This window comes from Lepisosteus platostomus, chromosome 3 (genome assembly GCF_059453375.1).
Source record: "Lepisosteus platostomus isolate fLepPlt1 chromosome 3, fLepPlt1.hap1, whole genome shotgun sequence".
In the NCBI taxonomy this organism is placed as follows: Eukaryota; Metazoa; Chordata; class Actinopteri; order Semionotiformes; family Lepisosteidae; genus Lepisosteus; species Lepisosteus platostomus.
Genome location: NC_142613.1, coordinates 43096784 through 43240962, shown reverse-complemented (window position 1 = coordinate 43240962; position 144179 = coordinate 43096784). Strand labels below are relative to the sequence as shown.

The following is a 144179-nucleotide window of genomic DNA, read 5'->3' as shown; positions in this document are numbered from 1 at the left end:
GTAATTATTATTTTCTTGACAGATTTTGTCTATTTGTTGCATTATATACAGTACATATACAATACATTGATGTAATTGAAAATCTTCTGGATGCAGTTCTTAAAACTATACAGTTCACTTAAAGTGTACAGTTCTTTGTATTTAAGAATAATTTTCTGCTTTACGTTATATAATAAAAGCTCTTGTAATTCCAGTATACAGTATGTACAGTATGTGATATAAATGTATTAGTACATAGAAGCTGGAGTGGTATTTCCATTTTCAATAATTGTATTAGTTTTATTGACTTGATAAAGTGGTACTGTAACTATTACCAGGTTGCTGATGTTGCATCATGGAGGAAAATTCTAACAAGCTGCCCAGTGGGACAAGGCACATAGCACTCAAAATGATCTCTCCTTTCCTGGGTTCAATCCTGTAACTCAAGGAGTGATATTATTGTGTTCATTGGATGAAAACAGAAACTGAATATGTACAGTACTGATACAGAAAGGTCTTATCTATTTTTAATCTCCACACTGCTTGTATGGGAGTTGGGTGAAGTGTTAGAAAATCACAGGATGAAATAGAAAATTTTAAATGAAAATGAATGAACAAATAGTAAGGTATTTTTTTTATAAAACATGGAATATACAGAATGCAGGGTGTGATTTGTCTTTTATGCTTTCCATACAAGGGCAGCATGGTGGTGCAGTGGTTAGCATAGCTGGCTCGCACAACTGGGGCACTGGATTCAATTCTGGACATGGGGAGTTTTTTGCATGGAGTTTGTATGTACAGATGCAGGCATTCAAAGTGCGTGGCACAGACACGTACCGGAGGTAATTGGCTACGGCCTCGCGCATCGTGACGAGCGATGACGCAAAATACCGTGGTACATGATTGGTTGACCGACAGGGGCACTCGTTGGTCGGTCGTAGAAAGATTTAAATGTTTTTACTGTGCCCGTTTTAGTATTGAATATTTATATGGAATTTTACCACTGAAGGGAAATCTTAATAGCTGAGCATAAAAAGAATAGGAGCATACTGTAATGTGTGTAAAGGCCATAAACAATATTAATTTTGGAACATAAACATACAGTATATGGCTGGTCTCGGTACTTTAAAGAAAACATACACACCAGTATTCCATTTCTCCCTAAACATTTTAAGCATCGAAGTCTTTAACTAACGTGATACCGGAGTCAACAAGCATACTTTTAGAATTTGATTAAAAGGGAATACAATATGGAATCGCGTATCTAAAGAAATTAATAACTATATAATTATATTCATGTACCGCAACACAAAAATTGTACACACTGTACGATGTCTGTTGATAATGTTTGCAGGGCTTTTTCAACACTCCTCATGTGACCTTGCCGGTGGTGCTGTGGGCTAGGTTCCTGACTCCCCCATCACATGTTGGGTGTTCGAATCCTGCTGGAGCCGTGACTTTTTTTTTAACAAACATTTCTTTGAAAAAATAAAACGTTTCCCTGGATCAGAGATTAAATAAAACTTCACTCGCACCAAACAAATTTATATTTCTAAATATCACAACATGATCGAATTTAAGTCATTTTAATAACAATGAATAGTCACCTATGCATTACAATATAAACATTTATATTGATTTAAATCACATTTAAATCGCCTTTATTTAAAACCCATAAATAAAGCTGATACTGTTTAGACTTTTAATTATTTAAAACTGTATTACAGCAGCACAATGCACAATGCAACGTAAATCACTATCTTTGTCTTCTGCGTAATAATGTTCACCTCTCTGTCCAGCAAATTTTCTACTTTGAAAATACCTGTGAAACCGGTTTAATTCGTCACAGCCAGCACTCCCGCAGAAAGGGGGGTTGTACTTGCAGTGCATCGGTATAGATGGGAAAACCAGAGCCGACCTCTACGCCGCCCCCGTGTTATGCTCTTCGTTAATGTCTAAGCTGGAACACATCATTATATCTCATTTTGTATTTCTTAAAAAAAAAATTGTTTGCCCGGCCTAACAGGATTGTTGTTATTGTTTTTATCCTGTAAAGCGCTTTGAGGAGCCACCTTTAAAGGCGCCATATACAATAAAGTTCATTATTATTACTATTGTTAATTTGCTGGACAGAGAGGTGAACATTATTACGCAGAAGACAAAGATAGCGATTTACGTTGCATTGTGCATTGTGCTGCTGTAATACAGTTTTAAATAATTAAAAGTCTAAATAGTATCAGCTTTATTTATGGGTTTTAAATAAAGGCGATTTAAATGCGATTTAAATCAATACAAATGTTTATATTGTAACGCATAGGTGACTATTCACTGTTATTAAAATGACTTTAATTCAATCACGTTGTGATATTTAGAAATATAAATTTGTTTGGTGCGAGTGAATATTTATTTAATCTCTGACCCATGGAAACGTTTTATTTTGTCAAAGAAATGTTTGTTAAAAAAAAGTCATGGCTCCAGCTGGATTCAAACACCCAATGTGTGATATGGGAGTCAGGAACCTAACCCACAGCGCCACCGGCAAGGTCACATGTTGAAAGAGCCCTACAAAAATTATCAACATACATCGTACAGCGTGTACAATTCTTGTGTTGCGGTACATGAATATAATTATATCATTATTAATTTCTTTAGATACGCGATTCCATATTGTATTCCCTTTTAATCAAATTCTAAAAGTATGCTTGTTGACTCCAGTATCACGTTAGTTAAAGACTTCGATGCTTAAAATGTTTAGGGAGAAATGGAATACTGGTGTGTATGTTTTCTTTAAAGTACTGAGACCAGCCATATACTGTATGTTTATGTTCCAAAATTAATATAGTTTATGGCCTTCACACCCGTTACAGTATGGTCCTATTCTTTTTATGCCCAGCTACTAAGATTTCCCTTCAGTGGTAAAATTCCATATAAATATTCAATACTTAAACGGGAACAGTAAAGACATTAAATATACATATAAATACTGTATACAGTACAGTTTGCATACAGTAATATGTTTATGTTCCTAAATCAATCTCTTTTACGAGCATGTGAAAGGCATGGTGAATCGGAGATTCTCAAAAATTACTGTACTTTGCATGATTGGAAACAAATGCGTGATTGCGAAATGCTGTGGTGTTACTTTTACAAAGACGGTCAATGAAAAAAAGAATGTGGACCAGGGCAATACTTTGAGTTTACAGTATGTCCAAGGTCATTCATTATTAATACTATTAGTAATATCTTCGTTAAAGACTTTGATGGCGACAGCTCAAACATGAGAGGTTGAGCTTTATTAGCTCCACCTTGCGGAAATTCCGGATACTATTATTTTACTTGAGGTACTATACGAGAATTTACTGTAACTCGCGGTAGACTGCATAAAGCGCACCGCAAAATAATGCGGTATCGCCTGCTCGTTTTGAATGGCTGCATCTGTAGTCCCTTTGTTTGTGTGTGCTCCGGTTTCTTCCCACAGTCTAAAGACTGGTAGGTTAATTGTGTTTTGGGAAAATTTTCCTGGTGTATGGTTCTTTGTGTCTGTGTTTGCCCTGCGATGGACTGGCATCCTGTCCAGAGTATATCCTGCCTTGTGCTTGTTGCTTGCCGAAAGGTTTCAGCTTCCCCGTGACACTGATTTGGATTAGTCAGTTAGGAAATGGATGAATGGATTTACATATGATTCACATTCTGAGACATTATTATAGTCTATTTGTTTTTTTGTGTGATTCAAAGGAAACAAAAGTAATATAATGCATATTGACTTCACAGCACATTGTGTTCTTCAACATATTATGGTCAGAGCCCCATCTGAAAAAAAGTTGTCCCTTTGTTTTTTAGGATGGAAGGATCTCTTTCATCGGTCACCAGCTGGGAGGGGTGACACTTGTTCCAAACAGCAGAGATCACCAGGTGAAGTTTGCCAGAGCTGTTCAAATAACATACTACCTCCACAACTATGGCTCTGCATCCCAGGATGTCATCGCTGAGAAGTGGGAAAGTGAATTTTGTAAACTTACACACAGGCTGTCTCTTGTCAGTGAAGATCTTTATATCCAATCCCTTACCTCTTTCAGTCTCTGGAGAGATTTTCACAAGACAGGCATGTTGGCCAAGAGTCAGGTGTTAGTCAGTTTGGTGTTGGTTCTCCTGGCTGCCACCATCTCTAGCTCTATGAGGGACTGTCTGCGAGGAAAGCCCTTTCTTGGGCTACTGGGAGTTCTCACTATCTGCATCGCCAATGTTACTGCAGCAGGGATATTTTTCATATCGGATGGGAAGTACAATTCCACACTGCTTGGAATCCCCTTCTTTGCCATGGGTAATTATTTTTTATTCTATATGTATAATCTATGGTAATAATAATTCAAAATATTTTCTGAGGACCACTATTGCATTACTGAGAATTTGATGTCAATCACTGTACAGATACAACCATCTAGAATGTGCGAGGTGTCAATCAGTATATCGCAGTAGGCACCACTCATGATAAATGTAAAACTGCCAGGTGACGCAGTGAATCCTTAAGATACTACAGCTGTGTGTTGTTGTCAGACTGATCAGTACTGTATTAAATGCTCATTAACCTGTTAGTGCTTTCCTGTGATAATCATACTGTATGCATACTCTACTAGCAACAATTTCATTAAATAATTCATTATATTGTTGAGGCAGGATGTTGTTACCTCATTGCTACCACAGCTCCAAATTAGATACAGTGCTCTGTGTCACAGTACTGTATAACATTAATACTGTCACTGGTTTGACACTCTCCTGTTTAATAGAAATAATGTTTTATATTTATAATAATAATTTCTATACATACTATGGTGAAAACAGTTTTATTTTAGATTATTATTAAATTAGATAGTGATAGTGATAGTGATAGTGATTTTAAAAACATATTGTATTTAAATCCAATAACGACAATAAAAAACAGAAAAGAGACCAGAGTTAAAGTTAGTTTTGAATAAGGATTTGAATGACTTTGTTGGTTGTGTACTATAAGTCGTAGCTGATAGAAGGATACAAATATTTACACCACTTTGGGATTTTGTGAGTGGCATTTATTGATTTTAAATTTCTCAAATACTTTTAAAGCCTTCAAAGGGTCCAATTAAAAGGAATAGGATAGTATGTACACAGCATGTGGTTTTTAAGTTTTTTAAGTCAGGGAAATGTCCTTTTCCATGAGTTTCTGTTTTTTCCATTTTTTCCATTTTTCCTAGAGAAAGGGCAATACAGCATGACTGAAAGGCTATTATGTGCGTGAAACACTGTGTAATTTCTAAACTTCAGGAAAAAAATGGCCTTGCCCCTGGCTGCTCCCTAAAACCAAACAAAATGCACCACAATCTCTGGGTTGTTTAACTGACAATTAGTTTAATTTAACATTAAATCTTAAAGTAGCATTTTAAAGACAATAGACATGGTGCAACTGCTCCAAAGCCATATGGCTGGCTTCATAGCATAAAGAGCTTTCGATTTGTGTTTCTTCACACATCAAAGACTGTAAAAGGTCTACTCCAATACCCCCTACTGTTAGAAGAGACTCCCATGTTACATCAGAAAAGTAACACTGAAATAGGTACTCCAAGACAAAGCGCTTCAACAGGTAAGGCCAAATGATTATAAAAACTAATATGAAAAAGAGATATTACAGAAAAATATAAATCTAGCAATCTTTACGTTTTTAATTATAAAAATGTTATACATAGCGGTTTTAAAAAATAGTATAATTTAAATGCAATCCTATGCATAAAAGACAAGAAAAAGGCCAGACTAAAATTAAGGTTTTGAGTGGTGACTTGAATGATTGTCACATACGTCACATATAAGTTGCACTGTAGCTGATGCAAGTCTGCACTGCACTGTTAATTGGTTTCTGTTTAAGGTCATCTTTAAATTCCATTATTCTCTCAACCTATATATTGTTGATCTTATGGTCTTGTGTCTGGTAAAGGTGGTTTTCTTTACTCCCCCTATGGCAGGATTCTCATTTTTGCTTGATCTACAATCAGGTTTGTTCTTGTAAAAAATACTTATTTTCACTGTAACAAGTTTAAACATGCTTTTTACTCTACCTGTATGTTTTATTTATTACACATGACTATGAATCAAAATATCTTAAATTAAATTAAACTGGCAAATCGTATTCAATTATTCAAACCAATTATCATTTGGATTCAAATGGTGATTCAATTTATTTACAATTTAGTTATTATTATATTTATTAATAATAATTTCATATTTAACATACTATGAGATTTAAAATTAATAAAAATGTCAATAATAGTTTACACATTATTAAATTTATTTAATTATAAGAAAGAGGATTTGTATTATTAGAAAGAAAACCTTTATAATTCCCAAAGGGAAATGTAATAAAGAAAGTACAGCTCGTACATTGGCCAGGAATTAAATCCGGGCCTACCGCATGGCAGGCAAGAATTCTTCCTCTGCCAATGTGTCACTCTGATTGGATGACTTACTGTAGTATACTGTATGGGACAGTAAGAAATGTAGTTTCTTACTTTATGTTTTTAGTGCAATGAGACAAATTAAAAACTTATAGGTGTTGCCTAGTAATGGGTTAATTTGATAGTAAGCTTCATTTTCCTTTACACTTCAAAGAAACATTATACATAATATAAACAGCAATGATATATAATCAAAATGGCTGATGTTATTATTGCTTTCAGAGGAAGTGAAACCAAACAAACCAGGAGTTTTTCAAAAATAAATCATTATGAACAAATTATTGAGAAACACATGAAAAACAGTATATTGTAAATAAAAAACACATTTTGTTTGTAAATATCGAGGTGTTGCGATGCAAGTGTGGTTACCTTAAAGAGAAACTCTGGTGGGTGCTCATTGAATCTTTTCAACACTGGTTAAAACCCAGAAAAACAGAATGCAGACATTAACTGAACAGACTTTAGTATTTTCTTAAACGGGTCTATTTTTATACATTTCTGTTCTGCATTTCTGCTGCTTGCTTAAAGCAAGCTGCTTGCTTAAAACAGCGGTGGTTTAGGGGCAGGTTGGTGGCTCTGTGGCTAAGGATCTGCACCTGTGGCTGGAAAGTTGCCGGTTTATATTCCGTGGCCAGCAGAGGAATCCTACTCCGTTGGGTCCCTGAGCAAGGGCCTTAACCCCACCTGCTCCAGAGATACCATATAAATGGCTGACCTGCGCTCTGACCCCAAGCTTCTCTCCCTGTCTGTGTGTTTCTCCCTGTCTGTCTTCTCTCCCTGTCTGTGTGTCCCTGTCTGAGCAAGTTGGGGTATGTGAAAAGAAAAATTCGTAATACAAGAAATTGTATATGGCCAATAAAGTGATTAAAGAAAAACAATAACACAACTTACAGGGGGAAATAATCATCACATATTATTATAGTTCACAAAATTGCAGCGATTCCCTCTTAATTTCCCTTGCGGAGATGGTAGCTGCAGCTCACTGACCAGTTTTCCATTGACAAAAAAGTAGCAATAGGTCAGTTTACATGACAAAGTCACCTCTCATGCAATTTAATGGATTTCTGGTGGTACTTTTCTTACAAATAACATTTAAAATTAAAATTTTCATAAATCTGAGCAAATTAAAAATATTCCTCTTTTTGTGTAATACAAACCAAAGTAGGTGTATTTTAGAAGTACTATTTAATTTAGCCAAATACATTTATGAGTACCTTAATTGGCCTGATGGTAACACAGTCGAGGTGAGAGTAACAGTTGACAAAAGTAATATATTTATTTCAAGTTAATTAAAATCAATTAATTAATAACTATAATTGAATTGAATTGAATCTAATTTAATTAATAATATAATTGAATGCTATGCTAATTAAGAAGTTAATCGATGAGAGAAGGAACAGATCATTCCAAAATAACATGAGAGAAAGACCATAAAAAAAGGCTGAGTGGGAAACTGTCCACAAAAACTACAACTCCCAGAAATCCACAGTTCTGTTTCCTTGGATTCTGCAGTTTCCAGCCAGTGTTGATGGTTTATAACTACTTATATAACATATGGTTTTTAAAGTATATGTTGTTTATTCTTTTAAATTTGAATCTTACACATGTTCATGGGAAATGTAGTTAAAACAAATACATGAAAACCTTCCCAAAAGACCACAGCAAGTCATTAAGTTAAAGAATTTGATGCAGAAAATATTTAGGAAAAGGGACGAATAGTGTTTTGTAACCTTTTTTTAGTATTTTTAGCTACCACTAACATATTTTCTAAACATTGTTGAAAACTTTCAGAAACTGTATTATATTTTGGTTATTTTTATTATTAGCTATCAAAATTGACCTTCAGTTACGTGTTTCCATGTTAATAATTAATAATATATTATTAGTGGATTTACAGAAATAGTAATATAGATTACTGTTAAGATTTACAAATTAAGATACCGTTTCAATAACATCTAACGTACCAAAAGTGTACCATAAGTTTTGACACACATCCAAGATGGCTACATCTGTAGGTGTTTTTTAGCTAAGATTATATCTTTCTAATCATTTTGTGATTGCAATATTTTCTTCAATTTTGGTACCTACCATTCTCCAAACTGGAATGAGATTTTGCTGAATTATCATTTAGTCTCTTTCACTTAAGTAAACAATTAGGAAAACTTCAAAGTTAGTTTAACAATTTTCACATTTCTTACTTTTATGCAGACCTTACTAAATGTTTATATTTCAATAATTTAACTAAATAGAAGGAATCTCCAAAAAGATCCAAATCTTACTGTTTCAACATTGTTTCTTAAATGTAAATAAGTTTGGTTAATGAATTGTGTAATTTCAAAATCTTTTAGGAAACATCATTTTTATTAAAACTAAATAATATATATATATATAATAGTTCAGGTGGGTAGCTGCGTCAGCATACGTAGGCTGCAAAGGAACAAGTTATAGGTTTATTCCATGCTGAAAAAAAGAAGAAAGAGAACACAACGTTTCGGCCGTGGAGCCTTCTTCAGGTGGGACACCTGAAGAAGGCTCCACGGCCGAAACGTTTTGTTCTCTTTCTTCTTTTTTTCAGCATGGAATAAACCTATAACTAGTTCCTATATATATATATGTTGGAATACCTGTCTGGTTTTAGGTATACAGTATACTGTATTAGTAATACTATATACTTGAAAAGTGCATATGCATATCAAATAGGAAATCACCAAAGTAAATAGCACACCTTACGGTAAAACCTACACAGGATCCGATTACAGATTGTACTCAAATTAACATACAGATGCAGCCATTCAAAGTGCGCGGTAAAGACACCGCAGTACAGATACCGCAGGTAAGATGACACGCGATACCGCGCTGCGTGATTGGTTGACCGACAGGGGCACTCGTGGTCCGTTGGTCTGTCGTAGAAAGACTTACTGTACTGTAAACGTCTTTACTGTGCCCGTTGTAGATATTGAATTTTACCACTGAAGGGAAATCTTAGTAGCTGAGCATAAAAAGAATAGGAGCATACTGTAACGCGTGTGAAGGCCATAAACGATATTAATTTTGGAACGTAAACATACAGTATATGGCTGGTCTTGGTACTTTAAAAAAAAAAATACGCACCAGTATTCTATTTCTCCCTAAACATTGTAAGCTTCGAAGTCTTTAACTAACGTGATACCGGAGTCAACAAGCATACTTTTAGAATTTGATTAAAAGGGAATATAATATGGAATCGCGTATCTCAATAATTTAATAACGGTATGATTATATCCGTGTACTGCGGCAGAGCTATGTAGGGCTGTTTCGCCTGCATGATCATGTGAGCTCTCTTGTAGCCTACTGGTCTAGGTGCGTGACCACCAGCTGGTAGGTTGGGTGTTCGAATCCAGCTGGTACTGGACTTTTCATTTTTATTTATTTATTTTTTAATCGCGTAACATAAACATATTACCGTATGCAAACTGTACTGTATACAGTATGTATATGTATATTTAATGTCTTAACTGTGCCCGTTTAATTGAATTTAAAAAAAATATTTAACACGAACATTAAGCTGCTTACATCTTCCGCCTGAGAACAGTCACCCGTTGCTACCCAACGCAGAATGGTGATTGGCTGACACCATCTGACACCCCTCTGATTGGAGAAAAAAGACGTGCTGGTGTGCTATACCAGGAAGAGGATTCTTTCCATTCAAAACGTGTATTTTAAAAGTTTAAGAAGTAAAAACCTTACAGCGTACACAGATTTCTAAACTGATCAGGATCGTTATCTTTGTCTCATGCATAATAATGTTCACCGCTCTGTCCAGCAAATTAATAATAAACTTTATTTTATATAGCTTTTTAAACGAATAAGTAATTAGATTGCTCATAAACCTAATCACTTGCTTTTTCTTTTTATTTAGGCTCAGATTTCAACTATAGATCGTATTATTAATAACCATAATAACAACCAACCAACAAAAACAACCATATAAACATAATACCAACCAAAAACATAGATAACAACCACAATACAAAATCAAATAATCAAACCATTTTACACTTGCAAAGTCATCCAATTATCATAATCCCGCCCCTTATGCAAAACCAAACCTTCCTCCCATCCCAGTTTATCCTGTTTATCATAAACAAAATCCACCTCAATTTTCAACATAAAGCATTACACAAAATCAATACCTCAACACTCCATACTCAACAACGATAATTCACAAACAGCCAGAACATGTAACTACACATTCCCAAACATACCTACTTTCCATAGCCCCGCCCCTTATGCAAAACCAACATCCCTCCCCTGTTCTCTCTCTCCCCTGGCGGTTGTAATTGTTTTTATTTTCAAATAAATTTTAGCAAAGTCATGTATTTTAAAAATCTTAAGATTTTTCTATTTATGTCTTTATTTAGTGGTTTCATTAGTGACAAAGGCTAAACTTTCTTGGAAAAATGTCTTTTATGTAAACCATGTTTGCTATTAATTCATTCAGGGCTAAAATATGTTCATTGTCTTCTAATGAAAGAAGGGTTCCTTTCGCCGTAGTCGAGAGCCTAGCCTTTAACTAGTAAGTACTGTATTTACTGGGTTTTTGAGGGGGGGGTGTCTTTCGCTGGAAATCTCGCCTCCTACTTTGAAAATACCCGTGAAACCGGTTCAATTCGTCACAGCCAGCACTCCTGCAGAGAGTTGGGTTGTACTTGCAGTGTATACAGTACACGCGTTATGCTCTTCGTTAATGTCTGTGAAGTTTTATTTAATCTCTGAGCCATACTGATTCTTCTGGAAGCACACCAGTATTCCACTTTCTCCCTAAACATTTTTAGGATCAGAGTCTTACATGTGGTTATTTCGAAAACGTTTGTACGTGCTCCTTCTTACCATGTTACTGTTTACCGTTACTGACCATATTAAGTTTAAGTGCCTGTGGGCACTTTTCCTGTCCGTGGGGGGTGGACCGTCTTTCATTAGAAGGTTAGTCTGTTCTACTCTGAGAATGTAGGGGGGGGGGTGGGAAGTGCCCGCGGTCATTTAATTAGTATTAAAATCTTAGTTATCTTTCTAGTTCACAGGTTTGCATGCATAATTTAATTTTGAAAGCCACTGAGACATCAGGTACTACTGTTGTATTTATGAAAAAGAAACAAAACAAAAAACATACTAACAACTGTGCCATCCTACTCCTTAGTTAATACATTTTATTATTCATAAACAGTTAACATTGTTAGCAAAATATTTTGAATTATATTTAACCCTATTTTTTCTTTAGTTTTGTATTTAACTTATTATATGATAGTCAGACTTAATGTATATTAATGTATATTTGAACAATGAAAATATATTTTTACAAGATTTTACATTAAGCACTTAAAATTAATATGGTTAATAATAGTAAACTGTAACATGCTGTAACAAGATCGGTTAAACTTCGAAGAAAATCCTTTCAGAGAAAATGTTTCAGGTGTGAAGAACAAACCTGTTCCCACACACCCTGCCCCCACTACCATTAGAATATACACAAACATTTTAGCGTTTCATTCTGAGCAGATGACCCTCACACCTGAAGAGTGCTGGCTGTGACGAATTAAACCGGTTTTACAGGTTTCAATCACAGATTGGGACTCAGTAAAGTAACACACAGCGCCAGTGGATTTGATAATACTGTACCTAACCAAAATCCACAATATGGAAACAGAACCTGTGTAATTGTTGATAGATGATGTACTCGTAACATTTTTTCAAGACGAACTACAACATTTAAAAAATGACTTGTATGTACTTGATATCTCTAATCAATCCACGGGTCCCAGCACAAAACGAAAGTAAAACGCATACCGTTTCGCGCTTCTTATTAGTTGCTCAAAAGTAATTTGACCGTATGAAATGCATAATATAAACCTAGAAACATATACGTGAGCAGTACTTAAGCACTGTAGTATCGGTGTTAAGACATACCTCTCAAATACTGTAAATCAAGTTAAAAATATCTCAAGAACGATTCTGGTCGTAATGAAACCATGTTTCGTGTATGTTTTCTTTTTCATCTTGAAATAACTCATTTCTAAATACCTTTTTCACTGTTAACATCTTGTAGCAACTTTGCGACAAAATATACACTCTGACAGTTCATCCTGCTACCAACATTAAATAAAACAAATCTTAAGATTTCTATATTTATGTCTTTATTTAGTGGTTTCATTCGAAGCTTACAATGTTTAGGGAGAAATGGAATACTGGTGCGTATTTTTTTCTTTAAAGTACCGAGACCAGCCATATACTGTATGTTTATGTTAAGATTTCCCTTCAGTGGTAAAATTAGATATGAATATTCAATACTTAAACGGGCACAGTTAAGACATTAAATATACATATACATATTGTATACAGTACAGTTTGCATACGGTAATATGTTTATGTTACGTGATTAAAAAATAAATAAATAAAACTGGAAGGTCCAGCACCACCATTATGTTTATATGGTTGTTTTTGTTGGTTGGTTGTTATTATGGTTATTAATAATACGATCTATAGTTGAAATCTGAGCCTAAATAAAAAGAAAAAGCAAGTGATTAGGTTTATGAGCAATCTAATTTCTTATTCGTTTAAAACGCTATATAAAATAAAGTTTATTATTAATTTGCTGGACAGAGCGGTGAACATTATTATGCATAAGACAAAGATAACGATCCTGATCAGTTTAGAAATCTGTGTACGCTGTAAGGTTTTTACTTCTTAAACTTTTAAAATACACGTTTTGAATGGAAAGAAATCCTCTTCCTGGTATAGCACACCAGCACGTCTTTTTTCTCCAATCAGAGGGGTGTCAGATGGTGTCAGCCAATCACCATTCTGCGTTGGGTAGCAACGGGTGACTGTTCTCAGGCGGAAGATGTAAGCAGCTTAATGTTCGTGTTAAATATTTTTTTTAAATTCAATTAAACGGGCACAGTTAAGACATTAAATATACATATACATACTGTATACAGTACAGTTTGCATACGGTAATATGTTAATGTTACGCGATTAAAAAATAAATAAATAAAAATGAAAAGTCCAGTACCAGCTGGATTCGAACACCCAACCTACCAGCTGGTGGTCACGCACCTAGACCAGTAGGCTACAAGAGAGCTCACATGATCAGGCAGGCGAAACAGCCCTACATAGCTCTGCCGCAGTACACGGATATAATCATACCGTTATTAAATTATTGAGATATGCGATTCCATATTATATTCCCTTTTAATCAAATTCTAAAAGTATGCTTGTTGACTCCGGTTTCACGTTAGTTAAAGACTTCGAAGCTTACAATGTTTAGGGAGAAATGGAATACCGGTGTGTATTTTTCCTTGTGATATTTTAAGCTCTAGTTGAATGATAGGTGTCGCATTTTAAATCATTTTCGTAGCTAGAAATTATGAAACGCCCTGTTAAAAGCAAGGAAGTTTTTATGCCCCGTTGAAGTAAAACAAAATGCCTGACAAAGTATGGCTTGGACAGATTCCAAGTGCTTGTACAAATGTGCTAAAGAAATTATACTTTGAGTATACAGCTTGTCCAAAGTCATCCATTATTAATACTATTAGTAATATCTTCAGTAAAGGCTTTGATGCATAAATATTTCTGATAAAGGTAGGTTGTGTACTTCTGTCCAACTGAGCAATCTTGCTTTCATAATATATACCAACATTTTAATGACTGATGATTAACATGCTGTAATACACAGTTCCAAATTAAAGGCTCAAATGCTGTACATGAGAGGTTAAGCTCCCCCTGGCGGTTTTACAAGGCGACGCCGGATAGTTAGTCACGTGACACACGTGACACACGTGACACACGTGATACCGCGTGATACTGCGTGATACTGTGACACGCCCACCGGGGTATGCCGCGAAATACCTCACCCATTTTGAATGGCTGCATCTGTAGGTTGTAGTATCTGATTGTTCTTACATTTTAACTGCTTTTCTTTTTTTACAGAGTCCTCAAACTATTGTTAAAATAAAGAAATCTACTGATGCCAGTGCATTTTAAATTTTGCACAATCCTCAGGGCAAATCCTCAATCCTTTTTGAATCGTGGTGATACAAGTTAATAGATATTTTTTTCATGCACTCTTTGTGGTATGCTAAGCAATATAGTGCTCAGCTCAGGAGACTTGTATAGCAGGAAGATGAGGCATTCTAACGTGAAAATCTATTTTATTTGATGCACAGTAAAACCCCTGTCTAAAGGTTATGTTGCAGTTTATTTTATAAATCTGAACAAGTAAGAGTTAGTGAATTGTTGCTTGTTTCTAGCATGAATGTCTTTCAGTAGAAAATTTGAGGTGGGGGTGTACAGTAATATCTGAAATTAGTCAAACCTGTAACACTATAGTGCCATGTGATCTTTCTTATTATGGCATGCTCTATGATGTGGGTTGTGTAGCTTCAGTAACCAAAGCCTGGTAAGCTCTCATAGGAACTAACCTCCTTTTTTCTATCATTTTCAATTAATTCCAATTTTCATATAACTCAGTTGACAAAGATTGCTGATTTACCTGGAGGTCTGCTCCCAGTGGAATATGTCTAAATGCACTCAAAGTATATTGAGGCACTATTTTAGTATGAAATTCGATTTAGTTTCCCTGTTTTGTGCCTTTAATAAAGTGATTAAGCTTCAGCTGCTTTTCTTCATAAAGCAAAGATATTGTATCACCTCAAGCATAATTATTATTTTGCATTTTTACAGTGTGCAATACATTTTCTTCTATGTATTTTGCATTTTAGATATCGTAGATCTGAGGTACAGCATAAAATTCACAAAATATCACACTGCGTTTTTTATCATTAGGTACAATTCAATGGAGATGTAAAAAGTAAAATTAAATAAAGCTTTCAGTTATTGGAACACTGAAGTAACATGTGAAATGTACTTAAAATAACTTTTTCTTTAAACAACTAATGTTTTTAGGGAAAATCAAATTGGTTGGACTTGATACAAAGAATCACATCAGGCAATTTCCAGTCACTTTTTCTTTTTGAAAGTACAATTATCCAATTTTCCTGACCATCAATACAAAGAGGGAGAAGAGAGGATACAAAGCAACACTCAAAATATACAAAAATACATTAAATGATTCACCAAACTTTTGAGTGCAGCTAAGCTGAAGCAGTTAAACTGTGTGATTTTGAATAAAGTAAATTTGTTAAAATGAAACCCCTCATTTTAATAAAATAATGACCTGATGTTACTGAGAATAATCATGTCTTCTGAGAAGTTTTCTAAGGTTTTCTCTCTTAAGTTAGGAATTCTGTGCATACAGATGTAGCCATTCATAATGTGCGGTACAACCCTGTACCACGGGTTTTGAGCTACAGATGGAAGTGGTACATTATTCGCTGGACAAAGATGATCGGGAGGTGGCACTACTTGCATTAGTTGTTAGTGAAATTGCTTCATTTAATCTCTCTACTGTGCATGTTTAAATCTGCTTAATATGGAATGTTAATTTGGAATTTAACAATTAAAGTGAAATTTTGGTGGCTCAGCGTAAAAATAACAGGAGCATAGCATCTCTGAACCTCATATCATCATAATTTAGGAATATAAATATATTATACATACTGTATATGGCTGGCAGTGGTAACTTAAATAAAAAGTACACAACAGTATTCCACTTTCTTGGTTAACATTTTATGCATCAAAGTCTTTAACTCAATTACTTACTGTGGTTATTTCAGAAAAGTTTTGACGTGCTAGTCCTGACTTTATTAAGTTTATATACTTTGTAAAAAGCTATAATGTTTTAACCTTCTCTATGAATACTTGCTGTCATTATTTCAGAAAAAAACATGGAATTTTTATAATCCATTTAGTAGAGAATATAATATGGAATTTCATAACCCCCGGTTTATTATTAAAATGCCTATTTATGGGACACAATGTTTCAGATGTCAGTAACTTTGCAAAAAATGACATAGAATGCCTTCAAACCACGGGTATTTTAAAGATCGCGATTTGTGAAAATTTGCACAGCTTTTATTTAAACAATATCTAGTACATGGTTGCATTTTGAGAAACCATAGCATGAAATAAGCGGATCCTATGTGTAAGTGAGTTCATAATGCAAGAACGCATTATGCTACATTTTTTGATAATCAAAAGTTCAGTTGAAGCAGTCTCTTAAAAATGTTCAAACGTATTATGTAACATAATATAGTATGGCACGATGGGAAATTTATTCTTTAAATTTTTAAAGAAAATAAAAAATAAGAAACAATAACATGTCCCTGCCTAAATTAGACATTGCATGACTTTAAAAGCTATAAAAATATGTTTAGATAGTTAAAAAAACACTTTTTATGCACGAACAACTGGTGATTTTTCTTCCTCATGATCAGCTTAGAGTCTTTGTGTATGCTATAAGTTTTTGTTTACTTTTTAATTAAATGTTTAAAAGAGTTTAATTTTGTAAGCACTTAATGTTGAAACAGATGTTTCAACATCAACTGTTCAGAGGAGGTTGCGTGCAGCTGGCCTACAAGGAAGAATTGTTTCAAAGAAAGAGTGCAAAATAAGAGGAAGAGACTTGCCTGGGCCAAAAAACACAGAAACTGGACCTTCAAGGCCAGCTTCACGCAACCTTCTCTGAACAGTTGAAACATCTGTACTTCTAGTTGTATTGAGCTCAGCTTGATTTTCAGGGGCAGTAAATCGCCGGTTTCGCACAGTTATGACTCTAATGAACGTACTCTCTGAACCTGAGGTCACCTTTGGGCTGCCTGACCTTTTTCAGTCCTCATGAGTGCCAGTTTGTTCATATCGTTTGATAGTCTTTGCCACAGCAGTTACTGACACTTGCAGAATTCTTGCAATTTGTCTTAAAGATTGACCTTCATTTCTTAAAGTAATTATAGTATCCTATAAGTATCCTATTGTCTTTTTTCCTTGCTTGCTGAGCAAATTTTGCCATATTCATTCAGGAATTACAAACTTTTACCAATGCTCCCTATATTTATGGTAATCGTTCACCCTCACCTGTTTACCAATAATTGGTGACAAAAGGCAAATGAGGTAACATGCTAGTTAACTGTGAGAACATCTAACAAAGACAATTTTAAACTTATTTTAGTGTTCTAACACTATGTTATACACATTTCTGACTTTTAAATAACCTAGGCTTCAGATTGAAATCTGCTTGCTTTGAGTGTTCATTTTATTGAAAATGAAAAAGTAACATTTTCAATGCAGTTCACTTAAGATTATAAGTACACATATTATGTACTTACATTTTAAGTGTTTATAGACAAGTTTATACAGTTTAAAGCACAGATTATCATGAAAAATCTGGTTTCAAGCAGATGTACTCAAACTTTTAACTGGTACTGTAAATTGGAACGTTTTTACAAATATAAAAAGAGGTGATACACAACGTGCTCTCGCAGAGCCACACAACATTGTCACATATTAAACAAGAGTTTCTGGCTGTCACGAGGCTGGGTTGGGTTGGTAGACAAAGATATCCAAGGAAGTCCAAAGGGAAGTCAGGAAGCAGTCCATATGTCCATAGCCGGGAGATCCATCAGGAGGCGCAGACAAACAGGAAACACAGACGAGATGACAGGAATCCAGGAAATATGGGGCTCTCTTCCAAGCCCCGGGCTCAGTGGGTTGGGGAGCATTAACAGGCCTGTTCCCTCAGGCTACGGACGTGGGGCGACCTGGTACTAGGTGGGCTATCAAGCTACCGTGTACCAAAGCTGAGCCCCGAAAGCAGGAAGGAGTAAACTTAAATAGGGAAATGAAAACAAAGCACAACAGGAAATAATGCAGGTAATTAAAAGAACTATCTTGAGGAGGTTGGAGCACCCTCTGAAGGAGAGGATGGTGACCGTGACAGTATCCCCTCCTACAAGGGCAGACTCCAGATGCTCTTAAAAATAAAAACAACAGTGACTATATAAACCAGGAACAGATTAAGCCAACTAGGTAAAGCTACCAATATATAAAATGACTATTTACAACAGGAAAGTCACCCAAAAAAAACATGAATGTATACAGAGGCAGTCCTCTTTGGGGAAAAAAAAATCCAAAACACAGACATTCCAAATCAAAACAACCAGGGTCCAGACGACAAAAAAATATCCCGATGGAGATCCAGGTAATCTGGAATGCCATCCGCAGGGTCTTAGTAGTGGCTCAGCTTTCTGTCACAGAACCTGGGTTTGTCTCCCGTGAAGGGTGGTGTTTTAGACCCTATGCGAGGTGGCGATTCCTGAAAAAGGACCATAGACTGGGTTCAGGGAAGACACATATATTATGTAAATATTTATGAAGAGGGTGGAATACTGTTGTGTACTTTTTTTATATTTAGCTACCATTACCATCTACTATGTGTACATTAGATATGTATTACTACTGTTTTTCTTTTCAGCTACCAAAATTTACCTTTTCCCTATGTGGATGTAAACCTGAAACCTGGATGTAAACATCACATTCACAAGCTACAGTATAATAATAAATGCTTTTTTTATATATCCAACTGGGTGATCAGGCTTTTATCAAATATACCTACTTTTTAATTAGTTTAATATTTAACATGCAGTATTACACAGTTTAAAATGAATTAAAGTCTAAACAGTATACAACTTCAATTCTATAATTGAAAAAAAACTGTTCCTCACCATTGACCGCAATTCAAAACCAGGTATTTTCTGGCGACAGCCCAAATGCTCCACACGCCATGCTAAGCTTTCACTGCTCCACCTGGCGATTTTACAAAGTAGTGCAGCCCCACAACTAAGTTCTAAAAAGCTTCCGTACCCCACAGACACTGAATTACAAACTACTGCAGTATCCCCCTCACATTCTAAATGGCTGGATCTATATTTAGCCAGGGTTCTGACTGCTGTGTTTGATGATAAGATATAACCAGGGGTTCATTTCTGGTGTTGTGATAATTCTGATTCTCTAGCCAAGTGAGCAAATCTGGCAAAATGCTGTAAGTTGTGCAAAACTAAATGATATGTGAAAAATGTTTTTAAAAACAAATAGATGTATTTATTTCGAGAACAAAATTAAAATGTCTCTGTCATTATGGTCATACTATCAATGAAGGAGGAGTACCCATTTATATATCTCTTTTCCCTTTTTTATGTAGCAGTTGAGCTCTCTATTGCTTAATTGAATCTTTAATTAAAGAGTTATTTATTGATTTCAGGTATCAGAGGGCTGTATATTTGATATGGAAATCTGAAATTTCTTGGGAGCTAAAAATGATTTGAAGAAGCATTTTTATTGGAACCTTTCTCTGTTTTTCATGTCTTTCTGATTTCTGGTAGACATTTCTCTGCTGTAACTTGGTCTACTGTACATTTACCAAATGATGGTGTTGCATATTAAATGACACCATTATTTCCATTTATTTCATCTTGTCTTGAAAACTCAAAACTTAAATCTAAAGTTATTTTTTAATATATGAACTGTAATGGTTAAATAATGACAGGACCCAGAAAGGAACATAATTTTTTTTTCTGTATTGCAAAAGACATGCAGTGTGTCAGACATTTGCAAAGGGAACAATTTGAATTTGATTGACTTTGGGTCTTATAAATAGATGAATGTGTTTATCTAGGGATAGGGTCTTTTTGAAAACTGTTCAATTATACTCATCCATAATCTGCAATCATAAATGTCATAATACTTAGTAATTACTCTTCTTCATGTCATTATTATAGCATTTTCTACAGAATTTTGTAAATTGAATAGTTAACATTTACAGTAAATGCACCTCAGCCTACTCTTCCTCTTGCAATAGATGAGTGGTTTTCATTCCTGGTCTTTGAGTACTTTTTGTCTACAGGGTTTTGCCCAACTGGACCCTTAATTACCAGTGCTAATTAGTACCTGTAATTGATCTACGTGTTAGGTTAGACTTTTGTCTAAATTATTTATTTTAAGAATACCCTGAGTATATAATTTTATCTGTGTCGGCACTCAGAAATGAATGCAGTCTCTCCACAAATTACTACTTAAGATTTTTTTTCTATTCTGATTACAGTATACATGAATACAGTAGATGATCCACTGGTGATGAACAGACACAGATGAAAATTACACTCTATCACACAGCTCCCACAGACTGTTGTCAGTATTTTTCCTTCTGCTCAAATCTAGTATTTATACTTCAAATTCTACATTTGAATGAAAACAGTTTTGAAACTCACTAATTAACACATGGTTGATACCACTTGTAAATCCCATTCAGCATTTTAAGAGCTTTTTAAACAGAAACCTTGAATAAAAATTGAAACAAATGAGCCTTTGATTAAAAACTTGGATGGCACAAAAAACAAAAGACACAATTGTTCTCCATGACAGACAATCACTGCAACAGAAATTCAAAGTTATAGTAAAAGTAGATATCTTAGGTGGCATCTTCTGGAGTTTGCAGAGATTCAACCTGAGTTTGCTCTGAATGTCACAATTTCCTCTCACCTACCAGAGATACATTGGTTCATTTAATTGGAACCTCTAAGTTGCCCCTATGTACTTGTGTGTACCTTGCAAAGGACAGAATTCTGTCTGATTTGTGTCCTACTTTGATCCCAATACTTCCAGAATATGTTCTTGGTTGCTCTGACCCTTACAAAAAATAACAGCTTTGATAATGGTGCATGGTTCATGGATTATTTGGAAACCTATTCCTTCACATCATTACACTGAGGAAAAATCTTGTTTCTCCTTGTTGCTAGAGGTCACTTTTTAGACTGATACTTTCCCACAGTTAAAATGGATATCACTAAAATTAATGACAGTGTTTATTAAAACTATAACAAATGTGCATAAGTATTAATTAAAAATTTCAGAAACCCACTGAAATACTCCCACAATAGCTGGTAAACAGTGTTGAAGTAAAATATGGGTGTTTCAGATTAAACATATTGCAAAGCACTGTACAGAAAGCATAGAATAAAATAAAATGAAATGTACCATTAGTTAAATCTGAATTCTAATACAACAAGAGTATTACAAAACTTTTTTTCCACAAACATTTTTAAGGCATGATTTAAAAACTTAACTATTCTGAACGCAATGAGTAGGATATTCAGAATATTACAGGATGTGGCATAACAGGATATCACCAGAATAACTAATAGACCTGTCAGGGTTTCCATGCATCCACGCACTCGCCACCACATTCCAATGTGCTCTCTTCAATAGTTAACCTATTATCCAACCACTTTTCCCCTGTTGTTATACTTAAACCTTTCTACCTCACCTCTCCATGCTCAGTATTGAGTTCTACTCACCTGAGCTATACCTTTCGCTGCCTGATTGTCTCGGTACTTTATGGATTATGGATTCTGCCTTCCCACCAACTACGGACCTGCCTTACGAATAGGACTTGGAAATCTCTCCTGACTCTTGGTTAACGGATTTTGCCTTCCCACCGACTACAGACCTGCCTCACGGATGGGACTCTGCTCTCTGGGTTACGGATCTCTGCCCTCCTTCCTGACCACAGTACTGCCTTACGATTTGGACTTTGGTAACAGACCTCTCACTCTCTGACTCAATTTTTCACTCCAGCCCTGCACAGGGTCTGAATCAGCCCTACTGGTATTTGACAAGACCATTGTCAAGGTCAGGATGTATAAATTGGGTCATACCTAGTGGAAGGTCAACTTTACTGATAGCATGTCATTGGAAGGACTATAAAAAAATTCCCTTTCCACTTAAATCTCTCTTTGTAACCCTAACGCAAAGGTAATACAGGCAATTAGTAACTTACGTGGGGGCTAGGGATAGTATGAGTATAGTTACATTTTTCCTTATAAAACCCCCCTACTAACCTCTCACAGTAATTCAAGATATTAAATATAAGTATAAACAGTAAAGTATAAAAGTAAATTAGATAACTGTATAGGCTGACTAATTAGCTCTTATAGGGGTGCTTGATAACTTTTTCAGAGAATAAAGCACTTTTTCAGTGCTTTTTTATTTTCTGGAGCTATCTGTGTGAGTTGAGGCCTCGACTTTACTTCAGTAAAGAACATCATTTGGTGAGGACCATCAGCTGAACCATTTTTTTTTTCATGAAAAAAAACAAAAGTAATGGACCAAAATTTTACTATGTAGGGGTTTTGTAAATTTAGTGGGACAATTTATTAATTGTAGCAGCAATCACGAGGTGGTTCATTATGGCTTTTAGAAAATCAATCGATCAGCGACACACACACACACGGATTCAATAAACAAAATACATTTATAAATACATAAATTGTGTATAAAACATGACAGTTTGCCTGGATATAGGTGGCAGATCTTACTGTGAGGGTTATCAAAGTGTAAGGTATATAATCACAAAGAGATACAAAAAATATGCTTCAGTATACTGTTTTCGGCTATACTATCATTAATCAGTCTACATTAGCTACTCAAAAGTAAATACATTACTCATATGAATTGAATTGATATCAACTTGTTTTGAGGTAACAATTTAATTCTCGAGATGCAATGTAGAACGTTGGGTTTACTTATCCAGATATGGATTCATATTTTCCGGCATGGACACCAAGACCAGCTAGTGGCTGCGTCCAATTGCTGCGGTGTTCAATAGGCGTCATCCCGGCGTCCTCTAGCTCCCGGCCAACCAGTCGCGGTGCAGCTTGGAGTCGGACGAATAAAGAGGAGCTATTTCTGCTGTGGCGACGCACCGACAGCGTCTGTCTCAGGGATCTACTAGTAGTCCAGCTGACTAGTAGAAAGTCTTTATGCACAGAGGGTGACCGCGGGTCCAAGCAAGTCACTCTTTAGGGGGAAGAAAATTGGTTTGCTTCCAGTATAGCACTGCTGCTGAATAAAAACGTATTCAGGTTGTGGAACGTATACTCCGGTGATCAAGCGAAGCGTCTACATTGGAGTTGGCTAGCAATTTACGTACAGGCATTCCCCGGGGCGACACTTCGCTAAAACACCGGCCGTCACATGATTGTCTCTGAGATTGTGAAAAGTGGCCGGAGAAGCAAAGTTTCTGAGCTGTGGAGTGTCTTTTAAACCAGCAACAAGACAGATGGTGATTGGTCGAAAGTTTAGTGGGCATTTCAGACCCACGTGGGGTTTCCACGCCCTGCAGGTTCCTGATTAGTTGGTCAAGATGAGAGATGAGTCACAATGACCTCTGACATCTAGAACCGCAATCCAGATGTTCCCAAGAATCTCACAGACAGATAGGCGACTGGAATGGCCATTGATCATGATAGTCAAGCATGGCTGGGCGCATCCCCATTTGGGAGCTGCTCCTTATCTGAGAGAAAACACCCTAAATCAGAACTGTATGAATAGCTTCTCTGTGGCTGCACAACAGAGATGAAAAAGAGAGATGGGGCCTCATTTAGGAAAGCACAGCAACTCTTAATTCTGTCTTATTAATAACCATTGCCGCTACAATTATATATTCAAACACATCTGTTTTATTATTGGGACCACAAAACAGAGACACTTTACTTTGAAAGTTGTAGCTCCGCCCACATTTGTAACTCTCTTTTCTCATCTCTCTACTTCCTGTTTCCAGCTTGAATATGAGTTGTTAAGCATTCTATTATCATTTAATTGGTTTCAATTGTTTCAGTTCATATTAATAACTAATAGGGGATGCAGTGATATTTTTGCGTTCAAAAGTTCTAATAAAGGAGTCTAATGTTTAGTTACCAAGCAACCATCCTTAAAACCTCAGATCCACTTAGCCCTGCTTATACTTTGGCTTTAGCTCTCTAAAACTCCCTTTGGTAATCTTCCCCTTTAGGAATTGTGAAATTGAAATCTTATCTCCAAAATTCAGGACACACTAGGGTTGGTTTATGCTCCTTCTGCACCTTCTCACTGTTAACTTGTAACTGCATCCTGGTTGTGTATTTCACCACCTTTGCCACTTTAATGAAGGCTGTGAGCTGTACAATAGGTGTGTGAGGAGGTGGAATAGTGAACATGATTTCACTTTTTGGTTTGATGTGGAGCCAGATACAGTAACTCTAGCATCTCTATTGCCATCTTAAAAGTTCTAGAGTAAGTAACATTATGATTGACTACTTTTAATGAACTAATGAAAGACTAATACAACTAATAAAAAATAACAACTGATGAACACGACAGATCATTGTGTCTCCAATTTTTAAACTTGTTGTTTTAAAGACAGGTGTAACCACTCCCATCCTATATGAAAAAAAATCATACTATTTAAAGGAACCAAAATGTTAACTTAAATAAGGTATTCTATAAATTTGGCTCAATAATTTCACTTGTCATTCCAATTTCCAACTCTTCAAAGTTCTTTTCTCCAAATGAATTTGCATGAAACTCGTCAGTTATCTGGAAACTATCATTACCAGATGTAGAAGTAGTACATGACTCTTAGTGTGCTTCTTCCTCTTTTAAAGCAGACATTCTTTTCCCAATTTTTTCAAGAAAATTGTAATTTTTTCTCCAGAAAAACACTCTGCTTTAAATTTAATTTACTAAATTGAATCTAATTTACAGAAATCCGATGCTTGCTCCTAAAGAGTGTTGCACCTCTTTTATATCCATCCGTTTTCTAACCACTTTATCCAATATAGAGTTGTTAGGGAGTTGGAGCCTATCCCGGCAAGCAATAGGCACAAGGCAGGATTCATCCTGAACAGGATGCCAGTCCGTTAGAAGACACATACAGACACAAATATACACTCACACCAGGGCCAATTTTCCTGGAAGCCTCTAAACCTGCCAGTATATTTTGGACTGTGGGAGGAAACCGGAGCGCACACAGGAAACTAATGTGAACACATGAAGAACTTACAAACTCCACTGAGATAGCACCCTAGGAATTGAACGCAGGGCCCTAGCACTGCAAAGCAGTAATGCTAACCACTTCCATTGTGCTGCCAGCCTTCAACCATTTTTTTTCAAATTATAGTTCTTATTCATTGAGTTGATTCACTACAAAGAATAACATGATTCTGATTAAACTTTCAATAGTGTCCTACTTTTTTCACTGCTCATTTAAGAATAATGCAAGCTGATAAAATACTAACTCTGTTAAGTTTTCTTTGTTAGGCACAAGCTGTTAGGTGCTGCCAGGTTGTTTTATGACATCTGTATGTGTTTGTTTATTGAATCTTCAAATGTGGAGGGTGGACAAAGAAATGGAACCACCAAGTAATATTTTAATATTTATTAACTAATATGTATTTGGGCCCATTGGCTTCAGAAGAGCATCACTGTTTTGCAATAGAATAAGGATTGAAAATCTACTTAACACTGTGCATTCCAGAACTTCCCATTGGGAGCCCATGAAAGGTATTTAAGTTCATCCTGGTGTTTAGGAAACAACTCTTGAATCCATTTACCAGTGTGTATGTTGGCTTTATTGTCTTGTAATATAGGAACATTTTGAGGAAACAATGCAACATGAGATGTATCTGGTCACCTAAAATGACTTTGTATTTCTTGGCCAAAAGTCTACTGTGCAGAGTAATAATTGGATGCAATGATTCCCTTGAGATTGCTTCCCATATCATGAGAGATCCACCACCATGTTTAACATGGGTATAGTCAAACATGGCAGTATGGGTTGAAGGCCTCTTTTGGCTTTCTCAGAACATAAACCCATCTAGATGTACAAAAAGAGTGAAAGCCATAAGGCCGTATTTCTTTCTTCCACTGATCAGATTTCCAGGTTTTGAGCTCATTATACCAAGTTATGTGTTGCTGCGCATTAGCCTTGGTTAGAAGCAGTTTAAGAATGCCAGCCATAGATGAGACTGGGTTATGAAGGTATAGATTTCAGTTCTGTGGTCAATATTAAGATGTGGTCAATATCCTGTTAAAGGGTCCATCTATCCATGTCTATTGAGATTTAATTTGCAACATTTGTTCCTCTGTCCTGTTTTTATCCCTTGGTTGGTGCATGCCTGTGTTTGACTCTGTTCCCTTTAAATAATTTAGCCCTTTCTATGAATGATTCATCTACATTTCAGGCACCAGCTACTTCACTTCTTTCAAAATCTGCTGGATTTCTCCATTGGCAATTGGCAATCAGTATTGAAATCAATAAAAAAGCGTCATTTTTAATTGCAATTCAGTTTACTTCAGAATACAGATCCTTTTTCATTAGGTGTTTCCATTATTTTGTCCACCCCTGTAACTCATAATTTATGTAAATGGACAGCTAGGTGTCAGTTATTTAAGTATAGGATTATTGGTGATGGGGCTAGAAATGTGCATACAGTACATGGAGTTTTTGCTTTATAAAGATGTGCATAGTACTAATGGACATTTTTAAAGTTTCTTAATTTGTAGATCACAATCTCAATCACAAATTGGTACTAAACCCTAGGAGATAGATCTTGTGTAGAAAGGTCCACTAAGAGGTGCTCCTGAACATTTCTTTCTCTTCCATTTTCTTTTTGAAACCTGCAATATGCTTATAAGCTAGCAATATAGAAAACAGATTTTGGGGGTATGAACCCTCTGAAGTTTCAGAGAAGTCATGAGTGATGAGACCCAATCCTTTTAAAAGGGACCTTGGTTGATGTAGTAACTGTGAGGTGTCTGGTCATGGCAGGCACTGCTAACCTAATTTGATGTAATCTGAGAACCAAATACACCACAGCCTTCTCAGGGGTGGCTAAAGTAGTAGCAAAATTCCCCTGTCCAAGGAAAAGAAAAAAAAAACAGAAGTACAGAAGAAATACATCCCAACCCCAGTGTAGTCTGAGCCTGTGGAAGGGGGGATAAGCTTGATTTATTAAGTTCTTAGAGGGGCTGAATGCCCAAACAGGAAAGTTACAAAATGGAAACCAAACCTAAGGAGTCATGAGCATACTGTATGAGATCCAACAGATGTTGACCGTCTGCTGGAAGATGGTAGTGGTGGCACTGTTAATCCTACTACAATGGCAGAATGCTACTCTGCATCATGTTCTCCAGTGCAATACCAGACAAAAATCCGGCAAAGTGTAGAACTAAAAAAATTATGAGTGTACCAAATTAAATTGTGAAAAGAAGTAGAAGTGTGAGTCTATGATGGCCGACTGTGAAAGCAATGAGAAAACCCTGACTTTAGAAATGATTGAAAGAGGTGAGCTAGGAAAAGTCTTATAGCCTAGGCAGAGCTGGAAAAGGCCTAGCAGGGGATGGCCACACTCTCTGAGCTCTGGCAAGGCAGTAAAGAAATGGGGTACACGGGGAAATGTGCAGTCCCAATTCAGCCAAGCCCTAACTGGAAAAAATCATCAAGATCAAGATCGTCTCTGCAGAACTCTTGCTGAAATCTAACCAGTAGGAAACTAGTGAGTGAGAATCTCCTAAAGAATGAATCAAAAATAAAATCCAGGATCTCTTAATGGAACTTTCTAATGCCAAAAAAGCACTGATATCTTCTGAAAAGCTGAATGAAGACCAGAAAAGTGTATGAACCTTGAGAGTCACTGCCCAGTTTGTACAGGAAAGAACAGGGACTTGTAGCCTCAAACATATCTAAGTAATAGCTCATGGAGAATGTTGATTAATGTGTATATGAGCTAACACCCTCTGGCCTACCTTATTGCCCTATTGTCTATGGCATGTTGATGTTCTCTACGACATATGACATTCCCATATATATCCAGAGGATATATGACAGGCAGGCTTACAAAAGAGGCTGCTATTACAATTAGCCTACTACTAGAGACTTAATAGAAGGTATAAATTATTGATGAGGGGGATCTAACATAGTTTGTTTTAATAGTCTGTTGCTATCGTTTCTCACTACCATCTGATATACTGTATATATTATAATAATATATAAATATCTGACGTACAGCTAATTTAATTGTCTTCTGATGTTTTACACAGTCTCCATTTATAAAAGGTAGTGAAATTAATTATTTAAGTTGGGATGTGTTAATAGAAATATTTATTAATCTAACTTAAGAAGTTAGAGAGAAAGGGTGCAGGGGTTTTCAGACCAGTGGAGAGATAAGTGAATGCAGTAGCCTGCTGCTGAAGGGAAGGGTGCACATACTGAACAGGAGTGGCATCCTCTTCTTTTGCTGCGTCCAAAGATTTCCAAGTCTTAGTGAAGGAGATGGTTCTGGGACTGACATCCCAGTCCCAGGAAATTGGAAAGACTGATCGGGCCCAGGGACTGACTCTCTCCCTCTCTATAAGAGGAAGATTGTGATAGTGATGGATTCAGTTAGAGACATAGTGCTATGTGCATGAGCAATAGGGAGTAATGTTTTATGTGTTGCTTCCCTGAGTTGGATTGGAACCAGTTATAATACTGTAGTCCATCTTGGAGCAAATATCATAGGAAAAGGCAAGCTAATGATTCTGTGAAATTATTCTAGGAGCACAATGTCTGCAGTGGCATTTTCAGTTTAAACCCAACAAGTATTTAACACATTAACATATAGCAGGTGAACAGAGCTCCTACTGTAGATAGGAGGCTGATCAGCGATGTCTGGGCTCAGGAGTCAAAAGAGACTGCACAGATCCAGTGGCTAAACTGGGATGCCAGGGAGAGACTGCACAGAGTGATGACTGAGTCAGAAGCAGTTCTGGAGCTCCAGGTGGGATAGGACTGCATGGAGTGATGACTGAGTTGGCAGCTAGATGGAAGCAGTCCACGGTGAGCATTGAATGCCCAGCAGAGTGAAGGATGCAGACAGTCCATGGTGAGCACTGGGTTTCCTGGCAGAACAATAGATGAGTTGGAATTCTAGATGAATGAAGCTGCACAGGAATGGAGCTGGGTAGTGGCAAGGATGAGGCAACTGGAAAAAGGTCCGGGCTTCCAGACGGAATGGAACTACATGGAATGAAGACCACTGAAGAATCATTCAGAGGAAACTGGAGATTGGGTGAAATGGAAGTGAACAGTTAATGATGAATTGCCACTTCAGAGGTACTTTTAAACTTTTTAGGGAAAAGGGAAGATTGAATTATTGAGGGCCTGAGTAGAAAAGGAGATCCAGCTGCAGTGGAGCATCATGAAAAACCCTGAGCCCTTGTGAGGATGTTCTCAATTTCCCAGGGCAACTGCGGACCAGATGACACAAGTGGACAGCTGTATAAAATTAATGGAATGAAACAGAGCTTACAGGGAAATACTGTAAGTGAAATGAGAACATGGATACAGAGTCAGTGGAAGAAGGATGATTATACTTCAAAAACATAGCGTTAAAGGCTTAAATCAAATTAATTCTTAAAACGAGAAGTCTAAATGAATTAGTGGAGAAAGTAGGAAAAAACTGGAAAGAAAACATCAAGCCACAGATTGCATAAAATAGTCCACGATTAAAAAAACAGGTAGACCAAAAATAAAATTTGAAATAGAGACAAAAAATAATCCAAAACACTAGTGTAGTACACTAAAAAGCTAGAGTTGTTTCTGAAATCACAGGGGAATAATAATAGAAGTTTATAAATATATAATTAACACACGAAATCAATATTTTGTAGAGGTGTTTACAATATAAGACAATAATAATGTGCCCCACGTTCCAGTTAATAATAATATGCCCCATGATCAAGTTCCAGCAGTACTATAGAGTTTTCTTATCTTCTCATGAATAACACTGAATAGTGTTCCTTGTAAGATATATCTACAATTATACTGTTAAAAATAAACATATATGTAATACTTATTTAAACAAAGACTGTGTTAAAAAGTAGGTTTAAAAGCTTTTTTTACCTTGAAAATGCAGAAAGGATTTTGATCAAAGTAAAATGGAATAAAGTTGCAGTAATGGCAGACATCCCAAAATCAGTAATCAATTTCAATTTGCAATTTCACATTAATGGTTGCTATTCTTTTTAAATATCAATTCACAATATCCCTGATGAACAACATATTCCAAATAAGCAGATATATACTTTACAGTAAGAGCTTTGAGTGGGGAGTTGCATCAGCATGCGTTGAGTGCAAAGTAACAAATGAAAGTTAATTCCACACTCTGAAAAAGAAGAAGGATCAACAGCCTAAACATTGTTTCTTTTTTTTTTACTTTTTCTTCTCTTGGCAATGATTGGAACACCAAATGTTCTACTTAGAGAGCTTTGAGAGGTATATATAAAAGGCATGTTTCCTTCTGATCTCTATTTTCATCTATATTCATGAGAGCAGTGGCAAGCTGCATTTGATATTTTATACAATCTAAAGAGAATTTCATGTGAAGGAGCTAGAAAGGGGCTTTCCCTTTTTGCATCAATTACTTATAAAAGAGGTGTGCATGACTCACACCTCAGGCTGTTATCACATCCACTGAAATTCTGTTGCAATGGATTTTATAGAAGGAATACTCCTATTAATATACATAAAACTTTCAAGACGAAAAAAATGTCAGAAAAGGGCATATTGAAGAGGAAAAGAAAAATTAAAATGTAAATTCATTGCACTTAACAAAAATCTTTTAAGATTCAAGAAACAGAGTAAAGACCTTATTAATTGCATATGATTATGGAGTAAAAAATGGAAAGAAAGAATAAGATAGCAACCAGATGCACATAGTTAAGGGATATACAGTAAATCTATCATATTAATAACTATAGAATGTAGCTTCCGTATTTCAAATATTGTGGAAACTGCAAATACTTCAGAGACCTTATTTTTGTATGTTACAAGGCACCATTGTGTTTGTTATAAATTAATTTAAATGAAAAGGGAACAACACAGCCACGGATAAATTAGGAGATTGCTTTGCATGCTATTTATAGAGAGTATGGCCACAAACCTGAGCCGTTTGTTCACATTTCTAGCTGTAATCAATAAGTAGTAAATCCCAGTGAATGTGGTAGATAAGCCAATCAATAAGTACCAAACCCTCCTTCATCAGATCATTGTTCTTTGACCAGGGCTGTGACCTTCAATATACTGTACATCTGCAGGCCAAAGATGAAAAAAAAACTCTTTTTACCATCCACGCACTGAGTTCACAGTCTCTTTCTGTGGAGTCAGGGAGCAAGTCAAAGTGATCACTTGAACAGAATCCAAAGTATGGTATAAACAAATTGCAAAGGGAATCAATGACAACACTGAGCGAAAAAGGGCCCAAGTTAGTAAATACAGCTGACGCACATGCTTATGGTAAATAAACATAGCTTATTTTAGTGTGTACAAAAGTGCATTTGTAATTTTATGGATTGAATATACTGTACCCCATCCCTAGCTAAAACAATTCCAGGGATATGTACTGTACATGCGAAAAGCCCAAAATGTCCAAAGTAATAATGTAAGCTTTACTGCAGTTTTCAGTATTTACATAAAAAAACTGAAAACCGCCGTCCTACTCTAGAGATACATCCTTTCTCTCTACTTATTAACATTAGCCAAGTGCCCTATATGCTTTCTTTAAAGAAACAATTGCCGCTACCACACTGAAATCACTTTTAAAACACTAAACCACAGCTAATTAAAACCTATGTGAGAATCTGAACACTAATCTTTCACCAATAATCTAATAATAACCAACCTTTGGCAGCCACTACTGACAGGAAATCTACTGTTTCAAATCTTATTTTGTTGAATTACAACTGATGTGTACTGTATGCATTTTTAAAGGGAACATTTTATTCAAAACCTGAATGCTTAAGCAACAAATTAAAACATTAGCAAAAACTGCAAAGAAAAACTAAAATCTTAACTACATAAGAATTCACTTTTTGGTATGGCACACCTTAATTAGTACAGGTGCACTAAATTACTTTGACAAGTCACACAGTTGAATGGCTTTTCTGTGAGTATACAGTAAATAGCGGTTCACATTATTTTTCTGTAAAGTCCCTCAGTTAGGTAGTAGATTTCAAGCAAAGACCCCATGGGAGGGGAGAAACAAGGAGATTTCAAAACAAGTCAGGGAAACATTTGCAGGAGAGCAGTATAAAAAAGTTAAAGGACATTAAATGTTCTTTTAAGAATGCAGAAATCGATATTAGAGTAGTACTACTCTGACATTGTCTAGATCAAACTGTCCTTTCAAACTGAGCAGCCAGCAAAGGAGGAATGCCACTGTGAGGTCTGTGGTGACTCGGTGGAAAATGTCCATGAATTAACAATATCCTAGTCGCTTGGATTGTATTTTGTGCATGGAGCTGGAGGTTTATTAATCAAATACAAAGCAATTTTATTGATGTGATCAATCCTATGTAAATATAATAACATGCTTAACAATCACCGGGGAATTAGCACAGCCTTGGCAGAAGGAAATCTGTTAAGTCAACATTTGGTTCCATTCATTTCCAATGCCAAGTTTTTTCTGCAGAAAAATAATTATAAAGCATTTTTTATTGCAGTCAGAGCAAAACAGTGCAGCTGCAGGAAAAAAATAAGTTTTATTTTAATTAAATGCTGATTATTAGATTTACTTGCTCTTGTTTTGTTTTTAATCTATGCTTGTTTATGCATTATGTCATTTTATATGTTCCCTTCTTCATTGATTTAGGTTTTTAAAAAAGTTCTCATTCTACTGTAGGTAGAGGTTCTTGCCGTTTTTTATTCAAAAGAAACATGTTTTGAATGCAGTTTCGATCAGTGCATCCATTTTTAAGTGCTTAATCCACTATAGGGTCGAGGGGAAGCTGAAACCCAACACAGCAAGCAACAGGCACAAGGCAAAATATACTCTGGACAGGACACCAGTCCATCACAGCACACATACTGTAAACGAATGAACTCACTCTAGGATGACGTTCTCACAGAAGCCAGTTAACCTACCATAATGTCTTTAGGCTATGGGAAGCAGCCAGAGCACCTGCAGGAAACCCACACAACCATGAGGGTAACAAACTCCATACAAACAGCACCCCAGCAATTGAACCCAGGGCCCCAGTACTGTGAGGCAGCGATGCTAACCACTATACCACTGTGCAGCCCAGAATGCCATTTTATTTTATTTTCCCATTTGCTTAATAATAGGCTTTCAAATAAAAGCCTGTAATAGTTTCAATTTAATTTAAGATTTCTCCTCTGGTTTTATGTTTTGTGCAGGAAGCATTGCAATTGTCTGTTTATCTCTCCAGCAGTTAATATGATCTACCATCTATCCTATCCTCAGTGTATTAGTGTTTTTAGTTTTTAAGTGCTTAAATCTAGAGGTTTAAGAATGTTAGTCTTCTGTGATTTTTGTCAAATCGTACTGTACATGTCTTATTGATGTACATACAGAATATTCCATTCAAACTTCAATATGAGTTTTCTATAGAAAAGAGAGATTGTTTTGAAGGCTTATCATTGCTCAAGATACAAAATGGTTTCAGATTATTAATAAAAATTAATTTAATGCCATCAGACCAGATCTCATATAGCATTCAGGAAAGCTGCTTGAAATTTATAAAGAATACCTTCTTACCTTTGGAGGATGAACTTCTTACTGTAGGTAATGTCTTTAATAATTTTTCAATACTAAAACAACATGGAGAGCACAAAATAGATTCAAAAGTGATTCAGTTTATTAAAGCTACATATTTTACTTAAAATATCTAAACCAAAGTATCATTATTCCAGTCTAGTGTCCAGTTATGTTTTTAACACCTTGCATTGTATAAAAAGAAGAAAGAGGTGTCACTAGTTTCTGCACCACCAAAATCGGGTTAACTTTGCCTTAGCTTAAAGCTGGAGTCCAGTTTACACTCTAGATAAAGCAGAGAGTAGCTGCAAGACTTATGTTAATGTGGACTGATAAGGTCAAGGTTGTACATTTGGGTCCTGATTAAATCTAAATCTTGAGTCACACCCCAACTGAAAACAGACAAAATAAGAAAATGGCACTGGTTGTTTTTCCGTCTTATTGCCTCAACCTAGTGAAATCAGTTTAGATTTTGGCAGCCTTCAGCCTGATTTAGACTTGACTTTTGTATTTTTTGCAATGAATGAAACAGTCAACATTGCTGAGAGCTTTGAGACAACAAAATCATAAACTGGTTCTAGTGAGTTAAATTAACAGAGTCATCTAATCAGTTTCAACAGTTTTAGATTAATGTTTAGTTTGTATGTAATATTCATCTTGGATTGGAATTTAACATATTCCCTCAGGATTAATGGACAATGGATTTGCTCCCAAGTGCAGAAACAATGGAGTTATTTTATTGTACTGTTTTGGTGGAGGAAGATTTTGCTGCCATCATATAACTGAATTTAGTATTTGAAATTTAAATGATTTATCTTTATGCATGTTATTTTTTTGGTTATATTTTAATTGTAATTGTAATTGCCTCTATCAGCTCTGTTTCAATAAGAGACAAGTTGGCCTCTCTTTCTCACTGACTTGCCATTGTGACATTCCTCACAGTGTTACATGGTGGTCCGATTAGAAGTAAAGGCCACAGCTGGTGGTGGCAGCAGTTCTGTATTCCACAGAGCTTTTGTCTACTGTTCTACATTTGTATTCAGGAAGCACAGTTTATGTTTTAGGAGGGAAAAACAAACTTTAATTTATATTTCTTGCTGTTGATCATGTTTTGTGAGGCTACAGGGAAATAAATCAGAATTTTCATAGAAGTCTAGGACCTCTCAATTCAATAGCCTGGGCCTTCAAAAAGTACAGTTTTTTTTTTGATTGGTTGAGCAACTTTGGTCTCAATGACAGAGAAAGGACACTGCAATCAAACTCACAAGGTTTATTTTCAACAGTTAAAGTGTAGGTGTATAAATCTGTATCATTTGACCAATATAAACATGCATTATAATATCACTGAAACCACAATTCACAAAAGGTCCAATACAAACAATTGTGATGATAAACACACTCATGAATTAATACATGAGCCAAGAAAACCAGATCAAAACAGTTCAGATATGTTGACAGACATTACCCAAGGAACACTTTGCAGAGCAGGGAACAGAAAATAATCTTAAATTTTAACTAACACAGGCTTACCCTAATAAAGTCCAAACCAGAGAGCAACAAGATATCTTCCTTGGGCATCTTATGTTACCATCAACAATGGCCATATAATATCTGTGCTCCCATTCCTTTTTATATATACCCAACAAGAGTGTCACAATATTAACTGAACTTAAAACAAACATTAAATACAGGACGTTGTACACAAAGCAAAGAATGTATATATACAGTACAGTACACACAAATCTCTTAAGAGGGGAATCTTAGAAGGAAGAACGAAGTCAGAGCAGCTCTCCCCTACCTCAACAATTCAATAGACACCATCCCAAGGAGACTAAAAGTTCCCCAGTGAACTTAGAAACAGTCTATACAGAATTGATAGATTCTTGCTGCTCTCTGGCCCTGAATTCAGTTCTTGGGGTAAAATTTGCATGGAGTTTGCATGTTCCCGTGTTCACATGGGTGTCTTCCAGGGAGTCTGGTTTGCTTCTACAGTCCAAAGACATACTGGTAGGTTGGTTGGATTTTACAGGAAAATTCGCAAAAATTTGTGAATCATAAATGAAATAATCATACATGAGATAACACATATATTCTGTTTTCCTGATGTTCAAATTTAAAACAGAATAAATACACTACAAGGTTTTTTGGGTTGCTAAACACTCAATTTGGCATCGCAGTATACAATCAATCAATCAAGGTTTATTTATCAATGCACAGAACAGCATACAGTGGTTTTGTCGGCAATTAAATGTTTTGTCCGCGGTATCGTTAAGAGGGATAGAAGAGTAGAAGGACAGGAAGTTATAGGGATTAGATTAATGAAAAGAAAAAAAATAGGATACAATAAATCGCACACAATTGCAATTTACAATACAATTTACAGATTGTGCAAAAGTAACACAAGGATAGGAGGTATTTAGTGCTGAGATGAGTCCTGAGAGTGCAAGTGACAGGAGGGTGCCGGTGCTCCTGTCAGTTCAATGAGGTAATTGCAGGCATCTGCTGTGATTTGCTGTTTAGCAGTCTTACTGCCTGGGGGAAGAAGGTGTTACGAAACCTGGTGGTCTTGATCTGTATACTTCAGTATCATTTTCCAGATGGTAGCAGAGAGAGCAAGATTGTGGTTAGGGTGACTGGGGTCCCTAAGAATAAACCCAGCCTTGTTGAGGCATCTAACAGAGTGGATATCATCTATGTTCGGTAGCGCTCAGCAGGTAGTGTTTTGTGCTAGTTTCACCACCCTCTGGACTACCTTGCATTCTAGGGCAGTGCTGCAGCTGGTTAGGAAGCTTTCAGTGGTGCACCTGTAAAGATTTGTTAGGATGTTTGATGGCATGCCGAGCTTCTTTAGTCTGCGGAGAAAGAATAGGCGCTCCCATGCTGTCTTGGCTATGAGGTTGGTGTGGTGGGTCCAGGTTAGATTGTCTGTGATGTTGACACCTAGGACATTTTTCTTTCTTGTCTAGGTGTGAGAGGGTAGTGTGTAGAGCAGTGGCGACATCTGCTGACATCAGTGGCGACATATACAACATCTTGCATACAGCTGACAGTAGTTGTGATGCTCGTTATACATATCTGCATCTGTAAATGGTTCTAAAAAGTACAATTGTAAGCTAAAATAATATATTAGGTATGTTTTACTTGTAAAGAACTTAATCCATAAACACTGTATACTTAAAAATATACATAAAAGAGATACTTTTTCTTGGATCCCAATGCTACTCAGCTGAAATCTGTTAAATAAAAGTAGCCTGTCCAAGGGAAAGAGAACCAAGATAAATGTGACTGTTTCCAGATCTGAGGAGGCTCTACCAGAATATTGATGTTTCTGTATCTGAATCTGCTCCCTGTATTAAGGTGTATTCTTATTATTTCTTAATATGATTAGCACAAGGGTAGCAATTTTCACAGACTCACACAGTTTGTGTTACGATCCCTTCCTCCCGGCAACGGAAGAGGCAGAAGAAGGCATAGTCTTAGTTCATTAGTCTACCTATTAGTGTACGTATTTACCACCACACCTCCGTCTCATCTTGTATTTAAACACTAGTCTTTCCCTACCTCCTCGCTCAGTATTGGTTTTCCATTCGAGCTTCTTTGTTGCGCTACGCCTTCCTTCTCTTTGTTACTTTGTTGGTTTTCGGACTTTGGATTTTCCCTTCGACTACATTTTTTTGGATTACGGTCTGGCTTCAGTTACTCTCTCCCTGTTTGGATCTCTGGCTTCCCCTGGACTCTCGGCTCATTTCTTCGACTACTGTTTTTTGGATCACGGCTAGGCTTAATAAGCTCCTGCAAATGGGTTCATTACTTTGTTTTGGTTTCACTTGCCGAATCCTTAACAGTTTGCCCAGACGCTCGCCAAATTCCATACAGTCTAGGTTTGGAGCAGACCTGAAACAAAGGAAGAAAAACAAAGAAGAGAAAGTATAGAAAAGAAAGCACTCCATGACATTTGGCAATTATCCTACAATATTATCCCTATGAGTCACCATTCCATTTGCTTAGACTACATTCGTATCCCTAGGCTTATACCCGTTAAACCTTTGCAATCCAACATGATAACAGGGTGTAACAAGAGGATTTTTTTAATGATCTTTTTTACTCATTTTATTTAAAACCTGTCTTGTTATTTACTGTGTATAGGATTTTTTTGCCTTAATGAAATTGTGAACTGACTGAGAAAGCATAACTTCCAAATATACATTAAAGTGGGCTGTAGCAGGTGCTACTTATTAACGGGTGAAGGGTGAAGGTTTTTTTTTTTAGTTTCCACAGAACATGTGCTGTGATACTTTAGTGTCAGTGTTTATTAATGTATTAATTTAGCAGTTGGGTAACTTTTAAGTTTAAATTCACATTAGTGAAGATTTCACAGTGGCAATGAAGTGGAAAATTACATTTCAAACATCTATACAAAGAAATGACAGACAATGTAGATATACAAAGGTTATATAACACATCACATCTTTGAGAGTCATAGGAAAAACATAAAATCAAAGTCAATAAATAGGACCAACAGCCGCCTGTTTTTTTTTTGAAAAAACATGAAGTTGATTAGGTAAGCCCCTGCTTTTGGTGATTGATTTTTCATTATTGCCATATGGAAAATATGTTTTCTGCCTCCGCAATTCTGTAATGGCAAAATTGTTTAATGATTCATTGGTGTTATAGTCAGAGGAATGCTGAAGCATTATAGCCAGACAGTACTTCAGTTTTTTTTCCAGGTTTTTCATGGTGCGCTCTGCCTAGAATGATCCACAGAGACTAATAACAAACTGCCTTCTTTTTTTCTGACAACCACTCTACCTGTCTAGAATACACACTGTAATAAGAAGTACAACTTCTCATTTCCAGAGAGTCCCTCAAGAGACAGTCATTTTAAATCATTTTACCAGACAAAAGTAACATCTGCTGACTCAATTTCATATATTCTTTAAATCATGTATAATCAGAAAATATAAATCGATATTTTATGCCAGTCATTTACCAGGTAGTTGATTTCACTAAACACAATAGATATATTTAAATAGCCATTTTCTAGGCACTTTTTTTACTCCTACTGTGTACTGTATAAAGACTAAGATCTAACTTTCACAGTTACAGTTCTTTGTTCCCTCACTTCCAGGGCCATTCATTAAACCATATGGAATGTATTGTATAGGGTAACTCTTCTGATATAAACAGTGCCAACCTGCTGGATATGATTCATCACCCTTCCTTCACCCCCCCTGCATGTTTAAAATGTTTACCTTCTAATGTCTGTGACCTTGTTGCTGTATTCTGGAGGCTCCCTGCCTTGTCATGGTCTGCAGTACCATTATGCTTTTGAAGGGCATTAGTATATTAAAATATAAAATATGTATTTTGTTAAGAGAACAATACAAATTCAAAGTGACGTGAAGTACACTATCACTTATTATTTTTTCTGTTGTTATTCAAGTCTTATTTGTTTGTTCAGTGCAGCATAAGGTGGTTGATTTAGGGACTGCACCTTTAACTGAACTCTCAGAAAAGGGGATATGCTCATTGCAGAGATGTTTCATTGTGTATGTATGAAGGCCAGGTATTTTTGTCCAAGTATTTAAAGTGCTCTGTGGACTTTATTAGGTTTCTGTCTGTTAAAAGGGTTTTTACTAACTGATGCTTTTCAGTTATTTTTAAGCACTAAATACAAATAATTTTCATACTTGGTTAACATCCAAGCAAAGTATACATCTTTTTAATTATATTAACTTTTAAAAAAAAAAGTTTTGGGAGTTTAATTTTGCGTTAAATATTCTCTGTCAAAAAAAGGTTCATTTTCACCTGCATGTCCAGTTGTTTTATATTTAGTTATTGTAGAATTAAAGTCTTTATATGGCTATTCCACAATTTAAATAAAATGTTTTACATACCTCTGTAATCATTCATCTTAAAATTATTAGCAAACGAAACTTATTCCTGGAGGGCGGAAATGGTGCTGATACACATGAGCAAATTTATTCCTGACTAATCTTTTAGGAAGAAGGTCTTGCCATAAAGGCATTACAACATGCACTTTTTTCATTTTTCAATCAGTCTGAATTTCATTTTTTTACCCCCCATAAAAAACAAATCAAGAAAGCCAGGAAACATTGCTATTACCAGTCTTCAGATTGTTGAATTAATTATATACACATTTTTCAACTGAATATTTTCAATTCAAACTTGAATTATCGAACTGAACACATGGGTGTATGGAGTTAAATATCAGCAAAACTTGCACAGGAAAATCCAAAACTAAAATATGCTGATTGCATAAGTATTCAGGATTTTTTCTGCCTTAATAAAAATTGATCAGTTCCATTTTATGGCAAACTAATTAAAGTTTAGTTGCACAAAATTACTTTAACGTGTAATGCAATTAGTTGAATTGGGCCTCCATCTGTGTGCAATAAAATAGTGAGCAATCATTACTGGATGATAATTACTTTATTATTACTCATAAAGTGATCGATTTTCTTATTTATAAAAGTTTCCTTTTGGGTGGCACAGTAGCACAGTGGTTAGTCATTACTGCCTTGCAGAGCTGGGGTGCTGTCTGTATGGATCTCATATATTCCTCCCATGTTTGTGTGGGTTTCCTCCGGCTATTCCCACAATCTAAACACATGCTGGTAGATTAATTGGCCTGTTGAAAAATTTTCTCCCAGTGATGGACCGGTGCCCCATCTAGTGTGTGTTCTGCTTTGCACCACTGCTTGTGAAGATACTGTATGCAGCAGCTCCTCTGGATACCTAATATGATGGTTATAAAATGGACAGATGGAAATGTTTACTTTCTACTTAAAAATTTAATCTTAAATACATTTTAACTAGACATTCAATCAAGGATATGTTGATGATCATATTTTCATTGAAATTGTCTTGCTTAGAACAAATGCAATGTGTAATTGAAAATCAGTTAAAAAATCAACAACAATCCATATTCTGGAAGGGTTTGACAAAATCAATCCAAAACCTTCTTTTCAAATTCAAATTAGAAATTAGGACTGAGAGTCATATACTGTCTTAACAGTTCAGACAGGGTTATCATTAATGATGATCAAGTCGTGAGTACTTTCCAGTGTACAAATGTTAAGGGAACTGGTCCTGAAAATATAATTGTGAAGTTCTTTGCAAGAGAATTAGCTCCGGTGTGGCAACCAATTTTCCAGATGTCTGTAGACATGCATACTATTCTTTTTAATACGGACTACCATATTATAACTCTTCTTAAGAACTTGTCCCCGAGAATGTGTATAATGGAGAGAGGTAGAGAGGAATAAAGAATATAACAGCAGTTACATATAGAAGTCGATAAAGTACAGTAAGAAAGGAAACTTTTTTTATTATATAAGAGGGGAGAAATAAAATAACAATGAATGAAACGTTTTAAATCCCTATAATTAGAATAGTATTAGTATAACATATACTTACATATATAGTACAGTAAATAAATAAGAGAATTACTTTAATTTAAAATAATTTTTAAATGTATACCATAAATACATTCATTTCTCAACACTGTACTGTGGACTTATTAAACAAACTAGCATACAGTAAGTAATAAATATATGAATTTCCTGACATGCAGTATGGATTACTCACAATTTTCAATGATAAGTATGAATTAACATTCAGAGGCTGCCACATACGCACAAAAGCAAAGCAAGACAAATGGAATACAGCCCTGTTGGATGCTGGAGTTGACTCTGTTACGTTTACTCTCCACTATTTGTCTGTAGAAGGAACTTGTTGCATTATTACTCTTTCTGAATGAAATCTAAACTTCCCTTACCTTGAAAACTTTATCATGGGACCCACAGGAGGTTTTAACATATAGTCGATTTTAACCAAGTTGAGTCTTGGAATCCAGAGAGAATTTTTCTTGTAATGCATTTATTTCTGTAAGATTATTTCAGACGTACAATTTCCCCACTCTTCATCTATGATCATAGCCTTTCTAGAAGTCTTAGTGTATTGGGTCATATACCATAGTGCCCACGTTTTAGCAGTTGGCATTACATATGCTGTTATCCAATTTCTGCTTTCATCTTTCATCTGTAGTGAGAATTGAAATATCCTATTAAAGCCTGAAATTACTGTGGAGTTGCGCAACTGGAATATCAGTTGTGTTAAATTTACCCAGTACTGATGGAAATTCTTCTATAACATGGGACATTTTATTGCCATCTCATGTAAAACCTTTATATGAAAATAGGAATTTAGCATTGTTATGGTTTCTTTTAAATCTTCTATTATTAATCCCTTTTTGTCTCAAACTATTTATTTAACCTTTTACTGTTTTTTACTGTCCTGATAGTACTGAATAAGTGTTTTGGATATTTGTTTTCTACCATTGCAATAACCTTCTGTCTCCTTTTTGATAGTTGCAATATAATTTTTCACCTGTAGCTCAGTGTACTTTTTCAGTCTTTGAATATTGGGATTTAAGCCAGAATAGTCTGTAGAATGCTCTTTAACATTTTTTCTTAATTTCTGCATTAAATAATTATTATTTTCTCAGATTATTTACTCAATTTACCTAGACACATAATTACATATTTTAGGAATATTTTTTTAAAAGAATTAAACATTTTAAAATATAACTGTCAACTAGGTATCCATCTGTTTCCAGTTTACCATTTGCAGACTCATTGCACTCATAAAGCCTTCGGGTTTTTTTTACCTTCCAATTATGAAACTTGTATTATAAGTATATGAGTATATAGAAACCTGTAGGTTACTGTATACCACCAATATAATTTCTGCTTGTAGCGTCTTTTTATTCAGTTCTTTAGCTTCTACATGATTTTTTATTTGAGGTCCTATCCATACCACCCATTGTTTCCTGCCTGTTTTCTGAAAGAAAATACTTTTTTTCTCTAGTCATCCTTCCATAGATGTTTTTCAGTTAGGCCAGGTTATAATTACTTAGCAATGAAGTGGCCTTAAATTATTGCTGATATAATAAGAGAATTAAGGTTATTTGGTTTAAGTTTAGTGTTGGCATATTTACCTGGTCTGACTGCAACAGTATGAGCTCAGTGTTCTGTAGTTGAATTACTCCTTGAGTACTCTATACAGTGTGACAATCCATTGAGTGTGTCATAATGGGATCTTTAAAATAGAGTGGGTCCAGACCAGCAGACACACTAAACACACAGCTGCAAGGCTCAAAAACACACAGTGCAGAGAAAAAGAAAATATACCACAACCAAACAAAAACAAAAGCCTAAGCTCCCTCTTGAGTTCCTGACTAACTTCCTTTCAAAGTCCCTATCCATCACAGGCCTTCTTTCTCTGGTGGGTGCAGCACACAAAGGGTCTGCCTTCTGTATTCCAGAATTCAGATATTATTCCAACTGACACCTGCTACAACTGGTCTAGGTTTCTAGGGAACGTTTTCTAGGGAACGTGGCCCAGACAGAGCTGCACTCTCACAACATGCAGTACAGTGCCTTGCAAAAGTATTCAGATCCTCTGATGGTATCGCATTTTGTGTAATTGAATAACAAATAAATAATAAATGTTATAGTTGATGTACACTGAATGTTGACGTTAGAAAATCATTTTTGCAATGCCTGAGTAAATGATCAATCTTCTCTACCACGTCAGATCAATTCAGACATATATATATATATTAAATTGTTGTTGGGTAGCTATGCAGTTTTTTGTGTTGTATCAATAAATGTATCAAGAAAATCTGTGTGCAGCATATGTTTATTTTGTTTGGTTGTTTCAAGACCTGTGTAACTTGCTGTTCCAAATTATAATTGTTTTAGTAAATTAAAAACTCTTGTATCATTAAATTATTTTTAAACTATAAATTAATTTAGGTTTCTTACAGCAAAGGATTTGAATGCTTATGTAATCCTGAGTTTTCCATTTTTCTTTCGGATTAATCAACAATTTACTTCTTTCTTCTTGGTTTTGGATTGAATATGTGAACTAAGTTGTGCATATAACAAATATTACTTGCTCGTTCAAAGTGCCATGACTGCAAGCATTAAAGCAACAAAATGGAGAACTGTGCAAGGGGTATACATACTTTTCCAAGGCACTATATTATTCTCGATTATATTGGTGTCCCACTGGTTCATGTACAATCTGATCCACTTTTTTCCCAGGTGGACCAGTAAAATTTTAATTAATTAACTTTTTTAATTAAATGACACTAATTGATTGAAGTTATATTTAGAAAGTTGTCTAATAAAAGTGAAAGACAAAAATCAATTTGTTTTCCATCTAATATATGTAAATCTATAAAAGTTAATTAACATTTTCTAAATATTGCCAATAAGGATTTCTGTTCCAGATAGGAAGACTGCTTACACCATGAGCTACAATTTTCATTACTGTAAGAGTAGAAAAATGAGTATAGGCAGCAGCTATTGAAACAGGTCAAAGCTGCAGTCCACTCTGCTCTTTCTCTGGTATTTCCCTGAGGCATTGTTTTTGTGTAAATTATTATGAAGTGTAAATAACCAGAGGGGAAAGAAGAAGCTCTCCAACTCAATTGATTTCTGTTCAGTCATTCAGATATTTGCAATATGAAGTTGTCTCCAAAATATGTGAGCCTTCCCAACAGTTAAATAAATACAATGAGCAACATGATAATAAAGCAAAATGCAAATAATGTATGCACTATATTATCAGCAATGAATTGTAATATATGTTCTTAGGTGGTATTTTGTACACATCATTACAATCAGGAAAAGATCACAGAAAATCTGACTCTCAAAGCTGAAATGTCCGGTTGTTTAAATATGACTGCTGACTGGGTAGTAGCATTTCAAACCAATAATCCAACCATCCATTTCTAAACTCTTATATCCAGTACAGGGTCGCTGGGGGAACCAGAACCTAATCCGGCAAGCAATGGGCATAAGGTGGAAAACACCCTGGATAGGACAACAGTACATTGCAAGGCACACACAGACACAAACATGCACAAACTCACACCAAGGCCATTTTTTACAGACGTCATTTAACCTACCAGCATGTCTTTTAATTTTGGGAGCAGACTGGAGCATCGTGAGGAAATTCACATGAATACGGAAAGAACATAAAATCTCCATGCTGATAGCACCTAAACTGCACCTAGGGCCCCAGTGCTCCAAGGCAGCAAAGCTACTGAAATTACTGCACCACTATGCCAACCCAAAACCATAACCTTTCATTGAAAATTGATCGTCTCCATTTTGTCCTTGCAGTTACACTTACATTAATTTTACAATCCATGTAATTCATGTTCATATACACTGTAGAGTGAAATGGGAATTTGTTTTACATATATTAATAGATGCAGTCATCCTTTGGATTATATCATGTATTGCCTTCATCTTTTCCTTCTGCAAGAAAAGTAATTCGAAATTATAATTAAGTAATTATAACATTTTTTGTTGTTGTTTCAGGACATGGAACAAAAGGCGTTTTTGAACTTCTTGCTGGTTGGAGAAGGACAAGGGAAAACCTGCCCTTCAAAGAAAGAGTAGCAGATGCCTTTGCTGATGTGATGGTGTGCTACACCATGACCAGTTCCCTGTACATCATTACCTTTGGAATGGGAGCCAGCCCCTTCACCAACATTGAATCTGTGAAAATATTCTGCCAGAACATGTGTGTTACAATTCTTGTGAACTACTTTTATGTCTTTTCTTTTTACGGCTCCTGCCTGGTTTTTGCAGGTCAGCTGGAGCAAAACCGGTATCACAGTGTATTCTGCTGTAAAATACCTTCTGCAGAGTACCTAGAGAAGCAACCCACCTGGTTCAAGACCATGATGAGTGACGGGCATGACATTTCCACTCATCATGACAGCATTCCTTATCAAAATCACTTCATTCAGCACTTTCTGCGAGAACACTACACGGAATGGATTACAAATACTTATGTCAAGCCTTTTGTTGTGATATTATACCTGATTTATGCATCATTTTCATTTATGGGATGTTTACAAATTAGTGATGGGTCAAACATCATTAACCTTTTAGCTAGTGATTCACCAAGCGTCTCCTATGCTCTTACACAGCAAAAATATTTCAGCAACTACAGTCCTGTGATTGGGTTCTATATTTATGAGCCAATAGAATATTGGAATACCACTGTTCAAGATCATCTGAAGACTTTAGGTCAGGGGTTTAATAAAATATCTTGGATTGATCATTACTTTCAGTATTTAAAAGTTGTTAACATCAGCGCATCAACCAAAAATGACTTCATAACTGTCCTGCAGAGTTCATTCTTAAGGAAACCACAATTTCAACATTTTAAGGACGACATTATTTTTTCCAAAACAGTGAATGAGGTTGATATCATTGCATCCAGGATGTACATGGTAGCCAGAACCACAGAGAAAACAAGAGAGGAGGTTTTGGAATTGTTGGAGAGACTGAGGCCACTTTCTCTCATCAATAGCATCAAATTTATAGTGTTTAACCCTACCTTTGTGTTTATGGACCGATACAGTTCCTCTGTCATTTCCCCAATCCTGACCTCTGGATTTAGTGTCTTGATTGTTTTAATTTTGACATTCTTCTTAGTGATTCACCCTCTTGGTAACTTTTGGTTGATACTGACAGTAACCTCAGTAGAGCTGGGAGTTCTTGGCTTAATGACATTATGGAATGTAGACATGGACAGCATATCTATTCTGTGCCTTATTTACACTTTGAATTTTGCAATGGATCACTGTGCACCCCATCTTTATACTTTTGTATTAGCCACTGAGCACACAAGAACTCAGTGCATAAAGATCTCATTAGAGGAGCATGGATCAGCCATTTTGCAAAATACATGTTGTTTTCTCATTGGTTTGATGCCCTTAGTGTTTGTGCCTTCAAACTTGACCTTTACGCTGTTTAAATGTTCTCTTCTTACTGCCGGTTGCACAGTTCTACACTGCTTTGTCATATTACCTGTTTTTTTAACATTTTTTCCTCCATCCAAAAAGAGACATAAGAAAAAGAAACGTGCAAAGAGAAAGGAAAGGGAAGAGATTGAATGCATTGAAGTCCGAGATAACCCTGACCATGTAACCAATGTTTGACGTATTGTGGTTGAAGAACAAGTGGAAAACAATAGAGCATATCACATTCAAAACTGGGGTTAAAATGCAGCACTTCACAGGGTTTATGAGCAATAGTGTTGCCCTTTTCTATGTTATAATGACCAATTCACAAAACAAACATATAGTATTTAATAAGTCAATTCTCATAATCCACCAGTGTTTCAACTTTAGGAATAGAACAGTCTTGCGACAGAGGTGAAAAGTAATTATTTGACTCATCATAAACAACACAAATACCTGGTGTAATATTTTTCTCCACTTAATACCTTTAAAGCTGTTGGGTTTTAATTATTTTCTTTCTCCTATCATAGCCTAAGAGAACTTCTTTAAGAAATGTCATTCCACAGTTGTACTGTACGTATATAAAAGTAATAATCCAAGTATATAAAGTAAAAGTGAATCATATATAACATACACAGTGTACTGGGCTTGAAAAAAGGAACTGTAGTAAGAGGGAAAAAAACATGATATACACCTTAACTGATGATACATTAGCAGAATGCATTTTATGGTTAATGGTCCATTTATTTTTTTGTTATTTTAGCATGTGTATAAGAATCTTATGATGTTGTTTTTTAATCCTTCTTTGACACAATTGTATTAGAAGTATTGTAGCATAATGCATTTCCTTTGCCTTAATGCATTTCATTAGTTGAACTAGGGTTTGTAGACTACTGATAAGATCTAACAGAAAAATCATTTTAAAAATGCAATGATACTGAGCTTCAACTAATCTTTTTGGTTTGTTTAAACTGCTTAATCCATAATCCATCAGTGAAGATGATCCCAAACATCTCATATTGTATTACTTAATTGCCTCAACAGAAATATGAGTGCCAGATTAGACTATTGTGAAAGCTTGAAACCTATGGAAGATAAAGGCAGTAGTTATATAACAATATAACCAAGACAGGAGGCTTGAAATTTGTGCAATCAGTGGGGTGCTTGGACATTAGCACAGTGAACTCTGTGTGTGTTTTTATGTTCTGCAATAGAAATGAATTCATATGGTTTTCAATAGACTCATGAATGATGAACAACATTGCAATGTACTGTACAAGACCTACATTGAACAAATTTATCATTACACTCTACAGGTGTTCTAAAATACCAAATTATCTTCATTCAATGTAAATTGAACTACAAGGTCTGTCATAACATTCTTTTAGGATTGAAAAAGAAAACAAAAATGGCATATTTAATATTAAAAAATAAGTTAAACTTAAAAATAAACATGATGTGTCATATACTATATAAATTAAGTTTAAATTAAAACCTACATTATTTTTATCTCATGATTATTATTAGAAACAGATGTGAGTAGAATAACTACAACATCTGTCACTGGCAGATGATTATCATCTGTAATTTGTATTTCTAATAGATGCCGGATTTCATTTGTTTATAACAGGAAAGCATGACAGATATTTTACTATTAATATGAGAAAACTAATATATCCCCAAATTGACTATGAATGCATGGCACTATGTAAGATGTGTGCATGAATCTCTTTAGTGCAAGTAGTCATTTTAGCTAATAGAAATATTTTCTTTCTCCATTTTTAATGGATACTCTACAGGTGAGCATTTGACATAAGCATCTATTGTAATTTTTTGTACAGAAAGTATACAAAAGTATTTAACATTTACAAGCCAACAGCAGAGGAAATATTACTTTAAAACATGTAAATTAATTGTATATGACTTTATAATTTTTTCTAAGAAATTGTATTTTATACTTAAATTCCTACTTGTAAAGCAATAAAGTAAAATTTTGAAAATTCAGAAGGAGTAGGCCTGTAATAACACATGAAAGATTAAGACTTCTAAATTGGCATGTATTATTGCACACCATAATGAAAATTAATTAAAAGTAGAAATATACTGTAGTTGGTGTTTAGAATTAGAGTTTTGGACATTTTAAAAAATATATCAACATCTGGTTTTAATATTGATGTTCAAACTCTTCCTACTGTGCATAACACTTTCTCTTAGGGTATCATTAAAGCATTGTTCAGTTATACACATGATGTTTTTATCATCATCATAATATTTTAAAAAGACAAAGCAGACACTATTTATATAGAACATTTTCAAAACTAGAATTCATGTTTGACAAAGAAAAGGACCATGAGGTTTAAAGCTATTCTGCCAAGCTTTTTTTACGTTAAAAAGTTCTTTCAAATTTGACCTGGAAATAGATACTCCAATTTTCAGTAACAAGTAGTTGATTAAAGTATATAAATGTATTAGTTCTGGTGGGTAGCTGGGTCAGCATGCGTAGGCTGCAGAGGAACAAGTAATAGGTTTTTCCATGCTGAAAAGAGGAGAAAACACAACGCTTCGGCTGTGAAGCCTTAGGCTCCTATAGGTTCCTATAAATATATTAAACTTCTACAAGCAAAAAAGAGAAAATATAAAAACAAAACCTGACAGGATCAAATTACACTTTATAAACATCAATGTTTTCCAGTAAACTACCAGGCGCAGTTTATCACACTTCAAAAAATATATATTTTTTATTTTTATAGTTTGATACATTTTACATATTCAGATCTATTTGGTGTTTAAATATAATCATATTTCCCTTTAAATTCCATCATCTCATCATGTTAATTAGAATGTGACTAAACTACTTAATGGACAAATGACTACACACTGTAAGGGAAACACTGCAAGGGAAATAATGATCTGTTTGTGCCTCTAGATTTCCTTTCCAAACTATTACATACCTGTAAATTATACTACAATGTGACCATTTGTAATTATTACCTATTTTGAATTGACTAAAAAAATGATTTATGAAGTTCTGCTATTAGACTTAAGAATGTCATCCTGCATTATATTATTTAAATTCAGAAACTATTCTGATGTCAGAATGTTTTGCATTTCATCCAGTTGAATTTATACTAATCAGTCTACATCTTTAAAAACAGTAATGAAATGCATATTAACCTTTTATGACCAGAACAATCTGAATGGTTCAGTTAATCAAAAAAAAACTATATATTTATTCATTCAGCATCAGAAATGTTGACACTATAGTGGTAATGAGGAAAAAAGACAAAAAAACTTTAATGATCTTGGGCATAAAAAAGTCTCAACTTTTACCTTTATTTTAAACATTTAAGAAAAGAAAAAAATGGGTGGTCCCATTCTGATAATAAATATGTTTATTTTAAATAGCTATCTACTAAAAGTGCTGTGAAAATTTGGTACGCATAACATGCAGTCAAGCAAAATGCAAAACAAAATGAAAACATTAAACATCTACCTCATTTTACTGTTCTACAAGTCATCACAATTCTGAGACATTTTGAGAAAGATAATGCTTGAAAATGGAAGCAGGTGTACATATACAGTATATTGTACAGTAGTTCAGGTGGGTAGCTGCGTCAGCATGTGTAGGCTGCAAAGGAACAAGTAATATGTTTATTCCATGCTGAAAAGAGAAGAAAGAAAACACAAGGTTTCGGCTGAGGGGCCTTCTTCAGGTGTGAGGAATTGTACCATATTGTACAGAATGTGCATGCATACAATGTTGGGAGGCTTACATCTTCCGTTACAAAACATAGAAATACATAATACATTTCGAAATATAATCTCTACACTACTCAAAGCAAGTGGCATAATTAGATTCCTTTTTGGATTACTTCAGGTATCATATTTCTGCTTGGTGGTACACAAACAAGCAAAGAAATAGAAACATCCTAATGTTGACCCTTGGAAAATGTAGTATGTTCTTTGGCTTCATACTCGTTTATGCCTTAGCATTAATCTTGTAACCACGTGAATACTGGGATGCACTAATGTAAAGTACTAAATATGTTAAAACAAATCCTTAAAATAATTTGGTTGGCAGCCTCGCACAACATAAAGCTACTAAGGCAATCTTATGTATTGATGATATTCTCAATGTGGAAATACAGAATTTACCCATTTCATTCAGGATGTTTATTTCTTTTTTGTGTGACTTGAGACCCCAATTTTTAAAAGAGAGATTACAGCAAATCTGAGTTTAATTATTTTATTTTTTCTTTTGGTAATAGGATACTCTGAGATGCAATGGCAGCTTCATATTTATGAGGTGTATTATAAAAATATTCTTGTGATGTGACTTGAAAACGTTTTGTAGCCTTATTTTGAATCTCAGTGATTTCCGGAGTTCTTTAAACAGAACCCGTGTAGTAATAATGGGAACTGGCGGGAGTGATGCCACCCATTGTACAACATGTAATTATTTAAGTCATTTTACCTGTTATACACTAAACTTACAGTACTTTTGAGTTTTGTTTCAACATCATTTATTGTGGCATATTTTAAGTACTGAAATATACACATTTTACTGATGTGATTTAAAAAAAAAGTTTATTTACTGTGATGAACTGTTGACTCTCTTTATGTTCAAAGATTAGACCACCGTCACTGAGTGGGCTTTTTGGCTTTACACTGGGAAGCATTTTATACTGCTTTTTAACATATTATCATAAGTCAGTACCGGTACGTGATGTCTGATTATTTGTAATTATATATTTACAAAATAACTCCTTAAATTCATAGTTTATACCTAGAATGAGCTTCATAAATTGTATTACGTTTCAAGTGAATACACGTCTGAAATTTATAATATAGGTACTTGCTTGCGCTTTTTGTCACCTTGACAATGAAACAATTACAGCAGTACTGTTGGAAATTGAGTTAGAATTTGAATTAAGTTAGAAGTTAGATTGAATTAGAATCTGTATAACACTTCTGTGTCATTTTGGAATGGAAGTGTTAAAGACATGGCATTTGATTACACTTAACAACAGTTCAAGTTAAGTAGTGAAAAAAATAAAATAGCAAATAAATTTAGGAATAAATATAGGAAATTGAATTCCTTTACCTTGAAATGGCCTCTTATTTAGACAAGCAGCCAAATCGTGAACATTACAGAAGTTTGCTTCCTGATCAATTCTCAGAGTACTGACCATTGTTGCTCTGTATTGTAATCTTATGACTAATATGAGTGCAATGCACTAAACCTTTCAATAGGTGCTTCACATAATCTCAAAAAAAGATTTTGAAGACATATTCTCTATATTATAGATGATAAGATTTAAGTATCAATAAGAGTCATTCTAAATTTTTGTGAATCTGAATATGACGACACTATTACCTGTACTATTACTTGTTTATCATGCACCTATTTATGGTTTCTGGATTTTTTTTATTTGTATTACCACAAAAAGTGCATTTTAAAATACCATCTTGGGAAAATAATTTCAAAAGTAAGTTATCGTGAAAGACCATTCAGTACATTCCGATTTGTTAGAGTAGAGAGTAGAATAGCTTATTGCCATATGTACAAAATAGATATGTAGTAATGAAACCAAAAAAACTCCAAAACATTTTAGACCATGCAAAAAGTGCGTAGTGCAGATGTGTATTAAGGCACTGCAGTTAGCTGTTGAGGATGCATACTGCAGTGGGATAGACGCTGTTCTTTAGTCTAGTGGTCCTTGCTTTAATAGTGGTCCAGTGATTAGTGATTGTTAGTGATTTCACAATGAATACAAAAGATTGGAATAAGGCAGGAATAAGAATTCAAGGTACCTTCTCATCGATGAAAACTTATATTAATTAGATCACCACTATTTGTTCTGTTGAAATAGAATAATGTAATATTATTATGAAAAGACAGGGTTTATAAAATTATATGATGTAATCAAATCAATAAAATAAGGTCTTGACACCAGTTTCCTATGCAAGTGAATTCTAATTATTGATAATAATTTTACCCCTGTAGTCATAAAAAATAAGCGTTATACAGTTTGTGATTTCTATATTCTCCAGAACAGCGTAATAATGGAATAATAATAAGTCAGTGATCTTAATAAAGACAGAAAAATACAATAAATAACACCAAATACACTGTAAAAAGAGTCATAGCTATACAATAAATTTAAATATTTATAAGTCTGTGAGTTAGTTCCAGAGAACTAACTGCTTTCTACATATAAATACTCAGAACTGTATCCTTATAATCTAATCACAAAACACCTTCAAAAGGTTTCAACAAAATTATCCTGTTCAGAACTAAATCCCCTTAAAAAATAAGTAGTAACCAACTTCCTTATTTTAATCAAACAATTGATCACTATCACAGGAGCAATGCTTTAGCCTTTGGATTCCACAGTATAGGAAACAGGAATTTAATCAATAAGAAGAATAAATAAGACACCAAACTCCTTTTAAAAGAGTACAGTTTTCTTCCAGTTTTACCTGAATAGAATCCGTCTTCCAGTCTGATGAAAGATGAAAACTATTTCATGGTAAAATGTGCTCCTCTACCTCCGATGATGATTCCTTCTTTGTCTTCCTTCATTTTGTGCTTCCCCCTTTTCCTGCTTTATGCTTACTGTACTATGGTATCCTGCTAAGGCGTCTACTTCATCTATGACCCATCCCTATGGAGTTGGATAGATGACCTCATAAGGAAAAGTTCTGGTCACTGTTTTTTGTTAAATAATTATGTTCTAATATGGATGATTTAATAATTAAACAGTGAATGAGTTTAGGCTGAGTTGCTGATTAGTATCAGTTTGATCTTATGTATCACATTTTTTTGCTTCAAAAACCAAGGACAGTAAAATGTATAGAACTTATGGAATCAGGACGTACTGCTGGGAAGTACAAAATCTTATCTAGCCCTCAAACAGCAGAAATATGCAGTTCTAAATGGAAAACAGTGCTTGCTCTGCATATCCTTGCAGTCTTTTTATTTTAATCACTAATACAAGCCATGGAATCAGGGTGAAGGCTTTTTTGAGTTTGAGTGACAAGAGGGACTCTGGAATCCAAGAGAATTTCTCAGCCTCTGAATAAGAAATCTTGTTTACCATGCTTTCATGAGTTAGGAGTACTGTAGCAGGACCTTTTCCTCACCCAGTGCAGTACACAGGCTACAAAAATCAAACAGCTCTGTAGCATAGCTTGTTAAAAACCTAAAAAAGGAAGCAACAGTATGTAAATTATACTGTAGTACTAGGATTCAGTTTTAAATATAGCTGTATCAGCAAATAATTTGCTGATGTAATTAAAATAATTTTTTGTGTACCATTATAATTAGTAATTTTAGTCTGGTACTGCACATCTGCCAGTAAAGGCATCTTCTGCATTTTATAAAATGCTGATTATTTGCAGAATTACAGTAGGCACAAGTCTCATCCTGCTTCTAGCATATTTCATTGACTGATGCACTGTAACAACTGTCATGAATATGAGCAAGATGGGCAAAATTAAACTGACAATTTGTTTTTTTATGTCTTTTTATGCTCACCTTGTGGTAATATTTCCTTAATCCATCCGTGACTTAACTGTGCACTGTCACTTTATATTCTTCTCATCATCGGCAATTCAGCATGATTTCAGCTACTGCAGGTGGTTAATTCAATAAGCTGTGCACATGCTCCTGAACTAGGAATGCCTCAGCTAGGTTATATAACTTATCTGCAGTGCTGTGTTTTTTTTTGCGTTAGTCCATCCAGGGTTTCCCCAGAAAAGGGAAGGCTGGCATGTTTTATTAATGCAATGACATTTGTAAATTGCCTCTACTCTGAATGTTCTGGTTGGACTGAAGAAAAGGCTGTTACATTTTTATACCTTTTAACATAATTATGTGTAGTGGACAAGTAGAATTGTAAGCAAGATTCTAAATAGATTTTTATTAATAGAGAATCAGGAATTTATATCCTTGTCTTCTTTGCCAAATGGAACATGAGAAGAACAAAATATAAATCTCAGCAGTGATGTGCCTTAAAAATGAAGGCACTGTTTTTAATACCATGCTACCTTGAACTGTGCAAATAATACACATTACTTCATTAATTTAAACTAGCTAAAGGTATGTACGCTTTGAAAAAATGATAAAAACTGCTCTTAAAGAAATTAAATAACTCATCTAAAGTCTTCCGTTAATAAAGTTCTTCAGGTTTATTATATACAATATATATCACAAATGTGCAAAGACTGCAGCACAAATCTAAAACCGTAAAAGGCTCAAGTATTAAGATGCTCATGCATATGCACACATTTAGCTGTGTATTATGAAGTATTTACTTCTTGATCATCTTAGATCAATATTGTAGTAAAAGAACACTAAATAAAAAACAGACACTATTGAAATAAAATATCATAGTGAATTAGTAACTTATTAAGGAATGTTTAAGTAAGCATTTTATTAGAAGTATGCTTTTGAATGCTTTAACAATTTTCAATGTAAAACATTTTATACAGCCTGCAATGATAAAGCTATAAACATGTCTAAGTGCTTTTTATATTGAAACATGGATTTTTTATTAAAAATGTTGTTTCTATAAACCAAGTTTGATTGCTTTTTTGTACGAGATGTATATTCTCTTTTTTTTCTGTCTAGTACTGTATGGCATGTCAATTTCACTCTTCACATTCCTCCTCAGGCCAGTTTTTTGTTTCCAACCCGTGACCCTAAAGGAGATGTTTTCAATCCACCAGCTGCTTGTCATAACTTACTGCTCTTTCATATAACAGATTAGACAAATTGACTCTTTTCTCATACTGTATTCCACTGGAGTGCACAAACTGTGTCTCTCTGTAGCTTGAATTCAGTGTGATTTAGCTAATGTTGTGATTTATTTTTATTATTGTTTCCGGTATTTTATTAATTTTGTGGAATTGTCTAATATTGACTGCAAGCTGTTTGCAAATGTTTGAACATTTTGTGTTTGAACAGTACTGCCTGTTTCTTCAAAAAATATAGAAATTTGTCCAGGTGGAAATGTGATTATTTTTTAAATCAACCCCTTTTTCTGTTTTGTAAAATAGAACAGGAGCACCTGCAAGCAAACATTTTGAATTGTATCAGTCTTTAATAACAAGCAGTCTTTCCATCCAATTCAGATACCAATGTGAAAGACAACAAATTGGAAATTCTCTGCTCACATTTCTACATTAAATGGAGTTTTTAATTAGAAATTCAGGAGGGAAATCAGATATTAATATTACCCAATTCCACTGTCCTAAGTATATGTAAAGTACATACAGTATAGCCTCCTGAACTTCCATTTGTGTATCTCTCTCACACCCCTCCTAACAACCTATCTTCATCCTTGTAGCAACTCCTAAGCTCATTCCTCATGAAAATGAGGGGGGTTTCAGTCAGCCTCATCTTTGCTGTTAGTTGCTTTCCTCAAGGAGTGTCAGATCCCCTTAACTGCTATCTCTTATCCAGAATCCTAAGGTTTTCAGCACTTACAGCTGTATGACCTTCAGACTGGCCCTCCTTAGAACAATTTCCTTGAACATTAATTTTTTCTAATTTGACTGCAAATATTTTGCAAAAAAAACTGGCTTTCTGATATTTATCTATGTAAATGAAGGCCTTTGAGTCATACTGTACATTATTTTAAAATAATATATTTATATTAGAGCAAACTAGTCCACAACACAAATGTAATATTGGTATTATAAATTATAGGTAGTAAAGAAGCCTATTAGCAACATGGGAAAAATGTTTGCATATATTGCCTATAAACACAATAATGACTGCATTTAAAAGAAACAACATTGTGTTTAAATAAGATAACATTATGTCTAAATGCAAAAATGATCATTAGATGCTGTATCTCGTAATAATGCAATATTATCTCATTTAAATGCAATTTTTTTCCCTGTGGTGCTACAGTAACTGGTCTTTTATAAATGTTTAATATTTTTAAATGTTTTAAAGTTGTACATATAGACACTGCACAGAATGATTTTCAGTCAATAATAATAGGAACAGAATTTAATTAAATCAGAAATAAACTCTCTAAAATTGAGGTATAAAACTTAAATATTCATTTATTTCAATTTATTTGCACAGGACTTTGAATGCCAGCACATTTTTGATTGTTGTCCCTTTTGTGATATTTCCCATTAATATCTTTTAAGAAACATTAAATCTCAAATCATAATTGTTCTTATATGCATACCAAATGGTATATGAATTTTCTAGGATATATGGAATTGCCTACAAATATGGAAATATACTAAAACTTTCTTACAGAATAAACAGTATGAATCATAAGGGTTAAGCATTTGGTGAAGAATTTGGAAATACACATAATCTGAAAGAAATCAATGTGAATTTGGAAAGAATTAATCATTGGTTAATTGGTTTTTCATAAGAATGTGAATATTCCAGTTAGCACTACTTCAAAGTAGTGTACAGTATTACATTCAACAAACAAATATGCCTATTTGATAATGATAATAAAAATAAGAAAAATGGGGTATTGCTAAGTTATACAGTATGTGCTGGCATTCAGTGGCCTCTGCAAAAATGAACAATTATTTGTGATGTATCTATGTATGAATCTAAATCCACTCTCCTTAAACATATAGAGTAAAATCAATCAACAGAAATCTTCTGTTTCCAAACATGACTACAAATGTTTTCAGTGGAAGTGAATTTTCTGTCTCATCTAGATGAATAATAGACATTTTGCTTCAATTAAATTTGTAAGATGTTTTCAAAAATACAATGCCTTCTAACATCTGGGTATTGCAGATTATTCTGTAGTAGATTGTTCCTGCAGCACCTAGAAGTAACAACTAAAAAACAGGTGAGACTATAAGTAAAACTATTTTAATTAAAGATAATCCAAAAATATTATTTAAAAAAATAATTTATTTATCTTTCAAGATGCATAACATTTCATTATTAAACCTGTATAGTAAAATAAATGAAAAATCCAAGTATGATGTGTAAATACAGTTAGGCAGAAACTCTTTTCACTCCAAATCTCATAAGACTAAAATATAAGGTTTTGGAGATTAAACATCTAAACTATTTTAACTAGTTCTGTTTTTCCATTAGCATTCCATTTGTGTATTGCTGCTATTCACTGAATCCATTCTAAAATGTCAAGTCATAAAACATGCATGGAAAGTTGTATCTTAAATATGTGGTATAAGGGTCTCTAGTGTCTGTAGTTATTATCAAAACCCAATAAACATCCTTACTTGAAAGCAGCTGAAAAAACATTAATAAAACTCATACACTGCACACTTCATTAAATATACCATATAGAAGAAAAGTCAAAACCCCATAAATGTAAATGGAGCATAGAAAACTGCAATGCAGTACACAAACACATGGTAGTATTGCTAAAATTGACATATATACTTTATTTTACAATAGTGCTTTATTAGTTACACCACAATGCACAGACCGGTCGAACACTATACAAAACAATATGTCTAAACAATATTCATTCAGAAATTTTGCTTTATCAATTTGCTTTATTCTCTTAAAGAGTAACAGTGCTATTGGACAACAGAATGTGTAATATTCTTGAATGCATTGGCTGGAAATCAGTCTTCCTTCCATCAAACTCACTGTTGCTGTTTTAAAATCATGAACTGAATATAGAACAGTATGTTTAGAAATCCTTCAGATGGTTAAGCTCTGGATTGCGAACTGGGCAGCAGAAAGGGACATTAGTCTCATAATGTATAATGACAGTATTATTCAGATACATACATCATTTTACAATTATTGCAAGTTCAGATGTTTTTACCAGTACCCCTGTATCACAAATTTAGATAGGTTAAAGGCTTCACTAAACCAATGCACATGGTTTTTGAAATATGAAATATTTATGAAATATTCAAGTCGTTATCAAAGGACGTTTAAATAAAGTTTGCAAACCAATCCAGTTCTTCTTTCATACTGGTTCCATTAAGCTTAATCCATATATTTTAGTTCATTGCCTCTCTGTGTCCAAAATCAGAGGTACATTCTGTCATATATGCAAAACTACCTACTGTATTTATATGTGTATGATCATTTAAACTACATGTGAAATCTGTAAATTTTTATGTAGACAAAATTAAAAAAAGCACATGCACAGCCAGCAAATCTTAAGTATTACATCAAACTAAAATTTAATAAAAATACATGAATGTTTTTTTCTGGAAATAAAACCAGATCATGTGCAGAGTCCATTCTGCTTTTTATAGGCAATTTATACACATTCTAATGAAATAAAATATTTAACACAGTAATGAAAGAAGTATCTCACTGTCTTAAATGAACATGTATTCAGCTTGTACAGTATAAAGTACTGTATACTAAACAAGTCTTTGATTAGGTAAAAGTTCAGTGTTGGATCTTTCAGTTATGTCAATCAGTATGGAGAAAACTATTAAAGAATAGAGCCCACAGTCTTTTCCTGAGAGATTGTTTGGAATATGTGCCAAAGAAAAACTTCAGAAAACATTGAGTGCACAACAGCTGCTTTGTAACTTAAAGGTGAGACTAAACAACATCTTCAATCTATATGTTAAATCATGAACACTGTATGAACAAATGCAACATACTACTGAAGGTTAAATACCTGAGATTCTGCATATGTTACTGCATAACATAGAATAAAAACTATTTTTAAATTTTCTTGTTTTTTTTCTTCTCTCTGAACTGACAAGAAGTGACCATTCATTTTTGGAGTGATTTCCATGACAATGATACTGTTCCTCCAAAACAAACACTCAAAAACAAAGCATATGGTTCATGTTTTTAGGAAAAACTACATATTTTTGTCTTAAACTGCAAAATACCCAGAATATTTTGTATTATTTTTCTCTTGCTCAGAAGTCACTGAATATAGTTGGTTATCAAACATATCTTATTATATTTAAATAGCAAAAACTGCATTGTTAAAGTAGAATTTGCTTCCTGTGACCCTATTTTATGAAAGCAGATGGACATCTCAAGTAGGAAAGATTCAGTTCACATGAAATGTTCTTGTTAAATCTACTGTGTATTAACTAAAAACTCACTGGCACAAAGAACGAAGATGACAGTTAAATAATCAGAACATTAACAGAGATACGTAGTAATATTATATTGTATGACAAACATTTAGGTTTTCCTAAAACTACCTGTCCCATATATGAAGTTAAGAATCAGCAGATCACTTGATGGGGGTTACAATCGCCATATTCAAATCCATTCATGCTGGTCACCTTTCTAGGAATGGTATTAAAATGATAAATTGTCTACAAAATGCTACTCTCACAACCTGACAAAGTCAACAATAATTGAAAAGCTAGTGTTCTCATAATGTGGAATCCAATTCTCTTCTTTTTCGAGTGGCTCAGTACGGAGAAGGGTTTGTCACAGAGAGGTGACAAGTGGAATCAGCACACAGAGAACGACAGACTGTCATCCAAAAGACACAATTCTTTATCCTGAAAGTAGCCAATGGTGATTCCTGCACAACCCATACGAGAAACTTCCCTATTTATCTCCTTATTTACAGAAATTACTGTAGTTTTTCTTACTGTGTTTAAGTGTAAAACTCTCAATTAAAGAAAAAAACTGTTGTAAAACTCTAAATGTCAGACACAGTATATCAGGCTAACATACAAAATGTGAAATCTGTTTAATGGCCTACTCAATTTTTGGGATACTACTGTCTCAAATAAAGACATCTTTCAAATGCTAATTGCTATCCATGAAAACTACTCAAATAATGTTTTGTTTTGAGAGAATTATAACTCCTTACAGCAAATGACCTTGTCCATGTGAGAATGCAAGGAAAAATACTGATAATCATCACATCTCTCCATAACAGGATGTGAAGAAACAGTAGCAGTTTGCAACAATGCAAAGCAGACAGATAAAGTTGTTGGTTATGGTTAAGGACAACTATAAATACATACTGATATCCACAAATTAAATTGAAGTAATTATAACTTACAATGTCATAAACAAATGTCTGAAATGGTTCCTGGATATCCAACTAAATCTGAGGAAATCAGGGCTGCTGCCTCAATTACTGTTTTTGGACTGAAAATCTGTAAGTTAGTTAATATACTGTATTTGTCTATTTGATATTACAGAAAATGTTGAATACATTTTCACATTACTGTACTGCTGGTGTGAATTCACTTTTTTGTAGACCAAGTAATTGTGCTACAATGTGAGCAGATTCTTTGTGAATAGAAACTATACATGTGTCCATGTGCACATACATATCTAAGACATGTTCTGTAGTGCAGTAGGAACACTGTGAACATTGTTGTGCAAAATACAAAACTTGTAATAGAATAAATATGCTTTTTCAGAGGAAGATGGAATTTGATGCACCTGTCAAGAACCACAAATTCATGTACCTTGATGAAATGAGCTTCAATCAGGACAAATGTTGGTGCTGTGGTTCAGAATGCTACTGAATAGCCTGACACAGTCTATGTGCAGAGAAAGCAGGAAGAGAACATAATGATGTGCAGTGCCATATTATAAAATGGTATTGTGGCACAAAGTCCTGTGCCCAAGGGCATACAATGTAGCCCATCTGCTGTATTTTCTGGATTTGCTGAACAATCACCTTGCCTAGCCAATGAGTCAATTACATTTGTCATGCTCTGGGATAATGTAAACATCCATAACACATTGGTAGTACAAGTGTGACTCACAGTACATTCAGAGTTCATCATTATGTTCTTGACACCCAATTCACTATTTCTCAGGGAATTATTTTTGGCCTGTAGGTGGAGGGTGTATGACCGCTGCTATTATAATCAAGCCACCCTCAACTACTCCATGGATGAAAAATAAAACAGAGTGGAGCAGTGGTAATGGCAGATAAGAAATTCAAAAGTCCTTTTTTCAACTGTGCCATGCTACTGAGGACAGTAGATGTAATGTAGATGAAAATGTATCACCACATGTTGAAAAGAGATTCACCCAAAAAACATTAATATGGTGCATAACTTGCATGAAAATACATGCTATATATTATTTTTATATCTTAAATAATTTAGAAATGTTTTGTGCACAGACTTTTGGAAGTGTTTGCATTCTGATTTTATATTGCTCTTATTTTGTGATTGATATGAAAATCTGAGAATTCATATGTGTTTCTTCTTTAGTATGTCCGCAAGCAGCTGCTACTGCTACTGAATAAAGAAATAAAATGGTAAGAAACTGTACATCCCTAGCCAGAGCTGACTAAGAAGACACAGACCATCATGTATGTTACAATTGAAGTAATAGAAAATTACTTGAAGAAAATGTGACTTGAAAGTGTGAGTGCATAAAGAGCTTTACAAAATGTAAAAAACCCATAGCTTTTAGTGCTGGCTTGGATTTCAGATTCAGACAATAGAACATTAAACTCTACAGACAAATCAAACAGCACCAGATATTTAACAATAAGGAAGAAATATACTGTTTTGTATCAATTCTAAATGTGACCAGGCCTAAAACAATAGGGGGTCAAGTGCACAGATAACAAGGTGTCTTTCCAAAGCTGTGTCCAAACACAGAATAAATAAGAGTTCTTGTTTTCATATTTCTGTGTGGCATTCAACTGCTGATGTACCTTTTACTGCTGCAGAAATTGAATAAAACCTGTGGAAAATACAAGAATATATCAAAATCAAACATCCAAACATTATTTGTGATAGTAGTATTAGTTGTTATAATACAATTACTTTCAAAATGGACCTTATAATCAAAATTTCCTTTGCTTTATTATCTTGCCTTTAAAAATAGAATGAGTATTATGATATACAGATATTAATAATGAGCATTATTAAATAAACACATTATATTCAAGCAGCAATGCAAGTATAGAAAACCAAGAAGGTCAAATGTTTGTTTTACTTTACTACTTGACCTACAGTACATGAAAGTAAATATTGTTTTATTATCTTTATCACATCATTTTTGGATTAAATCAATGACTTTTTTGCTATTTTCTGTAAGGCCTTAAATGTAATTATTTCCTTTATAATCATTAAAATATTGCACAAAACAAAAATGAAATATAAATTATAACATAATACAATGTATTATGGCATTGTATAAATAATGTAATTCAACACATCTCCATAATGCCACATTCCTGCCATAGACATGGCTGTTGTACCCTTGAGCAAGGTACTAGTTTCTCTAGGCCATTCAGTGGGGAACAGCACTGGAAGGTAAATCCTGTGATGTCCCATCCAGTTAAGTTCTCTCTAGTCCTCTTTATGTGAAACAAGCATAAGATCTGACCCAATGAATTGTGCTTTTCCCTCTGCCCTTGATTGTATGGCTCCATATTTGGAGTACTGTATGCCCTTTTTGTAGCACATTTGAAGAAACTTCTCCTAAAATATATTAATTCCATAATAAGTATATTATTAATTTGTACAAAAAAGGGTGAAACATAAATTAAAATGTCAAGTTAATTTAATAAACAGATAAATCTGATGTCTGAAATTTTAAATTGTCAATATGTTGTTAATTTTGCCTTATTCATTAAGTTTCTAAAACTCAAAAAAATGAAATTAAAAATATATTTCTTGCATGCTTTTGCACAGTGAAAATGTATTTCATAAAACTAACATTTTATAAAGAGAGCTGTTTTTTCTTACAAGGAAATATGGCGCTACTAAATATTCTGTTTGCTTTGACATTTTTACATCTCCAATTTAAAACGAAGTACAGTACCTTGAGGTGTTATAATATTTCCGTTTCTTGAAGGTTCTAAAGCAGGATAGTTTCACACAGGTATTTTTACAATCAATAACCTGGTAAATAATAGGATTGTACATAGCTGACGATTTGGCAAGCAAGGTGGGCACTACAGAAGCTGGAATAGGAACTGAGTCAGGTTTCCCAAACGCAGACCACACTGACACAACAGCATATGGGATCCAGGCTATCAGGAATCCTGCACAAATCAGCATTGCCACCTAGAGAATACAAATAGAATGACAGGTTTTATCATACAGAAGGCAGTGTGGTGTATGTATTAATCAGACAGGAAGAGGACACATGATCATTTAAAAAAATATTTATTTGAATTACTATTCTTATTGTATTATCTCTCTTATGCAAGCTGGAAACATAGAATAAAAAGTAATTGCGTCTGTGGATACATATAACTCAGTGTTAAATACTACAGTACACAGATGAAACTTCCAGACAGAAAATTAGAGATACATTTTCCACTTATTATAATTACCTGTAGACCATCCTAATTATTTTCTAGGTTTCTTTTTTTTCTATTTGAACAGCTCCATCTTTTCAGCCTGTACACAGCACTTTTATTTAGCAATTTTCAGCAGAAACATAAGAAATAAAAGTTGCTTTAAAAAAGCTAATTAAATCATAAAGGTATGAGTCATATTTTGTTATACTTTTCTTTATAATAATCTAAAGAAAAGGCTGTTTCTTGCATAACATACTGTACTTCTAGGTTTCCTCAGCTCTTTGATCTTATAACCTATATTGTGAAAATCTTCCTTAAAGCTGTTCATTCCTATGGCCTTTCAATTTTTAATTATAGGTTAAAACAGTAAAGGAATACTGGAATAATGCACTTCTTACTACATACAGTAGTGTAGTGTAGTACTGTACCTCTTTCTTTGATACTACTGAATACAAATTAGTACAGACTGAATCAAAAGAAGCATTAAGAAGAAACATGCTGAGTACTGTATATTTAGTACTACGTTGTAAGTATTATTTTTTTAAACAACATTAAAGTGTTTAAACTATTCAAACTCTGAAGGTAGCAGGAGTGCAGTAAGAATTTTTTGCTGCACTGTTGTATATTTAGTAGGATAGTACAGAATATGACATCATGTATATGAGTAAACCCTCAGTAAGTACAGTAACTGATTCCTTATTATTTATCTAACCCAATTTCCAAACCAAGAAAACAATTACTAATAATCTACACACTTAATCATAAAAATATAGATTTAAAAAAAAATACAGAGAGGAAACCATGGATATTAATGTATTTATCTTAGGAAAAATGCTCTCCTATGGTCCTTTCTTTTTTTTAACAAAGTTTTTAAGAATTAAAAGATGCAATTGATTTTGTTACCTTTGTAAGTTTTATTTCCAGAATATGGCTATTTTGATTCCTGGTGTCAAAGTGGGCAACTTCTTTGGCTGATTCTTTGACTTTGAAAATAATCTTGACATAGGAGAAAACAATTATTGCAGTAGGAAGGATGAGGCAGAAGAACAATATTGACATCACAAAGCTCTGCCCTGAAAGTGAAGCTTGTGCAAGCCACCAGTCCAAAGTGCACGATGTGCCAAAAGGTTCAGGTGCATAATTCCCCCATCCTATCAATGGCATGGTGGCCCAAAATGCAGCATAGGACCAAATAAAACCTAAGCACAGAAAGGCATGGTTCCTCTTCAGCCATGTACCTGAAAAATAATTTTAAAAGAAAGCAACCAATATTCAGACTGAAAGTAAGAGTTCCTGAGTAATATGTATTACTCAAATATTTTGGATGGAAAGAGAGGGAACACTGTTTATTCTTCGTCAGTATAATTCCTGAGAAACTAGAAACTAATATTCTGGCATCCCTGAACAGACAAAAATGTCTTCTAAATTAGAAATAGTAAAATCTGAAAGTCTTTAAGGAGAAATCATTATCATATCTCTATAAGAGAAAACTTTCATCCATTAATCACAGAGTTCTCATTCAGAAGCACCCTTTTTCCTAAGGCTGCTATTTTTTTTTTTGGTTTGTTAATTTTTCATTAAATTTATTCATTTCATGAATTAATTATGAATTATCAATTACTTTTATTTTATATTTTCCTCACTTTGGGATTAACAACTTCCAAACCCATTTGAAGAATTGTGACCACAGACAGCTAATAACTCATTCAAGAACTCAACCACCAATCTCAGGAATGTGTGAGGCCTTTACTAGTTAAGCAATACAATCATCTTCATTATTTTGAATCTTTCAGTTTATGATATAGGATAGTTTTCCCTAATGAACATGGCTGTTAGCCAAAAGCTGACAAATACAGTATTTATTTGCTGGTAAATACAGTATGTATACATGTTAAACTTAAAAATAATAATAAACTTATAAATAATAATTTAAAGTACATATGTCCAACGAAAAGTAAACATATTTCAATTTGAATGCATACCGTATCTTAAATGGCAAATCTTTAAATATCGATCCAGGCTGACTACAGTCATTGTGATGAGGCTGCCACACCCAAAGAAAAAGCCAGCCCAGCCATAAAATCGACAGCCTTCCATTCCAAACAGCCAGCGGTGCGAAAAACTTGAGATAACAAAGAAAGGTTTTCCTGTAACTATAAAAAACAAATAAGACATGCAGCAACATATCAACACTACAGGTTTTGATTTCTCCACTCATTTGGCAATGTGAGACAGTGACTTAGTTATGTGAATACAATTGCTTATTAATGGTATTTATTCTGAAAAAATATATGTGGCTTCTAGCTACATTTAGATATAAAGAAACATTTCAATAATGTGAGCATTTGTGTTTCAGTAAACACATGAACACTGTTAATGTTACCATCTATGAATCCGGTCTGAAATTAGTGTTTTTCAGCAATTTCCTGTTGCTAATATTGACCATTATTTTTAAGTTGTCACTGAAATAAAATTATTGTCTGTCATTGCTGCATCAGAATTGTATCAGCTGCATTGAGGGCTATGGTCCTCAGGGTTTCAAAAAAGTTTTTAACTGCATCCAAGGTGATTACATTTAATGTGTATATGGGCAACTCTAATATACGATATACTGTACTGAATGTAGTGTCTGTGCCTGTTTTGGAACTTTATAAATTTCATATCTAATCAAGCTTTTGGAGGAGGAAGGTCATAAAACGCGAAATTAGGATGTTTACTGATAGGGTACGTATAAATATATAAATAGGGTATGTAAAAATTTTATATTTTGTAAAGGAACAAGTGAAGGTTTATTCCATGCTGAAAAGAGAAGAAAAGAAACAATGTTTTGGTTGTGGAGTCTTGTGGAGAGAGATGGATTCACAGCCAAAATATTGTGTTTTTCTTCTCTTTCCAGCATGGAATAAACCTTCACTTGCTCCTTTATAGCCTACACATGCCGACACAGCTACCTACTAGATAACAGACACTAGATAATAATAATGATAGTAATCTCAACCAAAAGCATATGGACAAACCTTATGGTTTAGTGTTTCATCTCTAACTAGGGCTGATCCCCAGATCAAGAATGAACAAGAACACTTCATGAGCTATTATACTGTATGTTACATTTAATTATAATTAATAAAGCTGTGAAGACAGAGATGAGCATTTTAAAAACATACAGAACATTATTTCATCAATAAACACCTTAACAGAATTGCACAGAAAGCACTGAAACAATAATAGCATACAAAATAATAAACACTCAATGTCTATAAATATACTTTTTCTGTTTGGATAATAGTATTTTCTAAAACTCTTCATGTAATAAATATTTTCACACTACCATATTATTAAGCAACATTAAGCAATTAACCAATTTGAGGATGATGTTATGAGAATTTGATATGCCTGTAGGAAATGTTAGTGGTCACATCCCTTTTTTTGCCATCCTTGTTATCTCATAATTTTGAAATGCTAAAAAATATGATCACATAAGAAATAAGTGCTTTTGAGTTTGTATGTACTGTATTTTCGATGAAAGCGAAAGAAATGGTTTCCAGTTTCACTATACAATTATTCTGAATGATGCACTGACAAATTGGTTTAATATCACGTTTCAATGACACAGCTCAGTGAAAGAAGGAGGGAATGCACACTTGAAATGTCACTGGCATGAACATCGGAATGTGAAGTCACTGGGTAATTCAGAGTCCATCCATCCACCATCACCAAATTTCTGCAAGTCTGCCATAGCTCAGCTCTGAGACCTCTCAATTTCCATGCTGTGTCCAAACACTGGAAAATGAAGTTATTTAAAGAGTAGGTACTGTAATGTGCTCTGTGACGTCCTCTGGATCAGATGTAAAAAATACAGTGACAAGCTCTCAGGAAAAAGGCCTAAGTACAGGTCCAGCCACAATCTAATGTTACTATAAATGGCTGTTTTTTAGAAATGTTTGAGAATTTAGAAATGTTTTTTTGGTATACAAAAAGCAGCTATACAAAACATTTCCACAAACCTCGCAATGGCTATTTCTGATAAGGCTAATCCTGCCTTTCAGTTATTTCTGAAATGTTGCATACAAAAGCTGTCTGCCTTTCTCTGCAAAGAGGAAATTTAGATTTCACTCAGGTCAGTTCAGGAATGAACCCAGATCAGGTCAGGTCCTACAGACTAAATAGCATAAAACTGCTTATGATTTTGAATTCAAAACTATTAGGAACAAAAAACATGATGAGAAATCTGACTAATGCTAGATGAGGCTATAGTTTAAACAAAGTGTCATGAACCTGTTACACACTTCTGTGTGGGCTTGGACTTTTTTTAAAACCAAAAATGAATTTAAATCGTGGTTTAGGAAATTAATGAAAAAGACAAGATTTTTGTCATTCAAATATAATTCTTCTTCTTCGCAGTATGGTTACCCATGGGCTATATATTGTATGTAACGTGTGTATCTCTGCTCAGCCCCTACCAGGATTAAATAACTGTCTCTCTTGGGCTCAGAACTACCTAGCACCATTCCCTTGGCAGCAAATAAGTCTGAAATGCTAGAAGACCTGGTCTTCTACTGCAGCCTTATTCCACACTGTCTTGGTTTCAAGGAGATGATGTTACGTCTGTAAACAAGGTCACTGCACTGAGCCCTGTCAATATATTGTATTGACCAGTGGGACATAATACCATCAGATTCTAAAACCCTATAGAGCTGACAACAGGTCCACCATAATGAAAATGGTCCAAAAGCAAAGTAGTCCCAATAGCACATGGCTATGGTATTTAAATTACTAATTAAATGTTTTTGTAAGTTACTTTGTTAGCATGTTATTAACAGTGGGAACATGAAAATGAATTAAATGCTTTTAATGTGTTAAAAGTACATTATGCACATCATCTCTGACACATTCATATTGTGCTCCAGCACCCAATGACTTACAAATTAAGCCTACAAGACTCCTGATATTTAGCACATTATAGTGACCTATAGATGCAGTCATTTAAAATACACAAAGTGTCATGACAATATCACGAACAGTACCGCGTCTCACCATTTTAGTTTTTTTCAAATAATCTGATGCAGGACTGCATTACTCTGTAAAACTGAGGTGGCTAGATGGATCAAAGCTGTGTATAGATCTCACATAAATCTTATTTTAATAATAAACATTAAAAAGTATTTTAACCCATTATTGTTTTTTGCAGTAATCATAATGTACAGTAACAGATTTTTTATTTTCTTTATTACAAATTCTAAAACAAACAGATTCTGCAATAAATAATTTTAGTTTGGATTTTGATTTTTAAAATATATTTTACATATTGGCTTTGAAAATATACTAATTTTAAGAGCAAGCAAACGCATAAACAAAAAAGTTGTCAGACGTTATTTGAATTAGAAGGCACACTTTGCATTGTTTGCATTGTATTTCATTGCAATACAATTGTTTTGCTTTCCAGCTGACACAAGTCTGCACTATATCAAGGTTTTTCTTTAAGGAACCAAAATTATGGCCACAGAATTCAAGCGGGCCATTGAACTTAGTGGTGTGTGTCAGAGTGATAAGGTAGCAAAGAAGAAAGCTAACAACTGTTGAGAAACATATACAAAAAACCTACATTTGACTAATAACATTTAACTCCTTTAGTCAAATTATAGGTAAACAAGTTTACATTCCCACCACTAGCGTCATCTTTGACCTTAATTACATTATTTGGTTACAAACCAAATATCACATTGTCACAAACCAAAACTGAGCTGTATGTCAGTAAAACCTTTAGCATTTACAGTGAATGCTCAACTCCAAGAAGAGGCTTAAACCAACCTGTCTTACTCGTGCTCAAGAAACTACAATTTTCTAGCCAGGACACCACAGCCCCAACCCTTCTTCCACATTGCTGACCATTCTTATTTTAATATACAAGTCAAATGTAACAACTGTGTCCACAGCTGTTCCAAATGATAGACAATCAACTTCTTTTAAATGGGAACTGCACTCCCAATTTCTCAGACTGGTTGTTAAATCCCGGTAACAAAATAAATTCATTAACAGTATAAAAAATATATAAATTAAATTATTCAAAATTGTGAACTTTGTAAAAGTACTACAGACGCAGCCATTCAAAGTGCGCGGCACAGACACGTACCGGAGGTACGTGATTGGTTGACCGACAGGGGCACTCGTGGTGCGTTGGTCGGTCATAGAAAGATTTAAATGTCTTTACTGTGCCCGTTTTAGTATTGAATATTTATATGGAATTTTACCACTGAAGGGAAATCTTAGTAGCTGAGCATAAAAAGAATAGGAGCATAACGCATGTGAAGGCCATAAATGATATTAATTTTGGAACATAAACATACAATATTACAGTATATGGCTGGTCTCGGTACTTTAAAGAAAAAATACACACCAGTATTCCATTTCTCCCTAAACATTTTAAGCATCGAAGTCTTTAACATGTGAAATAGCGTGTAAAAAAGAGGTAGTTTTAAGCTTTTCTGCTAATATAATATGGAGTCGCGTATCTAAAGAAATTAATAATGATATAATTATATTCGTGTACTGCGAAAGGGCTGTGTAGGGCTGTTTCACCTCTCTTCATGTGAATGCCCCAGTAGCCTACTGGTTTACATGCCTGTCTAGTAACCCACAGGTTGTGTGTTCAAATCCAGCTGGCGCTGTGACTTTTTTTTAACATACATTTCTTTGAAAAAATAGAATAGCAATATTATGGACAATTAATTGACTTTTTATATTTCTAAATATCACAACATGATCGAATTTAAGTCATTTTTAATAACAACGAATATTCACCTTCTTTCCTTCTGACAACTGTCCCTGCTTCTGCTTCCTGCTTCTATCGTGTGTGTTTTTTTTTCAAATACATTTTGGAAAAGTGTAATCTATACTAAAAAGCTGTACACCAACTGCTATATAGATACATATTGGCAGCTTTTAACTCCGCAAGTCACACACCAATACTCCATTTCTCCCTAAACATTTTAAGCACCAAAGTCATCACTCTCTGCAGGAGTGCTGGCTGTGACGAATTAAACCGGTTTCACAGGTATTTTCAAGTGGTCGAGTCTTCAGCGGGAGGGGGGGGACAAGCTGAAAAGTAACAAAAGTAACACCCACCACAGCATTCGTTGATCTAACTAACAAGGATGGGACATTAGCTAGCCAATATGATAAAGGAATAACTTTTTATTTCTTTAGCACATTTATTTGAACATTTCCATCGATTGTACAAGCACCGAAAAACTGTTCAATCTCTAGTTCGTCGGGCATTTTTTCTTTTACGATAACAGAAAAACTCCCTTGCTTTTAACAGATATTGAGATTTGTTGATAATTGGAAGACGGTTTTGCTTTAATGGTTTGATATATTTGATTTTATATTGTGGTTGTAATCTATGTTTTTGGTTGGTATTATGTTTATATGGTTGTTTTTGTTGGTTGGTCGTTATTATGGTTATTATGTTTATTGTGTCATTTTTGATTATTGGATGAAATAATCAAAAGAGAGAGAGAGAGCGCCTTCTTTTAACTTTTGTAGCCAAAGGGCCTTGCAGATCAGATTCCCTTCCCCCTACAGAAAGACAGACACATGTTTTCACAGTTTGAAAGTCGCTATTCAGACGCAGGCGCGGCCAGCATCACGTGGCACTGCACCTCAGTCGGCGCCAGGGCCCAGAGGAACGCCTGGAGCGCTATCTCCCGGTGGGCCTCCTCCAGGAGAGTAGGGTAATCCTGGCGGGCTAAGTAGGCCACGTCTGCGGCTGTTACCTTCACTGTTACCTGGATACCTCTTTATTTAGAACTCACTCTTCCCCCTCTCTGTCTGGCTTCTTTTAATCCTTCTGTGCCCAGATTGCAGCGGGTAAGATATTTTTCCAAGAAAAAAAAAGAGAAATTTCACCAGAGCCCCTTCTCGTGTCTAATTTTTAGTTTAGAAGGATTCAAGCAGGATTTTGTATGAAAGGATCAACTAAACTCCATTAATATAATTATCGAGTGGTATTAAATAAATACAGCTTTTTAGTATAGATTACACTTTTCTAAAATGTATTTAAAAAATAAAAACGATTACAATCTAATCTTTCCACGTTTGATCCCAAAATCCCAAGAAAAATAAATCTAAACGGGGAGAAAGCTATGCTGAAAGTTTATTAAGATACTTAGAAGACAAAGATAACAATTTATGTTGCATTTGTCTGATTGTGAATCGAAAAATACATTTAATTAACTGCTCTCAGTGACAGCTGACAATCCTCCATACACTCAAGTGAAATTTGGAATGCCAATGTAAATGTCGTATTTACAATTTGTTGATAATAGAAATGTTAAGTTCTCTAAAGCTTTGTGAGGCAGCAAAAGGCAGCAAAAGATTCGAACACCCTATATTGTAATGAGCTGCTGAGCTGAGAATGGGTTATGTTCCTGCTATCAGAGGGGGTGGAAAGTGCCCGCGGTCATTTAATTAGTATTACAATTCGCACTGATTCCCTTGCGAAGATATGGACATAAGAATATTCATGCGTGGTCAAAAAATGGCATTAGGCACTTAAAATTAATATGGTTAATAATAGTAAACTGTAACATGCTGTTACAAGATCGACTAAACTGCGATCTATCGCTTACGCCTGAAATTGGAGCTGCTCGCCGCGCAGTGAATAGCGACTAATAAGTCTGTCTTTCTGTGGGGGGAAGGGAATCTGATCTGATCTGCAACAGAGCTGTTCAACTGGTTTTTGTCGGGCACCTCAAGTGTCAGGTGTAAGCGATAAATCTATTTAGCTGAAAAGCTGTACAACACAAGACATTTCTTTACTCTAGGTTTCGTGAAAAAGCACATTGTGCTGCTGTAATACAGTTTAAAATAATTAAAAGTCTAAGCAGTATCAGCTTATGTATGGGTTGTAATTTAAAAAAAGTCAAAAACCGCACTCAAAATGCAATTAAGCGCTTTATGGCAAGAGGAGACACCCAAATTAATAATGTAACATGCTACTGTTTGTGCATGAACATAGTTACTCTATACTGTTATTTCTTTAGATATGCGATTCCATGTTTTTCTTTAATCCCTGGTGGGACCGGGCGTCCATAAGAATCAAGTTATAGGTTTCATTGCGCTTTGACAGAAACCAAATTATATCGTTATTAATTTCTTTAGATACGCGAGTCCACATTATATTCCCTATTAATCAAATTCTAAAAGTATGCTTGTTGACTCCGGTATCGAGCATATTCGCAGAAAAGCTTAAAACTACCACTTTCTATACACGTTATTTCACGTTAGTTAAAGACTGCGATGCTTAAAATGTTTAGGGAGAAATGGAATACTGGTGTGTATTTTTTCTTTAAAGTACCGAGACCAGCCAGATACAGTTTACATACTGTATGTTTATGTTCTAAAACTAATATCGTTTATGGATTTCACACACGTTATGGTAAAATTCCATATAAATATTCAATACTTAAACGGGCACAGTAAAGACATTAAATATACATATACATACTATATACAGTACAGTATACATGTTCCTAAATCAATATCTTCTATGAGCATGTGAAAGGCATGGTAAATTGGAGATTCTCAAAAAAATAACTGTACTTTGCATGATTGGATCAACGAAATGCTGTGGTGTTACTTTTACAAAGGTGAATGAAAAAAAGAATGTGGTCCAGGGCAATACTTTGAGTTTACAACTTGTCCAAGGTCATTCATTATACTGTAAATATTATTAGTAATATCTTCGGTATAGACTTTGATGGTGACAGCTCAAACATGAGAGGTTGAGCTTTATAAGCTCCACCTTGCGGAAATTCAGGATACTATTATTTTATTTGCGGTATCATGCGGTTTCATGCAGTGCTATGCGAGAATATACGGTATTAATACCGTAACTTGCAGTATACTGTGTCAAGCGAACTGAAGAGTCTTTTTATATTTGTGAAAACATTCCAATTTAAATGTAATATGGAATATAATATTAATAATATTAATAATGAATGACCATGGACGAGCTGTAAACTGAAGAGAATACACATTAAGTGTTGTCTTTTCATCTTGGAATTAACCTAGAGTGATCCTTTTGGCTATATTTTTTACATAGCTGGATGTGTAAAAATAGTTTGTTGTTATTATAGCTTGTTGTGAACATGATGTGCATCTTTCAGGTTTACAATAAGAAAATTAACTTTAAAGTTTGATTAAGAAAAATATTTGGACTGGTAGTATATTGTTGACTAGGGTATTATACTATTATACTATGAATGAGTCCCTGAGGCATATCGTTCAAGTTTCGGAATTATAAAAAAATAAATCTTTGATGATTGCACGAGTGAAAAAGGTACCTCTTCAGTGAATCTGACAAACAGCTAATGTTGCTTAAAGAATTTAAAATCAATTTGACTGTACTGTAGCTCTCATGTAATTGAGCAGAAAGTCACCTTGCTCTTACAAACGGCTCTGTTAGTGTTTGTGTTAAACTTTGCACCCTTCTGAATGGATTTTTATCAACTTTATCACCTTTGTCCGTCTGGGGCGTGGGGGTATATCCCTTCCACAGTTTAACATCTGATATATCCTCAGTAAACCGAGAGACTAAAACCCGCTGTCGATAAAACAAAGGAATAAGTAATAGGTTTATTCCATGCTGAAAACAGAAGAAAGGAAACACAACATTTCGACTGTGGAGCCTTCTTCGGGTGTGTCAAAGAGTTAAAGACTTTGATGCATAAAATGTTTATGAAGAAAGTGGAATACTGTTGTGTACTTTTGATTTAAGCTACCACTACCACCCATATACAGTATGTATTGTATATTTATATTCCTAAATTAATATAGTTTATGATGATATGACTTTCAGGGACGTTATGCTCCTCTTATTTTTATGCTCAGCTATCAACATTTTCTTTTAGTTGTAAAATTCCATATTAGTATTCCATATTAAGCGGTTTTAAACATGCATGGCAGAGAGATTAAATGAAGCAATCATTTCACTAACAACTAATGCACCACAAGTGTCACCTGTCAATCATCTTTGGCCAGCGAATCATGTACCGTATATATAGCTCAAAACCGGGGTTTTACCGTACATTTTGAATGGCTACATCTGTATATCATATATATAATCTCCTTGGGGCTGATCTGTTTTTAAGGAAACATTATCCTGATATTACCCATTATCTATTTCTTTATTGTAGACAATGCTTTGAAAAAAACATCTCCTGCAGAATGTTTCTGTACAATTCTGCAATATTATTATGAACAGGGTGTCTGATTTGCAGCAGCTTTTTATTAACACACCTCTCTTAAAACTCTACACTTTTTAAGCAACATGTAAATACATTATTACAAATTCTTAAAATCAAATTTAAATTTACAAACTGCTATTATACAGTATATCTGAGACAGCATATCAATAGATGAATAGCAGTAGAATATTTAATTCTGAAATAGGTTTTGTATTATCTTTCATATAGTACGTGGTACAAATAATCAAAAACTGTAAATATACACTGGAGGCTAAATTCGATTTTTGAAGATGAGAGACAGGAACAAGTTATCAGTGTCACCTTTGAGCTATGTTCAAACTACAAATAAAAGGAGAAAAAATCAGACGTTCATTCACGACATGAATATAAGATGAACCCAACTTTCATTATAATTTTTAAACTTTTGTGGTTTTATAAATCAAACCGTATTGGCTTAAACAGTAAATGTAATTTACTGCTCTGTCATTAAAATTGAATACCTGCAACCAGAAGCACCAATTAGGATGTTGTCTCAACATTTAGGAATATCTGGAATAGCTAAATATAAGCACTTTGGTGTGTTACATAAGTAAAAAAATCAGGAAAAATGTATTTAAACCAGTAAAATCTAGAGTATTGATCCTCACAGTCACAGGGAGCCACAGACAAATATTAACTTATTTTAAAAAAATCAAAGAAGTTGTTAAATTAGTCATTAAGAACTCAAATAGCTAGAATAGAAACCAGAATAATCTGGTTACTTAGTAGGAGCAGGATTGAAGATTGTTGATCTGTTGTATGTGAAGTTATCATCAATACTGACTAAAATGAAAAACAAATTATAGTAAAATAAAGTATAAAAGCATTAAGATATGTGGCTTTATCCAGATGTTCCTATTTGTGAACCACTTCAGTGATCAACAGAGACTCTCATGTACTAGTTTATTATACATACACTAATATTATGTCAAAACTGAATATAATATTTTTTATCAATTCTGCTGCTATGGAGTTTACTCTCAACGAACAACAAAACAAAAATCCTATCAAATTCTTATTGTAATGCTTTCTGCATTTCTGTTTTTTTAACAAAGTCAATTAAGTCATTGTTACTCCTGATATAGTCCTGAGGAAGAACTTTAAAGAAAAGAATAGCTTTTAATTCAGTGATTGCAAATGTTGTCTGCTTTGTATTGCATAGCAAAATTAAACTATCTGCTACACCAGGCTTATTTAAATTCCCCTCTAATTCTAGTTTTCTAGAAAAGCTGAAAGGCATGGCATTTTTTTTCATGACAAAACAGTGTCGGTCTTGCTCACAAATATTTACAACATTATTTTTTTTCTTTACATTTCCCATTTTTTTACTTCAACTTTTGCCTCCATTGGGCTGTACACTAGCATCACCCTTTAGACTACTGGAATTTGCATCATGTTTATTCTTTTTTACAGTTAGTATAGATTTTCCAGTGAAATAAAGGAGTAAAAAGGAAGGACAGGTTGAAAAGTAATTGTTTTAAATACCTGGTTATTCTAAACAGAAAATACTATAGAGCTTCTAAATGATGCCTGAAACTGCTATTGTAGTGCAGGACTATTAGGGTATTTTGGTGTTCTAATCTCCAAAAAGATGTTTAGTTATTTCTGCTTCATTGTTCATTTTAAATCATGTGTGAAAAACAAAGATCGTTTAAAGTTTTCTTTCAGATCCACAAATAAGAACATAGTTACCTGAAATTCCAAAATCAAAGATTGCTAAATTCATTGTCATCAGTTCAGGAGGTCTTAACTTGGTCTTCCGTTTGAAGGTCATGAAAATGACATAGCCATTTCCTATGGTTGACATAATCCCTAAAAAATATAATGGGAAAAAAAGTTGTGGTTTGAATAGTTGGATTTAACAATACTTCCACTCCAACAACAGATTTAAAAAATGTAAGTTAAGAATTATATGATTAATATATGTTATTGTCACATATATATGTATGCAGTAGGCAACATACAAAATATATATTTCATGAGCATTAAAAAACACTAAACAAAATTAGTTACAAATGCTTTATTTATCCACTTTCTTGAGGAACACCAGTGGTCCTTTTCCTTTTGCCAAGTCCTTTGCAAAAACATAATGATTCACCTTTAAAAACATGACAGTTACATGATTTCATATAGTTAGGCCATAGGTGACTAGGAAGTGTCTCTAGGAATCTAGATAAAGAGTGTAATACCTGGCAATGTAAACATTTTCAGCTTTGAGGCAAAGGGAATATTTGCTGAGATGTAGAGGGCCCAGATGAATGATAAATGATCAAAACAATCATAAAGTTTACTTTGGTTTACTTCAATTAAGCACTAGGTAAATTATTATGTGTCAATCAACAATTCAGGAAGACACCATATAAGAAGATGAAGGACAATGGGCAGATAAGACCACAAAAGAAAGATCCAAGGTTAGAGTTCCTTGTTAGAGATCACCCAGGAAGCCAAGAGAGAGAAAGAGTCTTTATTATCCCCGTGGGGTGGGGGGAACAAGTTGTTTTACAGCAGCAGTGCTGGTGTACAGATGGAGAGAAGAAAAAAAACACAGACAGGAACAACAATATACATATAAATCAAGTAAGTAACGATATGGCTACAGGTATGAGTGAGAACTTAAATCTCATTCATATTTGGAGTTGGGAACCTGTGTTCTGATGGGAGTAACTGGAAATTATTCAACAAGGGGAGTGAAGGATCATCACAGATGGATTTTGAGGGCAGGAAGATCAACACTACTGACCTTCTGACATATTTGACCAGACTCAAGGTAAGTATCTGAACTTTGTTAAGAAAGCTTGCTATTCTGTAGTTTTTAGGTGACTAATTTCCTGAGTTAAGAATCCCTCTTTTGGTTTGTGGGAGCATTTTAGAATAGGGAGATAGGTTCCCATTCATTTGGTGGCATCTAGATTAATAGAGACAGATATTTAAACGCATGGTCTATTCTACATAGTTGAGAAGGTATCTTATCTATTCTTTTAGCCTCTGTAGGCATTATTTAACAGTTGAATAATTGGTAACAGTCTGGGATTTTCTGGATGGTTAGCATGTTAGGCCTCTAGGATGCCTTATTGTAAATTTGTATAAAGGGTACTTGTGTGTTGTGTATAATTTAGTGTGTGTATTGTCATTGTTAATCAACATATGTTTAACCAAGTGTGCCTGAATTATTAATCTTTTCATCAAAACTGTGCCAGATGGCAAAGAATTCCTGTGCTCACTAATCATACAGATGCAGCCATTCAAAGTGCGCGGTACAGACACGTACCGGAGGTAATTGGCTACGGCCTCGCGCGTTGACACAAAATACCACGGTACGTGATTGGTTGACCGACAGGGGCACTCGTGGTCCGTTGGTCGGTCGTAGAAAGATTTACAGTAAATGTCTTTACTGTGCCCGTTTTAGTATTGAATATTTATATGGAATTTTACCACTGAAGGGAAATCTTAGTAGCTGAGCATAAAAAGAATGGGAGCATACTGTAACGCATGTGAAGGCCATAAACGATATTAATTTTGGAACATAAACATACAGTATATGGCTGGTCTCGGTACTTTTAAGAAAAAATACACACCAGTATTCCATTTCTCCCTAAACATTTTAAGCATCGAAGTCTTTAACTAACGTGATACCGGAGTCAACAAGCATACTTTTAGAATTTGATTAAAAGGGAATATAATATGAAGTCACGTATCTAAGGAAATTAATAACGATATAATTATATTAATGTACCGCAACACAATAATTGTAGTGTACATGCTGTAAGATGTCTGTTGATAATGTTTTGTAGGGCTTTTTCAACACTTCTCATGTGACCTTGCCGGTGGCGCTGTGGGTTAGGTTCCTGACTCCTACGTCACACGCTGTGTGTTTGAATCCTGCTGGAGCCATGACTTTTTTTTTTAAACATTTCTTTGAGAAATAAAACTTTTCCCTGGGTCAGAGATTAATTAAAACCTCACTCGCACCAAACAAATTTATATTTCTAAATATCACAACATGATCGAATTTAAGTCATTTTAATAACAATGAATAGTCACCTATGCGTTACAATATAAACATTTATATTGATTTAAATCGCGTTTTGATTTAAATCACGTTTTGATTTAAATCGTAAACGCATGTTTAAATATATGTGTTTTTTGATTCACAATCAGACAAATGCAACATAAATTGATATCTTTGTCTTCTAAGTATCTTAATAAACTTTCAGCATAGCTTTCTCCCCGTTTAGATTTATTTTTCTTGGGATCTTGGGATCAAACGTGGAAAGATTAGATTGTAATCGTTTTAATTTTTAAATACATTTTAGAAAAGTGTAATCTATGCCAAAAAATTGTACACCACCTGCTATAAAGATACATATTGTATCGGATAGGACAGACACAAGAATTCAGACTTGCGGAGTTAAAGCAAGTTAAAGCCTTGATTTTATATATCACCTTTAAAAGTGGCATCTCAAAGCAAAGTAAATACCCAACACTGATTGTACCCATCTGTCATGCTAATAAAGCACCTTGAATTGAATTGAATTGAATTGAGGGAGAGAGGGGGGGAGGGCGAGCAAGAGAGCACAGCCAGGACAGACAGACAAATAAGATACACTCCACAGACATTCACAACAGCGACATATCATAAAACGTTTGCACATATAGTTAAGTTATTACTTGGTTTTCAAAGTGCAATGAAATACAATATTGTTGTTGTTGCTCAAGTATCACAAGGATCCTCAAGAGCACAGCAAAGACTGTATTAAAAGTATACTAGTGACAAACTAGTATACTTTAGATCTTTTTTTCTGAACCGGGGAAAATCTGATCATGTTTCTCTATAACAATAATAAAAAACATTATTTTACATATCACCTTTATGTGATATCACCTTAAGGACAGCACATACAAGGGTTAATTGCTCAATGAACCTCGCCAAGAAATTTAAAATAGTCTTCTTTGGGTGTGAGGGTAGGAGTGGATCGCAGTAGGCATAATCAGCAAATTAGGAAAACAAAGAACAGAACAGGTGAGACGTGTATCCAGAGAGCGAGTGATCAGAAAAAGGAACAGCTGTTATGCCCAGGTTTTCGATGCAATTGTTTTAACTTGCTAATGCATCAGACACATTTCCTGGGGTAGTGTGTTTTAAATAAAATAGGAGTGTATTTCCCTGGTATTAGCTCATCGGTATGGTGTAAGTTTTATCTGTACCATACCATACAGTATATACGTACAGAATTCAAGCTGCACCACTGTATTGCTTTGGTAAGGAGACGGACAATGGCCAAAATCACGAAGACTCTCTCACAATAATGAAGAAGAAAAGAAACGGGAACTCAACACGGGACATTGTACAGCATTTGGCTTCGATGGACATCTTCGTTTGTGAAAGCACAGTGAGACGACATTATAAAGGGGAGAGGAGGCAAAGAGAATCTAAATCGATGACAATTCAAAGGTAAATAACTTTCTAAAAATACCTTTCTTGCATGTAAACACAACTACGCACATTATTTTTAAAACTAACTGTTGATTTCTTTTTTTTCAAGTCCTATTGTGCGAGCTAACGACAAACTGACTGATGAAAATGATGAGCTACCGGCGATGCAAGTCCAAAGACGGCTATGGGCTGACCTCGGTGCGACCATTAGTCCGACATCGATAAGAAGAGTGCGCAGGAGGCTTGGATGGAGATACAGAAAAACCAACACATGCCCCATGATAAGGCTAAAAAACAAAGAGGAAAGACTCAAACAAGCGCTCCAATGGATTGAACAGGGGGAGGCATTTCAGGATGTACTTTTCACCGACAAAACAACAGTGGCTCTGGAACAGTTTTCAACAATGTCATTTTGCAAAAAGGGGAGATATGTGGACAAGCCAAAGCCCAAACATCCACTGAAGGTTCACTTGTCTGGGGGGGTATATCTAGAAGAGGCCCGGGACCACTTCTTATTTTCGAAAGGAATTATGGACCGTGAATTCTTCGAGGAAGTCGTGGTCACACAGCATGCCGCCCCATATATCAGGGAGCACTTTGGATCAAGGCACCATCTCTTTCAAGACAACGATCCCAAACACACAGCAGCAAGGGCGAGGCTTGTAGCAGAAGGAGTGAACTGGGTGAAAACTCCAGCCGAATTCCCAGATCTAAATCCGATAGAGATGGTTTGGCATTCGCTGAAAGACTACGTTCGGAAAACTGCTAAGCCCGTCACAAAGCAGGAACTGATCGATGCGATCTATAAATTCTGGGAAGAAGAACTGACCAAACAAAATTGTAACAATTTTATTAACAGGCTGTTTCGTGTTCTTCCTAGGATTGTGGACCGGGGTGGGGGACATTCGGGAATGTGAGTCTGAGAAAGACAAAACATTCCTGTTAGAGAAGGGGAATGTAAAAAAAAACAATTACTTTTTGTCAATGAAAACCTGTGTGTGTGTCTCTCTGCTGGATGTCTCTCTCTCTCTGCTGAATGAATAAAAGCATTTTATTAAAAACGCATTTGCGTTTGTCTGGGTATTTACTTTGTAATCTGTGGTTTACATCTACTGTATTGCTTTGAGATGCCACTTTTAAAGGTGATATGTAAAATAATGGTTTTTATTATTGTTATAGAGAAACATGATCAGATTTTCCCCAGTTCAGAAAAAAAGATCTAAAGTGCTACACCTAACTTTCTTAATTCGATGTATTTAAAACAGTGAACTACTGTAGGTGTAACATAACATTCAGAAATACAATCGAGAATAGTTTTGTGGTGTTTGTATAGATGAAACGTTCCTAAAACATATAACGTAACAAAATTAAAGACGATTAAAATCTGTAATCTTTCCATTTGTACTGTATGTCATCGGAAAATACAAGAAGTTTCTGCTTTGTGTAAGGATGGTATCAACAAGTAATCTAAGTGGTGAGAAAGCTGTGCTCAATGATAATTAAGGGACTTAAAAGTAAAAGGAGATGCTTCATATTGCATGACTAATTTTAAATACTAAGTTGTAAATGCAGACGCTCTCTCGGTGCCGCGCCGGGTGTAAATATCTAAATATACATTCACCCCAGGCAGAGGCCGAAGAGCGCCCGGCTGGGGTGCGCGGGGAAGAGCAGGACAGGAGTGAAAGTGGTCAGGGCGGGGTTTAGGAAGGCCGCCGACCAGTGCGGCTGTCCCACAGTGAAGCAGGCGTACAGTCTGGGGAGGTATCCGTTTTCCTTGTAAATAGTTCCCTGCTTCTGCACCTCTGGGTCTTACTCTCTCTCTCTTTTCTCTCTCTCTCGGGCGCGTGGGCAGTCTGTTGACTCGCGCTGTTGGCGGGCGGGGGCGCGGGAGAGCCGGGCTAGCAGGTGGTGACGGAGAAGAAAAATAAAGGCTTTAACTTGCTTTAACTCTACAAGTCTGAGTTCTTGTGTCCGTCCTATCCAAACCCGAAAGTATTACAATATGTATCTGTATAGCAGGTGGTGTACACCTTTTTAGTATAGATTACACTTTTCTAAAACGTATTTGAAAAATAAAAACGATTACAATCTAATCCTTCCACGTTTGATCCCAAAATCCCAAGAAAAATAAATCTAAACGGGGAGAAAGTTATGCTGAAAGTTTATTAAGATACTTAGAAGACAAAGATACTGTATCAATTTATGTTGCATTTGTCTGATTATGATAAAAAAACAACATATAATTAAACATGCGTTTGCGATTTAAATCAAAACGCGATTTAAATCAATATAAATGTTTATATTGTAACGCATGCTGTATAGGCCTCCATTTCTCTATAAAAATTTACTCTATTACAAATTTACAATCTGTTGATAATAGAAATGTTAGGTTCTCTAAAGCTTTGTGATAGTTGACCCAGGCAGCATAAGATCAGCTGCACTGGTAAGATGCGACACCGAAGATATGATTAATAACCTTTTAAATCTGAAGGGAGATCTGAAGGGATCCCCCCCCCACACACACACAATAGAATAGAATAGAACATTATAACATTATAACATTATTACATTACATTATTATTACATTACATTAGAAGCAGGAAGCAGAAGCAGGGACCGTTGTCAGAAGGGAAGAAGGTGACTATTCATTGTTATCAAAAATTACTTAGATTTGATCATGTTGTGATATTTAGAAATATAAAAAGTCAATTGATTGTCCATAAAATTGCTATTCTATTTTTTCGAAGAAATGTTTGTTAAAAGAAAAGTCACATCACCAGCTGGATTTGAACACACAACCTGTAGGTTAGAAATCAGGCACGTAGACCAGTGGGCTACAAGGAAAGTCGCATGAAGAAAGCGGCGAAACAGCCCTACACAGCCCTGTTGCAGTACACGAATATAATCATATCGTTATTAATTTCTTTAGATACGCGATTTCATATTATATTAGCAGAAAAGCTTAAAACTACCAGTTTTTTACACGCTGTTTCACATGTTAGTTAAATACTTTGATGCTTAAAATGTTTAGGGAGAAATGGAATACCGGTGTGTATTTTTTCTTTAAAGTACCGATTCCTGGAATCTGACTGGCTGACACCCTTCTGAAGTGGTTCCATAATATCTGGTATACGGAAAAGAAAGCGTTGATAAAAAAGCCTGGATTCTCATGTATCTGATACAAGTTTCTTTTAATACAGTCTTTGCTGTGCTCTTGAGGATCCTTGTGATATTTTGAGCTCTAGTTGAATGATAAGTGTTGCAGTTTAAATAATTTTCGTAGTTAGAAATTATTAAACGCCCTGTTAAAAGCAAGGGAGTTTTTATGTCCGTTGCAGTAAAAGAAAATGCCTGACAAAGTAGGGCTTGGACAGATTCCAAGTGCTTGTACAAATGTGCTAAAGAAATCATACTTTGAGTTTACAGCTTGTCCAAAGTCATTCATTATTAATACTATTAGTAATATCTTCGGTAAAGGCTTTGATGCATAAATATTTCTGATAAAGGTAGGTTGTGTACTTTTGTCCAACTGAGCAATCTTGCTTTCATAAAATATACCAACATTTTAATGACTGATGATTAACATGCTGTAATACACAGTTTAAATTTAAAAGCTCAAATGCTGTACATGAGAGGTTAAGCTTTATTGGCTCCTCCTGGTGGTTTTACAAGGTGATACCAGATACTTTCTGGCATGACGTCAAATGACGCGATTTACCCCGTGATACTGCGTGATACTGCGACACGCCCACCGGGGTATTCCGCGAAAAGCCCCACCCATTTTGAATGGCTGCATCTGTACCAACTGCTCGGTTATTTGCATGGCAGAAATCTATACAAGTTGGGGGTCATTATTATTTATTTTACTCATTTATTAATCCACTCAATCATTTTTTCTTCATTTTTGTATGTCCCATTTGTAACAATATTAATATGCTAGGATTGTTTTCTGGACTGTTTACTGTGTACAGTACATAGCAGTATTAAAAATGTCACTTTATCAATTTTCAGTATTCTAGAAAGAACAGATATGCTCTTAAATTGAAATATTATTATCAATGCAATACTGATTTTCTAGATAAAACTCAATGAGGAATTCAACGTTCTTTAAAATTATCCATATATAAGCAGCATTTAATTGTTACATATTAAATATAGCTTACTCTGAGGTAGTCATGAGAAGATACATAATAAATGTGTTTAATTAAATGAGTCTTTACATATTTTGGTAAGTCTAATATCTGCGTTATTTTTAACATAACAGCTTCTCTGTTTGCTGGGAAAATGATACACAAATAAACATTGTCTTTACACTCTCTCATAAAAAAAGAGTGTCATTTAGTGGAGTCATTTAATTATTTTTATCCACCAATTATTATTTTTATATTTTTGTTGGTGTTTCTTTATTGTGTTTATCACTACTGTAGAATTATTTTAAAAAAATGAAAGACCAAGAAAAGGATTAAGACATTATATACAGATGCAGCCATTCAAAATGCTTCGTAAAACCCCGTACTGCATAAAATTATCTGCAGAATAGCGCGGAATACTGCAGTAGGTGATTGGTTGGCCAAAATGACTGAAAGGTGGCACTTGTGGTGCATTGGTTGTTAGTGAAACGATTGCTTCATTTAATCTCTTTACTGTGCATGTTTAAGTCCGCTTAATATTGAATATTAATATGGAATTTTAAAACTAAAGGGAAATTTTGGTAGCTGGGCATAAAAATAAGAGGAGCATAACGTCTCTGAACATCATAAACTATATTAATTTAGGGATATAAATATATTATCAAACTGTTTATGGCTGGTAGTGGTAGATTAAATAAAGAATACACAACAGTATTCCACTTTCTTCATAAACATTTTAAGCATCAAAGTCTTTCATTCAGTTACTTACTGTGGTTATTTTGGAAAAGTTTTTACATGCTCCTTCTGACTATATTAAGTTTATATACTTTATAAAAAGTTATAATGTTTTAACCTTTTCTATGAATACCTGTGCTCGTTATCGCAGTAAAAAAAGCATTCTTTTTAGAATTTGATTAATAGGGGATATATAATAGGGAATCGCACATCTAAAGAAATTAATAACAATATTTAAGGATTTATTTATTTCCATATAGCTCAAAGTATTACTGTAGTCCACTTTCTTTGTAAACATCTTCATAAACCCGACTCATCCACCCGTGATAACTTGAAAATATTTTGCCTGCCCTTTTCAGCTATAGCTTAAGTTGTTAAGCGGCACCTTGGTGTAATGGCTTTGGCATGTTTGGAGTTTTCCCTTAAAATATAAACATTTCTTTGAAAAACTAAAATAGTAAATATTATGGACACTATATTGATTTTTTTGGTATTTTTTAATATCACAATATGTTTGAGGTTAAGTGATGTATTAATAACAACTAATATTTTCAAATGGCTTGTATTTTAAAATGTTCGGGGTGATTTGTCACTGTTTTCACAACCTTCGATTTATTAAACATCTATTTTTGAGACGGTGTTCCAGACCTCTGTTTAATTTCTGAAACTCCCTCTTTATTTTCCTGTTTTAACACAGATAAGAATAAACTACAAATATCTTCACAGGCAGAAAGATGTTCTGTGCTCAATGGCTCTTTTACCACAGTACACATTATGTTACATTTTTAAGCATCAGTTGAAACATTCCGAAGTCTGTCAAAATCATAAAAAATGTTACCAAATAGTATAGGTGAAACTGTTACCTGTCCTTGATAAAGCGGTTAGATTAGGTGGATTTATACTTGTAAATTTTAATGCGATACGGAAGATATGAATCATAAATGACCTAGGACAGTCTGTAAGTTGAAGATTTATAGAGGAGACATGTTGAGTTTTTTCTTTTCAGCTTGGAATTAACTTTTACCTATTAGGCAAGGAGTGTTACACCCCGTTGTGTTTGTTACGTAGAATAGACAGTTCTTCCTAATGGATGGGAATGAATTTTCAGCAGCATGCTCTGTTAGCATTGATGCTCTTTAGCACAAGGCAACCAGCAATCAAATGTGTTTTTTCTAAACACTCGTTTTTCCGTACTTTTAAAACTTGAACAAAGACATGCCACATTCTTACAGCACGATGGTGTATAGTTTTAAAGCCACTACAGTATAGCTTGTGGGAAATACATTTATTTGTCCTGCATCAAAGCTTAACTCATCCAGAGCGTCCTACATTACAAACTCTGAGCATTTCATTGTCAATGGCAACAGTATCAACAGCAATGTAGTTAAAAGGAACATGTCAAAATGTTTCCAAAATAATCACAAGTAAAAAAGTTGAGGGATTCGATAATAGAGAAATTATAACAATAACCCTAAGATGTTTCATGCCAATCATGCAATCCAACTGAAAGAAGGGCACTTAAATCAACATGGAAAGACTAAATATTTTCATTGACAAAAAGTAATGTCATACTCTCTTGTTTAATCTAATTGTTTTGTTGCTGTGCAGACTGTTAAACAAGAGGAAAACAGCATCTCTTTCTTCAAAGCATTTCGTTTATCCAATCACGTATTAGTTTCCAATCATATAAAGTAAGTTTTGAGAATCTCCGATTCACCATGCCTATAATGTTTTCCCGGAGATTGCAAGGCAAGGCTCTTTTGCCTCTAGCCAGATGTGGTCCATCCCCAGTAAATTTCAAAAGTCACAAAATTACGAAACGGAACAGCAGTGCAACATAGCCATTTCCTATGGTTGACATAATCCCTAAAAAATATAATGGGAAAAAAAGTTGTGGTTTGAATAGTTGGATTTAACAATACTTCCACTCCAACAACAGATTTAAAAAATGTAAGTTAAGAATTATATGATTAATATATGTTATTGTCACATATATATGTATGCAGTAGGCAACATACAAAATATATATTTCATGAGCATTAAAAAACACTAAACAAAATTAGTTACAAATGCTTTATTTATCCACTTTCTTGAGGAACACCAGTGGTCCTTTTCCTTTTGCCAAGTCCTTTGCAAAAACATAATGATTCACCTTTAAAAACATGACAGTTACATGATTTCATATAGTTAGGCCATAGGTGACTAGGAAGTGTCTCTAGGAATCTAGATAAAGAGTGTAATACCTGGCAATGTAAACATTTTCAGCTTTGAGGCAAAGGGAATATTTGCTGAGATGTAGAGGGCCCAGATGAATGATAAATGATCAAAACAATCATAAAGTTTACTTTGGTTTACTTCAATTAAGCACTAGGTAAATTATTATGTGTCAATCAACAATTCAGGAAGACACCATATAAGAAGATGAAGGACAATGGGCAGATAAGACCACAAAAGAAAGATCCAAGGTTAGAGTTCCTTGTTAGAGATCACCCAGGAAGCCAAGAGAGAGAAAGAGTCTTTATTATCCCCGTGGGGTGGGGGGAACAAGTTGTTTTACAGCAGCAGTGCTGGTGTACAGATGGAGAGAAGAAAAAAAACACAGACAGGAACAACAATATACATATAAATCAAGTAAGTAACGATATGGCTACAGGTATGAGTGAGAACTTAAATCTCATTCATATTTGGAGTTGGGAACCTGTGTTCTGATGGGAGTAACTGGAAATTATTCAACAAGGGGAGTGAAGGATCATCACAGATGGATTTTGAGGGCAGGAAGATCAACACTACTGACCTTCTGACATATTTGACCAGACTCAAGGTAAGTATCTGAACTTTGTTAAGAAAGCTTGCTATTCTGTAGTTTTTAGGTGACTAATTTCCTGAGTTAAGAATCCCTCTTTTGGTTTGTGGGAGCATTTTAGAATAGGGAGATAGGTTCCCATTCATTTGGTGGCATCTAGATTAATAGAGACAGATATTTAAACGCATGGTCTATTCTACATAGTTGAGAAGGTATCTTATCTATTCTTTTAGCCTCTGTAGGCATTATTTAACAGTTGAATAATTGGTAACAGTCTGGGATTTTCTGGATGGTTAGCATGTTAGGCCTCTAGGATGCCTTATTGTAAATTTGTATAAAGGGTACTTGTGTGTTGTGTATAATTTAGTGTGTGTATTGTCATTGTTAATCAACATATGTTTAACCAAGTGTGCCTGAATTATTAATCTTTTCATCAAAACTGTGCCAGATGGCAAAGAATTCCTGTGCTCACTAATCATACAGATGCAGCCATTCAAAGTGCGCGGTACAGACACGTACCGGAGGTAATTGGCTACGGCCTCGCGCGTTGACACAAAATACCACGGTACGTGATTGGTTGACCGACAGGGGCACTCGTGGTCCGTTGGTCGGTCGTAGAAAGATTTACAGTAAATGTCTTTACTGTGCCCGTTTTAGTATTGAATATTTATATGGAATTTTACCACTGAAGGGAAATCTTAGTAGCTGAGCATAAAAAGAATGGGAGCATACTGTAACGCATGTGAAGGCCATAAACGATATTAATTTTGGAACATAAACATACAGTATATGGCTGGTCTCGGTACTTTTAAGAAAAAATACACACCAGTATTCCATTTCTCCCTAAACATTTTAAGCATCGAAGTCTTTAACTAACGTGATACCGGAGTCAACAAGCATACTTTTAGAATTTGATTAAAAGGGAATATAATATGAAGTCACGTATCTAAGGAAATTAATAACGATATAATTATATTAATGTACCGCAACACAATAATTGTAGTGTACATGCTGTAAGATGTCTGTTGATAATGTTTTGTAGGGCTTTTTCAACACTTCTCATGTGACCTTGCCGGTGGCGCTGTGGGTTAGGTTCCTGACTCCTACGTCACACGCTGTGTGTTTGAATCCTGCTGGAGCCATGACTTTTTTTTTTAAACATTTCTTTGAGAAATAAAACTTTTCCCTGGGTCAGAGATTAATTAAAACCTCACTCGCACCAAACAAATTTATATTTCTAAATATCACAACATGATCGAATTTAAGTCATTTTAATAACAATGAATAGTCACCTATGCGTTACAATATAAACATTTATATTGATTTAAATCGCGTTTTGATTTAAATCACGTTTTGATTTAAATCGTAAACGCATGTTTAAATATATGTGTTTTTTGATTCACAATCAGACAAATGCAACATAAATTGATATCTTTGTCTTCTAAGTATCTTAATAAACTTTCAGCATAGCTTTCTCCCCGTTTAGATTTATTTTTCTTGGGATCTTGGGATCAAACGTGGAAAGATTAGATTGTAATCGTTTTAATTTTTAAATACATTTTAGAAAAGTGTAATCTATGCCAAAAAATTGTACACCACCTGCTATAAAGATACATATTGTATCGGATAGGACAGACACAAGAATTCAGACTTGCGGAGTTAAAGCAAGTTAAAGCCTTGATTTTATATATCACCTTTAAAAGTGGCATCTCAAAGCAAAGTAAATACCCAACACTGATTGTACCCATCTGTCATGCTAATAAAGCACCTTGAATTGAATTGAATTGAATTGAGGGAGAGAGGGGGGGAGGGCGAGCAAGAGAGCACAGCCAGGACAGACAGACAAATAAGATACACTCCACAGACATTCACAACAGCGACATATCATAAAACGTTTGCACATATAGTTAAGTTATTACTTGGTTTTCAAAGTGCAATGAAATACAATATTGTTGTTGTTGCTCAAGTATCACAAGGATCCTCAAGAGCACAGCAAAGACTGTATTAAAAGTATACTAGTGACAAACTAGTATACTTTAGATCTTTTTTTCTGAACCGGGGAAAATCTGATCATGTTTCTCTATAACAATAATAAAAAACATTATTTTACATATCACCTTTATGTGATATCACCTTAAGGACAGCACATACAAGGGTTAATTGCTCAATGAACCTCGCCAAGAAATTTAAAATAGTCTTCTTTGGGTGTGAGGGTAGGAGTGGATCGCAGTAGGCATAATCAGCAAATTAGGAAAACAAAGAACAGAACAGGTGAGACGTGTATCCAGAGAGCGAGTGATCAGAAAAAGGAACAGCTGTTATGCCCAGGTTTTCGATGCAATTGTTTTAACTTGCTAATGCATCAGACACATTTCCTGGGGTAGTGTGTTTTAAATAAAATAGGAGTGTATTTCCCTGGTATTAGCTCATCGGTATGGTGTAAGTTTTATCTGTACCATACCATACAGTATATACGTACAGAATTCAAGCTGCACCACTGTATTGCTTTGGTAAGGAGACGGACAATGGCCAAAATCACGAAGACTCTCTCACAATAATGAAGAAGAAAAGAAACGGGAACTCAACACGGGACATTGTACAGCATTTGGCTTCGATGGACATCTTCGTTTGTGAAAGCACAGTGAGACGACATTATAAAGGGGAGAGGAGGCAAAGAGAATCTAAATCGATGACAATTCAAAGGTAAATAACTTTCTAAAAATACCTTTCTTGCATGTAAACACAACTACGCACATTATTTTTAAAACTAACTGTTGATTTCTTTTTTTTCAAGTCCTATTGTGCGAGCTAACGACAAACTGACTGATGAAAATGATGAGCTACCGGCGATGCAAGTCCAAAGACGGCTATGGGCTGACCTCGGTGCGACCATTAGTCCGACATCGATAAGAAGAGTGCGCAGGAGGCTTGGATGGAGATACAGAAAAACCAACACATGCCCCATGATAAGGCTAAAAAACAAAGAGGAAAGACTCAAACAAGCGCTCCAATGGATTGAACAGGGGGAGGCATTTCAGGATGTACTTTTCACCGACAAAACAACAGTGGCTCTGGAACAGTTTTCAACAATGTCATTTTGCAAAAAGGGGAGATATGTGGACAAGCCAAAGCCCAAACATCCACTGAAGGTTCACTTGTCTGGGGGGGTATATCTAGAAGAGGCCCGGGACCACTTCTTATTTTCGAAAGGAATTATGGACCGTGAATTCTTCGAGGAAGTCGTGGTCACACAGCATGCCGCCCCATATATCAGGGAGCACTTTGGATCAAGGCACCATCTCTTTCAAGACAACGATCCCAAACACACAGCAGCAAGGGCGAGGCTTGTAGCAGAAGGAGTGAACTGGGTGAAAACTCCAGCCGAATTCCCAGATCTAAATCCGATAGAGATGGTTTGGCATTCGCTGAAAGACTACGTTCGGAAAACTGCTAAGCCCGTCACAAAGCAGGAACTGATCGATGCGATCTATAAATTCTGGGAAGAAGAACTGACCAAACAAAATTGTAACAATTTTATTAACAGGCTGTTTCGTGTTCTTCCTAGGATTGTGGACCGGGGTGGGGGACATTCGGGAATGTGAGTCTGAGAAAGACAAAACATTCCTGTTAGAGAAGGGGAATGTAAAAAAAAACAATTACTTTTTGTCAATGAAAACCTGTGTGTGTGTCTCTCTGCTGGATGTCTCTCTCTCTCTGCTGAATGAATAAAAGCATTTTATTAAAAACGCATTTGCGTTTGTCTGGGTATTTACTTTGTAATCTGTGGTTTACATCTACTGTATTGCTTTGAGATGCCACTTTTAAAGGTGATATGTAAAATAATGGTTTTTATTATTGTTATAGAGAAACATGATCAGATTTTCCCCAGTTCAGAAAAAAAGATCTAAAGTGCTACACCTAACTTTCTTAATTCGATGTATTTAAAACAGTGAACTACTGTAGGTGTAACATAACATTCAGAAATACAATCGAGAATAGTTTTGTGGTGTTTGTATAGATGAAACGTTCCTAAAACATATAACGTAACAAAATTAAAGACGATTAAAATCTGTAATCTTTCCATTTGTACTGTATGTCATCGGAAAATACAAGAAGTTTCTGCTTTGTGTAAGGATGGTATCAACAAGTAATCTAAGTGGTGAGAAAGCTGTGCTCAATGATAATTAAGGGACTTAAAAGTAAAAGGAGATGCTTCATATTGCATGACTAATTTTAAATACTAAGTTGTAAATGCAGACGCTCTCTCGGTGCCGCGCCGGGTGTAAATATCTAAATATACATTCACCCCAGGCAGAGGCCGAAGAGCGCCCGGCTGGGGTGCGCGGGGAAGAGCAGGACAGGAGTGAAAGTGGTCAGGGCGGGGTTTAGGAAGGCCGCCGACCAGTGCGGCTGTCCCACAGTGAAGCAGGCGTACAGTCTGGGGAGGTATCCGTTTTCCTTGTAAATAGTTCCCTGCTTCTGCACCTCTGGGTCTTACTCTCTCTCTCTTTTCTCTCTCTCTCGGGCGCGTGGGCAGTCTGTTGACTCGCGCTGTTGGCGGGCGGGGGCGCGGGAGAGCCGGGCTAGCAGGTGGTGACGGAGAAGAAAAATAAAGGCTTTAACTTGCTTTAACTCTACAAGTCTGAGTTCTTGTGTCCGTCCTATCCAAACCCGAAAGTATTACAATATGTATCTGTATAGCAGGTGGTGTACACCTTTTTAGTATAGATTACACTTTTCTAAAACGTATTTGAAAAATAAAAACGATTACAATCTAATCCTTCCACGTTTGATCCCAAAATCCCAAGAAAAATAAATCTAAACGGGGAGAAAGTTATGCTGAAAGTTTATTAAGATACTTAGAAGACAAAGATACTGTATCAATTTATGTTGCATTTGTCTGATTATGATAAAAAAACAACATATAATTAAACATGCGTTTGCGATTTAAATCAAAACGCGATTTAAATCAATATAAATGTTTATATTGTAACGCATGCTGTATAGGCCTCCATTTCTCTATAAAAATTTACTCTATTACAAATTTACAATCTGTTGATAATAGAAATGTTAGGTTCTCTAAAGCTTTGTGATAGTTGACCCAGGCAGCATAAGATCAGCTGCACTGGTAAGATGCGACACCGAAGATATGATTAATAACCTTTTAAATCTGAAGGGAGATCTGAAGGGATCCCCCCCCCACACACACACAATAGAATAGAATAGAACATTATAACATTATAACATTATTACATTACATTATTATTACATTACATTAGAAGCAGGAAGCAGAAGCAGGGACCGTTGTCAGAAGGGAAGAAGGTGACTATTCATTGTTATCAAAAATTACTTAGATTTGATCATGTTGTGATATTTAGAAATATAAAAAGTCAATTGATTGTCCATAAAATTGCTATTCTATTTTTTCGAAGAAATGTTTGTTAAAAGAAAAGTCACATCACCAGCTGGATTTGAACACACAACCTGTAGGTTAGAAATCAGGCACGTAGACCAGTGGGCTACAAGGAAAGTCGCATGAAGAAAGCGGCGAAACAGCCCTACACAGCCCTGTTGCAGTACACGAATATAATCATATCGTTATTAATTTCTTTAGATACGCGATTTCATATTATATTAGCAGAAAAGCTTAAAACTACCAGTTTTTTACACGCTGTTTCACATGTTAGTTAAATACTTTGATGCTTAAAATGTTTAGGGAGAAATGGAATACCGGTGTGTATTTTTTCTTTAAAGTACCGATTCCTGGAATCTGACTGGCTGACACCCTTCTGAAGTGGTTCCATAATATCTGGTATACGGAAAAGAAAGCGTTGATAAAAAAGCCTGGATTCTCATGTATCTGATACAAGTTTCTTTTAATACAGTCTTTGCTGTGCTCTTGAGGATCCTTGTGATATTTTGAGCTCTAGTTGAATGATAAGTGTTGCAGTTTAAATAATTTTCGTAGTTAGAAATTATTAAACGCCCTGTTAAAAGCAAGGGAGTTTTTATGTCCGTTGCAGTAAAAGAAAATGCCTGACAAAGTAGGGCTTGGACAGATTCCAAGTGCTTGTACAAATGTGCTAAAGAAATCATACTTTGAGTTTACAGCTTGTCCAAAGTCATTCATTATTAATACTATTAGTAATATCTTCGGTAAAGGCTTTGATGCATAAATATTTCTGATAAAGGTAGGTTGTGTACTTTTGTCCAACTGAGCAATCTTGCTTTCATAAAATATACCAACATTTTAATGACTGATGATTAACATGCTGTAATACACAGTTTAAATTTAAAAGCTCAAATGCTGTACATGAGAGGTTAAGCTTTATTGGCTCCTCCTGGTGGTTTTACAAGGTGATACCAGATACTTTCTGGCATGACGTCAAATGACGCGATTTACCCCGTGATACTGCGTGATACTGCGACACGCCCACCGGGGTATTCCGCGAAAAGCCCCACCCATTTTGAATGGCTGCATCTGTACCAACTGCTCGGTTATTTGCATGGCAGAAATCTATACAAGTTGGGGGTCATTATTATTTATTTTACTCATTTATTAATCCACTCAATCATTTTTTCTTCATTTTTGTATGTCCCATTTGTAACAATATTAATATGCTAGGATTGTTTTCTGGACTGTTTACTGTGTACAGTACATAGCAGTATTAAAAATGTCACTTTATCAATTTTCAGTATTCTAGAAAGAACAGATATGCTCTTAAATTGAAATATTATTATCAATGCAATACTGATTTTCTAGATAAAACTCAATGAGGAATTCAACGTTCTTTAAAATTATCCATATATAAGCAGCATTTAATTGTTACATATTAAATATAGCTTACTCTGAGGTAGTCATGAGAAGATACATAATAAATGTGTTTAATTAAATGAGTCTTTACATATTTTGGTAAGTCTAATATCTGCGTTATTTTTAACATAACAGCTTCTCTGTTTGCTGGGAAAATGATACACAAATAAACATTGTCTTTACACTCTCTCATAAAAAAAGAGTGTCATTTAGTGGAGTCATTTAATTATTTTTATCCACCAATTATTATTTTTATATTTTTGTTGGTGTTTCTTTATTGTGTTTATCACTACTGTAGAATTATTTTAAAAAAATGAAAGACCAAGAAAAGGATTAAGACATTATATACAGATGCAGCCATTCAAAATGCTTCGTAAAACCCCGTACTGCATAAAATTATCTGCAGAATAGCGCGGAATACTGCAGTAGGTGATTGGTTGGCCAAAATGACTGAAAGGTGGCACTTGTGGTGCATTGGTTGTTAGTGAAACGATTGCTTCATTTAATCTCTTTACTGTGCATGTTTAAGTCCGCTTAATATTGAATATTAATATGGAATTTTAAAACTAAAGGGAAATTTTGGTAGCTGGGCATAAAAATAAGAGGAGCATAACGTCTCTGAACATCATAAACTATATTAATTTAGGGATATAAATATATTATCAAACTGTTTATGGCTGGTAGTGGTAGATTAAATAAAGAATACACAACAGTATTCCACTTTCTTCATAAACATTTTAAGCATCAAAGTCTTTCATTCAGTTACTTACTGTGGTTATTTTGGAAAAGTTTTTACATGCTCCTTCTGACTATATTAAGTTTATATACTTTATAAAAAGTTATAATGTTTTAACCTTTTCTATGAATACCTGTGCTCGTTATCGCAGTAAAAAAAGCATTCTTTTTAGAATTTGATTAATAGGGGATATATAATAGGGAATCGCACATCTAAAGAAATTAATAACAATATTTAAGGATTTATTTATTTCCATATAGCTCAAAGTATTACTGTAGTCCACTTTCTTTGTAAACATCTTCATAAACCCGACTCATCCACCCGTGATAACTTGAAAATATTTTGCCTGCCCTTTTCAGCTATAGCTTAAGTTGTTAAGCGGCACCTTGGTGTAATGGCTTTGGCATGTTTGGAGTTTTCCCTTAAAATATAAACATTTCTTTGAAAAACTAAAATAGTAAATATTATGGACACTATATTGATTTTTTTGGTATTTTTTAATATCACAATATGTTTGAGGTTAAGTGATGTATTAATAACAACTAATATTTTCAAATGGCTTGTATTTTAAAATGTTCGGGGTGATTTGTCACTGTTTTCACAACCTTCGATTTATTAAACATCTATTTTTGAGACGGTGTTCCAGACCTCTGTTTAATTTCTGAAACTCCCTCTTTATTTTCCTGTTTTAACACAGATAAGAATAAACTACAAATATCTTCACAGGCAGAAAGATGTTCTGTGCTCAATGGCTCTTTTACCACAGTACACATTATGTTACATTTTTAAGCATCAGTTGAAACATTCCGAAGTCTGTCAAAATCATAAAAAATGTTACCAAATAGTATAGGTGAAACTGTTACCTGTCCTTGATAAAGCGGTTAGATTAGGTGGATTTATACTTGTAAATTTTAATGCGATACGGAAGATATGAATCATAAATGACCTAGGACAGTCTGTAAGTTGAAGATTTATAGAGGAGACATGTTGAGTTTTTTCTTTTCAGCTTGGAATTAACTTTTACCTATTAGGCAAGGAGTGTTACACCCCGTTGTGTTTGTTACGTAGAATAGACAGTTCTTCCTAATGGATGGGAATGAATTTTCAGCAGCATGCTCTGTTAGCATTGATGCTCTTTAGCACAAGGCAACCAGCAATCAAATGTGTTTTTTCTAAACACTCGTTTTTCCGTACTTTTAAAACTTGAACAAAGACATGCCACATTCTTACAGCACGATGGTGTATAGTTTTAAAGCCACTACAGTATAGCTTGTGGGAAATACATTTATTTGTCCTGCATCAAAGCTTAACTCATCCAGAGCGTCCTACATTACAAACTCTGAGCATTTCATTGTCAATGGCAACAGTATCAACAGCAATGTAGTTAAAAGGAACATGTCAAAATGTTTCCAAAATAATCACAAGTAAAAAAGTTGAGGGATTCGATAATAGAGAAATTATAACAATAACCCTAAGATGTTTCATGCCAATCATGCAATCCAACTGAAAGAAGGGCACTTAAATCAACATGGAAAGACTAAATATTTTCATTGACAAAAAGTAATGTCATACTCTCTTGTTTAATCTAATTGTTTTGTTGCTGTGCAGACTGTTAAACAAGAGGAAAACAGCATCTCTTTCTTCAAAGCATTTCGTTTATCCAATCACGTATTAGTTTCCAATCATATAAAGTAAGTTTTGAGAATCTCCGATTCACCATGCCTATAATGTTTTCCCGGAGATTGCAAGGCAAGGCTCTTTTGCCTCTAGCCAGATGTGGTCCATCCCCAGTAAATTTCAAAAGTCACAAAATTACGAAACGGAACAGCAGTGCAACGGTCAGCTCTGGCTTTTACCATCTGTGCCGATGCACTGCACAAACAATCTCTCATCCTTCTCTTGACTGATGGGCAAAAGTTGGATATCTGGGAGAACTGTATGTGGCATTAGCATCTGTGAATTCTGCTGTGGCACAAAGCCTTCAAATCACAGGCATTGTAAAGATTGCAATTATTGAAAATGTTCACAGCTTTTATTTAAACAGTATCGAGTACCTGATTGCATTTTTAGAAACCCTAGTTTGAATAAAGCGGGTCCCATGTGTAAGTGAGCTCATAACACGAGAAGGCATTAGGTTACATTTTTATGCATTAGTTGAAACGTTCAGAAGTCTCTCTAAAACAAACATAACATAATATTGTATGGCACGATGGGCAACTGATTCTTTCAATTTTAAAGAAAATAAAAAATAAGAAACAATTATGTGTGCTTGCCTAAATTAGACATTGCATGACTTTAAAATCCATTCAATATTTATATTTACATCTAAATAAGAAAGTCAGGTGTTAGCATAAACTATAAGTAATCAATAACATTAAAATTCTCAATGTAATAATTTGTTGCACTTCTTCCACATCTTGTAAAAACATTTATCAGAATAAATTATGACTATCAGAAAATAAGTAAAATACAAACTTATAAAGTAAAAAAAATGAAGGTAAAATATCATTTGAAATTAAGACAGGATACAATTTTTTCTGTCTCTTCCTACTCTCTCTCACCTGCTTTGACTCGGAAACAGAATGATTAAAAATGGGAGGGAATATTTTCGTGCCAGCCAACGCATTATCATCTTGCACCAGAGGGAAGGGAAGAAAGCTGGTAGTGCTTGTGTCATTTATTTCGGTTTCCATCACTGTGCCCAGTGATATAACTTTTATATAAACAAGATCTACTACCTGGTTCAATTTTCAAAAACTTTATTTTGAATGAAGCGAATCCCAGGTGTAACTGAGTTCATAAACCTGATCACATACTGTAAAGCTTTCAGTGGTTTGTTTGTGTATATTCCAATCACAGCAGGGGCAGGGTGTGTGGGGAAAGGTTTAGGCTGCAACTGAATTGGGGCTCTGTATTCTTCACACCTGAAACATTTTCTCTGAAAGCATTTTCTTCCCTCTTTAGCTGATCTTTTGCAGCCTACCCATGCTGACACAGCTCCCTACGTGAATTCTAGTTCTTGACTGAGAAGGCTTTAGAAAACTTTAAAGCAGTTGTAAATATGAGGTTTACATTGGTGTTTTTATTAATTTTTTACTAAAGCATATGGAGGGGTGTCAGAGCCCCCCCACGGATAGACTGACAAAGCAATTGGGAAGTGTTATCTCTCCAGTGGTTGCAAAGGGTGCAACTGTAGCAGCCACAAATAAATAAAAAATAAACTTTGTTTTTCTCCTGATGGTAATTGTCACGTTTCACTTCCTTGCGTAACAATCATAACGTTCTCATCCAAACAAAGGTTTGATTTTTTTATTTTGAAACCGTGATCTTGACATGCAGGTGTGAAGTAGAGTTAACAGTTTCAGATTTAAAAGGTTATTAATAATATCGTCCATATCGCATTAAGATTGGTATGTTCTTACAAGAGTAATAAAGGCAATACACAACGTGTCTCGTCTATAACTTCAGTTTACAGAGAAATTCTGTCAGAGCCACACAACATTGTCTAATAATACTCTTCTTGTGTCTAATTTCCAGGGAGTAACCCTGTTATAAAAGGGAACAGTGCATTGGTCCTTGACTATGGTTAAACAGTACATACAATGTCTGGTGTAGTTTAAGCCTTCACTTTTCTGTAATCTGTACAGAACCAAGACTCATTAATGTTTTATACTAATAAACAGGGGGGCTTCAAGAACTTCCTTTGAGCTATGTTCCAGTAAATAATGTACAGTTTATCACCTTCTGCAATGCTTTTCGTTTAGCAGGATTTGTGCAGCAAGCACATTGTTAAATGGGGATGACATTACCCACATCTATATCACTGTACGACACAGGTTTGAGTCGGAGTGTCTGTTAATAAAACTGCATGATTTCTTTTTCCGTTTCAGCTAAATTATGGCAAAATAGCGTCAAATCTGCTAGAATCTCGGAGTTTAATAAGCAAGAGCATATTCTTGTTCACATAACAAGAACATTGGCATCTGGACAGTGTACATTAGTAAACAACAGAGAGAGTGACAGGCTCAATTGAAGGTGTAACCCGTCTGTCTTCACTGTTATGGTACGGTTTCAACATATGGATAAGCTGCTCTCTGGTAACTGGCAATTGCAAAAATAACTAATCTTCCCTCCTTTGTTTAACTTAAAGAATTCCACAAATAAATCCTTAATCACAAAACCATCACTTAATTTATTCAGATACACGCTATAATAGTGGTCTATTTTTATGTATTTACTATATAAGAAACAAACTGAAAGTTGATATGGCCAGCAGCCATATCACTCTGCAACTCACAACTGGCAACCAACTGAAGCCAAGCAGGTGTGAACCTGGTCAGTACCTGGATGAGAGATCTCCTGGGAAAAACTAAGGTTGCTGGTGGAAGAGGTGTTAGTGGGGCCAGCAGGGAGCACTCACCCTGCAGTTCATGTGAGTCCTAATGCCCCAGTATAGTGACAGGGACACTATACTGTAAACAGGCGCCTCCTTCGGATGAGACGTAAAACAGAGGTCCTGGTTCTCTGTGGTCATTAAAAATCCCAGGGCATTTCTCGAAAAGAGTAGGGGTGTAACTCCAGCGTCCTGGCCAAATTTCCTATTGGCCCGTACCAATCATGGCCTCCTTATAATCCCCCTCTATGAATTGGCTTCATTACTCTGCTTTCATCCCCACTGATAGCTGATGTGTGGTGAGCGTTCTGGCGCACTATGGCTGCTGTCGCATCATCCAGGTGGATGCTGCACATTGGTGGTGGTGGAGGGGAGTCCCCATTATCTGTAAAGCGGTTGGAGTGGAGTGTCCAGAAAAGCACTATGTAAGTAATTATTAATGCTCTGATCGCACTTTAAACCATTTTGTGCAGCGCCCTACATTACAGTGCTTTGTCTATTACCACTACAAGGACAATAACATTTTTTTTTTAAAGAAACTAATGTCAAAATGTTTCTGAAATGTCCCCTTGTGATGTTTTAGCTGCTTAGTTACACGATTCCATATTAATATAACTATCAAGTGGTATTAAAAAAATACAACTTTTTTTACAATTACAGAAAGTGGTGTTCTTACTACGTATTCTAAGAAAAGGATAAAACGTTATAACTTTTTATGAAGTACAGTATAAGTATATTATAACAAGCACGTTGAAACCGTAACCAAACCCAATGTAAGTTACCAAGTTAAAGACTTTGATGCATTAAATATTTATGAAAAGGCTAGAATACTGTTGGGTACGTTTTCATATTTAGCTATCACTACCATCTACTTTGCGTACATTAGATTACTGTATGTACAGTATAACATTACAGTACTGTTTTTGTTTTCTGCTACCAAAATTTACCTTTGGATTTTCTCTATGTGAAGTAAAGCTGAAAAAGGCACATCACGTTCACAAGCTACAGCATAATAACAGTTTAAAATTAATAAAAGTCTAAACAGTGTACAGCTTAAATTCTATAATTAGAAAAAGACCCTCAGCATAGACCGGGATTCGAAACCAAGTGTTTCCCGTAACAACACAAAAGCTCCACACGGGATGCACAGCTGCTCAACCACAAACTACTGCAGTATCCTTCACGCATTCTGAATGGCTGGATCTGTACAGTATTTATAATAGATAAACTTCATTCCTCCATTTAATTTGAGTTATTTTAAATAATAATATAAAATATATAAGCTACTCTATAGCTTCAAACAGATATCAAACCAGATATTTCCACCTAAGTTTCAAGATGCTTAAAGTTTTACACATATTTTATCTGGTAGATTTAAAAAAGTTGTTAAATGTTGAATAAAAACTCAGAGCCTACAGTGGCTACTAATTATACTTTCAAGAATGTTACTGTTAAAAGAATTATTAGAAATACACTTATAATAAAAAGGTACCTCTAAGGTTGAGGTAAAGACAGCTAATGTAAAACATGTTGCTAAGGGAGATGGAAAATATTCAATATATTGTTTGAATTTTGTTTTATCAAACAAAGAAGAAATCACGGCAGGTGATTTCTCTGAAAAATAATGTAGATTTTTGTTTTGTATGATGATACAATTCCATTCCATCCTGGCAGAAAAGCTGTCTATAGAGGTTAGAACTATATTCAGTCTATATATATATCAAAGTCCACAATGGCTTCCTCACCAAATTTTAAGAACTGTCTCAACAAAATGTGCAAGTGTATTGTTGTTTTTTATAATGTTACTGGTCAGCAAGATAATGTAATAACGCCACTCATATTATGCCATATTATGTATAGATCCATAGGTAATATCTGGCTGGTTAAAATAATCTTATGTGAACACTGAAACTAGAAAACAGAGGGTGTCTGAAATCCTCTTACTTCAAATACACTGTTGTACATTTTGAACAGTATCATTTGTTTCTTCACTGATGCAATTGTTATTTTAAATCTTTCAGATTTATTGTTTTGAGAAAATTGCTTTTTTGTACAGTATTACCTGGCAGGCAAGGTTCTATCAAATAATTCAGCAAAAAACGAAAGTTTACATCCATGTTCAAATGTTGAAATGCAAACTTTGTTATTACTTTGCCTGGAATATTATTAGACAAATGCACAAGAAACACCACTTATATTTTACATAAACTAAAACTTCCAAAAATAATTACAAAATTAAATCTTAACAGTATTATTCTTGATTTAACAAATGTGACCAAATTTCAAAATATAACATTAATTTGTAAGGCATATCAACATAAAATAATCAGCAAAAGTGCACGTACATCCATGCGAATTACTCACACAATGTGCGTATGCTCTAGCTCTTACGCTTGTCCTTTGCTAAAATTTTGCAAGAGACAATTTCTGGTATTGTGCCTGATTATGTCAGCTGAATTTCCTGATTCATAAACAAAGCAGTTCATTTGCTTCTGAAAAAAAAAACATGAATGATCTCTTTCATTCAGAGTTTATCATATGATGTGCATTACAAAGGCATACAAATTGTGGACTTTTGCACTCTTTGAATTTTTTCAGCAGCAGTGAAAAACATATTTTACAAAAAACATCAGTGTCCACCATCTATATTTACATTTGATTAAATACATAATGTGAACTTATTTTGTAAGTAAAATGCTTTATGTCCAAGGTTTGCAAATTCTGTTCTGTCCTCCTTATCTTGTTTCTCTTCCTCTGAACCACTAGAGGACAAAATAGTTACTTGACAGTGCTCTTTTATCTACCCTTGACACCTTTGCTCCTTTAAAAACTCGAACCATCTTCTTCTCTCGCCCTGCCCCTTGGTACAATGACCATCTGCGATCCATGAAGGCAGCCTCTCGCAAACTTGAGTGTAGGTGGCGTCTTTCAGGCCTAAATGTACATTATCAGGCTTGGAGAGATTACTTATCTGAATATAAGGTTACTATAGAGTCTGCTAGATCCACCTACTTCTCTCACATCATTGAAAATCACATCTAAACATCTTTTTCTCCACCATCAACAGACTGCTCAAGCCAAACTGCCCCACCACATTACCTGCCTCATCACAACTTTGCAACACATTATTAGATTTCTTGATTGACAACATTCGGCATCACATTCTCTTCACCACACATATAATTTCCATACCTCCTCCCTCCTCATCCAACTTCTCTGGTTCCCTTCCCTCCACCTTCTCTCTTCTTGACTCAGCATCCCTCAATAAATGAGTTACACACATGAAACCCACCACATCTATTTTAGATCCCATTCCCACCACCTTATTTCAGTCCTGTTTCTCTTCTCTCTGTCCCACTGTCCTTAATATTATACATGAATCCATGAGCACCGGCATTCTACCAACGGTCCTCAAAACTGCTGCCATTACCCCGGTGCCAAAAAAGCCTAACATGGCTCTTGACAATCTTAACATTTTTCGCCCCTTTCTTACCCTTTCTTGCTAAAATTCTAGAACGTGCTGTCACACTTCAGTTACATAACCACCTCATGACAAACAACCTTTCGGAACCCCTCCAATCTGGCTTCCATCAACTTCACAGCACAGAAACTGCCCTGGTCAAAGTCACTAACGATCTTCTAATAGCTTCTGATTCTGGTTCTCTTTCTATATTCATTCTTCTTGATCTCAGTGCTGCTTTTGACACTGTTGACCATAACATCTTACTTTCTGGTCTTGAGACTGTGTTTGGAGTTTCTGACACTGCTCTCAAATGGTTCAAATCTTACCTCACTGATCGCTGTCACTTTGTCTCTCTCAATGGGTACAGGTCTGAAATTGGTCTTGTTAAGTCTGGTGTTCCTCAGGGCTCAGTACTGGGCCCCTTGCTCTTCAGCATTTACATGTTTCCACTTGGTCAGCTTTTAAGATCACATGGCCTCAGCTTTCATTTTTATGCTGACGATACTCAAATATACATCCATACCAAACCTGACACTGATTTGGCTGTCTCTATTCTATCTAATTGCATCTCTGACATAAAAATTTGGATGACTCAAAACTTCCTTCATCTTAACTGCGACAAGACCGAAATCATGCTTATTGGCACCCCCCATCAACTTCGTAAAGCCAGTCCTGTAACCCTACCTGTAGATGGTTCCGTACTTGAGCTTCAATCAAAATTGAAAAACCTTGGGGTTATATTCGATTCTGGCTTAACATTCGACTCACATGTGCAGCATACTGTCAAAACATTTTTTTTCACCTCAGAAATACCGCTAGACTACGCCCTATGCTATCACTAACTGTGGCTGAAAAGATGATCAACACAGTAATTCTAATTGACTACTGTAATGCTCTACTCACTGGGGTATCTAAATCTACTCTGAACAAACTGCAGTATGTCCAAAATTCAGCAGCCAGAATCCTGACCAGGTCTAGTGCAAGTGTTCACATTACTCCTATCCTGGAGTCCTTGCACTGGCGTCCGGTCGAATTCCGTGTAAACTTTAAAATCCTCATGCTCACCTATAAGGCTCTGCATGGCTTGGCACCTCAGTACCTGTCTGAACTATTATCGCCCTACTCCCCACCTCGCAACCTTCCCTCTTCTAATTCTGCTCTCCTTACTGTCCCCCAAGCCCGTCTACATTGTATGGGTGACAGGGCCTTCTCCTGTTATGCCCCCAAGCTCCGGAACTCTCTTCCCAAGGATATCAGAGAGTCACCTTTTCTAAACTCCTTCAAATCCAGACTCAAAACCCTCTTCCTCAGAAAAGCCTTTGCTTAACTGGTTTCATTCTTCACCCCTCTGCTTTTCTTAGTACCACCATCCATGGTCTCCTCTTTATATTTTAATTGTGTTTTATCTTGTGTATTCTTCTTATTTATTGTTGTTGTCATCCTGTAAAGCGCTTTGAGAAGCCACCTTTAAAGGCGCTATATAAAATAAAGTTTATTATTATTATTATCATTATGTTTCTATTTAATTTCAAATGTACACTTTTCAATAGAAACATTTAAAATTAATCGGGTTTTAAGACACCAGTTTTGCTAGAACTTATGTCTTTACAATTTTAGAATTTATTTTGTGTAAGTGTATATTAAGGAGAACTCCTTTCAATAAACAAAATTGTAAGCAATACAAAAAACTGAATATATGCAATAATGTATGAGGTTTTAAATTAATTTTTTGCCTGTTACTGGATTTTTTCAATTGCATCTGAATTGATCGAATATATATACAGTATATGGAATTTCTCTTCAACATTGGAATGTTTCCAGGCATTCTAGTAGGTTAATGACTTCTGGGAAAATTGGCTTCTGGTGTGAGTATGAGAGTATTTGTGTCTGTCATGTACCCTGCAATTGACTGGCATCCTGTCCAGGGTATACCCTGCCTTGTGCCCTCTGTTTACTGGGATAGGCTGTGACAGCCGCAAGTTCATAATGTATTGGATAAACTGATTAGAGAATGGATGGAACAATTTTTTTTAATGGTAGAACATTACAGTTCCCATGTTGTTTTGACCATGCTGTTTTAAGACCACTGATGTAAATACCACTATTTAAAATATTTTGTTACTCATTGAATAAAGAACAAAATTAAATCAATAATCTCCACAGACTGTAAGGAAACTTTCTTGATTTGTTGACTTTTTAAATTTGTTTACGCAGTTATGCTGATATGTTCTATAAAACTGTTTTTCACCCCTAAATTAAGCAACTCTCTCCAAAAATCTATTTATTGTACAGCAAAAGTAACTGCTAATGAACTAATGTTTGAAATAGTTCTGTATGTATAGTGTGATACTCCAGGATGCAGGTAGCTGTAGCAGGTATCTTAAAAAAGGTGGGTCTTGGTAATACCGATATACAAAAACAGTCTTAAAATAAAAAAATTGCTAATTTATTTTCCCTCACAATTGTTTAATGAGGAAAACTAAACAAAACCCAGCTTTTATTTGAGCTCTAACTACACTTTTTCAATAACAGTCCCTTCTCTATAAAGTCAAGTAGCTAAACTGGTTACCATCATCAAAATAACCAACAATACTCTCAAGCAGAAATTCTCTTATTCCATATTAAAATGTTCAAAAATATTTTTTCAAAACTCCCACTACATGGGCCCATCTGTTGGTATAGTAATTTGGTTGCTTGCTCACTTGGTTTCTAGGTCCTCTGGTGACAAACACTACAGTGAAATCTACCAGACACATTCAGAATTCTGGAAACCTCTACTTCCTGGTTTGTGAAATGTCACCTGACCAACTATCTTTGTTCAAGTGGAAATCTGTTCTATTTCAATACTAGCTACCGTGTTAAAATTAACTTTACACACACCTGAAGAAGGCTCCACGGCCGAAACGTTGTGTTTTCTTTCTTCTTTTTTCAGCATGGAATAAACCTATTACTTGTTCCTTTAAAATTAACTTTGACTTCATTGTGTCATAGAACAAATGTAATAATTTCCAGAGATCACATAATATATCTTAAAAAGATACACTGCATTATAACAAAAGATAAACCAATTGCAGTTCTTATGGTAGCCTAATAAATCCCTTTACTCAGGTAAAGGTACAAATTAGTTCAGGTGGGTAGCTGCGTCAGCATGCGTAGGCTGCAAAAGGAACAAGTAATAGGTTTATTCCATGCTGAAAAGAGAAGAAAGAAAACACAACGTTTCAGCTGTGGAGCCTTCTTCAGGTGTGAAAAAGACAGGGCAGTAAGCAAAGGTAATGTAGCAGGAGAACAAAAGCTGGGAGAGAGGAGGGGCAGGAGGCAGGAGCAGAGGACAGAAAGAGAGTCCAATCAGGAGATGTGAAGTCAGGATAGGTGAAGTGAAGTGTGAAATGAAACCTACAGTGAATGGAGAGAATTTAGAACAAAAGTAGTCTGTTGTTAAGAGAAGGAGAAGGTGTGATCCTAGTTGCAGGATAATTTTGGTTTCTGTAGTCTTTCTGATGTATGAGTTCGGAAAACCATCTTTGAGAACACAGACAAAGAGATCAGAGTGGTCATGGCCGTCAGAGGTGAAATGAGAAACAATGGGCTTGGAGAGATCTTTAATCTTCACAGCCCTAACATGTTCTCTGAAGCAGTCTCCAAGTCTCCTTCCTGTTTCTCCAATGTAGATGGCTGGGTATTTACTGCAAGAGATACAGTAAATAAGGTTGCTGGAGGTACAAGATGCCATCAGGGTGATCCGGAATTGTCCTGAGGGGCCTTGAATGAGTGTGGTGTTAGATGTGTACTTGCAGGTGATACAGCGAGCTCTGTTGCAAGAGAAAGTTCCTGGTGAGGATGGTTGCTGAGGGCGGTCAAGGGAGCTGTGAACAAGAAGGTTACGCAGATTTGGTGGTCGGCGATATCCTAATCCCCTGCAACAGATCTCGCTGTATCACCTGCAAGTACACATCTAACACCACATTCATTCAAGGCTCTTCCTCTCTCCCAGCTTTTGTTCTCCCGCTACATTACCTTTGCTTACTGCCCTGTCTTTCTCACACCTGAAGAAGGCTCCACAGCCGAAACGTTGTGTTTTCTTTCTTCTCTTTTCAGCATGTAATAAACCTATTACCTGTTCCTAAAGGTACAAATGTGCACTTAAATTAAATCAAGTAGTTCAAGTAGGTAGCTGCGCCAGCATGCGTAGGCTGCAAATGAACAAGTAAAGGTTTATTCCATGCTGAAAAGAGAAGAAAAGAAATGCAACATTTCTGCTTTGGAGCCTTGACACCTGTAGAAGGCTCCACAGCCGAAATGTTGCGTTTCCTTTCATCTCTTTTCAGCATGGAATAAACCTTTACTTGTTCACTTAAATTAAATGTTTAACATTGTATCAAAGTAACAAAAATATTAATCTACATTACACTATAATTAAAAAAAACCTAATAGGAGTGTTGCAAAAAAATAGAAGGTATAATAGAATAAATCATATAAAGGTGGCAGTGGGAATCTCTCTTATTGCTGATTGGATGCATTTGATTATTAGATGACATCTGAGTGCTAGCTTACTCATTTGGTGTTTATGAACTGGCATGTATATATAGTATATATTACAGTATACATAACCTCCCAACAGGTTACATACAAGTAAGAAGGGAGTAGAGGGAAGCAGTCAACAAATCCAGGGACACAAAGATAGTTTTTTTAATAGTTTTAAAAAAGACTGGCTTTCGGGAGTGAGATTATTTTTAAAGAGAGTATTTCCGAAAATTCTCAGAAAGAGACTATGTTTTGAAGTCAGTAAGAAGCTTAGCTATTCAGCAGTGATTTAGCTACACTTTTATTCTGTTGTGGGTGTTGTGTTTTGGAGTGTATCCCTGCTCTGTGAATAAAGAACACTGATGTTTTTTACCTTAAGGCTGTCTGAATGTATCTGTTTTGCCTAGACACACCTATTTAAAGATAACAAATCACTCTGCACCTAGGTATGCTACAGCTGTTAAATATAATGGTACAAAATACATAGGCTATAGAAAGTGTGTCAAAATTTAGCCAGCAACTATAGGCCCTCTTTCTTCAATTACACACAAGGTAATGCAAACAATAGATAGTTCTTAATTAAGGGATCATTTGTATGGCAAAAGGATTCTAGGGAACAGTCAACATGGATATAAAAATATATGTTTTATATATTATATATAAAAATATGTTTTAACTAAGCACATTATGTAATATGTATGGTATATTAAGATTTTCAGAAGGCTTTCGATAAAGTTTGTGATAAAAAATGACCTCAAATTGCAGATGGTAGGAATTAAAAAGAAATGCATGTAACTGGATTTAAAAATGGCTAATGGATACAAATAGAAAATGGGAGTATAGATAAGGACTGAATGCACAGATTACAGTGATGTATTAGTGGAATACCAATGTGATTGGTTTTAAGATGACAGCTCTGCCTAAATTATATAAATAATCCAGAATCTGGTATAGTATGCTAGTCACATCTGCAGATAATTCTAAATTACTTTACAGGATTAGTAAAATGAAAAATGAATGACATTCAGAAGAATTTGGAATAAAATTAAAAATGGTATTATACTGTGTGAATTCAGGCCTTCTGCTACCTCTGACGTATTATTTTCTTCAAGTTTGGACTCCCTTTTACACTAATTATTTTAATCTGTCCTTTTTGGTTGTTTTATGACAACAGCCAAGGGCACGATTTAGTGGTGACATCTTTCATTTCAGTCACAAGTTGTTTGTCATAAAATGGTGATGTGATATGTGTTTTTATCAGACCTCTGCTGACACTGTGAGAAACTTACGGTATGTCTTAATGCATAAGCACAGGACAAGCAGTGGGGGTGAGAAGAAGACTCCTACACCCAGTAGTTTCTGATGAAAAAGCTCAATTAGTGTTACATCTAATACCTATCCACCTGTTCATCCTTATATTACATATACAGTATCACCTAGATTTATTCACAGCCTAGATAAAAAGAATAAATAAATATAACAGAAAGATTGGACATGTTTGCTTAAGAATTCTAAAAATGTTATGCTGTAATCTTAATAGATTTGCACAAAGCAGAGTCATAATTTGTATTTATGTATAATAGTATTTAAAGTACAGAAAATACAATGGTCACATGTATTCATAGTCCTGTACTTAGTATTTTGTCGTTTCTACTCTGGTATGGATTAGAGTGTGCTGTTTTGGCAAAATCAAGCCTCTTTTTGCGCTTTATCAATGGATTTTGTAAGACGGACAGAGGTACATAAAATTAATGCAGGCAACATTGAATAGTAATTTTTAATGCTTTGTATCCTGATGAGTCCATTTTTTGTTGGAAATCTCCAAGTGTAGCATTGATACCACTATATCACCAGCCTTAAATATCTTAATAATGGATACTACAGCGGGTAGTATTTATTATTGGACAGTAGTAGATTCAGTGTTTTGTGGCTTCTTTTATAGTGATCGCCAAAGTTCTGAAGTCAAAGACCATTTTCAAGCAATCCTCAGATAGTTCTCTAACCTTAATGAAACATGCTTTTACTGAATTTCTTCTGTTATGTGATTTTATACACTAGAAAAATAGAAAACCTTTAGAGACTATATATTTCTTGATGATGATGATAATGATAATCAGACAGGTACTGAGGTGCCAATCCATCAAATACTGTATCAAAATCAGCTCTGAATAAAATATCACCTTCAAAGATTTTGACTGAAGCTTAAGTACAGTATCATCCACAGATAGGGTTACTGCATTGGCATTACAAAGTTGATGGGGGTGCTGATAAGCATGACTTCAGCCTAGTCACAGTTTAGATGAAGGAAAGTTTGAGTCATCCATGTTTGTATGTCAGAGATGCAGTTAGAGTGAACAAAGTCAGCCACATAAGTGTCAGGTTTGGTATAGATGTAGATATGAGTATCATCAGCATAGAAATTATAATTAAGATGACCAAGTGGGAACATGTAAATGCTGAAAATTAGGGGGCCCAGTATTGACCCTTAAAGAACACCAAGCTTAACAAGTCCGCTAAATAAGCCAAGGGAAACAAAGTGACAGCGTTCAGTGAGGTAAGACTTGAGCCATTTAAGAGCAGTATCAGAAACCCCAAACACAAGAAAGTAAGATATCATGGTTAACAATTTTGAAAGCAGCACTGAGATCAAGAAGAATAAGGATAGAGAGAGAACCAGAACCAGAAACTATTAAAAGATCATTAGTGACTTTGACCAGGGCAGTTTCTGTACTGTGAATTCGTAGGAAACCAGACTGGAGGTGTTCGAAGAGGTTAAATACTGTAAGTTAATTAAGGAAGTGCTACAGGAATGTACATAGGGCCCACATGAATATATTTATCTGTAAAAAATACACAAATTGATGTTTGTGGTGAATTTGCCCAAGTGGAGTATTGCATAAGCCAGGGAGCACCTATAAAGCATTTTTAGATTTTTTGAGCAAGACCCACTTTTTTTTATTTGTGATTTGTATATATAATTTGTTAATTGCTACTTCACAGTGTCATGACTTGCAAATTATAAAGTAACATAATGTTAAAGCTATGCAAGAATGTGACTACTTTTGCAAGGCACTGTATTTTAAAGTTTTTGTAAGACTGAAACAGACACTAGTTTTTGTGAAATGTACTGTCTCAGCAGTCAGACAACAAAGGAGAAAACACTCCTTCACACCACAATATAAGGGCCGCTGGATTTATTTTCCAAGTTAAATAACAAATATAAGTTCTACACATATTTACACATTTACACATATCTAAATCTTTTCAGTTTTGTATATAAAGAACAATTAGTGTCATAAAAAATGAATGCATAAAACAGAAAGGGGTCTCAAAAATGGGATGGACTGCATACTGAAGTCTACATAACATCCTGAAATCAGGGAACCAGTTCCCTGCCATTCAAATTTTTTTTTACACAGAAGACTGACACAGCTTTGTGTTTTGAATCTGTTTTTCTAAGAAAACATTTGTCAGTCTGTCCGTGGGGGGAAGATGGACTGTCTTTCATTGGAAGACTTGCCCTATTCTACTTTGAAAATGAAGAAGCTGAGAAAAGACTTTAAAGAACCGGTTTGTTTACAAACAATGTAGACACAAAGACTCAGACTTTGTGGAGTGAAATTCAGCACAGCCAGCAGAGAGAGACTGTACGCCTGTTTCACAGTGGGTCAGCTGCATTGGTCAGCAGCTTTCCTAACCCTCGCCCTGATCACTATCACTCCTGTCCTGCCCCTCACCGCGTACCCTAGCTGGGCGCTCTTCGGCCGCAGCGCCAGGTGAATGTGCAACATTAATGTAGGGCTTTTGGGCTCACATGGGTTTGTGCCTTACACCCTGTAGTACCACTGTGTACATACAGTACGAACATGTTGTGATATTAAGAAATCTTAAAAATGTCAATATAATGCCAATAATATTTGCTATTTTAGTCTTCCAAAGAAATGTTTATTTGTTAAAAGAAAACTCATGGCGACAGCTAGGCTAGTACCTCTGACCTCAGCCTTATAAGTCAGTCACTTAAGCCATCACGCCACAGAAAGTAACATGTCAAGCAGTGTAACAGCAATACAGATATCAATGGAAAGTCTTATACTACTTTTTGTGCAACAAGACATGATTATAATTATATCGTTATTAATTTATTTAGATCCGCGATTCCATATTATACTACCTATTAATCAAATTCTAAAAGTATGCTTTTGTTTACTCGGATATCGAGCGTATTCGCAGAAAAGGTTAAAACGATACATTTTCACAACGTATATAAACGTACAGTAATATGGTTAGAAGGAGCACGTAAAAACATTTCCGAAATAACCACATGTAAGACTTTGATGCTTAAAATGTTTAGGGAGAAATGGAATACTGGTGAGTATTTTTTCTTTAAACTACCAATACCGGCAATATACAGTTTACATAATATGTTTATGTTCCTAAATTAATATCGTTTATGACCTTCGGATGCGTTATGCTCCTATTCTTTTTATGCTCAGCTACTAAAATTTCCCTTTAGTTGTAAAATTCCATATAAATATTCAATACTAAGCGGACTAAAATGTGCACAGTAAAGAGATTAAATTATCAAATCTTTTCACTACCAACCAATGCACCACGAGTGCCCCTATCGGTCATTTTGGCCAGCCAATCACGTACCGCGCGGTACGGCGCGGTACGGCGCGGTGGCTTGTGCGTAGCTGCGTGTGGTACGGGTTTGTACCGCGAACTTTGAATGGCTGCATCCGTATATTATAATTAGAATCAAGAATAACAAAGCGGTATTAAAAATACCACTGAAACTATAATAATGTGTCTGGTCATTATTGACAGTATTAATTTAATAATAATAATTTCAAGCTTCTTGTATCTTTTTCAGAGTCAATTTTTTCTTTGGTTTTCATAAGCTTAGTTTATTAAAATACATTTTTATGAGACAAATGGCATAGAGCCTGTAACCTACAGGTTTAAAGATTGCGATTCGTGAAAAATTTCACAGCTTCTATTCAAACAACATGTAGTACCTGGTTGCATTTTTAGAAACCTTAGTTTGAATAAAGTGGATCCCAGGTGCAAATGACTTCACAATGCTAGAAGGCATTATGCTATATTTTTTATGCATCAGTTGAAGCCTTTTGAACCAGGGTTCACTTTTTCTGTCTCTCCCTACTCTCTCTCACCCACTGCAATTCGGACACAGAATGGTTAAAAATAGGAACAAGTCAGACAGGCAAAGGGAAGGGGGAGTGGTGAAACTGTTATATGTCCTGGATAAAGCAGTTAGAAAATAGGTTGATTTACACTTATGAAAAAATTTACAATTTTAATGCAATATTTTGAAGATATTATTCATAATAAATGACCTTGGACGTTCTGTAAACTGAAGATTCATAAAGGGGACATGTTGTGTCTTTTCTTTCCAGCTTGGAATTAACTTTTACCTACTAGTATATTCCATTGCAGCTACTTTATGTAACACAGCTCCGTATTTCTCACAAAGGCTAGGACTGTCAACACCCCGATGTGTAATGTTATGTAGAATAGACAGTTCTGGGGGATGGGAATGAATTTTCAGTAGCATGCACTGTTGTCATTGTTGCTGTTTAACATAAGGCAGCCAGCAATCAAATGTCCTGTTTTTTCTAAACACTCGTTTTTCCATACTGTAGTTTTAAAACTAAAAAAAATGCAAATAGTGCGGTATTGTGTATTTTTAAAGCCACTACAGTATAGCTTGTTGGAAATACATTTATTTGTACTGCATCAAAGCTTAACTCGTTCAGAGCATCCTACATTACAAACTCTGAGCGTTTCATTGTCAATTGCAACAGTATCAACAGCAATGTAGTTAAAAGGAACATGTCAAAATGTTTCCAAAATAATCACAAGTGAAAAAGTTGAGGGATTCGATAATAATAGAGAAATCATAACAATAATCATGCAATCCAACTAAAAAAAGGACACTTAAATCAACATGAAAAGACTGTATATAAATCAATCAAAAACACTTTTCATGCACGAAAAACGGGTGGTTAGAGTCTCTGTGTAAGCTGGAAGTTCTTTTTACTTCTTAATTAAACATTTTAAACACATTTTAATTTTGTAAATTCAACACGCATTCCATACAGAAATAAAATAATGTATTCTACAGGTAAAAAATAGCGCACCATCCACTAAACGTCCACCACTGCCCAATGATATAACTTTAATATATACAAGATCTACCACCTTGCAATTAAAAAAAAAAGTATTTTGAATTAATCGAATCCCAGGTGTGAGTTCATAAAGCCAGAATTGTGTACTATCCCTACGTCTGCGAAACACCTGATCATCTACAATAAAGCTTTTAGTGCTGTGTTTGTGTATATTCCAATTGCAGCGGGGGCAGGGTGTGCGGGTAAAGGTTTAGGCTGCAATTGAATTGGTGCTCTATTGTTCACACCTGAAAAATTGTTTTCTCTGAAAGCATTATCTTCCCTCTTTAGCCGATCTTTTGCTGCCTATTCATGCATACACAGCTCCCTACGTGAATTCTCGTTCTTGACTGAGAAAGCTTTAGAGAAGTTTACATTTTTATTTTCAACAAATTGTAAATATGACGTTTACATTGGCGTTTTTATAAATTTTTCACTTAAGCGTACAGAGGAGTGTCAGCAGTCAAGGAGAGCTCCCCCCCTTCCCTACTTCAAATTTTGAAGTGTTAACTATCCAGCCATTGCAAGCCACTGCAGCACCCACAAAGAATTATTTTTTTCTCCTGATGGTAACTGTAACAAATTGTCATGTTTCACATCCCTGCGAAACAATCATGACGTTCTCATCCAATCAAAGGTTTGATGTTTTTTTTTATTTTGAAACCGTGATCTTGACATGCAGGTGTGAAGTAGAGTTAACAGCTTCAGATTTAAAAGGTTATTATCTTTTGTGTTGCATTAACATTGGAATGTTCTTACAAGTGTAAAGAGAGGCAATACACATGTCTCCTCTATAATTCTTCAGTTTACAGAGAAATTCCACCAGAGCCACACAACATTGTCCAATAATACTCTTCTTGTGTCTAATTTGTAGTTTAGCAGGATTTGCACGATAAGCACACTGTTTAATGCGGATGACATTGCCCATGTCTATATCCATGTACAACACAGGTTTGAGTAGTGTGTTAATAAAACAGAGCACCTTCCAATACATATAACTATTGCATGATTTATTTATCCATTTCACCTAAATGAGGGGAATTAAATCAGACAGAATCACGGAGTGCCAATTGTAAAAATAACTCTTCTTCCCTCCTTTATTTAACTTAAAGAATTTTGCGAAGAAATCCTTAATTACAATACCATCACTTAATTTATCCAGATACATAAATTCACGCCAGAGCCAACAACAAGCTATAATAGTGGACTATTTTTATATATTTGGTTATGTAAGAAACAGTAATTCTCTGATCAGGGTTTGAACCACCTGGATGCAGCGCACTACATGACAGTCCGTTGCCTATTACCACTATAAGCACAATAATATATATATTTTTTAAAACGAATGTCAATTATTTCCAAATTGTCCCTTTGTGATATTTTAGCTGCTTAGTTACATGACTCCATATTAATATTACTATCAAGAGGTATTAAATCAGTACAACTTTTGTGAAATTCACGTATTTTAAACGTTTAATTAAAAAGTGTTTTTTAACTATCTAAACCATTTTTACAGTTTTTAAAGTGTTGCAATGTTTGAATAAGGCAGGAACACGTCATTGTATCTTATTTTTTATTTAATTTTAAAAAATAAAAAAAATAATTTGCCCATTGTGTTGATAGGTTGTTCTCCGATTACTGCAATTGTAAAAAAATTAAGCATTTTCCCCTCCCTTGTTTAACTTAAAGATTTACATTAAGAAATGCTTAAACACAAAACCATCACACAAAATACACACCCCGGAACCAATTTTGCCAGACACAACCTCCCAGAGCAAATCAGGCGCCTGGGCTGTGGTCTCCTTTAGCCCAGCCAGCTGGTTCCCTGTTGAATGATGCAGACAGACCTGGTTCAATCCCATGCGGTGTACTACTGTATATAGTGCAGGTTTTTTTTTTCAAATTCCAGGTTATATTGGTGGCTGATTACTGGCTGCTAACATTTGGATTAAGACAAAATATAGATTTTCTCAATTCTGGTGTAAACCTGAAAGAGACCCATCATGTTCACAATAAGCTATAATACTGGACTATTTTCATGCATTCGGCTCTGATCGGGCTTTGAACGACCTGGGTTCAGCTCGCTACATTACTGTGCTCATTGCCATCACAAGAACAATAGAAGTTTTTTTTTAAAGAAACGAATGTCAAAATGTTTCCAAAACGTCCACTTGTGATACTTTAGCTGCTTAGTTACACAATTCCATATTAATATAACTATCAAGTGATGTTAAATCACCACATTGTATCTTTTTACAATAACAGCAAGTGGTGTTCTTACTGCGTATTCTTAGAAAAGGATAAAACATTATAACTTTTCATGAAGGACAGAATATAAGCTTAATAATGTTAGAACAAGCACATTAAAACCAGAACCCATTTAAGTTACCAAGTTAAAGAGTTTGATGCATAAAATATTTATGCATAATTAAAATATTTATGATGAAGGTGGAAGGTTGTGTACTTTTGTCCAACAGAGCAGTCTTGCTTTTATAAAATATACCATCTTAAAATATTTAATGATTAACATGCTTTAATACACAGTTTAAAATTATTAAAAATTTAAAGAGTATACAACTTAAATTCTTAATTGTAAAAAGATTGTCCCTCAGCAGTGACCGGGATTCAAAACCGGGTGTTTTCTGGTGAACCCTGTACATGAGACATTAAACTTTATTAGCTCCACCTGCCAGTTTTACAAGGTGCTTCTGTATACTATTATCATATTTCAATTTGCATGTGGTATGATGCGCCACGTCCTCCACGGTTTGATGCAGCGTACTCCGCGCTGGATCTGTATTTAATATTATATTTAGTACATTTATTATATTTAGCATTGTCCTCTCTGTGTTCACAAACACATGTGAAATCGTGTCTCTGAATGCTGATTCAGAAACTACAAACATGTTCAACACAGAAACATTTCTGAAACATACATCAACATTAGTATGTGTTTGCCATGTTTTAAACAGCCTCTTACCTACAATGCAGATGTAGAATGCAGCTACAAAATCTGCTTCCTTTGATAGTTTTGAGGCAAAAGGATCACCACTTAGAAGATAATGAGGAACATAACCATTATGTGATGTTCCATTGTCCGTCTGTGCCATGCTTATGTTTAAACCACTGCCTATAGGGGGAAAAAACAGAAATTATATTCACATCCCAGAAAAGAGATTTTAGTTTTTAACTTTCAGAAGAACTTGACACCCAAAGAAGGCTCCACAGCTGAAACATTGTGTTTCCTTTCTTCTCTTTTCAGCATGGAATAAACCTTTACTTGTTTCTTTGCAGCCTACGTATGCTGACGCTACCGACCTGAACTAAACATTAAAGAGCCCTCACAAGTACATTAGTTGTTCAGAATATTTGCACAGAAAGAAAGATGATGTTGCCTTAATACAGTAATAATACAGAAGGAGAGGTGCTTTGGATATATTTCACCATAACTTCCTACACTTTGTTTTAGGTGTAGGTGAAACAAGTTAAACAAGAAAGATTTTCTTTCTGTGTATATCCCACTACATTTTGGGATCCTTACTTTTGAGACTCCTCAGCAATGTTTTGTGAATATTCTATTTTAAAGTACATGTGTAAATTGCTCACCAGATTTGAATAAATTCTGTATTCCTTTCCTTGTACAATAAATTACATAGTTCTGCTATTCCATGATGATAACAAATGTAAACAGTTCCGCTGAGGACTGATTATACTTGGCCTGCAAGCAAAGTCATTGTCTGTCTACTGCAACCTGGTGTTTCTGAAGTAGTTTAACAGGCATTGACAAAACAGTCATGTAGATGATTTTTCCATAATGAGGTTTTGTTATTGGCAATGTGTTTAGATGTGGTACACTAGTTTATGGTCTGTCATTAAAGGATTGTGTATGTGTGTAATATCACATCATGAAATGTATCCGTGAACTTGTTTTTATTATTCATAATTATAACCTCCCTTATTCAATTCCTCACAAATATCTCAAATATGTTACAATATTTGGATTTAAAATGACAATTTAACTACTAATAATGGAATTTTAGAGGATTCAGGAAACCTTATATGGATCAGACAGGTATATGATCATAAATATATAAATGTGGTATTGTAAAAAATCAAATGCTCCTCAGTACATACAGTGGTGTGAAAAAGTGTTTGTCCCCTTCCTGATTTCTTATTTTTTTGCATGTTTGTCACACTGAAATGTTTCAGATCATCAAACAAATTGAAATATTAGACAAAGATAACACAAGTAAACACAAAATGCAGTTTTTAAATGAAGGTTTTTATTATTAAGGGAAAAACAAAATCCAAACCTACATGGCCCTGTGTGAAAAAGTGATTGCCCCCCCCTGTTAAAACATAAATCAACTGTGGTTTATCACATCTTTGGAAAGCTGAGTTCAATTTCTCTAGCCACACCCAGGCCTGATTACTGCCACACCTGTTCTCAATCAAGAAATCACTTAAATAGGACCTGCCTGACAAAGTGAAGTAGACCAAAAGATCCTCAAAAGCTAGACATCATGCTGCGATCCAAACAAATTCAGGAACAAATGAGAAACAGAGTAATTGAGATTTATCAGTCTGGAAAAGGTTATAAAGCCATTTCTAAAGCTTCGGGACTCCAGCGAACCACAGTGAGAGCCATTATCCACAAATAGCGAAAACATGGAACAGTGGTGAACCTTCCCAGGAGTGGCTGGCCGACCAAAATTACCCCAAGAGCGCAGCGATGACTCATCCAAGAGGTCACAAAAAACCCCACAACATCATCCAAAGAACTGCAGGCTTCACTTTCCTCAGTTAAGGTCAGTGTTCATGACTCCACCATAAGAAAGAGACTGGGCAAAAATGGGCAAAAAGAGTTCCAAGACGAAAACCACTGCTGAGCAAAAAGAACATAAAGGCTCGTCTCAGTTTTGCCAGAAAACATCTTGATGATCCCCAAGACTTTTGGGGAAAATACTCTGTGGACTGACGAGACAAAAGTTGAACTTTTTGGAAGGTGTGTGTCCTATTACATCTGGCGTAAAATTAACACAGCATTTCAGAAAAGGAACATCATACCAACAGTAAAATATGGTGGTGGTAGTGTGATGGTCTTGGGCTGTTTTGCTGCTTTAGGACCTGGAAGACTTGCTGTGGTAAATGGAACCATGAATTCTGCTGTCTACCAAAAAATCCTGAAGGAGAATGTCCGGCCATCTGTTCGTGACCTCAAGCTGAAGTGCACTTGGGTTCTGCAGCAGGAAAATGATCCAAAACACACCAGCAAGTCCACCTCTGAATGGCTTAAGAGAAACAAAATGAAGACTTTGGAGTGGCCTAGTCAAAGTCCTGACCTGAATCCGATTGAGATGTTGTGGCATGACCTTAAAAAAGCGGTTAAGGCTCGAAAACCCTCCAATGTGGCTGAATTACAACAATTCTGAGTGGGCCATTACAACAAAGATGAGTGGGCCAAAATTCCTCCACAGCGCTGTAAAAGACTCATTGCCAGTTATCGCAAACGCTTGATTGCGGTTGTTGCTGCTAAGGGTGGCCCAACCAGTTATTAGGTTTAGGGGGCAATCACTTTTTCACACAGGGCCGTGTAGTTTTGGATTTTTTTTTCCCTTAATAATAAAAACCTTCATTTAAAAACTGCATTTTGTGTTTACTTGTGTTATCTTTGTCTAATATTTCAATTTGTTTGATGATCTGAAACATTTCAATGTGACAAACATGCAAAAAAATAAGAAATCAGGAAGGGGGCAAACACTTTCACACCACTGTATATATGACCAATATTACTGGAAAAAAATATCTCTTATGGTAATGAATTGTATTGGCGATCATGGAATATGTACAGTGCATAATATGTGGCAATCTAAAAGTTTTCGAACTGAGGACAATTAAGGGGCAAGTTTAGGTAGCCTAGATTTACCAAGTGCAAAGTAGAATTGATAATAGGCCGCCATATAGTAAATGTAACTATCTGCAAGATTGTGGAAGCTTTATTATTCCTGAAGTACATTTTGATAATAGTTTTTGGAGGTGGAAGACCAACTTTGCTTATTTAGTACTGATCACAATTGCTATAACATAAACTGCCTCAGTCCAAAATATTTGAAAAACCATTTTACTTTCATTTTGAATGTGGATATCTCTAAACTAAGATTATCTATTATTGTATTAATGCAAAGGGCAAATACAAGAAAGATCCATATCTTCCTATATTGCTTTAACAACATAAATGTGCTTTTAAACCTCACAGTCTGTTTATTTTATCTATAACAAATGGCTATAAATCAGATATTGTGTTAAATTAAATGAAATTCTGGTAAATTGTATCCCAATATTCAAACCACTTACAAATGTTGACTCAAATGGTGATTCAACGTTTATTTTACATAATCATTACTACATTTATTATTAATATTAATAAAGTACACATTATTTTTATATTTATTAGAGAGAGAGTCTTTTTTATCCCCAAGAGGCAATTTCTTAGAGAAAGTGCAGCTTGTACATTGGCCAGGATACGAACCTGGGCCTCATGCACGGTAGGTGAGAATTCTCCTACTGAACAGCCAATGTGTCACAATGATTGGATGACTGAATTTGTGGGTTACTGGAAAAAGTAGTTTCTAACTTGTTTAGTGCCATGAGCTACATTAAAAACTACAAGCGCTGTTAAGGGGTGGATTTAAAAAAACGCTGAATGAACATTGCTAAGTAATACAGCAGAAAACAGCATATTATAAATTAAAAAAAAACATTTTGTCATAATTATCGTAGCATTGTGCTGAAAGTATGGTTTCTGCTGCATAAAGAGAATCTCTGCAGCTCACAGAACCTTTACAAAACTGGGAAAGTTTGCGCTTGGCCATTCTGGATTAATAACTAAACAGAGTTTATTATTTTCTTTAACTTGCCTATTTTTATTAATTTCAGTACCGTTTACTTAAAAACAATAGCATCAGAGAGCACTATGGATATAGGCACTGTAGACAGTACTCCAAAACATACAGCAATGGATAAACTGGGTAAAAAAGCTAGCAGAATTTGCTTTAAATCCATTAGAGGTGGTTTGGCACTAGCCTAAAGACTACATTTGAAAGACAGTGAAACCGACCGCAAAGTTAGAACTCATCACGGCAATGTGCAAGATCTGGGACGAAGAGCTGACCTTACAAATGTGCAATAATTAACATATTCTTCCTAATACTCTTACAACACGGGGGAGGGGGGAGGCATTTCGGAAAGTAAGTCCATAAATGTTTAACATTTATGTTGGACATTTGTTTATTGATGCTGCTCCGGTTTTATTTTATTCAAACCACTGATGTTTAAAAAACTGTTATTTGTGAAGTTTTTTTCACATATGTTATTTTAATCATATATATTACCCAATTGCAATTTTAGTAACCTTAGCTTTTTGTTTATGCACAATTATGCATATTCTAAAATGTGGTGTAACTGCTGTGTACATGAGTTCATACTGCGAGGATTATTCTTCAATAGTTATTTATTAAAATACCTGCATATGACCATATACAACAGAATACCACAAACTCAAAATAGGTTAATATGCATAGTCTGATTATAGGATTCAACCTTCCTTTGATTAAAATAAACCCTTCATATACTGCAGAATAGATTCAGCTACAATACAACTTACAGTATGTAACCAACAAATTTATTCAAACCAGTACTCAAAACTTAATTTAATCTGGCCTATTTTTTACATAATTATCTATATATGCATATTTCTAATAATCAAAATCTAAAATTAAATTATGTTTTCCAATTACTATTGAAGAAAGATGTGAAGACGGGGGTTTGAATTTAATCCTTTCTGTATGAGGTTTAGACTTCTAAGCTGGGGTTTATGGCAGGAAAGGGGGTTAACTGATAAGGATTGCAGATGCAAGCTAGGAACCCCCCTGGGTGTAATCTTAAACTGACCATTTGGCCAGGACATCGTAAACTGGCCAAATACCATGAACCCCCCTCTTTACCATCAGACCGAGTGACGTCAGAAACGGAGAAGAAGACACTATATAACCCAAAAGTTTGTACCAGTACGGGGAACAATACTTCGGTTGTGTTGTTTCTTGCGGGAAACAAGACTTCGGCTTTATTGTTCCTTGCATGCAATAGACTCATCTGTTTTACTTCAACCTTATTTCTTCTGTTACAACAAATTTGGCATAGTCGGCAGAATGCTCCAGAAGGCGCAGAACTTCCCATCGGCAGGAGAGACGATCAGCGCTCACATTACTAAGAGGTAAGGACTCCTCTTTTTAAAAAAAAAAGTCCCGACTCTCTCTGACCGATTGGGAAGTCTCTGCTCCCTGCGAGAATCGCCCGAGATGACGGAGTAAACGTGAGTTCCCGAATTCCTCTGGCCCGGGGAAGACACCGGTGTATGTAATGGGTTGTTTGCTGTAAGCCCAGAATTTGGTCTGGCAGGTGGTCCGCGGTATTGTGTACAGGCGTTCGAAGCTGGTGCATGCCTTAATTGCGCGTGGAGTTTTTTAACCGGTTTTGGACCCTTACCGCGAAGTTCAGGACTGGTGTGGGCCTTAATTGCGCCCGGAGTTCTGAAGGTCAGAACTGGTTTGGGCCTTAATTGCGCCCGGAGTTCTGAGGCTCAGGATCAGTGTGGGCCTTAATTGCGCCCGGGGTTCTAGAGCAAGTGGTGCATTAAATGCACGTAATTCAGGACTGCTGTGGGCCTTAATTGCGCCCGGAGTTCTGAGGCTCGGGATCGTTGTGGGCCTTAATTGCGCCCGGGGTTCTGGAGCTGAGTGGTGCATTAAATGCACGTATAATCCAGGATTGGTGTGGGCCTTAATTGCGCCCGGGGTCCTGAGATTAGCTACGCCTTGATCGTGCACGGATTGGCGTGGCGTGATTTTTTGTTTTAAAGGAAACAGGAGTAGAAGAGATATATATGTATGTATGTATGTTTTTGGTGTTTTCCTTGTTTGTGAAATACATATACACACGCACGACACTAACATAAACACACCTCATAATAAAAGAGCAAAGCATTAAGTAGCAGGATTTAAAGGACGTTGAGAATCGCCCTGATTGAGCTCAGTGCGTAAGTCCACCCCGGGGCAAAAGCAGCGATGCTGGCGTTCTGGGGATGGTGAATTACTGATCAAGAAAGGGGGTTTTCGAGGTCTCTTTCCTTACCTATGAACAGTGTGGTGTAAGTCCTCTCTAAAGTCTCTGAGAGGCATTTAGATCTGGAGGTAACAGACGCCCTTGGCTGAATGAGTGCAGAAATGCACAGGTTTTTCAAGTGAAAGCATCCCCTTACTGTATGAGCTGTTACCTCACACACGACAAAAGTGAGACCGAACATGTGTGCTAACTGATGGTTTGAGAAAGTGGTGGAAGGGTCCGTTTATATATCGGAAAAGTGTAAGTTGACGAAAAAAAAAGGAGAAAAATATGCGAAAAGTTGAGTTTGTCAGAGGGAGTCTGGGGCGAAGACGCCTGTAAAGAAAGCATATGAGTATTGATTGGCAAAAGCACAAGCATGTAGCTCCCACCCTGGTGCACGGCCGGCACCAGTGGTGGCAGATACATGAGGAAAAAAAAAAAGAAATTGGGATGTGACTTAAAAGTGTGTTTACGGGGAAAACAAAAACCGGAAGAAAAGATACTCGCTACGAAAGAGTATAAACAAAAGCTAAAAGAGGCAGTGCAGGAGAATCAGAAACTAAAAGAAGAATTAGTTCCTGGTCGCACTGCACTAGTTAATGTGTTATATCCTGCTCTCCCATAGGGGAACAGACAGGCAGGAAATGAAAATAATTGGGATCAATTCCCACAGTGACCATATGGAGACGAGGGGTCTGAGTGGGATGACACCTGGTACGAGTGTGATAGAGATGGAACAGGAACTCCCTTCTTAAACAGAGGGCGCCCGCAGACCTGTACTCTCACCCTAAGTGGGAGAGGGCCTGATGTAGCGGGGGCTGGCGCTGTTGATGACAGCGTCACTCTAACTGTCTCGCACCCCGTCGAGGGGGTCTGCACTCGCACCTACCTTCCCTGATTCCCCCATACGATCAAATCCAAAACCGGAAGATATTGACCGGTGGGCTAAAGTACCGCACCCGAAATTAGAAATGCAGCGAATCTGGAATGCGCTTCAGGAATTAAAAGGATTAATGTAGAAGTAAAACAAGAATACAGCACATTGTAGTACGAAGAGAAAAATATATTCTCGGTGTGTATGTGTGTTTTATGAATTTGTGTGCCGGCATGTATGTGTGTAGCTGTGAGTTTTGGTCTACTAAATGACGGTGTGAGTGTGTTTAGCCAGCGGGACTGGCTAGAGACGTAACTAAAGAGACTTGACGAAAATCAACTTAAGGAGATTGGAAAATATAAGAGCATCTGAAACGTATAAGTACAGTACAGGTGGACGTAAAAGTAGTAAAACAGTTTTTGTATTTTTATACAATTAGTTGCAATAGTGGAAACAATTTGGTTTTATTCGAATGTCTCGAAACCAGACATGCTGAAACGCTGTAGGTTTAGAATCGAGACTGGGGAGAATAACGTCTTGTGAGAAGATCTGTTTACCTAACGATTAGATCCTGTAAATCCCTTGTAGCCTCCCTAAGTCTGTCCCAGTCCAGTGGTTAAAAATGTACTGTTAATGGAGTGTTGGTTTCTCTGTTAGGGGATACTGGAGCACTACTGTCATGCTTGTTTCACTCCTCTGTTCAACAGTGTGCTATAGAGTAATGTATATGGGAAGACGGCAGGAGGCCACAGGAGTATTGGGACAGCAAGTTTTACTTGCCGAGTACCAGATTTTAATGGGTGATTTTATCCCAGATCTATTGGGTTGGAATATTATGCATTACAAAGAATGACTATCCAGAACAGGGTATCACGTGGCTTCAACTGACTGTGATCACTCAGTATGTTGATGGTATTCTGAGTGCTTCCCCTGACGAGGAAACCCACAAGTCTGAGTTGCTTCAGCTTTAGAGTGTCTAATAGAAGCAGTTATGATACGGCCCTTTTGTGTCTAGCATTGTGAAATTTTAACAGGGCCTGGGTGCAATGTTTTTACAGGGTGAGCACAACTCTTAACAGATCTGCTTAAGGGGGGAGTGCAGTACAAGGACAAGATTGCCTTGGTTCCCGCAGCAAAAGCCGCCTGTAATAATTTGAAACAAGCTCTCTTACAGGTGCTGAGACTGGGGTTTCCTCAGATGGATCAACCATTCCTTTGTATTATTGCAAGTTGCTGACAGAGGCCACCCAAGGAGCCCGCGAGCAGGTCCTGGAGGCGTGGGGACCACCACCTGAAGGAGGGCACAACCTCATCCCAGGAGAGTGGGTGTGGATCAGGAAATTTCCTTCACAGGTTCTCCAGCCCAGGTGGGACGGACCCTACCAGATCCTGTTGACAACCGAGTCTGCGGTTCGAGTGGAAGGAAAAGATCGCTGGATCCACGCGTCACACTGCCGACGAGCCTCATCCCCAGTTGCAGACTCAGAATGAAATCATTTCTGTTAATAACGTTAATGGTTACTGTAGGACTATGTTCCACAGGGATTAATGATCATCACTCCCACAAAGGAGAACATGGAATTAATTCCTTTTTAGGCCTCTCCTATCTGACAGCTTAGAAAACCAACCAAAGTGCCTGCTGGGTGTGTGCCGCATTACCCAAATATGTACAGGGAGGACTTCCTATGGGGGCCATTCCTTGGCGTCTCGAGGAAGTCATAGGCATGATCATTTGGAGGGATAATTTAGGAGATTTTAATATGACAAACTATGTGGGTTGCCATAACACGACTTTAACCTGCACAACATTACAATATCTACAGGAGCGAAGTTCCACGAGTTTCACAGGCTCTTACGCTCCTAAATATAACAGAAGCCATACACCACCATACCTGACTCTAAATAAGGAACGTGAGGGAAACATATGTTTTCAGCACACTAATGGTCTGCACTTGGTTGGATGGAGTCGTTGCAACCTTACCATCGCTGCAAATATATCCACCTCTACCTTCCAAATTCCAGGATGGGATCGGCACACCCCACAATTCGGTATAAGCTTCTTATTTTCAGAGGCATGGGGAGCGCCAAACGGAACATACTTCATTTGTGGAAAATGAGCCTACCCATGGTTGCCAACCCAGTGGTCTGGCTCATGTTATTTAGGATATGTGGTTCCTCATATCCGTGTTCAAACCCACAGCCCCTTTGGACCTAACCACAGACCACAAACTGGCTGATTGGGAATATTATTTAGGTATAATATTTCCACAAGCCGGCATGAACTTTCTGAGTCGAGAGTTAATTCAAATGGCCTCGAATTTAGAAGAATTAGCAAATTCTACCTCATCTAGTCTGAAGGCTGTTAGTGATGAGATGGTAGCCCTCAGAACAGTGGCCATGCAGAACCGACTAGCTTTAGATTATGTAAGGAGGAACTTGTGCAGTAATTGTCACTGAATGCTGCACATATATTCCTGATAATTCTGAGCACATCTCAGATCTGGCCCAACACATTTACAATGAGGGACAGAAATATCAGGACTATTATACTGAAAATTGGGGAATTGGGTCTTGGGTAAAGTCTGTGTTTGGGGCCTGGGGTGGAACCTTTTTACAGTGTTTATTTGTAGGAATAGTATTGTTTATATGTATAATTGTAATCGTCACGTGCACAAAGACATATATCACATCTTGCTATAACCGTGGAACGTACAATGTCATGGCAATACATACCTGTTCGCCAAGAAAGGAAAGATCTGCCCTGACATTGTATGTATAAAAATAGGCTACACTGATGTATGCCGTATTTTATAAGGGGGGAATGAAGAAAGATGTGAAGACGGGGGTTTGAATTTAATCCTTTCTGTATGAGGTTTAGACTTCTAAGTCACAAGCTGGGGTTTATGGCAGGAAAGGGGGTTAACTGATAAGGATTGCAGATGCAAGCTAGGAACCCCCCTGGGTGTAATCTTAAACTGACCATTTGGCCAGGACATCGTAAACTGGCCAATACCATGAACCCCCCTCTTTACCATCAGACCGAGTGACGTCAGAAACGGAGAAGAAGACACTATATAACCCAAAAGTTTGTACCAGTACGGGGAACAATACTTCGGTTTTGTTGTTTCTTGCGGGAAACAAGACTTCGGCTTTATTGTTCCTTGCATGCAATAGACTCATCTGTTTTACTTCATCTCGGGATCAAGAACCTTATTCCTTCTGTTACAACACTATTTATACACAATTTGTAATAAAAAAACACCAATTCTCATTATTGTACTCATTGCTCAAAGTTGATTACCAAAGTTGATTACTCAAAGTTGATTACCACCTGTGTGGAGTGGTGTCATCTTAACCATCTCCAGCTTAACACCAGCAAGACCAAAGAAATGATCTTCAACTTTCGAAGGAATAAGTCTCCGCTGAACCCTGTTTCCATCCAGGGTGAGGACATAGAGGACGTACATTCCTACAAGTACTTAGGGGTACACCTGGATGATAAGCTGGAGTGGTCTGGTAATACTGACAAGAAAGGTCAGAGCCAACTCTATTTTCTTAGGAGACTCAGGTCCTTTGGTGTGTGTGGAACACTGCTACGCATTTTTTAGGAATCAGTGGTGGCGGCGGCCGTCTTCTACGCTGTTGTGTGCTGGGGCAGCAGCATCATGACAAAAGATGCAAATAGGCTCAATAAACTTATCAAGAAGGCTGGCACTGTGTTGGGGATGAGCCTTGACCCCATGGAGGTGGTGGCTGAGAGGAGAATGCTGACCAAGCTCACAGCCATCATGAGCAACACCTCTCATCCGCTTCATGGGACTGTTACTGGGCAGCGGAGCACTTTTAGCAACAGACTGCTCCAGCTACGGTGTTCAAGGGAACGTTTCCGCAGGTCTTTCCTCCCGGCGGCTGTCAGGGTGTATAACACTGCCCTAGGCTAGGACTGTTAGCCCTTCATTTGCTCGTCTATGGACAGCATGTTTGCTCCATTGTACTTTTTAGACAATCAGTCTGTATAAACCCTTGCACATTTTGCGCATATTTTATTGTTTTTACAGTGACTATGATCATCACATTTTGCACACACCTATGTATTTATTTTTTATGTATTTATTTTTATTTATTTTGTTGTCTTTTGTTTTATAACTATTCTTATGTCTGTTTGGCTTGTCATGGGCTGGACTGCTGTAAAACATCAATTTCCCTACGGGATTAATAAAGTATTATCTATCTATCGTATTTACATTTTCACCAATACGGTATGTATACAGTATGATCGGTGCAGGAAAGCACTAATGTGTTAATAAACATTTAATATTGTACTGATTTGTCTGACAACCACACACAGCTTCAGTATATTAAGGATTCACCTAGCACTACAAATTGCATCAGATTATTTGAAAAAAATTAAAAAGCGATGCCGTGCTCGAGTCTGTGACACTGCAGTATCCTATTGATACCTTGCTTATTCTGGGTGACTGCATCTTTACTTAGTTCGCTCAGAGTACTGGAGGAACATATATGTCTTCTCATGTGATTTGGTCTGTATAGGTCCCAATTCACAGTCTCATCCTTGCCCTTCAGCACTCAAAAAGAGGCAGACATTTGCAGCCTCCGAATCCAAGCTGGACAACTGTTGCATTTCAGTTAAAAGAACCTCTAGGAGAGAAAATACTAGAGCTCCCTCACACCAGTCCCTTGACTTCAAACATGGTAGAGCCTCTCAGTTTGCCTGTTAGTTGCCTGTCAGTTTGCCTGTGTTTGGAGATTTCATAGTTATATGTGAAAACTGTGTCACTGACAGCTTCTGTAAAATAATTTGCAGGTACCAGAGTTTTTGACACAGAGGTCAAGTAACTACATATGAACTGTCATCCAAAAAAGTTTAGACTCTCATTGTAACTAATCACACTAATGTTTGTCTATGTTACATCACTAAAGATGAACTATATCACTCTATATCTTGATAACACATGTGGGTTTTCCTCTCTGAACAGCTGGCTGATGACCTGTACTTCAGAAAAAAATAACTTTATTAACAATTGGGGCTGTTGTAAAAAGGGCTATTTTTATACGCTGCACCTGAATACCTGACTAATAAAAGCACCAATGGGCCACAGCGAAATAGTCGAACACTGAAGCCTTTGGAGCGAAACATAAAAATAGAAACCACTAGAAAATAATCCCATTAAAATGACACTAACTCTTCAGGTTGCATAAGGGTTCTGATCTGCAAGTCTTTTTGTATCCTGAATTTTATTCAATTAAGAAGCAACCTTTTCTTACCCATTGTATGAACACATATATTACTATTCATGATATTGTAGCATATTTACCTGTTATTTTCCTTAGTTGTGTAGGACTGCATCCACAATAATGAACTGCCTCTCAACTGCCACTGCACAGTGCTTGCCCTGTTGCCAAAAAAGGAGACTTTTTAAAGAACTAGAGCCCTGTAAGTATTCCTTGTTCGGATTATAAGATCTTGTCCAAGGTTTTGGCTAACTGACTATTGTTCATTCCAATTAGCCCTACTGTATACCGCAGTGATCTATTTTTGCTACTGTTTTTCTCATACGTGATCTTATTATTGCTTCTAAGATTTTTAGATACAAAGCAAGTTTTTCCCTTGATCAAGAGAAAGCTTTTGACTGAGTCGATCATACCTATTTATTTAATGATTTTAGGGCTTTTGGGTTTGGCCCCAGTTTTGTGGGAAAAATTCAGTTGCTCTACAGTGATGTGTTCAGCGTACTTAAAATCAGTGTTGTGTTAAGCTCTCCCGTTTCCATCCAGAGGGGTATCCGACAAGGGTCCTCTCTTTCTGGAATGTTGTACGGCCTCTCCATTGAACCCTTTTTGGAATAATTATGATGCTGGATCCTTTCCCAATGTTTCTTCTCAATCAGTTAAAGTGGTGGCTTATGCAGATGACGTAGCTATGTTTGTCTGCAATAGCCAGAACATTGCAGTCTTAAATCACTGACAGGAATTCTTTGAGAAGGTGTCCCCTGCTAAAGTGAACTGGAGTACTGCCTTTCTCCTAGGGATTGGGAGGGGACTAGACCTCCAGATTTACAGGGGGAACTTCAATGGAGTAAAGAGGGTTTTGTCATTTATGAGTGTTCCTAGGAGCAGATGATGCGGCAATAGAAAACTAGGAGGGTGTAACTCAGGGGTGCCCTCACTTTTGTAGCTTAAGATCTACTTTTGCATTTGGCAAGTCAACAAGATCTACTGATTGGTAATTTTTTCATTCAAATGATAATGCTTTGCCACAGCCCTGAAATATTCCAATATATAACATTACAAATAGTTAGGTTATAAATTGCTATAAGCAAGTGTATGTAGTTACTGAATGTATTATTGTTGTGCTATAATTATAGTCTATATGAGGCAAAATTTTAATAATTCATTGCACACTTGCTGATAAATAGATGGGGGTCCCTCTTATTCTGATGATTTGCACTGAATGGGGTCAGCCAGTTTAGCATAATCAGGACAGTAGCCACTGGTAGCAAGCCTCAGGCAAGTTTCCAGGTGGTCATCAGACAGAGTTGACTGGTATTTGGTTTTAATGACCTTCATGTTGGAAAATGCTGATTCGCATAAGTAAGTCAATCCAAAAAATGCTGTTAAGTAAGCTGTGCATTTTTGCATGTTTGGATACTTTTCCCGGGGATGTAAGTTCCAAAACTGCCCAGCAGTAGCGCTTGCCTTCATTTGAATGTCTGATTGGAGTGATAAAATTTCATCCTCGAGCACTGATGAATCAAGGTGAAACAATGAGGCGATTTCGGCAGCGAGTGCATCAGCATCTGTTTCTGCTCCAAATGGAAAACACATAAAAGTCGCAATCAGCTCAAGTACAGCAAAATCTTGGAAGCGTTTGTCGAAATTCAAGACATGTTGAATTTGCACTGCGTAGCACGCAGTGTCAAACTGTGCAGTTTCTTTTACCTGTTTTTACAGCTCGAATACTGTGTTTGGAAAGTTTATTAGGTCATGACGTTGTAGCTTTGAAGCCAGCAATTCTAATTTTCATTTGAATGTGTAAACAGTGCTGATCATATTGATCATATTCTTGTCTTTACCTTACAGGTCTAAATTAAGTTTATTGTGTAAAGTGTCAATCAGGTTTATTTCACTTGTTTCAGACAGATAAGGGTGGGAATAAGTATAAAGCCAGTGTCAGCCCACTTGAATTTACCTTACACTTGAATTAAAACGACCATATATATTTTAAGATTGTGAGGCGATCGACCAAGAGCTGTTTTGCGATCAACCAATCGATCGCGATCGACGTAATGGGCATCCATGGTGTAACGCATAAGGGCAAACTGCAGAACTGGAAATGATTGTTATCAAAAGTGTTGTACGGAGGCAAGATTCTGAAAAGTCCATCTTTTTTCCTCAATGCTGTTGCACAGACTGATGTGTTTCGGTCCTCTACCAGCTATGGTGACAGGGTATTCAAATGCTGCTGATACACTTTTTTGGGATGGGTTGTACCGCATGAAGCAGTGTGTACTGTTCTTGCTTCTTAAGGAAAGTGGGCAAGGCCTCATTGACATTAGGAGGTTCTGTAGGATGGCAGCTTTCCGACTCAAGTGGCCACAGATTTTGTTGTACTCTCCCGGTCCTTTGCTCTGGAGAGATCTCACCTTTTCTTTCTTTTAGAAAGTAGGGGGACTGTGGTTTGACAGACAGCTGCTTTTGATGAATGTCAATCAGCTGCCTTTATCTTGCATGTCCAGTTTTTATCAAAGTATTTCACTCATATGGCACACATACTGGCTTCTAGAGGAGCTTTTAATCCACAACTTTGCTCTGAACTGTTCATTGATACTCATATTTTTATAATAATAATAATAATTGCTTACACTTATATAGCGCTTTTCTGGACACACCACTCAAAGCGCTTTACAGGTATAGCATTTTTACTGCTATTTTAATGGTATAGGGTGTTACAAAAACTGGTCATCTGCTGGAAGCAGACAGAAGGAACTGGACGAGTGCTGCCGCTGTAGCCTGTGAACTGGGGGTCAGATCAGGGCAGTGTGCCAGCCGTTTTTTATTACAACTGTAGGCAGCTTTTGGGAATACAGGTCTGGAGGTGTTTGGCCAGCTTTTCTTAGGAAATGCTAGAGTAGAAACAGACTCTCCTCTTTTTGAATTGCAGGCACAACCAAATATCAGTATGTTTTTTGTGATCACACTGCAAAACTACTGATGTTTTAAATCAATGGAGAGTTAGTTTTCTTTTTCATGTCGCAGAAACGATGGATTTATACAGACTTTGCCTCAAGGATAATCATTTCAAAACTTTTAAAGGTCTGCCTAGTAGACACTGGAGGGAGAAGCTAGGTGTTGGGGAAGATTTCAAGACCAACTCTGGCAGTCTGTACAAGTTCCCATTCCAAAAAAAAGAGTCTGGGGTTTATAAGGGAAAGTTCTGCACACAAGTCACAAATGACTTTTTAGCTACTACTCAACCAGGAACTGCTGACAGGTACGATTTTGCCTATTCATAGCCCACACTGCTACCATGAATTAGAGGGGGGGTTTACAAAGCCTAACATAGCCAATTTCGGCACTCATATGTTTCTTATTTATGTTTTCCAGTTTAAAATACTTTTCTTATTTGCAAACTAACTGCACCGGATTCTTTTTTTATCTTAATGGCACCACTGATTCAACATCTCCTGCATTTTTCAAATTTTTCAAAAATATTTGCAAAATAACCCATTTTGTTCTCCAACTTCAACCATTTTCCTCAATGGATAGGTATGTTGTATTTTAATAATTCTAGTTACATAATTAAAGGGGAAACACTTTCTGCTTTGCACTTCAAAAACTGATAAAATGTAAATTTGTCTTTGTGTGTCCATATAAATATCTGCTGTGTTGTTTATGAGTTCAGTACTTAACTGGCTTTATGGTTCTGATAATAAACCTACTTATTTTGATTATGAGTCAACAATCATTATATAATTAAGCTTGTGTTGTTAAGTTTATTTATCATTGTATTGTAAAATTAAAAATTAAAATTTAGAAACTAATGTTTAAAAATTTGAACATGAGCAGTCATCTGTCTGTGCCAGCATTAATTTGGAAATTGCAAGAGTTAGGGTACAGCAACAATGTCTCTTCAGCAGAGAAAGAACGAAAGGTTGTCAAGAATATGGTAAAATGTTAAAGGGGAAAACACCCAAACCCAATGAACTAATACAATAACCCCATATCGTGTAAGGTTTTTGCTTAGTTGTTTTATTTTGGAAAAATGTAACCTAAAATGTTGCAGAAACACAACTAGACACTTAAATTATTTTCTAAATGAGTTAATATAATGTTGCCCATCTGTTTTTATACACATACTGTAATTTTCTATGTAAATTTCATATTTAAGCATGTGCTCTTAAAATAAGCCAAATCCTTCTGTAACTTATGTTTTGTAAGTGGCAAAAGCATCACCCCTTAGGGTAGAAACTATGTTTGAACCCTGGTGGAAGTCAAATTTAGTTTGAAATGAGATGGAAACAAAAAAGAAAGCAAAAAAGGCAGTTAATAGACAATATAAAAGAAAAATAGAAAAGTCAAAATTGCGTAAGTATTGAAACATTTGACTTTGGCAAATTAAATTAATTTAGCTGCAAAAATGACCCAAATTAGCCACACAAATTAGGTGAGTGGCCACTTTCTGTGTGCAAATATAGCGGATCACATGATTTCAGAATAAAGACACCATTCCCTGTAAGGTTCCTCAGACAGGTAGTGATATTCCGAGGAGTTCTCAAAGCAATTCCGGAAAAGATTTAAGTCTTTGACACCTTATTTACATCTTCTGGACAATGAGGGGAAGCAAATGAAAAGGCAGACAAAATGCTATGATATATAGTTCAAAGCATAAAATTGAAATCAAGGGATTTCATTTTAAAGTTGTATAATGTCTAAGGCTTCATTTAGAATATCCTGTTCTTTTTTGGTCACCACACTAAAGAAAAGATATACTGTAGTACTGGTGTACTGGAATCACTCCAAAGAAGACCACTAGATACTGTACATTCTGGGGCTTCAGACCATTTCCAAGACTGACAGGCTGAAGGAACTGAACCTTTTTCATTCTGAGCAGAGAAGAAAAGGAGTAGACCTGATACAAGTATTCATAATCCTCAAAGACACTGACAAAGGCAACCCACTGGATTTCTTCAGAACACAGAAACACAAACCAAGTCATGAGTAGAAATTCAAATTTTAAACCGAGAACAAGAGGTGTTTCCATACACAAAAGTTTGCGGGACAACCTGCCATCATGTTGTGAAAGGCTAATTTCAGGATAGGGCTTTATGAAAGCCTTGGATCAATTAACTACTGTACTAACTATGGAAGGGCTAGATGAGTAAACCGGCTTTCAGTCATTTGTAACCATTCTTATGTCATAAAGAAAACAATTAGGAGTTTTGTTTTCTTTTTCACATTAACACACTGGATATACTGTAATACTGTTCAGTATCAAAACGGTATTTATTAGTATGTTATCAGAATATTTCAACAGGGAGGGTATTATATATTTGAATTAAGACACAGAATACTACAAGACAGAATTTCACTGTTTCTGTTACTTTTCCTGGTGTACACAGCAAAAATAAAAACATAATCCTTGCCCCTGACCTCTGAAACTGCAAAATATTGTTTATATTTTAAGAACTCTAATGCATATTTACTATACATATTTACTATAGATATTTACTATACATATATCTTATAATTCTAATAAATTATCTTCTTATATTTTGCATAAATTAAAAAAAAGAAATTCTAAACAAAACTTTTAGAACATAGCTTTTTTTCCTCAGACAACCACTCAGACGACTTCATTATAGGAAAAGGGCGGCGTGTATACTTTCGTTTCTTTGACATCAAAGGTCACTATACAGGCTTCCACACAGTAAGCATCCCCTAAAAATACATAGCATTGTCCCATTTTACTCTTAAATGATATGTATAGGTCACTGCTGCCTTCAACATTACTTTCACTCCAACTTGCACGTACAGTACTTCGCCACCTTCTTTCTCTGAAGTTCAAATACAAACAGTATAAGAAACTGAAAAGGCGTAGAGTTTTCATATCATCCATAAAACAAATACAATGAGGGGGTTCAAGATCTGAATACATCTGCCTAATCAACGCCTTTCATAAACACAGCTTTCTCTTCGGTATCTTCTAACACGTCAAGACTAACGCTACTGTATATACCTTCTAAGACAATGAAGTGGCGGTGTTATCGAATCGGTAAACCTAGCGCATGTTTGCTGTTTCAGTATAGTGCACAAGCCTAAATCCCGAATGAAGCCTTGTCGTTTGATTAAGCTACTATTAAAAGTGCGATGTGTTTTTTTATAGTAGTTAAAATAAACATATTTGCAAATTTCATAGACATTTCAAGAAATAAACGCGATGCAGGTGGTGATGTACGAATGTCAACCCAGTAGTGTGCTTCAAGCGTAAATGTCTTAATTGGAACGTCCCTTTCCCAACATGTAAAAAGTCTGGAAACTGTACATTCACGTATATATCGGTTTCACGTAATAGGTATTAAATAAGTTAACTTTATTATTAAAATGTAAGCAATGCAAAGTAATATATATATGCAACTAATTACTTATAACGTTAAAATTCACAACATCACTGATGTTATAACTTGTAATTAGTAAAACACCTTTTTTTCTGAGACAAGAACAGAAAACTTACCGTTCTCTTCCACAGTTCAAACATTCCCTGAGTTAAGACGTTTGTTTTAAATTGTGTGCTTCAGAAGAGCATAGCAGATCCACTCATGAAAATCCAGCCTCAGACCTATTGGCTCTTGTAGCTACGTGCCTTTCTCTTCTCAGTAATACTACTGTACTTCTAAATGCTAGGGATTTAATAGCTGTGCACCGCGTCAAACCCATCGACTTTTTTGCACTCCAACTGAACGGGTCCAGATTTAAATACGCTCCAGTCACATGTGCTTACTTCACTGTAAAGGAACACACTTCCTATAATTTCTGCCTGAAGTAAAATGATTGGGCAAGCCAAGAAGCATATTATCTGTTGGCGACAGGGCTGCTGATGAGGACGATTAGGACAGGACTTAAGAAAGCGGTTTTGAGAAATTACGTAGCGCGATAATTTATTACAGTGTAATAAAATTATTAAAATTACGATACTTTTAAACACTGTATACATTCTGTAATTAATATTACCAAAATTATGATGAATTGCTTAATTAAAGCAAACACAACGAATATTTTATATGTAAACAAAAAGAACATTATTATTGCATTTGAAAGATATAAGAATTGTGTAAACGTTTAACATTCTCTAAGAATTAGGATTATCAATTAATAAATAACAGTTAAAATGAAAATGTTATTTATGAAAATCGTTATTTTATAATAGAAGCTGATTTAGTATCAGGGAGTTTTATTAGAATCAGATCAAGAGAAAAAAAGGGGACCACAACAAAACCTCAACATTATTTTCTTTACCATTATAACCATTGTATGGTCTGGTATTATCAGGAAATAAACTTTTATGTACTGTCTTGCAACAAAAAATACTACTAGTTCAAATATTTAATCAAATCTTCTCTGAGCAGAAAGGTTGTATTCAATTTACACCTAAGGTTTTCTTGTGCTAAAAGAGGTTCCACCTCACACTGTTATTCTTCCAAGGCCTCACTTGTTAAGCAATTTAGTGTAACACTGACTGTAACAAGTATGAGCAATCTCCAAGCAGCTGGGAGAGGTTGAACAAATCTGCCAAAAACTTGGCAGAGACTTCCCAAAAATAAATTTCCAGTTGTAAGTGCTGTTAAACATGTTTCCACCTAATATTGAGTTCCAAAGTCTGAATACTTCAGCAATTAACACCTTTCATTTTTACTTTTTACTTTTTACTGACATTTACAGTAATATATCTTACTCTTGAAAGCCTTCAATTATGGCAAACAGATTTTTGAATAAAATATTAAGTTTAAAAAATGTATATACATTGTATGCATATACAGTGCCTTGCGAAAGTAATTGGCCCCCTTGAACTTTTCAACCTTTTGCCACATTTCAGGCTTCAAACATAAAGATATAATTTTTTTATTTTATGTGAAGAATCACCAACAAGTGGGACACAATTGTGAAGTGGAACAAAATCTATTGGATTTTTGAAACTTTTTTAACTAATAAAAAAATGAAAAGTGGGGCGTGCAAAATTATTCGGCCCCCTTGCGTTAATACTTTGTAGAGCCACCTTTTGCTGCGATTACAGCTGCAAGTCGCTTGGGGTATGTCTCTATCAGTTTTGCACATCGAGAGACTGAAATTCTTGCCCATTCTTCCTTGCAAAACAGCTCGAGCTCAGTGAGGTTGGATGGAGAGCGTTTGTGAACAGCAGTTTTCAGCTCTTTCCACAGATTCTCGATTGGATTCAGGTCTGGACTTTGACTTGGCCATTCAAACACCTGGATACGTTTATTTGTGAACCATTCCTTTGTAGATTTTGCTGTATGTTTGGGATCATTGTCTTGTTGGAAGATAAATCTCCGTCCCAGTTTCAGGTCTTTTGCAGACTCCAACAGGTTTTCATCCAGAATGGTCCTGTATTTGGCTGCATCCATCTTCCCCTCAATTTTAACCATCTTCCCTGTCCCTGCTGAAGAAAAGCAGGCCCAAACCATGATGCTGCCACCACCATGTTTGACAGTGGGGATGGTGTGTTGAGGGTGATGAGCTGTGTTGCTTTTACGCCAAACATATCGTTTTGTATTGTGGCCAAAAAGTTCGATTTTGGTTTCATCTGACCAGAGCACCTTCTTCCACATGTTTGGGGTGTCTCCCAGGTGGCTTGTGGCAAACTTTAGACGAGACTTTTTATGGATATCTTTGAGAAATGGCTTTCTTCTTGCCACTCTTCCATAAAGGCCAGATTTGTGCAGTGTAAGACTGATTGTTGTCCTATGGACAGACTCTCCCACCTCAGCTGTAGTTCTCTGCAGTTCATCCAGAGTGATCATGGGCCTCTTGGCTGCATCTCTGATCAGTCTTCTGCTTGTCTGAGCTGAAAGTTTAGAGGGACGGCCAGGTCTTGGTAGATTTGCAGTGGTCTGATACTCCTTCCATTTCAAGATGATCGCTTGCACAGTGCTCCTTGGGATGTTTGAAGCTTGGGAAATCTTTTTGTCTTTTTGTTTTGTAAAGTTTTGCTTTAAACTTCTCCACAACAGTATTACGGACCTGCCTGGTGTGTTCCTTGGTCTTCATGATGCTCTCTGCGCTTTCAACAGAACCTTGAGACTATCACAGAGCAGGTGCATTTATACAGAGACTTGATTACACACAGGTGGATTCTATTTATCACCATCAGTCATTTAGGACAACATTGGATCATTCAGAGATCCTCGCTGAACTTCTGGAGTGAGTTTGCTGCACTGAAAGTAAAGGGGCCGAATAATTTTGCACGCCCCACTTTTCATTTTTTTATTAGTTAAAAAAGTTTCAAAAATCCAATAGATTTTGTTCCACTTCACAATTGTGTCCCACTTGTTGGTGATTCTTCACATAAAATAAAAAAATTATATCTTTATGTTTGAAGCCTGAAATGTGGTAAAAGGTTGAAAAGTTCAAGGGGGCCGAATACTTTCGCAAGGCACTGTATATGCAACAGGACACCATAAGTTTTGAATACCTTGAAAGGCACTGTACTGTTATGGTATTAAGTTACCAATGTCTTCAGCAGTAGACAACCTGAAGAAGGCTCCACGGCGGAAAAGTGTTTTCTTTCTTCTTTTTTCAGCATGGAATAAACCTATTACTTGTTCCTTTGCAGCCTACGCATACTGACGCAGTCTCAGGATCTCCAAATACTGTTTGTAACATTGTATACTTTATTGTTCAGGTGGGTAGCTGCATCAGCATGCGTAGGCTGCAAAGGAACAAATAATAGGTTTATTCCATGCTGAAAAAAAGAAGAAAGAAAACACAATGTTTTGGCCATGGGGCCTTCTTCAGGTGTGAAAGAGACAAGGCAGTAGGCAAAGGTAATGTAGCGGGAGAACAAAGGCTGGGAGGGAGGAGGAGTGAGAGGCGGGAGTAGGGGACAGAAAGAGAGGCCAATCAGAAGTTGTGAAGTCAGAATAGATGTAGAGAGGTTTTAAATGAAACTTCCTATGAATGGAGAAAATTTTAAAGAAGAGTAGTCTGTCATTAAGAGAAGGGGGAAGGTGTGATCCTAGCTGCAGGATAAGTTTGGTTTCGGTGGTCTTTCTGATGTATGAGTTCGGAAAACCGTCTTTGAGAACACAGACGGAGAGATCAGAGTGGTCATGGCTGTCAGAGGTGAAATGAGAAACAATGGGCTTGGAGAGATCTTTAATCTTCACAGCCCTGACATGTTCTCTGAAGCGGTCTCCGAGTCTCCTTCCTGTTTCTCCAATGTAGATGGCTGGGCATTTACTGCAAGAGATACAGTAAATAAGGTTGTTGGAGGTACAAGATGCCATCTGGGTGATGCAGAATTGTCCTGAGGGGCCTTGAATGAGTGGGGTGTTGGATGTATACTTGCAGGTGATACAGCAAGCTCTGTTGCAAGGAAAAGTGCCCGGTGTGTATGGTTTCTGAGGATGGTCAAGGGAGCTGTGAACAAGAAGGTTGCGCAGATTAGGTGCTCGGTGATATGAAAAGATGGGGCGTTTAGAAAAGAGGGCCCCAATGGAGGGATCATCCTTTAGGATGGAAAAGTTGTCGTTAATAGTCCTGGGAATAGGAAGTGTATTAGGGTGGTAGGGAAGCACCAAAGGAATGTGGTTGTTATGGCGGGAGTTCCTGATTGGGTTGATGGTCCGAGGGGTGTTTTTGGTTCGGGCAAGGGCCCTGTCAATAACACTGCTGGGGTATCCTCTGTTGATGAAAAAGGAGTACATTTTGAGGGCTTGGTTCTTGAAGTCGATGTTGTCGCTGCGTAATCGTCGTAGCCGAAGGAACTGTGAAAAAGGGAGAGAGTTTTTAGTATGTTTGGGGTGAAATGAGCTATACAGGAGATAGCTGTGTGAATCCGTGGGTTTGTAATAAACAGAAGTGGAGAGTCAGGGGTAGCTAATGGAAAAATTGATGTCTAGAAACGGAAGAGTAGTGGAAGATATGTTAACCATATATTTGAGGGATGGGTGGAAGTTGGTGAAATGGTGCAGGAAGCACTCAAGCTGATCGTTGGAGCATGTGGCGGCACCGACGCGGTCATCAATATATCGCTTGTAGAGGTCAGGGACATAGCCAGTGTAGGAAGCGAAGATGCGTTCTTCTACCCAACCAACAAAAATATTGGCATAGCTGGGTCCCATTCTGGTGCCCATGGCAACTCCACTCACCTGTTGGTAAAAAAGATTTTACAATACAATTGTACAATAAAGTTGTATACTTTATGAAAAGCAATTCTATGTGAGAAGTTTTATGCAGGATCAGAATTAAATAAATTCCCTGTGGCATCTGCAGTAGCAAGCAAAAAATTAAAACAATGACAGGATCATACTATACAAGACTCTTTGAAATTAAACTGATATCTCATGGAATGACTGATGATCTTCAACATCTTTCTAAGGTATGATAATTTAGTGCAGGAACTTCCCTTCCCTCACCAAATGCTTTTTTTTCACAGGGGTGCTGTGTCTGATTTTGCTGTAGTTATTCCCTCTGGTGTGGCTGAAATGGTGGTAAAATTAGGTGTTTATTCACTTTAAATTAGTCTCTAAAATATGAGAAGCTCTTAAACATATCTCATCAAATACAGAATAAATAACATTCATATATTAGATGAATTAATTTAAAAGACATATCAGACCATTTGACTCTCTCAGCTTTTAAAGGGCATAATGGGTTAGGAGTTATTGTTTTTCAAGTCCTATCTTCGTGTTTTTATTTATGACAACTTATAGTTTGAAAAAATGTAAAAAAAATTTGAAGTCAATATTTCACTCATAAACGCATTAATTCAGTTTGAGGATTCACGTTTTGATTAAAAATATTCCATTTTAAAAACTGTATGAAGAATTTGTAATTCAGTAAAATGGGATTCAATTGGAAGGGGTGAATGTAACGGGTATAAGCCTGGGGGTACAACTGTATACAAAGTGTGTGGTGACTCATAAAGTTAATATTTTATGTGATAATTGGCAAGTGTCATGGTGTGTTGTCTTTTTCTCACTTCTCTTTTGTCTTTTTTATGTCCTGTTCCAGGTCTTGTGCAATACTCTATGCATCAGCCCACACTGTAATGTCTTAAGAAGATGAAGACTGAGGGTTTCTTTGACCTCTGAAAATCTGGAGGTGGGTTTATTTCCTTTTTATTTTTTGGTTTTCTTTTCCCTGGGACAAACTACATTTGCTTAAGGATCTTCAGTTGAATAGCAATAGGATCTAAGAGGAAGAAATCTTTAGCTTGACAGGTTTGGGCTTTGTTGGGGTAAGCCTGTGTTAAGGTTAATGATTATTTCCTGTTCACTTTCCTCTCTGCATGTTACTCGTTGTGTAATGTAAGATGAGATGTTTTGTTTTAGTTTTGTATGTTTTGTATTATTACGCCCAACTAATTAAAGAACCTTGTCTTTTGGGTAGTCTCAGACTATAGAATTGAGAAGTCATAGCCCTTTGTACTACTAGTCAAAATAAACCTTCCCCTGTTTATTATCGAAAGCTACAGTACAGCCACTACACCGACTATGATGTTTTCACACACAGTTTTCCATCAGATCTGTCAAAGGCAAAGCAGTATTCTATTGTTAATAAAAACATCACTCCCTCCACAGCCACTGTGCCTAATAGTATCAGTTGGTCTCTCTGGCCTAGTTTGCCGATTGTTGTCGAACATTTATTGTCCTGGAAACTTTTCTTGTGGATAGGCTGCATTTAATAATACTGATAACAGTCAGGTTAATAAAACATTATTTAGAATAGCTATTATACATGTTTTTAACCCATTTTGGCAGTTTTAACACAACTCAGATACCAATCACATGGGTTCAGCTTTTTGTTACCCTAAAGAGTAATGATACTTAACAACAAACAGTACGTACCTACTATATATGCCAATGTACTGTTAATGTGTTAAATTAGTTCATTACAATTACAATTGTAATTGTAATTACATTACAAATACAATTCATTAAAATTACAATTTTCTTTGTATGTAAAATTACAAGTATATACTCTATTACTGTACTTTAGTTATTAATACTGTAAATCTAACTGAAAAAGGAAATGATTAAACAAAAACTTTGAATTCATTTAATATTTAATAGCACATATTGTAATTGATGAGAGACAATTCTTAGTGGCATGTGTTGTTGTACTAGATCTTTTATCCACAAAACTAAAAGTAATACAGTTCTTCACAATCATTGAAACACTGAAACTTGTTGTATAAACACAATTTACAAAACTGAAAGGACATGCCCCCAAAAACAGATGATTTCAGCTAAATTATAAGCACATTTCACTTGTTTTATACACAAATTACGTTTTAGGTCAACAAAAATTACCTTTTAGGTAAAAAAAACACTACACTAATGTCCTCTCGTTGGGCAGACCTGTCATCAGTGAAACCACATGTTTTCCTTTGGAAAGCACTTCCATTCATCATAATGAGCTGCAATCATCAATCAACAATCTCACTCCTCCAGGTAAAAACACTGAAATAATTATTCAATCATCAGTCAGAAAACTATCATGACTAAAAGGGTTTCAATTGACCTTTCCAGTGATTTGCAGTGGTGGACACATATAATGCTAAAAGAAGCAGAGGGAGAGGAGGGGTAAGACTAAGAAGGGGCAGGGGAAGAGGAAGACCAAGGAGAAGTAGTATCTCAAATTATATCTGTGTAACTGTCATTGACCATGTGGTTGTCCATGGTTTAACCATGTGGGAAGCTGGGAAGAGAGTAAAAGGCAAATTTGAGCTGCTTAACTGTGGCCTCAATTATTCGGACATTCAGAAGCGAAAATAGCTACAGCTATATTCAGGAACATTTGAGTACTGTATTGTTATTTTCCAACCTACAGTACTGTAATTGTACAACCATACAGTATTCTCCAACCTCCTGTTCTCTACTTTTCTGCATACAGTATTTATGCTATACCCAGTGATTACAGTACTGTATTATGGAATTACATGTATCGCATGACCTTGGGAGCTGTCATACTGTAATATACAGATCCAGCCATTCAAAATGAGCGAGGTATGAATATAATTATATTGTTATTATAGATATGCGATTCCATATTATATTCCCTAATAATCAAATTCTAAAAAGTATGCTTTTGTTTACTGCGATAACGAGTGTATTCACAGAAAAGGTTAAAACATTATAGCTTTTTACAAAGTATATAAACTTAATAAAGTCAGAAGGAGCACGTAAAAACTTTTCCAAAATAACCACAGCATGTAACCGAATGCAAGAGTTTAATGCTTAAAATGCTTAGGAAGAAACTGGAATACTAGAGTGTATTTTTTTATTTAAACTACCCATGCCAGCCATATACAGTTTACATAATATGTTTATGTTTCTAAATTAATATCATTTATGACCTTCAGACACGTTATGTTCCTCTTCTTTTTATGCTCGGATACTAAAATTTCCCTTTAGTTGTAAAATTCCATATAAATATTCAAGACTAAGTGGATTAAAACATGCATAGTAAAGAGATTAAATGATTTAATTGTTTCACTAACAACCAATGCACCTGTCAGTC

General features: G+C 35.7%; 2 protein-coding genes and 1 pseudogene across 2 annotated transcripts in view; 1 reads left to right on the top strand and 2 right to left on the bottom strand.

Moving 5' to 3' along the window:
- ptchd4 (patched domain containing 4) overlaps window positions 1-51319 on the top strand; it is a 53235-nt gene extending 1916 nt beyond the window's left edge. Inside the window, exons 2-3 of the mRNA XM_088625674.1 lie at window positions 3820-4300; window positions 45214-51319. Of these exons, the coding sequence (XP_088481800.1) occupies window positions 3820-4300; window positions 45214-46847 (2115 nt within the window). The 3' untranslated portion in view covers window positions 46848-51319. The remainder of the gene's footprint in view (window positions 1-3819; window positions 4301-45213) is intronic.
- Window positions 51320-58032: 6713 nt separating this feature from the next.
- opn5 (opsin 5) lies at window positions 58033-136348 on the bottom strand. Its single transcript, XM_088625673.1, has 7 exons — window positions 136153-136348; window positions 117345-117494; window positions 76837-76956; window positions 65842-66012; window positions 64763-65097; window positions 63376-63620; window positions 58033-62289 (listed from the first exon to the last, which is right to left on the bottom strand). Exons 2-7 carry the CDS (start codon window positions 117472-117474, stop codon window positions 62226-62228), a joined length of 1065 nt encoding a protein of 354 aa, XP_088481799.1. The 5' UTR covers window positions 117475-117494; window positions 136153-136348; the 3' UTR covers window positions 58033-62225.
- LOC148674911 (uncharacterized) lies at window positions 129749-140815 on the bottom strand (annotated as a pseudogene).
- Window positions 140816-144179: the final 3364 nt, after the last annotated feature.

Excerpts from the sequence above, each read along its gene's own strand:
- opn5 (XM_088625673.1), bottom strand. The coding sequence starts at position 117,474 with ATGGCACAGACGGACAATGGAACATCACATAATGGTTATGTTCCTCAT. Across the intron at positions 66,013-76,836 it reads CTTTGATTTTGGAATTTCAG|TTACAGGAAAACCTTTCTTT; the intron begins GTAACTATGTTC and ends TGTTTTTTATAG. Across the intron at positions 62,290-63,375 it reads AAATATTATAACACCTCAAG|GTTTTATTCAATTTCTGCAG; the intron begins GTACTGTACTTC and ends TATTTTCCACAG.